The sequence below is a fragment of the Centroberyx affinis genome, unplaced genomic scaffold (assembly GCF_046629955.1).
Source record: "Centroberyx affinis isolate AG114_WGS23_722 - 3 ecotype Tasmania unplaced genomic scaffold, CSIRO-AGI_Caff_v1 ptg003375l_1, whole genome shotgun sequence".
In the NCBI taxonomy this organism is placed as follows: domain Eukaryota; kingdom Metazoa; phylum Chordata; class Actinopteri; order Beryciformes; family Berycidae; genus Centroberyx; species Centroberyx affinis.
Genome location: NW_027281364.1, coordinates 1 through 124,888, shown reverse-complemented (window position 1 = coordinate 124,888; position 124,888 = coordinate 1). Strand labels below are relative to the sequence as shown.

The window sequence follows — 124,888 nt, the reverse complement described above, 5'->3', positions numbered from 1 at the left end:
GTAATGGTTCCAGCTAGTGTCTTTAATGTCAAAATGAGCTAGGACGGAACATATCTTACATTTCCTCTTAAATGAATGTTCTCCAGAGCTTTGGCCCAGTTAAAGCGAAGGCCTTCGCCTCTGCAACGCTTTGTTCAGCAGGAAAAAAAAACAGGTATCGGTTTCTCTGTGTTTACAATACAAAGCATGAAACATTATTTGATAATTCTGGATGCTCTGTGCACATTCAATGACTTCCAGGCTTTTGTTTCCCTGAGATTAACAAGCTAATCTTCTTGCAATGACTCATTACACTCTGTATGTAATAATTACTGTGTGAAGTAATGATCTAAATAAAAGTGTTTCCACTCATAATGACTCTTTCATTTTCCAGAATGTTGACCTGGCTCGGCAGCACTGAAGTCTCTTGCCAAAGTGGATGCAGAACATTAAACCCTTTTTCCTCTTTTTTTTTTTTTCTTCCCCCCGTCACAACATTTACAGTAAGGCTTCTTATTGCCCCAGTGATTGTAGAGCGAGTTCGGCTTTTCTCTCGCTTTTCGGGGCAAAAGACCACACCGGAAAACACCGGAGTCTTGCTTTCAACGTGCGATTGTCGCAGATTCATACGCGAATGTTATGTTGTTATAACTATCAGATTAACAACTAAAATATAGTATTGCACTCTTACTTGTTTCCAGCCATCGATGAAAGAGACCCTAATTCCCCAACCCCCCCCCCTCTCCTCTGGAACAGGCGCTCAACTGAATTTCTATCCAGTCGTCCACCAGCACCAGAGGGGCTATTACACAAGTCCCTTAATGACACTTAATGATTTAATTGTGTAGAAATCATGGAAACAAAGTGATACATGACTTACTCATGTTGACATTTAGCAGACCCAAATCCATGTGTTCTCTCACCGAAGGGAGGTACTACATGCCACCCCCAGCCCCCCCACCTACCCCCCCACCCCACACACACATACCCCCCACACACACACACACACCCCCCACTCTTTTTTTTCTGTCTATCTGTCTGTCTGTCTCTCTTACCAATCAGCTGGGAACCGACAGAACGCATGGTATTTCATGATTTTAAATCAAACTGAATACACCATTTATCATCCCTTATGCTGTCTACAGTGCCAGAATACACTTCATCCTGCAAACATTTTGATGTTGAATAGATGTTGATATGGCCGCCTGCACCGATGCTGAAAACCGGCGTGAATACGGCGCCAAAATAAAAGTTGAGACGACGTCCATCGCTGCTGCCTGTGAATTCTGTGAAATTGGAACTCAAGTATATTTCTGATATCAGTTCAAAAACAGTTTCCCAAAGCCGCTTTAATATGAAGTGATGATGTTGAACTCGGGCCACCTCTTGCACGTCACTTCCTTGCACTCGTTCATTATTCACCAGCCTCCACAACTCGTCTGTGAGGTCGCCTCCGACGTCCGGCAGAACAGTCTGGAGGGCAGCGCGGATCGTTTTTCCGACGGGCCCTACGTAAGACACTCAGGAACTCCCGGATTTGCCAGGCGAAGCGTCCAAAAAGCAGAATTGGTTAAAATGGTAAGCAGATTAGCAATTAATTGCATCATTGAATTTCTTAGGGATGAGTGTGCTCTCTCGCCGCGGAACGCTAATGTCTTCGGAGAAAGTCTGGCAGAGCTCGTCCCGGTGCACATCTGCCTGGCTGCGCCCCAGCCATTGATAAATGGAAAACTACACTTAACATCCTCAATAGACGTGCACTTGTTTTTTTTTTAATGGGAAAGTTTACAAGTGCTCCGCAATAAATGAGGCCTCAAGTGCACTTAAAGTGACAGCAAGTGTGGATTTAAATGTCTGCGCTGCTTTGAGCCCGGGGAGCTGCCGAGGAACTACACTACAGCAACTGTGGCTTATGCTTAGACTCAGCCTTAATGGTGGAGCTAAATCCTAAATCTGGACCGGTCACAAGTGCTGGAACACCCCAGTATCAACAAATGACTTTTTAATGCAAGTGTTGCTGAAAAGTTGGTATGGTAAAAATGTTGCCCAGCTAAAGCTTTGAAAAAGAGCTTCGATTGATACCGAAGAGGACAGGTGAATACAGGCAAGTGTGGTCACATGCCATTTACATACATACATGCATACATACATATATACATACTGTGCCTACATAGAAACACACACATGCACACTCACACACACACACACACACACACGCTCCATGGTGTTTTATGATGCTGCACAGTAGTCTGGCACAGTGTAGAATATACATGGATGACCACATGATTAACTCAAATATCCAGGCCCTGTTAATACTGTTAATACTAAAACCTCCTCTGGTTATAGCATATAAAAGTGTATCGCCCTTCTGCCCATACAAGGTTTCTGGATCTATCTCTATAGGGAAATGAATGGTTGTTTTAAACGCAATCAAGTCTGAGGTTTACAAAAGTGCTATATACTGATTTAAGACAACCCACATAATCAGGACATAAACCCCTTGATAGCCGTGAAAGGAAAAGCTCCCAAATTCATTTTCACCATAGGGCCTTGCGACACATTCGCTCCATATGCTTCAAGGGTTTCTTTAGCGGTGGAGTTGCTCTTGGCTAATACTTGACCAGCAAAACAAACTCGGAGGAATTCCCCAGGTAAACTGAGCCTCTATGAGTTGAGACATAGTGGTAGGAGAGGGCAAAGGTTTGGCTGGCTGGTTCACTCGGTGAAGGCGAGGCATTCAATGGCCGGAGAGCTGCGTGTGTGTATTCCATTCTCATGCAGTTCCAGTCAGTATGAAGTAGGCTGTTATTTTGTAATATTGTGGCTTAGATGCATTACTGAGTGGAGGGATATGCAACCAGCACTACTTCACTGTAAATGTGTGTAACTATGTCCCACTATATTCTCATGTGAATTTGGGAGAACTGGCAATACTGATATTTTCTTAAGTGTGTTAACATGAAGGCAAAAATAATCATAATCACTAACTGGCTTGTGCAACTTGACATTTACAATCATGCACAGCTTTTTATCAGACTTCCATGACTTGACAGCGGAAAAAAAAATGGAATTTCCCTTTGGTGTTTTATCACCTTGGTTTAATTTTGACTATGATCGCTCGTGGTTTAATTGAGGGCGTTTTAATGCGTCTGTGCGACTTCCTCCGCGGCGAGATGATTGTCCATTAGCAAGGAGCTGAGTCTAGATTTAAGGGAAACAATTTTCACTTTAGGGAAGTTAAGTACAAAAACACAGTGTCCTTCACAGTTGCAGTCAAAATGTTTTGAAACGATCACACTTGGCTCTTCCAGGCTCTTTTTGAAGATGGATGAAATGGCTTTTAAAGAGTCGGAGTGAAGAAGTGCAGATACCTTGATGAAATATGCCTTGTATACAAAAAGAGATTTTATTACTCCATCGTTCAGACAAAGCCATCGCCGTAGTGCACTTTTCCACTGGGTGCCTAATGTAAATTCCTGGTCAGTGTTTATAATTTCCATAGCAGGTGATTCACTCAATCAAAGAGGGGAGCTCCAGTTTCCACGGACAACTGGACAAAATCTTCAATTACGTGCGGCATCAAAAAAGATACGAGCCCCCGGCACCGGTTTCCTGGAGCGCAAAAAAAAAAAACATACCGCACCACTAAGATCACGATTTATTTTTATCCCTGACCAAAAAAAAAAAAAAAAGACAACTTTGATTTCATCCGCTGTAGCTCACAGATGAGGTTAAAGCTGTTAGCCAGGCAGCCCGGCTCATCGCGGAGAGAGCGCGCTGACCTTGTACGCTGAATTAACAAAGGTTTCTGCATCGATAATCGTCAATCTTGCATGTCAGGAGAGGGTCTTGGGCGCAGGTCAGAGGCTGCCACATGTAATCAGGGAAGATCTTAAAAGTCTCCAGGGGGAAGTGGAGAGAGAGAGACTCTTACCAATCCCAGATGGGGATCTCGCCGGGCCCTCGCTGTGGCACGTGGACGTCAGGCATTACCTCAGCAACATGCACGAAACACCAAAGGGAACAAACACGCTGCAGGCCTTGGCACTGGCGTTCGGTGGCGGCCCATAGGGGGTCGTGCTGGGGATCAGAGACGCAAGACATCCAGGGTCTTCAGGGTCCTATAAGCCGTTTTAAAACTTTAGACAAAAAGGTTATGAAAGGCCTCATTTTAGAGTCTCAGTTCAGCATGCTCTCTGAAGTAATCAAAATAAATGATAATAAATAAATAATTAAAATAATAAATTGGATATAGATCAAACATGTTATTTACATCTGAATGTATTGATAAGGTGAGTAGTTTTATTTATTTATTTTTTTTAAAGAAAAATTCTGCACATATGCATGGCCTTTTGTAGACCTGGCGATCTGAATACAATGCACATATTTGCTGTAAATTCACATATTTGTTATCTTCATATTACCATATTCATCTAATTTGTTATTGCATAACATTTTTTCACTTTATTTCATACTGCATATATTTCATATTTTTAGTATATTTTCATATTGTACTGCATTCATACTTCTTGTCTCAGTATAAGTCCTGCTGCTGATTGTTTTGCGCACCCTAATAATGCTGTAATTCCATACTTCTACTCGTCCTTTCTGTTCATACATATCTACTATATTTTAGTGCTGAAATTGTCACTTGCATATACAATCCCCATATGCTATATTCATGTTTATACTCTATTTGTCTTTGCTGTGTCCTATTACTATTTGCTGCTGCAACGACTCAGTTTTCCCATGAGAATCATTCATTTTCATCTAAATTTTCATCCAAAATCATTCTTTTATCTTAGCAGCAGTAAAACTACTACTGTTACTACTATTATATATTATTGTTAACAACAATGCTACTACCACTACTAATACTACTACTACTACTACCAATGATAATAGTACTAATAATAATACTAATCATAATTTAGTTTTACATACACGGTTACAAAAAAGGTACTAACATCTCAAATATAGCTCTTTTACTTTTGCATTTTACCTTTACATTATAAACTTAAACACACTTTTTACCATTCCAAAATACTAATTTCAAAAGTTGGTATACAATAATACTAATAATACTAATAATAAATTAAATAAATCCATTTTTAACCTATTTAGTCACTTTACCAAAATAATGCAACATTCATGGCAGATCCCAGATACCTTGAAACAGGAAAAATATTTAATAACAGTGTTAACAATGCATACAAAACTGTATACCTACTTTTGAAATGACCTACTTTATATTTACACTCTTGTTTCAGTGAGCATGTTTACATGCACATTAGTATCCTGAAATGACATGGCCTATACTCAAATATTAATTTAAGAGTTGGACTGTGCAAATTTCATATACCTTATACAATAGCAGGAAAAGCTCATAGAATTGATAATTAGAATATACTGATAGGCCAATAGCTGGGATATTGTAGGATGTTGTTTGGCATGTATATCATTTTTGTCAGTACTTTTACCAAAATACTCAATTCTGTTTTCCCTTCAAATTTTTTTGTCATTTTCTGTCATCGTGTAAATAAATAGTCTAGTGAAATACACTTTAATTCTCACTCACCATTGCCCTGCAGCCTTTATCTATTATTTCTATAAAAAATAGAAAAGCATGAATGAATATAGTTTCCATTCAGCATCAAATACCGATTTATGGCATATTTTGTAATACTGCGTAATATTTGATCTCAGACTGTGTGAAGCATTGAGCATTACTTAGAGCACTAACATATCATTGTGCAGGCATTAACTCCCCTCCACTTGCCCTCAAAAATGAAAACAAATGCCCTCATGCCAACTGCACTCTGAAATAAAAGGGTTCCAACAGGGTCTTGATCTTGACAGACATGGAAACTTTACACACAAGGATCTACATAAAGGTTTCACTACTAATGATCCGGCAACGCTACATGAACTGTGGTGTAAGCGATGCATAATGCTTGACCGAGAAGAAGTAAGTGTTCAAGTTCTCTTCTGCAGCATACCAAAAACACCTCGGTCAATGTGATTTGGAGCAATGGTTTTTGAGAAGCATGAAAAAACTACACCTCACACCCATGCTACAGCACCAGCTCACCCCACAGTGTTGCAAACAGCCATTCATTCACATGGGACCAGCTGCTTTTCTTGTTTAGTTCACTTATTGAGTCACAAAACATCAGAAGTGCTTAATTAAAAAAGTTTGAGCCATCTTTACTGCAGTACAAGTCTGCCTACTCCATACCCACTTTTATTTTGAAAATGATTGTGGAGACCCATGACCTCTGTTCAATACGGAGGGAGATAATATGGATGATATGCTGTTATGAAAATGCCCAGGAGGGTGGCGTAGTGAGTAGGAAGGCCTGTGTTACAAGACCTGTACTGACTGAGAGGTGGGGAGGTGGGGGGTATAGGAAATCAGCGATTTAAACACTGTATTGGATACAACGTTGAAAACTGACTTTCATTGAACTGCATTGAATTACAGTTTCAAGTGATAGTTTGTAATTGTCGTTAATTTATTAGTAGAAAGCTAAATATAGGCGGACGTTACTCACTGACTCGAAATGCTAAAATGCTGGTACATTGGTTCTAACGTTATCTAATCACAACCCAACTGTTATTTACTGTTACTGTTATTTTGTTCCAATAGAAAACATTTCAAACTATTTACAGTATTTACAGGGGGAATAGGGGGGATGGGTTCCAGCCCATGTCCTATTTTGAGGATTATAAACATGTTAAAAGTAATGCTGCCGCCATGTTGATGTGATGTCAGATAACTCGGACACCTCGGGGTTGAAAAAGTTTCCTACTTGGAATTGGGACATCAAGGAATTTGAAAAAGTAAATTAAAAAAAAAGTTCAATTAAGATGCTTCGTGCAATTGGGCACAACTCCTGAAGAGCAGGTTTATTCAGTTTGAGATTTTCTTTAGTTAAAAATGGAAATTTAAAACTGGCCTACTTAAAGTTTAACTGCTGTGTGACAAATGACACTGTCAGTATGATGTGAGCATCTAATGAAAGCTGACATAAGAAGTGAATCAGTACTCATGGATGTGCCATGTAGCTTCTATGAAGAGCTTGGTCAGATGATAAGAATGTTATGAATCAAAGGTCATGTAAAGTGTTTATACTTTCAAGTACTTTTCATATGGAACTCGTTCCCACACACAATGTGTTGCAATGAAGTGTGTGGGGAGCATCTGCAATGATGAGGGGTGATAACTGTTACTTGGACGGACACTGTCACATGCTACGGAAGCCAAGAGCGGCTGCGGATGCTCATATTTTTTATCCCGTCATCTTGAGATCACGACTTAATTATCTTATCTCGAGATATCTTTGTTTTCTTGAGATCATGACTTAACTAGGTAAATGGTTTTGGTTAGGTCAGGAACTGTTGTGATGATGTCACACGTCAAGATCAAGCTCTTTATTTGGAGAATCCTCGCCCGCTGGAAAAGTAAGTTGACAGTTGGCAGTCTGGTTTCAGTTGGCAAATGTGCTATCTGTGACTTCACTAGCTCTGTGGTTGCTCATATTCTTTTACTCCCATTATCTCGACATCATGACGTAATTATCTCATTATCACGAGAAAACGAATTAATGGTTTTGCCAAGATCACAAGTTTTATCCCATTGTGTTGCATAGAGGCAAACCTAAGCCTGATAGTGGAGCCAAAGTGTAGAAAGACTAAAGTGGAACTGACAACGTAAAAATCACGATTGATCAACGCATCAGATTGTACTTTAGTCAAGGTGTGACACGGGCAGAAATTGCACAATCAGATACCTGATGAAATCGTGATCACGAGAAATCCAGTTTTTGATATCTTGAGATAACATAATAGTAATTAAGTTGTGATCTCGGGATAATGAGAGTAAAATTAAAATTAGCTGCTCTCGGCTTCCATACTTGCCAAATAAAGTCTGTAAAAATGATGCAGGGTCTTTTTGTACTGAGTTTGCATGCAGCTAACATTTTAGCCATGCAGATGAAAACACTTAGTATGCTGTAGTTGGTAGATGCGTCAAAAAGATCTTCAGAGCATACTACAAACAAAGGAAGACCTGGAATCACAGAGTATCAATACACATATTAGTCCCCCAAAATTATTAACTTGGGGTGTTGCGGGTTAACATGGGCTCACCACTTAGTTTTTTTCATTACAGAATTTCAGGAAGCAAGTTTTCTGATGTATAGTGTAATCACAGTTGTATACTGGACTGCACTTCAGCATTTCTTCAACATTCATTTCCACTATCTCTCACTGATATCAAATGCATGTATGTGTGTGTTGTGTATATACAGTGCAAAGTCTTGATGTGTGAATATAATAATATAAGTGCTTGGGGAATAAAGGTCATTCTGATTCTAAAAGAGACCTACATTGCGATGATAAGGATTTTCCAGCAGGAACAAGCTGAAGAACCCATACAGGAGCTACGCTGCAGTGACTTCTTCATTCAGAGTGTGCAGAGGGATGGCTGCAGAAACTCCAGTCACGCTAAATTAACCGGCCTGACAATCACATTGATTTCATGTCTGACTTAAAGCATCGCCCGTGATTCTCAAGTTGACTTTTTGGTCGCATGTTTAAAAAGGCATGAAAGATTGATATTGATAAGCGCAGCACATGTCAAAAAGCTTGTCTGAAATTTGTATGTCCAACAACTGGATCCGTTGTGTCTGAGGTGGCTGGGTGGGGGTTCGAGCTGGAAGCGTCTAACCTTGCCAAGGCTTGATGAGAAGTTCGGTGGACTCGGCATATTTTCAAACTGATATCATTCTTTCCGTTTTTCTGCTGATTTTGAGTAAAAATCAGAGAAAGCTGGATCTTTTCCTCTCTCTTGTCTCTTTTGGTGTCTTTGGTATGAAGCGTCACAGACCAGGCCGGGTTGATAAAACATGAGCGTGCTTGTGTGACGTTTTCCTGAAGTCACAATACAGGATTCCTGGGTGTTGAAGTTCAAAAGGTTTTCAAACAGTTACCTCTTGCTGCCATTTGGAGCCGCCAACGTGCGAAGTCGCCTACTGCAGCTTTAAATAATTTCTCACTCAGAGCTCACACTTTTCTATTCCTATCATATCAATTGTTCTAATAATGCTTCAACTCAATTAGAAGTATTGTGCATTATGCATTGCCTTTAGTCACTTTAGTCAGTATTTCAAAATGCAGCACATGTACTTCAACTTTAACTTCACATTGTATCAGTTATAAGATTAGCAGTAGACAGGAGAGACACTTATAACCCCATAGACGCCCTATCACGAGTACAATACTAGACACTGTTGCATAGGATCAATGGCAGGTCAATGGAGATAGATTTACCCCCCTAGTGACCTCAATGACAAACACAATAAAGCATTTGCATTACAGATTTGTGATTGAAGCGTGATTATATTCCCATGCATCACGGACGTGACAGGTTTATCTAAGGGGAGGATACATCTTTTGAACAAGTCCCATTCACTGGACGTGATTCATAAAGACGGACAATGTGCAGTCAGCTGAAGAAAGATGGTGCTTGTGCAAAGCAAATGGCCCGTGGCGAGGCTCAAAACGCCAACGCTGGTATTAAGCTGGTTTGTAGATGTGTCATAAATCTCGGAGACGCCGTGCACGGTGACACCGTATCCACACTTCACACTTGGGAGTTCACCGCTGCTCGGCCGCTAAATAGCTGGTTATCATTCAACCTGTAAAGCAATTAACTCGTTATTGCCGATGTTTACAGAAGCTTCGGTGTGAAGGAATTCCCCTGGAAACGGTGATTACTGCAGCTAGAGTGTGATCTGGAAATCATTTGATGGAGAATCAACACCTCATCCAGCAGGGTTTAAGTTGTTTTATAGTGTGATTTTTTTTTTTTTTTTTTTTGCCTAAGTCGTGTATGTGTGTGATTCTGGCAGTGGTTTCCAGCCTGCAAGCATGAAAAGCATTTGGTATGGGGTTTAAAGCTGCGTGCCATCCCAAAGGGAATGCAATACAAACACTGCAATTAGAACTGTGCAAGAAAATCAACAATGCAAAAAAAAGGAGAGGACTGTTAGTAGCCCCCACCATGTGAGCAGTGCCAGAGGTTATTGTGTTCCCAGGCTTAATTATTCAAACCACTGCTAAACCAAGCCATACAAATTCTGTTACTCAGACATAAACTTGTAAAAACCTACCATGTTTAGTAAAGTACAACTATAACTGTTGCTGTTGGAGTGTGTTTTTATAATTACAATAAATCCTGCAAACCATGGCTTGATTCTAAAAAAACATATGGGCCCGGCTTTTCCCTGTAGGGGCTCTACGGTTTCAAACAGAACCCTTTTTATAATTTCCTTAAATCATCAAATCGTATAACCACAGTTGGAAATGGAAGCTTTGTGCTGAAGCTTTCAAGTACTAAGGCTCTACCTGAAATGAATAAACTAGACCTTAAAAGTTTCTCCTAAAGGGACTGAAAAGATCCTGGATTTTGTTGGACAGTGTTTCAGCTGATGAAAAGGAGTAACTGCAGCATCAGACCTGGCCAGGTTACAGTCGACTTCATGAATCAAGCCCCTTAAAAACGTAAAGCTGAGTGAAGCTGTCACTGCAGGCCCGTTATTAGCATACAGCGAGCATCTTAGCTGCATGTTATTTTCCTGGTGGGTGGTCCCACTCCGCTAGATGTGGAAACTGAATTAGCGCCCGGCCAATTTCGCCTACGATCTGGAAACATTCTTTACCTTCCAGAAATGAGCTTAATATAGAGCTGTAATAAAACACCTCCAGCCTCTGGCGTGTTGTTTTACCAAATAACATCTAACTGGCCATTACTCCCCATTAAGCCTAATGGTCAGACTAATTAGGATAATTCCATAAAAGGCTCTGTGTTTAGACCAAACTGTGGACAAGCATTAACTTAATGACAGGACTGACCACTCTCAAATGCTGCCAGTGTGCACTTTTTTTTTTTTAAAATAGGCTATTAGTCTCTGGCCTTTTGCATGTTGCTGTGTTGAGAAGTGCTCTCTCGGCGGTATCGCCAGCAGTTTAGCTGGTTATGAGGTCATGTTACGCTTTATTTCTCTTCATAATGTAATGGTCAATTAAAACGGTTTCAGATGGTAATGATGCTTGTGTAAACATCGGTGTGAGAAGCTAATGTCATGACAGGACTCTTAGTATACTGTATGGGAAATGTACTCCTCTACCCTGCTGCTAACACCTTGTTTGGCTTCTTCTTCTTCTTCTTCCTCTCATATTCTAGTTCTTCTGGGAATGTGGCAGACAAGCTGTCACTGATCTCATCGCATCAGATGGTCATCACCTTTTGCTTTAAATCCTCTCAAGGCAAGTGACAATGAACAAATTCCAGAGGACATGTTTTGTCTGACTGAAACAGAGGAAAATAATTGGCTGCAGCGGAGCAAAGAATGCTTTTAAAGCTGCTAGGGTTTTTTCCTCCTTCATCCAGTTTCCATTCAGAGTCTTTGAAATCCTTTTTAGCAATCAGGACGATTTTCCCTGGATGTGCCGCGGCAGCTTCTCCCCAATGTTTAGAGCAGTTTAGCGCTGTAATTTTTTGTTTTCATAAGCGAGGCGGCATAGCTGCATAAAAAGCCAGCATACCGTATTAATTGTATTCTTGTGGGTACCGCTGATTGCCAGTCCGCATTGCCGCTGATTAACACCGGGTCTGGAACCGACGCTGTTGTCCCAGGTGCTCTGTGTTTGGAGAGAGAGGGCTTCCAACATTAAATACTTCACAGAGGAAGTCTCTCCCAGGGCCAAGGCCGTGCAGCCAGACCACATTGAAACACTTTCGGTGCGCTTTCTACTTCCTCCTCTCTGTGTTGTTAAACGTTCGGATTTATGTAATGGTGATCACAGCGAGCGGCCCCCGCGCGCAGGGCTGAAGTCACACAAAAAAAAACGAATTCGCAGGCTGACTCACGGAGCTGAAATCACCAGGCAAGTCGGGACAATTAGCATTGTTTTCTTTACCGGAGCATCCAAGGGCAGGCGAGGCGAAGCCCCGGCTCCAGACGTTTGTTTGGATCGTTGCTCCACAGCTTTCAACATGCAAGATTAACCTGAATAGTTGTCATCTGAGTGAATGGAAATTGGCGGATTAGTGCCATGTTGTTTAGACTGGAATTGTCATATACAATAGACAGCTGCTGCAGAGTAACAGATCCAGGAGAATAATGTGACATTTCCCTCTCCCCGCTGCATTATCGCATTTTGCCCAGTTTTTTTTTTTTATCTCCCCAGCTTCCCCCCCACCCACCCACCCACCCACCGACCGCCCCCCCCCTCCGCTTCTCCACTTAGCAGCTATAGAAGTGAATGGACGATTTGTATGAATCCCCCCCGCGTCCCACTGTTTCCACGCCTGCGTTCATTTAAAGATGTGTAAGATTGTTAACGTGGCTGGTGGCGCTCCAGCTGGGGCCCTAATAAAATAAGTGTTATTATTTCTGACTGCTCTTTTTTGAATGGTGGCCTGGGTGCTGGCCTGTGTGTGTGTTCGGTAGGCGGCACGGCACGGGACGGCACGGCACGGCACGGCCCCCCTCTCCGGCCAGGGGGAGCCCGCTAAACGGAGTTGATTGGAGCAATTGGCGTATTCGAGAACAGAGCAGCTGCTTTGATTCGGCCTGATTGCCATTTGAAGAAAATGGCCGAGGGAGGCACTGTTCTGTCAGGAACTGTTTGGCAGACTCCAGATGCTCCACCTCCCCACCCTCCACCCCAGCTCAACTCTCACACACACACACACACACACAGATACACGCGGACACACACGTACACCCCGGCACTAGCAGACCTCCCGTCCGCATACTTTGGCGTTCACAATCCCTCAGCCCCGCCTCCCTCACTCCTCCAGCAACTCCCGCCATCTGAATATCAGCCGTGTGTCAAACTAACCGTGAAATAATGAGAATAACGCCTCGTGATTCACTCCTGACATTAGCGTCGGGTGACTCATGTCGGGGGGGGGGGGCCGAGAAAACGGCAACCCAGAGGCTCCGGAACGCGCAGCCGTGTCTTTTTTTGGACGCGGCCCGCACTGTTAGGACTAAACCAAATTGTTTCCGTTTCAGATAAGGGGGGGGGGGGGGGGGGGGGATACAAACAGTTTGGAAGTTTGGCTCCGTTCTCGGTGTGCGTTAATGACAGGCTTTTTGCGTTCTCGTGTACGCGGAATGGAGGAGGCCGTCCCGAGTCAGAACCGGCCGCCTGCAGCCAGAGCAGCTGGGATGGAATACAGAGGCGGGCCCCGTTTTTTCCACCCGGCTGGGGCCCCCCGGGGGGGGGGGGGGGGTTTCACGTACCCGAACCCGAGCCGATATATCCGCGAGCGATATCAGTCAGGGCTCCGGGGTGTAATGATCGGACTCCCCGGGCCTGCAGAGTTTCTGCTCGCTTGAAAAGCTCTTTTTTTTTTTTTTTCCTTTCCCCCATTGGCCGCTAATTCTGAAGTGATGAATGCTACGTCCCCCGATAAGCGCTTTCAAAAGAAATGGTCCAAAGAGAAAATAGAAAGCCGAGGGCCGAAATGGAATACATTTTGCGGGAGCCGCGGTCGCTTCAGTTCCCTCCCCCCCAACTCACTGTTTTCATACTCTTTTTTTTTTTATACACATTTCATCAAAGACACATTCATGCATATCCTGCGATGATATTGTCACAGGAAACACAGCGTTTTCAGACGAACGGCCCCCCCACCCTCCAGGACCTAATACAGTACGTACTCAGCGAGGCCGCTCTGGCAGTCACTCACCGAGCTGAAACGCATTATTTCTCTTCTCATGCCAAGTCCACAGTATAATGAATGTACATACATGCTCCTGTTTCCTCCGACCCCCTCCCCCTCCCCTCCCCTCCCCTCCCCCTCGGCCGCTGAAACATGAATGACTCAAAAAGCGGCCCGGGACATATTTCACAAAACTGTCTTCTCCCCTCAGAAGCACTCCATCAAAACGTCATTTATGTAGAAGGGTAACATATGGCGCAGTAAATGTGACTTTGTGATTTCTGTCAGTTCGCTTTTATTTGGAAATTGCCTTCCCCTCCTGTAAAAAAAAAAAAGGGAAAAACTGACACTAATTTGCACTTTATCCTTTAACGGAAGTGCCGTTATTTTTTAACTTAACGTCGTTTTTTTTGGTTTTTTTCCCCCCAGAAGATCAAGCTTTCTGCGTATGAATTCTTTGTGAAGGGAAAAATTACATAAGGAGTTGTGCGGAAGATAAATTCTTGGACCACCACCATTCACCGCTGCCACGGCTCTCCTCAATATGTGACCGTTTTAAGCCCATTGCCAACGACAGGCGGTATTGTTAGGTTAAATATGCCTTCCTCTGCACTCATTACATACATGTCAAGCACACAGGACCTGCCTCCAATTTACATCATTAGGCCCAAAATTATTGCTTCCTTCAGTCATGGCGGAAACACGATCTAGCAGCAAAAATGCAATTATCATGCCCGGAATGATTCCTAGCGGAGGGAGGGAGGGGGGGGGGGGGGACACGGTGCCACTTTACAAACGGCATTAGAAAAAGGGAGGGGAAGAAAGAGAAACGACAGGCGTAGATATCTTTTCATGAGCTGTTGACAGTGTTTCGAACTTCCAAGCCCTCCCGAAAAAAAAAAGTTATTGTCGTATAAGCTTTTCTATGCCTTTGTGGATATTTTTCGACACAGGCTCGGCTGAGTTCAACTAAAAAAAAAAAATGCCGGGTGGGAAAGGTGTGTCGACGAGAGCGCGGAGAGGGGGAGGAGGGCCAGGCCACGGGGGGGGGGGGGGGGGGGGGGGGTTGGGGGGGCGGACCTGGGGTAAATGGGGGGCAGGACGGTGGGTGGGTGGGTGGGTGGTTGGAGGATGGAGTGGGGTGGGGGGGGGAGGGCACATCTGAGAGCAATCGCGACCGTGTGACAAAACGCAGACATAACAGACCCGCTCCGACACTTGTTACCGCCGCGTAAACACTTGCCTCGGCGAGATAGAGGAGGGGGGGAAGGGGGGTGGGGGGAGGAGAGAGGGGGGGGGGGGGGGGGGGGGGCGGCCTGCGTCGATCTGTCATTTATCAACCGCTAATTAACTGTTAATTTGCCAACCTTTGGGTTCAAGCACGCAGCCAATTCATCACGGCCCCAACAAAACAGAGTGTCCGCCGCTCCCCGGGGGGGGGTGGGGGGGGGGGGACGTGGGGGTGGTCCCGTCCAGCCCCGCCCCGCTCCCACCAAGCCCCCCCCCCCCCGGGCCCCACCGCAGGAGTGATCGGCTCAAAGATGGAGGCTGACCCTTTGTAGTCGTCTGTTCATGTTTGTTGATCGTTACCACTCAGCACTTGAAGTACTGAGATTTTTCTTCAAAGCATGCAAAATATGTCAGTATAGAATATACATTAGGGCGATATATATCTATGTTGGCCTTTTATTAAATATGGGATTCCGGCCAGTCAAGTTCACTGTCGATATATAATGGAGGTTCCTTCCTTTTTCAATGGAGAGTGTTAGTGTCCCATGATGGTTTCCACCCTACCAATGCCAGGGAAGGGAAAAACACTGAATGGTCAAATTTAAAAATATTGAGTATCGGCACAAAACATCCGCTATTGGCAGCTTCAGCCTAAAAATATCGGTATCTGCTTTTAAAAACCCATATCAGTCAAAACCTAATGTACAATCATAATACACAATTCCCACGAACAACTGATACGTGATGAAAAACGGTTCCGAGACTTTGCCAAGTTGTTAAATTACTCCGGTGAAAAGCTGTCAACGACTGAAATATTCCTAACCCGGTCCATCCTGATAGTTTTCTTGGCAGACAACAAGGGGTGTGTGTGTGTTGGTTATGTCTGATAGTGTGTGTGTGTGCCCTTGCAAAGAGAGTAAAACAAACATGCGTGAGCTTGTGTGTGTGCGTGTGTGTGTGTGTGTGTGCTGACAGCAGTGGCTGTTAGCTGTTAGCAGGCAGATGGAAGTGTCTACCATGCTGAGGTGACAGCAGATGTCAGAGCAGTGGAGGAAATGCCCCCATAAAGCATCGCTGTTGACAGCTAAGAGCTCGGTCTGTCTGACACCCAACCATGTTGCTCTGTGCATGGCCGGGTCATGTCTGCTAACACACACACACACACACACACACACCCCTCACAGCCCAAACCACTCCATCAATGCTGACATGAGAGATACTAGACAGGGGGCAACTCAACAGGTTGCCTCTTCACAAGCTCAACAACAGCACAGCAGGCTCAGTAGTGGCTGGTATCAGTTGCCATGCATCATACTTGACAGCAGGCCAACGGTAACATCCTCATTCCCCCCACTGACAACAAGAAGAGGAAGATTACATTGTTGCTCGTTGTGTAAATGGCAAATAATTCCAATAATGAAACCAATTTTCCAAGCCAATCTGTCGCCGTGCACGCTCCACTTGCGCACAATTACGCCGCGAAACCGAATGCGTGGGGCTAATCCGTTCAAATTAATCATCAATTCGATGATAAATCTGAAGCAAACGTAAATAGTATAGCCCAATTATGGCTGTTTGACATCCTAACTTCTCCGGCTAATCACCTCGCGAGGCAAACACAGAGCGAGATCCCGTTTCAGCCGCAGTTGTTATTAGGGGAAGGTATGCCCAGAGATAGCAGAACCGAAGTCGGGTCTCTCTCTCCCCCCCACCGCCCCCCAGCAATTACGCTCGCTCAAGCGTGCGACTCGAAGCCCGGTGCCAAATTAGGTCGTTTCGCAGCAATTTCACTTCCTTGAGCAAATCTCCGAGGCACTTTTGAGAAAGGACAGACTGTTTACAAACAGTCTCTGATTGCATGTGTTACTCTACGAGGGAGAGGAGCGCCGCACACCTGTCAGACAGCTCCGGCACACACACACACACACACACACACTCACACACACACTAGTGCACTTGAGTGAGAGTGATCTCAAACGAGCCCCCTCTCCTAATAACGCACTGCTTTAATGAATTCTCTGTATTTACATTCCATCATCTGGAATGACAGAAGCTCCAGATTTTATGACGCGGAGCAAAAAAAAAAAAAAAAAAAAAAAAAAAAAAGCAGCTGCCGCTCCAAGCCGCAGACTCTCCTCCAAGAAAGAGTTAAGTTGGAGAAACCGGTAAAAAAAAAAAAAAAAAAATGAAAAAACGGCAACTTTATCCCCTCTGTGATCCTGGACGGAGGCGCGGTGGTCTCTCCTCACCTTATTTGCTTCTGCCCCCGCATTTGCTATTCGATGATTAACGTCCGCATAAGTAATTAATCCTCGTTACACAAGAATATTTGTGAGAATCAGAAAATGAGGCCTCTCTTTTCCCCCAATTTGGCTAACATATTTATATTAGGATTAAAGGGCGGGGAGAGTGTTTGGTGAAATACTGCCTTTAGTGTGCTGCCCGCTGCCTGCAGCTGCGGGCCTGCTCAGTCTAATGCGCTCTGATAGTCCCACCAGAGGATTTCCTTACACCGACTCCCCCCCCAACCCCCCCACACCCCGGCCCGGGCCGCCCCGCTCGCTTGATCAGGCCCAGAGCTCTCTCAGTGCGCTCATTCATCCCCCCTCCTCTCTCCTCTCCGTGTGTGTGTGTGTGTGTGCGTGTGTGTGTGGGTCGGCGTGTGTGAGAGCTCCTCTACCTCCGCAGTCAATGACAGCTCCACTGAAAGGAGACCTGTGGCGGAGGCCCGGGCCCAGCCAGATCTGTTCAAGATGCCTGCAATCAGGCGCTCAGGACCGTGTCATTGCTCTTGCCCCGTTGCGCGCGGGGGTTTTCGAGCACGCAGGTCCCCCCCACCCCCCACTCCCACCCCCCGAGTCAGCACGGACCCCCGACAGCACCGAATATGAGAGAGTGTGTGTGTGTGTGGCCGGTTGATGAGGAAGAAGCCTGACTTTTATGGTGTTCATAGGGGGGAAGTGTCTTTATCACTCTGTGTTTTCGCTGCGTCTTTGCTGTTGTGCAGAGCTCCTGCTTTGCGTATTGGGTAATCGCAAGTGAGAGCTGGGATGTTGTGTTTTTTTTTTGTTTTTTTTTATTTGACTGTAGATGACGCTTCCAATTGCTGTTGTGGCAAACATCAAACCCATTAAATCCGCTTTACATAGCCTACTCGGTGCAACGGTGAGGCGCGCATAGGCTATCTCTCTCTCTCTCTCTCTCTCTCTCTCTGAAGTTTATTTCCCGTTAACACATCGTTTAGAGGGAAGTGTTCCCAACAGGTCGTTAAAATCCCTATGAAAGGGGACGGAGCTGCAAATGTTTGTGCCACGGGCTGGAAAAACAACGTTCAGTCAAAGCACTTGAATTTTTCAGCGTCCTCGTTTCCCTTTTTTTTTTTTGCAGCTTGGTGCCCACGCTTTGAAACCGAAGAAACAGAAAATAAACAGAGCGCTCCTCCGTAAAGAAAACACCGTATCCCCCCCCCCTTCTCTACTGCTTTGTCTTTCTACAGAACCTCTTCAAACCCCCCCCTCTCTGTAGAAACACACCACCCACACACACACACACACACACACACACACGAGGTCAGGTCTACCATGTGAGGTGTTGCTGGGGAGCAGCAGCAGCAGAGCCAGACTCGGGGCCATGTGTGGACACTGTGCAGGCCGGTCTGCGGCCCATGCAGCCACTCTGCAGGCCCGCCGCCGCTGTATTATTACAGCTGTGAGTGTGCCAGCCAAGGGGTGGGAAGGGGTGGGAAGGGGTGGGGGGGAAATTTGTCTGCAATTCACCTGAATTAGAAGCGCTCGCCCACCGGCTCCCCTGCAGCACGGGGGCGTAATGGCTTGTTTATTATTTTTTTTTGGAGGGTTTTTTTTTTTTTTTTTGCTTTTTAGCAAATCATTCCTTATCTGTCATTTGCTTATTGTCCCATTGAGGAGCTCCAAAAAAGAGGGGGGTGGGGGGGTGGGAGAGGGTGGGGGTCACCACAGCACCACATGGCCCTTTAAACTGGAAAGTTGGAAAGTCCCCCCCCCCCCCCTACACAGTCCAACTTTGTGCAGGTAACAGATCTTTGCAAGTGCATGCGTTCTCTGCTCCACTCCCTTTTGTTTATCTCTGTTAAAGTCCTATTTAAGACTTCCAACAATGGGTGATTTTGCATGTACGCCACAGCTATACCAAATGACAGATTCAAAATGGCAAAGCGGCTAAAAATAGCCCTTGATTATAAAGAGTTCCTCTCCCCCAGCAGTGAATGCAGTCGACATTGTTATGCCAGCACAGCTCGCTCTGTAATCAGCGAGGCGGGCGCTGCAAATCCTCTACAGTAAGCCACATAAATGATGCCATCAAGATGTAAATTATCACATGATGGTCTATAAATCATGTCATATGGTGCACAAATATGGTAACATCTCGAATCACTAGCGGGAGCTAAATTTTCTTCAGACAGTTTAAATGAGCATGGGATAAAGTTATGCTTATCAATTTTCCATTACTCATTTTATTCTTTTTTTTCACATCAGTTAGATGGTCGCTTTGCTCCGTTTCCGTAAACAACTTAAAAGCATTCAGTGGGTCAGCGAAGACGAATGGAACATTTTCCCCTGCGAAAAGAAAAAAAAAAAAAGAAAGGAAGATGTCTAAAATTGCCCGAGGGGGAAGAGATAATTAACAGACAAACAAATAGCCATTTTGAGGGAAGTTTAGCAGGAGTGGCGGAGCGGCCAAATGCGCCTTGATGTGCCGCTAAGTGTGTGTAATGGCCCTGCAGATGTCTTTAGCGTTCCTCTCCATTGAGATGTGGTCGGTGCGGGATGCGGGGTGGTTTTTTTGTTCTGGGGTTGAGGGTTTACACAGAGACTCCCACCAGAGCCAGGCAGCTTTACCACTCTAAATCAGCCCGTCACCCTCCACTGCCTCTCTGTCAGAGGCCTATCTGCTACCACTTACTCAGAAATGCAACAAATTTACTTATAATTACTTAAAATTCTGCCGTGCTTGTAAATACTTGCGCTCTGACAGTTCATTTATTTTGTTTGATTGCCGCCCGACTATTTATAGTGGAGGGCCGCCTGCATGCAGATTCCATGTGTCATCCATATTCTGCAATAAGACAAAAGTGGCTGTGATGATTACCCACTGGTTTCGGGGTGTTTATTTACTCACTGAGGCCGAGGAGAATGTGGCTGTAATTGACATGCATTCAAGCTTGGGATGGCATTCCTCGGGCTCTGCATGGGCAGGGGAGTGCCTGACAGCAGCTAAGAAGGGTAATTATCGAGAAAAAAAAAGAAAGAAAAAAAAAGCCAATGTTCTGTGCAGAATGATAGTTTCCTATCGTTTTCTTGTTTTGATGTCAAGACGTGAGCAGGTTTCTGGGAGCAGTGGGACGTTTAAGGTGTTAACCACACACACGTTTGGGATTCGATTCGAAGCGGGTGATCATCAGTGGGAAAAGAGTCTCGCAACACATTTGGAACCTGTTCTACAAGCTTCTTCTCTCCTCAGCCAGCTGTTCCCCACCGCCGCCGCTTGCCATCGAGTGTTTTCATCCCTCGCATCTACGCTCCGGCACATGGGCAATTAAACACAAAAGGGGGGGGGGTGACAACGTGGCTGCTGTCCATCTCCTGAGAGCCTCCAGCGGGCCGCCACGCTCCATTTCAGCTGCACAAACACACACGGCGATGTTTTGCTGATTAAAGGCCCTGATAGTCCCGCTCAGCAGCCGAGCAAGGGGTCACCGATACTGAGGCCGTGATCGGTGCCACGCCGCGTGAAGACGACTTATCGAGTAACTGTTTCTGCAGCTTGCTGTCGCGCATTTCTAACTCTTTTGTGTGTTAAAAAGGTGGGGATGTCCCAAAATTTTCCCCCTGTGGGTTTTGAAACGTCTGATCTGGGGGGGGGGGGTTCGTTCAGGACGATTACACAGCTGATAAAAAATGAAATAGAGTGCTGATACACACACACAGACAGAGAGAGGGAGAGAGAGAGAGAGAGAGAGACTCACACCGCAGCCTAATCATTTCCAGTTTCATGTAAATGGGGGCCATGCAAACTTTTCCCCCTAAAAAAAAAAAATCATTTGAATATTTTATCGCCGATGATTTGGATTACCGTCGTGTGCGGAGGTTGCACGGTGTGACGGCGGAGCGAAACGCCTCTTTAAACACGCCGGCCTCTTAATAATAACTCCTCCATGCGAACCGTCCCTCCTCCTCTGTCTCGTATTAAAAGCCCGAAAAACGTCTCGGGAGATAACTGCGCAACATTCGTCTTCATAATAGAGCCTGGCTGGATTTGGTCCCCCCCCTCCAACGTTAAGGAGCCCAACTTAGCTGGGTTAAAGGAAAGCATTACAGCCAGCAGGCATGTGACCGCATAATTTCAGCCAGAGAGGCCTACGCTTCCTCTGTTTGCTGTCATTATGCCCTCAGTAAGCCACATGAAGGCCCCAGCCGTCCCGAGGAAGATCGCCGCACTCCTCGCCGGCTCGGGCCTGATTGGCTATTATCGAAACGAAGCAATGTTCTATATCAGGGCTTTTGACGACATAACTACCCTGTTAATATTCAGAGGAAGTGCCGGGGGTCATGGGGGGGGGCGCACCTCAGCCGCTTGACCCCACGGGGTCGCAGGAACCCGAGGCCCCCCCCCCCCCCCCCATCCCCGGGAGTGGCACATGGCAAATGAATGGGCCCTAATGATTTAGACGGTATCTGTTACACAGGCCCCCCCGGAGAAAGCCGATCTCTCCGGGGGGCGAATCTGGCCCGCGGAGAAAAAGCAGAGAGAGAGCGCACCCGTTCGAAAATAAACCCCCGCTCGTTTTCGGAGAGAGGAGCGCCGCCGCCGCCGCCCTCGCCCGGTGCAACTCCCCAGCTAGGATGATGAGTAATGGGCAACAGATGACCACACGGCAGCCTCGGACACACGGATGCCGCCGGTGAATACGCGGCGTGGGGGGGGGGGGGGGCGGTTGTTTAGGGAATTAAGTCCAGGAAATGCAGCTAACCATTTGGAATTGTTTGTTTGTTTACTCGGTGCTTAAGCGACTTCAGCACCTTGTTAAGGCGGCCTCGTCTATAGTCCCGCCGGCGGACTTTTGACGGCGAGGCCCGTCACAGAATCCTCCGGAGGATTAGGTGAGCGCTCGCTTCACTTCCGCTCAAAACGGGCCCTTTGTGCAGCCAGTTAAGACACTTGTTGATGCGTGGCGTGGCTTTGAGTTTCCTTAAAATACTCCGGTAAACATTGGGGCTTATGCACAGCAACAAAACCATGACCTTAAAGAGCGCTTTCAAAAGCAATTTCCCTCCCTTACTACTGCATGTAAACAGAGTAATTGTACTTGGGAGACTCCCAGTGCCAGCTGAATGTCATTTATTTCCACGTCATCCTCAATGAAATCTGCTCCACTGTGATAAGAGTTATGACAGCAATACTAATAACATTACTCAGTACTAATGCTAATAATACTAATGCTAATAGTACTGCTACTACTACTACTATCACTACAAGTACCACTACTATTACTACTACTACTACTACCTTTACTACTATTACTACTAATACTACAACTACTACTACCATTATTACTATTATTACTACTACTACTATTACTATTACTACTATTACTACTATGAGTACCACTACTATTGCTACTATTACAACTAATACTTCAACTACTACTATTACTACTACTACCTTTACTACTATTACTACTAATACTAAAACTACTACTACCATTATTACTATTACTAGTATTACTACTAGTACTATTACTATTACTACTATTACTACTAATACTACAACTACTACTACCATTATTACTATTACCTATTACTACTACTACTATTACTATTACTACTATTACAACTATGACTACCACTACTATTACTACTATTACAACTAATACTTCAACTACTACTATTACTACTACTACTATTATACCACTACTACTATTAATACTAGTACGACCTAATGATAATAATGATGTCAGTAATAACATATTAATATTGCTCAGATAATAAAATCACCATTCTACTGCATTCTAGCTGAGCTGTTTCTTGTAAACAGTGGGTGCTAAAAATAGCGGGTAAAGTATGCTAACAGATGTTTGCATTTGTGTGCTGTGGAGCTAAATATGTCGCATCTGTTGTTTGGCTCCTCTGTTTATAGAGATCTATCACAAAGTGCAGATCATAGGTGTTTATGTCAGGAGGCCTTCATCCAATGACAGTGTAAAACACTTCACTCACTCATTTTCTTTTTCACAGGGCAGTGAGAGTTCAAAGTGTTTTCTCTCCAGCTATGTTCAACTCTGAATCCAGAGCATTTCCAGAGTACAGCTCCGTGCATCAGGAGTCAGGAGGCAGACAATACGCACCCACAAACAAGAAAGCTATGAAGTAAACATGGGGATATTACTAACAATAACACACATGTTCGCAAGAAAATGAAATAAAATAGAAAAGCGTGATTAAAATTCAGAGTTCTGTGGAGAGACGTTAATGTGTTGTAGCAATAAAAATGTCCATTTGTCACAAAATACTTGAAAAATGAAAAGAAAAATGGATAGCAGTGAGTGAATGTGCACCATACAAGTTTCAATAGCATCGAATAGTCTTTATACTCGATCTTACTGCATTTCGTTCAAAATATCGATTAAATATATGAAGAAAAAAAAAAAAACCCCCAATGGAGTCACATTTTGAGAGCATCTCCCTCTGGCTCTGCCCCTGTTTAGCTGTCTGTGAGAGTTGAGGGAACAAACCAGCCCTTTCCAACCGAGGGCCTCCGTCGCGCTCGTATTAATAATAGTGTTATTTTGGGTGGGCTCTCGCTTCAGTCGTGACAGTCCGTTTCCTTGACGGGGCGTCAGAACGTTAAGGAAGAAGTGTTGTTTTCCAGTGCGGAGGTTTTTTCAGGCCTGCCAGAGGTTAAGGAAACACGCCGCCATAAAACAGAGCCTCAGTGTTTGTCTTCTGAGAGCGGGGCCGAGCGTTGACTTGCACTTCTCAAGCTGTCGGACATCGGTTTCTTGTGCTAAGGCCGCGTATGTTTGGCTTTGACGACGGGGGTTTTTTTTTTTTTTTGGGGAGTTTTAGCTTCCTCTCACCTCGATGCTGCAGGATCTCTAAGCCCTCAAGAGAGAAAAAGGTTGTGCAACAGTCAGACCGTGTACAGTGTTAACCCTTTTGGTTTAAAGAGGCCGTCCTGTAAGCGGAAACTCTCGGGCGTGTCCTTGAGAAAGACGCTGAACGCCCCTACCGGCTTAGTCTAGGTCAGCGGGTTCTCAACGTGGGGTCCGGGGGGACCACCAGGGGGTCCTTGAGGGGGTCAGCCCACGGATGAATCGTTAAACTTCACATTTACAAGAAGTTAACACAATCAGAGAACGTAGAAGAAAAGACTGTTTCGATCATACTGTAGTTTCACTGTTATCTCTCTACCTACAATACAGATAGTGATGGAATTCTGGAGAAAATTGTATCGAACAATAAAAATATTCTCAGATTTGGGTCTCAAAATCTCATCAAACTGGGGGGTCCGTGGCTCTAATGCGGACTAAATTAGGGTCCGTGATATGAAAAAGGTTGAGAATCACTGAAATGACTCATGCACATATGACACAGTGATTAGCACCTGTCCTGAAGACATAGCAATAGTAACTTTTCGACTTCAGCGCTACGTTTCAAGGGCGACGGCGTGTTGTTTTGTGTGTCGGGGGCAGAAGCTAGAACTCCCGCCAGAGCAAAAAAAAAAAAAAACACCGGGGGAGAGCGGCTCCCAGTCCGCTGACAGAGCAGTTAATCCACGCGGAAGGGAGCAGCTCCAAAACAACTCGGCGGAAACACAAGTCTGCGAGTTTTCATCACCAGCAGCGAAAAAAAAAAAAAAAAAAAACCAGGGGAGCCCGAGCCTTCTTTAGTGAGGAGGATCGCTCGGGGGGGGGGTTGGGGGGTTGGGGGGTTGGGGGGGGCGGCGCACGGTTGCAGCTCTCGAGCTTTACCAATCTGTTGGCAGAGGAATCACCGCGCATTATTACTAATGACAGCCCTAAACTCGCAAGAATGGAACGAATAAAAGGGCGGCGTGCGGCAAGAGCGAAGTGGAAAAGAAAAAAAAAAAAAAAAAAAAAAAAGAAGTTCTTTAGCAACGGGTAAACGCTTGCATCATTGGAGCGGCCACACAAAGGCAAAGCTTAACCTGACATTCCTGTGTAATTAAGACATCTCTCACACGGCACGTTTCTCTTGACCACTTGGGACTCCCATACAGGACCCAGAGGGGGTTTTTTTTTTTTTTTTCAAAGCGGCGGAGGGGGCTGGCGATTCACATCTGCGATCACTAAAGCCAGAGCGCACCATGGCCATGAATGCAGTTAGACTCTAACACTCCGCAGGCATTGTTTTTAATACACTGACGTTTAAATTGTGATCCCACTTGCCCTTTCGAGGGGACCAACTGCGCGGGTGGAACTGACAAAAGGCATGAGAAATGTGGAAAAAAAAAAAAAAAAAAAAAAAAAATGGGCAGAGAAATGGTACAAGAAGAGCAAAACCATGAGATAAAGTTGTGTAGTGCATTTTTTTTTGTATATTTTCTATTATATATATCATATAGTAAAATATGAAAAAGTCGATTTTGACCAAATATTCTTTGTAACTGTCAGATATTAGGGAATAATATTTGCATAAATACATAAATTAAGGTCAAAAATAGCAAGGTTTAATATGTCAGCTAACTTGCTATTATTAGTATAGGCTTTCAGAACATGTATGGTAAATACACAGTATATATGAAATGATTTTTTCACCTAATACCTGTTGTTTTCTTCACTTTCACCTCCATATGTTTCATTGGAAAACACCGTCTCCCTCCGCCTGGATCAAAATGTCACACTTTCATCATCGTGTGAAATTTGCTTTCATGTCGTGAGCGTGAAAATGATCCAAGGAGGGCAAATTATGCGATTGTTTCATTTACTGATGTCGGAGCACTTGGAGTCTGGTGTTAACAATTAGCTAACAATAACAACTCACTTTGATGCTAACCAGGGTGGAAACAGGGTCGCGGCCTTTAGCAGCCATGTGACTGCACATCCACAAGTATCATTCACACAGACCTGATCAACAAATTCAAACAAATTCAAAATTCTCATGAAGATCAGCACAAGCGCTTCGTTTTCATGAAATCAATTGTATCCAGATGTGATATTAAAATGGGAAACATCTAATTCATGGAGGTGTTCACCATACAACTTGCCTATTAATGTAATCAGTCAGTAACTTACAGTTGATTGACACATCTTTTTGTGGAAGACATATATTGATTTCAACTAATAGTTTCAAATCATAACCTACTCACTCATATTCACACCCCTCTCCCTTCATTATTATTATTATTTTTTTTATCTTTTGTAATGATTAAATCCGAATGTAGTAGACATGAAAAAGTTCCCACTCTAGACTTGTGCTATTCCTCCATTGCTTATTAAATAGTCAAAGCTCTGGTGGGAAAATATGATAAATATGCAATATCACACTACAACACTGATCTTGCATCACTGGTTTTGCCTTTAACGTTACAGCATGAAATGGATTTGAAAACACAAATCAGCTGCTCATGAAATAAAATCTGTCTATATCAATGTATTTTTTGAACTCCATCTAGTGGTATAGACTCGCTGTTGCTTTAGATTCCCTGTTAGAGATGAGTAGGAGAGTTAATATGCTCCACAGATTTATGAATACAATCAAACCTTGTAACACATATGGAATAACAGTAACCTTCAGATTATTTTCTTGAGCGAGCGGATCCTGTGTGTGTCTATGTGTGTATGATATGTAAACTTTAGCACCTGCTCAGAACAGAGAAAGGGCAGCCTTGGGTGAAAAGACTATTTGAGAGCACTTTTTTTTTACGTTAATACCGGTTTAATGGTGTTGACTTTGGCTCGGTTTTAATTAATGAGTTGGCTGAGCCGGCTGAGTTGTTTCACTGGTGTTTTGGCCTCTGATGTGCTAAAGCTCTGGGGCGAGATCCCGAACTCGGCCCCCGGAGCTCTGCTAAACGAGCAGGGAGCCGGGCCGTGAACTCCCCGCGGCCCCCGTGCGGTTCCACACCGCGGTGCTGGATCTGACGCGGCGGCTCTCCAAAGCACGACAATATGAAGCGGGGTGGGGGTGGGGGGGGGTAGTCGTTACTACATTGTGTACTACACAGGAGCCGTCACACTGCAGCGGTAGAGGAACACATTACAAAATAGGTTTTCCACAGTAACTGTATTGCAAAAGTAAACAAGGCTGACAATCATATCATCATTCAACAACAATATGCTTGTTCCTCTGGATTTGCCATTTCTTGATGTCTTAAAAAAGTGAGTCATCACCTCAAACAGAATTGTCTAAATACAGAAAAATATAGATTCAGGTCAAAAAGGATTGTAAATACCTACTAGTACTGTAAATAACAGTAAGGGAAGACGGCTACAACAGGTATCATTCACTGTCCTGGCACAGTGGATGTATTTAATAGGTTGGACATACAAAAATAAACCACAACAAAGCAACACACATATTGTACAAATAAAAACCTGAAAATGTCCCACTGACAAAGTTTGATCGGAGCGCATCTCATTTCCAAGAAGTGGACGCATGATTTACATCTGTGACTAAAACACTGCTATAGAGTATAGCACATTAAACTGTGTTAAGAATGTACATACGTTCTGACCAAAATAAAATGGCATGATGGAGGCTTTTGACGTAGCTGCTTAATAGTAATATTAACAATAATAATAATAATAATTATATGTAACATCTTAAATGTTGACCATGATATCATGACAACATTGACATGAGTGAGGACAGGATGAATATAAAATTGTTTACTAACACAGACTTCTAGTGTGTAAAAACTTAGTGATGCCCCCCACACACACACACAAAAATAAAAAATAAAAATAAAATAAAAATAAAAAAATAAAACAAAAATTGGAGTTTGCTAAGGGTAATTTCACAAGTTGATGAAATATTCAAAAACAAAACTCTTAAGAATTGTACAAGTATAAAAAGCTACAAACATTAATAAATTACATCACTGACACATAAACACTTCACAAGGTGCTAGTAAAATAATTCTGAAACCCTTCAGGATACTAGAACTTGAACAAGAGGCTGGTCATAGAAACTTTGTTTAAATGTTTTTGTTTTTTTTTTGTCCTTTTTATATAATTTTCCTCAAAGCTTCGTCTCTTGTTCAAACAGAATCACAATACAGTTAGCTTTGTGTATGTAAGGCCATATGACGATAAATGTATTATTTCTTCAGTTGTTTTCCAGGCAACACCTTAAGTCTAACAACAACAAAAAAAATGGTTAAAAATGAAACTCTGCTATCTTAAAAAAAAAACAAAAAAACAAAAAATAAAAACAAAAAAAGTTTGAAAGTTCAAAAGTTAGGACTATATATTCATATATATATATTTGTTCATAATTAGCAAAAACTGGTAAAAATGTAGAATTAAGCCTTAAGGGAAAAAGGATACAAAAAGTAGTAATTTAAAAGGCTATGTACAAGCTACATTCTATATACTGTACTGTGTGAAGCGATAAAAATGCAGAGATCAGTCTATAGGTTGTTGGTGCTGCCTGTGAAAGCAAAAGAAGAGAGAAAGTATCCCCATGTAACCGCAGACCTGACATGGATGAGGCTTATCATTAGCTAGTAGGTCCCGCTTTAGTGTTACAGCTTCAGAAATCCTATGCTCTTCATGTCAAAACTAGACCAGAACTCAAACGTTACTGCGGATCGGTCGATAACTGCCTGTAAATGCTTATACTGAATCCCATCTGGTTAAATAACATTCAGGTAAAACGAAGTCAAATGCGTCCCGTGGACTGATACATTTGTTTATATGTGGTTACACTGGATTAGACGAAGACTGCATCAAATGTTAAAAACTGCGAGAGAAAAAAACAACAAAAAAAAACACACACGTCAACGCTGCGCCCGCTTGCTATTCTCATAACACATTACTCATGAACTCACTTTGTGCTTTACAGTTGTCATAAGTCCCGCTTGTGGCGTTCCGTTCCTATCTATGACTCCCACACATATAAATAAATACCATCGCTGATAGTGCTTTGCAAAACAAAAGTGTAACAAAAAAAGGAAAAAAAACGAGAGATAAATGCTTGAATAAACTTCAATCAAAGCCGTGGTCTATGATATATATACGGAGAGTGCTGGCTCAGAACGGAATACAAAATCCTGCTAATTTTCTCCATCCCGACTCTGACTCATCGATCATCGGTGTGGCAATGATAAGCTGCATCCATATAGTAGGAATTATCTGTAAAATCCCCGAACCCCGACCCAAGCGCACATGCAACTGAATACATGCAAGGGATACTTTCAGAGAAATCTTGGAATGACTGCAATGTACTTCTACTTCATGTTTTAGCAACCCCTGATAAACTGACAGCTGTAGTAAAATGAGACATGTTCTCTTAAAAAATATTTATAGTAGGTTCTGTACACTTTAATATCTGAAAGTTATAAAGTATAAGTAGAGGCAAAAACCTATTTGAGTGATGTTCTTCTTAGAAATTGAAAAATGCATGATTTGCTTCTTCTCCCATCTTGTTTCAGTTTTTTTTTTTTTTTTGTGTTTTGTTTTTTGTTGTTTTTTTTTTTGTTTTTTTTTTTCCCGTCGTTGGCTTTAATCAGTGAAGAGGGGGGTGAGGTTGGGGATAGGACCCAGCTCATGAAATCCCAGTCCTACAACAGTCTACTGCATGCTACAGAAGGAGCTTTCCGTTTCGATGGATCTTTAAAATCTTTCCGAGTCTCTGTTTGGCCGTTGCCATGCCTTTCTTTAGCCGCTTCGCTGTGAAAAGAACGAGAGAAGACAGGAGATGAGACGGGTTGTTATTGCAGCCGCTGGCATGAAAACCTCGTAACTCGGCTTATTTCATTAAAGGGGCAATACGTAGGATTTTTACTGGCCCGTTCCGGCCTTCAAAACTAAAGACTTTGTGTAAGAGACAAGTTCTATCAATGTTGAAATTCCTACTGGTCGATAAATTTCATACATTACGTAATGCCCCTTTAAATAGAGTGTTTCAAGTCTGATATGGAAAAGCTTTGTGCAGCATTATGTTAACATAGTCTTCTATGTTCTTGCCTTGCAAAATGGATACTGCTGACTAACACTGTCTAAGGTGGATGCATGCAAGAAGATTTTAACTACACTGAATTTGGCCGTTCCACACACATTTAAGAGGTGAGGCTGAAAATCCGACATCATCACATTATCAGAGGCTTTCAATGGCACAACCTTGAAATATGTAACGTAGTGTGCATCCATCCCTAGCGGTGGCCCGTTATTCAGCAAAACCTTTCAATTCATACGGCCAAAGGAGAAGGAAGGAAGATGCTGTAGATGTTACTCCAGCCTATAGAAACCCATGGAGGGGTGGGGAACTCATCTCGCACATGACTACAATTGCCTAAAATTACAATGTGCGAAACGGGCGCACCTCCAAAACGAAATTGTTTTTTTTTTTACTAATTTAAAAGGCCCGTCTGGATCTCACGCCGCTTACCAAGATCTTAAACTCAACGCTAAATAAAAAAAAAGCCTCTGGCAGCAAAAAAAGATATGGGTCCGAATGTGGGACGTTCTCATTGACTCTCAGTGAAAATCGAGAGTAGTCGGAACTCACCTTTGGCCTCCGCTGACCCCCCACGGTCCCCTTTCGCCGCGTTGCTGTTGTTGGTGCTAGTGGTGTTGGTGCTGTTGTTGGGCGAAGACGTGGACGGCCGCCTCTGGGTGAGGAACACCCCCGGCGCCATGGGCTGCGGCCCCCCCGGCGACTTGCCCGTTCCAGTGTTGTACTCGTGGTCGGTCAGGCTGCCGTCCTGGGAGTCCAGATTGTGCTCCGGCGAGCTACTGTCCTGAGAGATTTTCGGGGGCTCCTCGATCACTATTGCCTTCTTTTTGGTGCTTTTCTTCTTCTTCTTGGTTTTCTGCTGCTCCTCCTGTCACAACGACACACACGAGACATTTATAATTTTCACGTTTCAGTGTGTCCCGATTATCGCGTCGGTGGCGCCCGGCTAGTCGACGTACCTGATGGGACAGCTTGGCTGCGGCGGCGGCCAGGCCCGTCTCTATGGAGGCCACCCGGGCCCCGTCTCTGGCGGGCCGTTCCTGCCGGGGAACCGAGGGTCCTACGCGGGCTGAGACGAGACGCGTGCGAGGATTTAGAAGATGCAGAGCACACGAGTACACGACTAAACCGTACAACGTATGGATACATTCGTCACGGGACGTCCCGCTTACCTGTCGGGCTGTATGGAGTGTCATCGGAGCTTTTCCTCTTTTTCGATCTGGATTTGAAAACCGGATTATCCTCTTCAGACTCCAGCGAAGGGTAAACTAAAAAAACGACAGATCATTTATTGAGCAAAAATGAATATGTGACGCACAACCCCCCCCCCACAATCACGCATTCATCACTTTCCCAAATAATATGTTCACTATAAGATGCCATTGATGCATTCGGTGCACTTTTTTTTTCTGGTTCCCTGCATCTAAAATGGTGGAAGTTTCCAGTGACAGCATGCAGGACAGCTGTGAGACAGCTGCTGACTGCCCACTCTCTCCGCCTGCTCGCACCAGGCCCCGCTGAACACAATCACTCAAATGTGGGCATTTTAATTTCTGATAATTGGACGATCAAGATAAAAAATGGTCTGTTTACAAAAGAAGAAACGAGTCTGTGAGAAAACGCTCACCCTAGCATGAGGATTTCAGAGTGAGAACGATCGTGCTACGGCCGACTAATTAGAAACTCAAACAAGCACGTAAAACAACAATTCCGAACCGGAGTTAATGGTTTATTAACAAGCTGGGAGGGTCACAACAGTTGTTTTTGGACAGGGTTCACAAAAAAAAAGAAAAGCCGCGAGGAGAAGAAATCGCAAAGTTGGAGCGACACGAAAGGGGCGGCTTTGGAAAGAACGTACGAAAAAAAAAATAAACACGAACCCTGTCATCTACTGCTAATGACAACTTCCTGGCCCGAATTTTAGAAGCTGGATCCGCCAGAGGTCGATCTGTTTTTTTTTTTTTTTTTTTTAACGGGACACCTGCTAGCGGCGGGGGGGGGGGGCGTGGCAAGATAATCGTTTTCTCATTCGTCCGCTGCAGAAACACCTTTCCGTGACCCCCCCCCCCCCCCCCCCCCCCCCCCCCCCCCCCCCCCCCGACCCCCAGCTGAGCTCCACTTTCGCTCCGTCTATCATTCTGAAATTCAAAGAACATAAAAAGACGAGAGGAAGCGGCTCACCGTAATCGGAGTCCTTGAAGCAGGCGTCCATGTGGTCCTGGTCGTCGTCGTAGTCCATGCTGTCGATGCTGCTGCTCTTCCGGGGCTTCTTCGGGAGGCGCTTCGTGGGCCGCTTGCCGTTGTTGCCTCCTCCTCCTCCTCCTCCTCCTCCTCCTCCTCCTCCGCCTCCGGCCTTCTTGCCCGCCTGCGCGCCGTGCGAGTTGTTCTTCGCCTGGCTATTGTTCTTGGACTGGCTGTTGCTCCAGGGCTGCTGCAGGCTGTCTGAAGACGACAGGTTGGCCATGGACAGCATGCCCTGAATGGCCTCCTGTGTGCTGGGGGATGCAGGTGGCTGACTGTAAGTACGTCAATAAGAAATAACACAACACATAGCCATTACACAGCAGTCAACACGGAGATGAAGAGTGACTGAGAGAAGTGTTCGAACAGGCCTTTACGTCGGTGTGAATGTGATCGGTTGCCTTATTAAACGTTATTATGTCCTCTGCCACCTGCAAAATATTAAACCTAGTGTGCAATCTGTAAGAGCGGGCAAAAACACTGTCAAATATAACTATCCTCCATGGACCTGTGGTTGCTTTAAGAAGCAGCTACAAAAATAAATTCAGACCGTGAAGATTACCACCTATTAAGCCATTAACCGGTGAGCTATAACAATGAATGACTATTAAACGTGGTTATAATTAACCGTGGTCTTTTCATTCCCCGCAGTCACCGAGTCATGTTCCCCCTTTTTCAAAGCGGGGAAATAATTTGAGAAATCAACATATTTTAGCCGATGTTTTCTTTCTTTCTCTCATTGCTCATTTGTAGCTTTCAGTGTGGTGGAAGTAGACCATCAAGGGGCTGAACAAAACAGCAAACAGCACGAGGCAAAGGAAGAGCCTGGAGCCAGGCTACGTTTGACAAATTAACGGTGGATGAAACAAACACTAGCTTAACACGTAAACTGCTGACAGGATCTGTGTAAATTGTTGCTTCAATCACGAGTTGATTTTTTTCAGCTCAGGGGGTATCGCAGGCAAGTTATAAAATTCAGCTTTTACATCCAATTATATCAGTCATTGGGCAGGCCATTTGTTTAGTGAGTGGCTGGCTCCATTAAGGGGAGTAAGACTTAAAATTCATTTAGTAAATGAAAAAAGCATGGCAGCTAACGGTCCACTGGGAGCAATTTAGCGCATAATGCAGTCCATGTACTGTATAGCGCTCTGTGATACTGTACTCCTAGTGTGTTTAGCTGTTTTAAGTTCCCCTGACATGGAGGAAATGGAGTGAAGGAGTGGTTTGTATGGGAAACAATGACGTCAAGACAGAGCACACTACCTGTTGGCGCTGTAGTCGATCCCGCCCACTTGCTTGCTCGCTTGCAACAGGTCAAGGATCCCGGCGGCGCTGCCACCCTTCTTCTTGACCTTGGAGTTGCGAACTTTGACCTCTGGTTTGGCCTCGGTGTCTATGTGTAGAGACTCTTCGTCTGAGGAGTCGACGGTCTGTTTTCGGAAGTGAGTGGGCAGCGCGTAAATAGACATAGCAAGCACAAAAAGCACCGCGATCCAAATCCACATTTGTTCGTGTGAGGTATGCGCTCCGTTTTCTTGATTTCTCCGGATTTGAGCTATTTTCGCTTCGCTCCCATTCATTTTTTATTTCTAATTACCGCTTTCCTGCTGTTTTGTGTTTCGTGTTCCCGTTCACATCCCCGAAGTGCATTAGCCAAATGTTATCAAGACTGCAGCTCGGTTGAGAGTCTGAGCCTGACCTCGCTGAAGGCAGCCATGAAAACAGTCGATCAGGGTTATTATATGGCTTCCAATGATCTCTCAGTTAGTAAACATAAGAGCATCTGGCATAAGTCTGTTTCTTCCTCTTACTTCATTCACACCACAGCTATTTCCCTAATCAGCGTGTGGTGGTCCACGGCTCAGGGAGCTTCTCCTTTTGATTCACCCTGAATGTATTTTTTTTTAAATCCCAGCATTATGGGAGCATTGCCGCATGCTCTGGCACATGCGAACCCTATTGGTACATGATTGGCTTTTAAATACATTCAGATGAAAAGTATTAGACCTCATGAAGGAATATCGCTGGCTGTTTTGGTCCAACGTTTCATCAACAATCAATCACTCAGCCGCCTTTTCATGTGCAATACACAGCGTAGTGTAATCAGAACAAATTGCTCAAATATTAGCTACTTAGTAGGGGAGCGACAGCATTTGATCAGCGGTTGTCAAGGTGATTATTCGGAGCTGAAGTCATGTTTATAGATGCGTACCTTGGTCATCGAGGGTTGGAGCTTTGGTTTTTTGGCTGGCTGAATGGGTTCTCTGATGTTTGACAAAACTGGACAAAAATAGAATAATCACAAATTATTTATCTGTATTTGTTCCTTGGCTGGAAGTTTAAAAAAAACAAAAAACAGAACTACTGCAAGAAATGAGTCCTTATCATATGACACATGGTGGGGAAAAAAAAAACTACTCACAGGACAGGTCTCTCTTCACGGCATTCTTTTTCCTCCTAATGGGGAATTCATCTATCTTCAGCTCGCCCTCGTCCGAGACGTACTCGTACTCGTCTCTCACTGGCTTGGCTTTGTCCTCTTTTAGGTTTTGTAATGATCCGAAAACACTCGAGTTGGTCTGAGGTTTCAGCGTCTTGGAGCTGAGGGGGAAAAAACCACAGGACAATGAGGGAGTGGTACGAGACTCATCCGAGAAGCCCGCGCCCCGAAAAAGTCCTTGAATTAGGTTCTAATGGATACGGGGGGGCCGATAGCCGCATAGCTCTATAATCACCGTAATACGCCACATGAGAAGGTTAACACGCTCTCTTCTGCAAAAAGACCTTTCGTGAAACGTTTATACGGCGATCACGGCCATTCCATACGTACCCGAGCATTTTCTTGTGAGACATGGTAAAGCTGAACTTGTCTTTATTGCCTGACAGCGGTGTTCTGTCAAATTTGCATTCCTCCTCCATTTTCAGCAGGGAGTCTGGTTTACTATTCTGTAAAATGAAGGAAGGGAATCATTTATTGTAAGTAAAAGTAAATTAGATCACCATATGACATTACGAATCCTGGAAGGGATGCAAAATAAGTAATAATAAATAATACTAAGAGGATTGTGTAATTAGCTGAAATGCAAGCACACAAATTTTCAAATCGTCCCCACTTAACACACTAAGTTGTATTAATTTTGTATTGATTTAAAGGCATGCGATGATGAGGTGTACCCTGAAACTGAAACCGCTGAAATAAAAAAATAAAGAAAATGTTTCATTAGTATTTTTTCATCAACACTCCATTATCAGCAGGGAATCTGGTTTACTATTTTGTAAAATAGTAGAAGAAAAGCATAATCCATTTAAGTAAAAACAACATTTTTACAGTAAATCACCATGATGTTAAGAGAACTAAAACAAATCCTTACTAAGCGGAATGCAAAATGGCTCTCATGAAATGATTGTGTTATTAATCCCTAACCTTAACCCCAAAAAAAGACACATTTTCAAATATTCACCACTTAACACATTAAGTTGTAATAATTTTGTATTAATTTACAGGCATGTGATGATGAGGTGTAACCTGAAACTGAAATTGCCAAAATGAAAAAAAACATATTGTCTCACGCAGTATTTTTTTCATCAACACTAACATACAGGCCTAATTGCTCTGCACACTGTACAAAGAGGAACTGTGAACCTTTACATGAATCAACTGTGATCAGAAGTGAAAATGTGGTCTCCAGTGACCTTGGTAAACATCTAACAGGGTATCCACTCCATCTGCAAATGTTTGGCCTGATGTGAAGGAGCACTTGGATCGAGATCCTTGGAGGGACTACAAACATTCCAGAGCAGTTTGGCATTGAATTTTCCATGAAACTGAAGTCCTCTAATGTCTTCCGTTCAACAGAATTACATTTTTGCTCCAAAAAAGCTTTCCATGTTGTTCAGAAATAATGATACAACAAACTTTCTTTTTTTTTTTTTTAAGATGAGGGCATATGTAAATACTTAGATGGAATGCAGTGGATATGGACGTAGCGTAATTCCATTAGGTAAACTCTGGGAGGGCGAATGTTTCTGGAGCAGCTCTGATGAGCTGCAGGCCTAAAATGTGCGACTTACGCCGCATCATTATTTTCGCTGATTGCTTTGAAGTGAAGTGTGCAAATCACTTTTGGATGATCCGGCATTTCTCTGTTCAGCTTCTCAGCTTGTAACCTTTGCAACTACTTGAACCTTCTTTCAAAAGGACATCAAGCTTTAGTTTATTTTAACTTTTAAAGGATTGTTGTACTATTTACTTTGGCCTCACAACCAACCGTTGGTTTGAAATCCACGATAAAACCTTCTCAGCTGAGCAGATCTTACCTTATACTTCCATTTTGCTTCAGTCTTGTTTTTATTCTGCTCTCTCATTTCAAACTTCTCCACGTTGTTCTGCTTTGATATTTCTTTCTCTGACATACTGAGGACATTCTTAACAGCCTGAAAAATGTAAAGTAAGTAAGAAACAATATTACCAAGAATAAATCCATGATGTTAAGAGTAACTATGGGGCTCTTTTACCATTCTGCATCCCCAGTTAAACTAGACCAACTCCTTGCTGGGAGGGATGCAAAATGGCTTTTACAGAATGATTGCTGTTGGAATCATGAGATTAAGTGAAATTCAAAGGATACAAATGTTAAACATTTAACATAAGTTGCACTGATTTTAATTTAAAAAGGCATGCAAGTCAAGTGTTACATGAAAGTGAAATTGCTGAAATAAAATAAGTGTAAAACTGTATTTCCTCCTACAGCAACATTACAATTTCGACGGCATAACAAGATTCCACTCACCTTCCCCTTCTTCGGCTGGTCCATCTTACTCAAGATGTCCTTCGCATGGGACTCCAGAGCTGCGAAGCTGGAGGGTTTAGGGGGCGGCGTAGTCTCCTTCGCTTTCTTCCCTTTCTTCTTTCCTCCTTCCTTGACCTTCGGCACCTTCGGGGGCTTGGGGGCCTTGGGCATCTTCGGGGGTTTGGGAGGCTTGGGTGGCTTCGGGGGCTTGGAGGCTTTCTTTCTGGTTGCTTTCTCTCTGCTGGGTGAGGGGACGTGGGCCGGGGAAACGGGCTCTTCGGGCTCCGAGTGGGTGGATGGAGGCTCCTCGACCGGCACCTTGATGCTGGGCTCGCTCTTGATGGCTTTTGTGGCGTTCTAGAAAATAAAGCAGCTTATGATGAGACCATTGTAACCATTAAAGCTGCACCAGGCAAAATTGTAATGTAAAAAAACACTTAGCAGCTTATATCACAAATAGAGGCTCTAACATTTCATAGATACGCACAATTGAAAATCTGGTGTTGGGTATGGTTACTGGCAGGAAATCTTTTGAGAAATTGCCTAGTGCAGCTTTAAGACTGGTTAACATAATTCCCTAAAGGCAAATGGTAGCTAAAATGTACGGTGACACTGTACTGAATATGTTTGGATGATGCTGATGATGATGATGATATGTCAAAAGGAGAGAGAAACACCTCTGAAATTCTGATCTCTTTGGCAAGATCCTTGATGAGCTGTGTGGGCTTCATATTCTCTGGAAGCTCGTCCTCGTGTTCAAGCAGGGCCTGTTAGGAAGAAGACAGACCAGTTAGCACTTGTCATAATGTTCTAGCTGGGCCAGCAGCACCAGATATAAACCCTGATATGACCATACCTGTTTTTTAGTCCAAGCTCTGAATGCGCCATTAATGATTTTGGCACCATGTACCAGGTAGAGGGCTGGCTGCTTATTTCCTTTATGTAAACCTGCAGCAACAGAGATGCAAATGTGATCAGTGAATGAATCCTGACTTTTAATGAGATGTGTTCATACTGTGAGAAGTAAAGAGTAAAGACCATTAACTTGAAAAAAAACAAACCTAAAATTATTTTTTACCCTACTGCAGAATTCACATTGTACATGGATTGTGGACAGTGCAGCCTACATTTCTACAACTGAACAAGCCTCTCACGAAGATAAAAATAAATGAGCTGACTGTGGTGTTATCAAGAGACACAACCTGGTGTTTATGAACAGGGCACAGAAGACCAAGTGGTTAGAGAGACTGTCCCGTCAGCAAAAGGTACCAGACTTGACCCTCATAACAGCCAATGTGTTCCTCAGCAGCCAAGTGACCTGTTGAAATATTCTTGAGGCAATAAATGCCTCGCTCACTAATTGTAAGCCACTCTGGATAAGCATCAGCTAAATCCCTAACATGTAAAATGTAACACTTTATGTACAGTATATGGCAGGACCCATGGTGATTTCCAAGAACTACGGTTTCCTTTTCCATATCAGAATTGCTAGCGGTACAATGAAATGAAGCTTATTTGGATGTAAAACAAACATACAATTCTAAAAAATCAAGCTGATTTATTGTCATTGAAGCAGCTCCAGACTGTATTTCTTGATGATTGCACAACTTTTGCTTAACTCTTTTCTTTCTAACGTTGGCAAAGACTCACCAATCTAGACTGAACTATTACAACCATAGGACTGAATTATAATAGTTATAATGTGGATTTCCCCTTCAATTACAGTTTAATGACAAAAACAATTGCCATAATATTTAAGTAGTCCTATCAACTCAATCGTTCAAGCCAAAGGCCTTTCAGGGTGTTTGAGTGCACCGAATGCCTCTGTGTAAGGCTTGCCTCAATACTGATTACAGTGGGCTGGATACACAACCACAACAGGAAATAATTAATTGCATCAAGGCAAAGTAGGAGCAGCAATGCGAAATTCAAGGGTGAATTGTCCAGCTCAGAAGGAGTACTTCCACTGCACTGAAAAAGCTGACCTTGAAGTTGAGAAGAATAATGGTATATTAAGGCCTTCTGGGGTAGAAGCAGTGTGCACCGCACACAACAGCAATCTGGCCATAACACACACGCATACACAGAAAATGGTGGAAACATAAACAATTGCCCCAAGCCAGCTGAGGAGAGTTTAAACACTGGCTTGTAATGGAGCAAGTGATTCTACCTCAGCCAAGCCTTTTGAAGCTAATCATCTGTGAACTCGCCGATTCACCGATTTAATGACTGAAATAATATTAGAGCATCCAGCTCCTCATCTGTGCAGCAGACATACACCCATAGAGCAAATGTGGAAGAGCAGGGAGCCGTGCTGCAGCTCTAACAGGCAGATCTGACAGTGTTTGCATTTTCTCCTGCCTTCATGCATTCTTTTGGAGAAACGGCAAGCTAAATGAGGATATATGTTTACATTAAAATACCGCACATTAATATGAAAGTCAAACACATAAATATCCCATATGTATATATTGTGGATTCATCACATGAAAGTATTATTAAATGAGTGTTCACCTTTGAATCGCTCGAGGAGATGCCGTCCCACATACCAGCACGCCGTCTCAAAGTTGGGGAAGGGTGTGAGTGTTTTGACCTTTAGCCGCTTCTCTACTTCATACGCTCTGAGGAGAGTAAACCAAGCAGAGTTAGCTACACACTGTCATGCATTACAAACAGGGTTACTGCAGCAAACTATGCAATTTCCAAGATATTTCCGAATGACGAGAATTCATAAACAGATTTGCGGAATTCGGAGCTAAAAACAAGTCCTGAACAAGGACCGACTGTAAACTATAAGCTTTGCCAAGGCTGAATACGCAATGCCTTCAAATCGCGCTAAATCCCCCCCAAATTAGGACATGAATATCTCCAGGTCACAGGCATGGCGTATCACACCAATTACCAATCAGACCAATTACCAAACACGACTACAAAGAGGTAGCCGGACGTCAAAAAGGACGAACGTGTGCACAGTGTAACAGGTGTCCTAACCTCATCTGCATCTCCACACTCAGGTTGTGGACGAAGTGTCCGGAGAACGCCAAACAGTCGACCGGGGTCAGTATTGCATTGATCCAACCTTAGAAGACAATCACACGTCAGCCAAAGCAGATGGTATAATTACAGTGATGGATTAAAGGAAAAATCCACCCATGGATACACTGTGATATTCCATCAATCTGTCATGTTCAGTGCATTCCAGGAGTTATTTTGTGATGAAGTCTTGTAATTGTCATTTTTCGGTGAACCCAATTTCCCTCAACCTGCCTCGTCTACTTCTACTTCAGTTAGTGACTTCCTACATTTCCCAGAATGCCTTTCAACAACCGCCAGAAGGTGCCTGAACTGGGCCTATGGGCATATATGCAAATATAGCTAGGTTGCCAACTAATTTGTGAACACTGGGGTGTGTCAAAACAAAACAAGTCTTGTGGCTGCATTGCATTCTGGTCTATCGAGGCTACTGTCAGTGGAGAAATTTGTCTCCCTCCTCTTCTACGATGGATTTCTCCTTGTATGATTGTTGAATGTGAAAGAAGAAAGATTGAAAGAAGACTGCTGAAACATTTTCTACTATTAAACTCCATTATAGCTGCACTGGAAATATCTCAATGTAACGTCATCTACATTTGGCCAGTTATCCTCAGGAATGAGAAAAATACACCATCCATCAACAGAATGGAAGTACATTACCAATAGCTTTTTTTTTATAATTGTTTAAATGTTTTAGCATGGATTTTTCCTTTCATCAAATATGCAAGTACCCTGCACCTCTATAACATGCTAACTGTAATTTACACACACACTCTCTCGCACACAAAGCAGTAGATCATTAAATGCTCTGCTATCCGGTTCAGCTGCATGTGTGCCGTTCTGACCTGATGGGATGAACAGAGTCTGGCCTTGCTTCAGCGTGCATTTGTAACACTTGTCCACCTGGTCGGCGAAGAACATTTCGCTGTGATTCGACGAAGACCTCCAGCGCTCGTACAGAGACAGGTTGGCAGAGGTGGGCTTGATCAGGAAGAAGATCTTCTCTCCCTGCCGAGACAAAAAGCAATCCGATTTTTTTTTTTTTTTTTTTTCGTCGTCGTATGAGAGACAGCTGCAGATCGTTTGAAATTTGACCGTTTCCATGCCAGAAAGTTCCAAGTAGTTCCACGTTTCCCTCAGATTTTTATTCCTGGGGCAGGGCGGAGAAGCCTCTGAAACACCGGTTAGACTTGGGAGATATTAAAACTCTCCAATGACACCCAGGATGATAATAACGTATTTATGCATACTTGTGTGGAATCCGGTCAAAATGTTACATTAAAGTCACGTCAGGTTAAGGGCAATTGTGTAATAAAAATGTAATGAAATAAACTGCATCATATCCATCACATCAGAGGTGGACAACACTGGCTGGCTTATATCCAGTTTTTAATAAAAGGCCCATATTGGTCGAACATATCAGTCTAACCCCAGTGGTGACAGACCTTGAGCACATGGTACCAGACGGAGGCGCCGCCGCACTCAATGTGGAAGTCTGTGTAGCTGTCCTTCACACAGATCAGACAGTATTTGGTGACTTTGGGCTTTCCGAGCAGAGCGTCGTCAGGCCAGTAGTTTTCTACCCAGGACAGTCGCCGCACTATCTGGGGACTCTCCACTATGCTGTTCATCCTGTCACAGGGAACACAAGAAGACATTAGTCCAATGAGTTTTCCAGAAGTCAAATGTAATTTTAAAAACGGTATGTTCAATTGTTGTGTGCATTCCTAGTTAAAAAAAAAAACAGTGCAGCTGATATTGCACACAGACATTTGGTTGTATCTTGACTTTTCAAAACAGTCGGGCTCATATGGTAAAAATAATTTCATCATCAGACAAGGGCTGTCTACCTTGTGTCTGAGAATTCCAGGTTGATGACGTTTAACACTTTCTTTCTGTTTGTGCTGTAGTAATAGTCGACAAACTCCTTGAGCTTCATCTTGCTGTCAGTCTGTTTGGTAACATCGACGACGTCCACGCCGACATCAGGACCTGGGATAAAAAAAAAAAACAAAGGTGTTAAATGGTAGCTCATGAAGAGAAATAAATAAAAAAGATGAAAAATAAAAAATAAAATTCTTGTTGCATGAAATTGTGTTTGACAAAATATGTCTGTTGCAGTATACAGTTTGATTTGTTGCTTTCTCTGAGCGCCAGTCAAAACACAAAAACAAAACAGAACAGTGGCGCCCTCTATTGAAAGGCATATATTACATTCCTTTTTCATTCTTTGAAGTGGAATAGTGACATTACTTGTCACCAACTAAAACAAATACATTACATATAATGTGAATTGATTGATTCATAGTGTTGGTAAATAAGAAACATTTCTACATTTTTAGGTTTGCTTTTACTTGAACAATGGTTACATATTGTCTTTACCTTTGTTTTAATTATTCTGTGGATTTGTACTTCAGTACTGTATTCTGTTTTCTTATTTTATGTGTTGTTAATGTTTTTATTACTCATGTTCTTATTTGTCACTTGTAAAGCATTGTGTAACTCAGTTTTGATAAGGACTTTATAAATAAATATATTACATTATTATTCGTAGTAGTAGTAATAGTAGTAGTAGTAGTAGTAATGGCAGTACTAGTAGTAGTAGCGGTAGTAGTAGTAGTAGCAGTAGCAGCAGTAGTGTTAGTGGTAGTAGTAGTAGCAGTAGTAGTAGTAGTAGTAGCAGTAGTAGTAGTAGTAGTAGCACTGGCAGTAGTAGTATTAGTGGCAGTAGTAGTAGTAGTAGTGGTGGTAGTGGTAATAGTAGTAGTAGTAGTAGTAGTAGCACTAGCAGTAGTAGTATTAGTGGCAGTAGTAGTAGTAATAGTGGTAGTAGCAGCAGTAGTAGTAGTAGTAATAGTTGTAGTAGTAGTAGTAGTAGTAGCACTAGCAGTAGTAGTATTAGTGGCAGTAGTAGTAGTAGTAGTAGCAGCACTAGCAGTAGTAGTATTAGTGGCAGTAGTAGTAGTAGTAGTAGTAATAGCACTAGCAGTAGTACTGTTATAAACATTAAAACACATACCAACATAGTTCTCCACATCACTGATGTAGAAGGTGGGAGCTGGCATGGAAATGCCCAGGCCGTCTTTCTTCAGAACCTGGATGGGTTCGTTGAAGCCGTTCTCCTCCAGGTACTCCAAGGTCAGCTGACTGCCGCTCAGCTTCACCACCACATCTTCAGCACTGCAGCCCAGACACAACCGCAGCAGCACGTTAAAAACACTTCATCTAGAGCAACACGTGACGTGCGTGTTCATGCATTTTAACTGGCTTTTTATGACGTGAAGAAATGACATATATCCTATTACTCTGCCAGCAAAATGTAAAAAGACCCGACCTGACAGGGGATTTTGAAATGCTATTAGAGAGTGCCCCCTTGTGGGATTTTTAATGTAGTGTGGAATAATGTTTCTCAAAGTAATATTTCTTCAGAGGGTTCTAGGGGGTCCCCATCAAAATGTGGAATAATTTAATTTCACTAAAATTGAATGACTAGAAGTGTGTACTATTATAATTTTACAGTAGGGTTCACTCTCACCACTTTTATCCCACATACAGTGTAGACAGTTATATTATTCAATGATAAATCAACAACAAATCTCTCATATGGGGATTCCCTGGGACTAAATCTTATGAAATGGGGGTATACAGCCTTAATGTGTGACATGAAATGGTTTGAGGACCTCCTGTGGTAGAGGAATCACATTTATGGGCCTCTTGGTTGAGTTGTACAAAAAGATTAAAATTGGGCTTTACCTTGGAAATGTCCTACTGCGGAGCTCCTTTATGAAAACCTGACTGCCGTTCTGAACAGCTTTGATATCTGTGCTTTGTCCCGTGTCATGCTTGCTCCAATTCTTTTTCTTTTTCACTGAAGACCAAAAGAGAGTTAAAAGAAAATGAGTATGCAAACATGTATCAAAATCAGATTACAGTCATATCCCACAATGCGAGAAATGTCCATCTTAACAAGTCATTTAATGATCTATTCAGTCTTAAAATATTGTTTTTTCCTTAAAATAAGTGAGATACCTTCACCTCTTTCCAGTGCACTTTTGAGAATTTTCTAGAATCACGTCGCAGTATGTTGAAATAAGGCAGATCACTCCACTAGTTTCAAGATAATGTCACTTAACCCAAGAGAATTCTTCAAACAAGTTGATTTGCATTGGCAACAAGTGAAATTATCTCACCTCCATGACAGACTTCTTTTTTCTCCACTTATTTTAAGTAAACTATCTTTTTAAAACCCAATACTGGATTGAAAGTACATACATGGAACATGCATGTACAGTGCCCGGGCACCCACGTACACACACACACACATACACACGCTCACACACACACACATACACACACCATCCACTGAGCAAGGGCTGCTACTTACATGTGGATTTGCCGTGGGTCTTCTCGCAGTTTGGACAATGATAAATATCAATGTCTGGAGCGTCATCTTCATCCACCCCAACACAGCTGAAAAAAAAAAGAGTCAAAAATGAGATTGAGAAACAGTGACATAAACATACATGAATAAGTCTTTGTGATAACTTATCGGCAATAGCAACAACTCTAAGGGTTTCTCATTCTGAAACACAGAGTAGAAGGACAACAGGACCTCACATACAGTGCAAAGGCACAGGACAGTGGAGGACAGCGCAACAGACATCAGACTATAAATATCACTACACACTGTATATATGCATTCACTGTCTGTGTGCATTCAATATTTTAGCAGTGTGGTATACGGTGTGGTTGCTGCTGTAGAGTGAAGTGTTAATGTAGTGAGTCTGGTGGTGCATTAGTCTGGCGTACCATGAGGTAATTATACTGAGTAGAATGAAGAGCGTAGAATAGGTTATGAGCATTATACAACATAGATATAATTTGTGAGGTGTTTAAGTGGCAATATGGTGCAAAGCCTGCAGTGGCATAAGGTGGTGCAGAAACTGAAAGTTAATGCAGGAAAACAAAACAAAGGGCATCATGAAAAGCAACGTTTTTTTTCTAAAACAATGCATTTGCTTTGTTAAAACGATGACAGTCGGAGCCCAACCCTCCACTCTATTCCAAATAGCAGCTGTCACAGTTGCACAAGCAAATTCCTTCCATTTGGAGCCGCTGCTTTCAAACTCACTGACCTGGGAGTTTCCCAGGATGTTTTCTTTTTTTTTTTTTTCCTTTTTTTTTTTTTTTGGAACTCCAGTTTTACTACATGGCCTACTCGCTTTCACTAAAGTCAAATTCAAGAGTGGGTGGTGTCTGGAAATAGTGGAAATGCCTGTTCATAGTCATAACATCTTTTACTTGGTGGGCCTGGAGGAGAACTAATAAACAAGTTTATTCCTAAAAATGAAATCATCATGAGGTTCTCTGAACACACACCCATTGACAGTTTTGATGCTTTCTGTTGCATGTATCAACAAAGAATCTCTGAGAATTAGGAACGCCATAAGAAGGAATGATCGGCTCATTTGTTGCTCAACAGCATAGCCTTTCAGTTCAGAAGTGTTTGAGTGAGATGATCAGTGTTCTACTGGTATTCTAATAATAGACCACGACCTCTGACCTTCCTGTGGAGGGGGGGGGGGGGGTAGCACATTGTATTTGCTTGTTTTACTCCTTTATTATGTAACGCAGTTATTACTTCATATCTGTCACTATTATGTCACTATTGTTATGGTTTGTGTTATCTCAGTTTTTAGGTTTGTAAAGCACTTGGTAACACTGTTTTTAAAAGTGCAAGGTAAATAAAGCTCATTATTATTATAAGGGTTATCGCACTTCTGGCATCATTCAGACTAAAGCAAGCAAAAAATAAAGCTACAGAGTCATGAACGCTACAAATAACTATTCTATGAATGCTATTTGGGAGACTAAAGCACCGGTGGGAATCAAACACCCAACCCTGTCAGTGTTGGTGCCTTGCCAGGTCCATCATAGAACTACACTTAAGTATAGAGTATTGTTTTAATAAATGTTTGGCACACCCAATTACAATGAGATATCTTCTGCTCATTAATTATTCATGGTTGGGCTATATTACACAGCAGCTCTGACCATAAAATACTGTAACAACAAACTGGACAAAAGTCTTAAGTGATGGAAAAGTTGGGAACACAGTGACAACACTGGGAATGGAAGAGAGCAAAGTCAGTTGATTTGATACTGATGAACATTTTGAGAGATCACCCCACAACAGGGTGAGAACCCCAAAAGAAGAACATTAACATCCTGCAGTGTTATTAGAAATGGCATGCTACCTTATGCTATCAGTAAAAAAAATAATTTTCTTTTCAGGCACTTAAGTCAGAAGCTCTAAATCAGTGGCAATCAAAGTTCAGGCTGGACACTACTGCACTTGCAGATCTCAAAAGACTCTGGTGTTAGTAAGTTATATTTAATGCATACAACTGTACTTTCATTCACTGTACAAGCTGAACAAAAAAAGAAAGAGACTTGCAATCAGATAGATAGATAGATAGATAGGTATTTCCTGGAAAACGGCATGTTTAGTGGTTACTTCATTGCATACCAGTAGTCATACATAAAAATTGCAACCAATAACACCATCAGAGATTTTTCAACAGTGTGTTTTGATCATGTGAGAATTCTGTTTTGTTCTGTTCTGTTCACCTCTATAGATGAATAACAACACACACTGAAAGGTTAGAAGCAATAGCGAGCAATTTTAAGAGTGAGGAAATGAACGGCCCCCTAAACAGTCATACTGACCAAAAAATGCATCGATGTGAAAAACAGTCAATCAACTGCCCTCCAGCCTGCTGACAGTTTCCCAAAGTGACACCTTAGGGTTTGACCGATATGAGTTTTTGAAATCGGGGATACTACTACTACTGCTACTAACAATGATCTCCATGTTTCCTGTCTCTCTACTGTCAACTATCCAATAAAGCAGAACTGCCAAAAAATTTAATAAAAATAATAACTTGAAACCTGATTAAAATGTTGCATTAGAATAATTTTAGGTTATGGATTACTAGTATTGATCAATTATACAACAAATATGTAATAAAACAAACTGCATCATATCAGAGGTGAATGACAGTAACTGGCCGATATCCAATATGAAATAAAAGGCCAATATCAGACCAATATATCAGCAAATTCATATACTGGTCTAACCCCACACCTGAGCATCTAATTTTACCCTGCTGTAGATGAAAGCAATAAGAAAAATAATGTTTACTTATGTTTGATTCATTCCTATGTTTCTGTCTCTGGGTCAAACAAGCAAGGTGCCAAGAAATGTTGCAATAAAATGGGACCAGGTATAAACATTGTCAAACAAATCTTAACTGCATGTCAAGCCAACTCTGTCTGTAAACAGGGAAAACATGCCTTGGGAGAGTAAGGCGAGAGAGCATGATACCATCAACTAACACCCGAGAAGCAAAAACAAACAGTATTGAGAGGCTTGTATTACACAAAGGCTCTAATAGCACACTTATGACTCTGGCACAAGGCACAGAAACAAGGGCTCCTGTAGAGCCTTTGCATTTGCATCAGAAATTTGCCTGGCGCCATCTTGGAGGTCCATTGGAGAATTGACTGTTTGCTAATAATGGCTACATATAACTGGGCTAGTAAAAGCGAGAAATCTGAAAAAGACCCAGGTCATGGGTGTGAATCCATATAGTCAAGGTCTAGCTGAAAAGTGAAATGGTCTGATAAGATATAATTAAGTAAACTGTCTTCATCTCAAGTGTCTCTACTCCAAAACACTCTGACTTGTAGCTTGAGAAGAGAGCTCAGTTAGCCTAAAACAGGGGACTGTCCATTGTTCCGACGGCCCATTATTCCGAAACCCCAATAGTCCGAAAAATGTCTACCCATTGGACCGAAAGCCCATTTGTCCGACAGCCCGTTATCCCGGAGGTGGTTGGGTTGATGCGTGGGGTCACTGAGGTTAGGGTTAGAGCAAGCTTACGGTCAAGGCTGTCAGAAGCCACGGTTGTGGATGGAGCCAGGCATGGAGTTTTCCGACTATTGGGGTTTCGGAATAATGGGCCGTCGGAACAATGGCATGGCACCCCTAAACAAACGGTTGGTTTTGGCCTTTTTAGCTAGTCAACTAGCCAGCAAGATAACTTAGCAAATCAACTAATGTTAATGTTAATATGTAACTACTAGTCACTACTAGCAACTCGTCACATGATGTTTGCTATTGTACATGCCATTTGTTTTAAGAAGACAGTCAGATAGTTTGCTAACCAGATGGTTAGCAAACTATCTGACTACTATGGTTAGCTAGAAACAAGCTGACATACTCAAATGTCAATCAGATGTATTGGCGAAATGATAAATGTGATAAATTACCCATGTCTATTCAATACTGAGACAGCCGGGTCGTGAGTTTGGGATGCAAATCCACCATTCTCAGCCATTATTGCCAAGACCTGTGGACCTCCAACATGGCTGCCAGAGGGCACGTTAGGCCACCTGAAAGCCCTCCAATAAGGCTTGTTACTTCTAAAGAAGACCAAAGAAAATAACTGTAATAAAGATGAGGGGAGGGAATTCCTATTTTCTGATGTTCACTGACTAGACAGTTTAACTAATAACATACAAAACACCAAATTGTTTATTGATATTAAATGCATGTTGACTAATGACCTCCAGTGGTTCAATAGGAACCATTGTAGATAATTACTGTGCATGCATCCTCACTTTCAGTAACCCAAGAGGAGTCAGTTCAGTAATGCCAAATGTTTCATAGTATTTGCATATTCCTAACATATTCTTAAATGACCTACTGTGGGACAGTCCTTTGTGTATTTGTGTCTATGAACATCTCTTTTCTAAAGCTAAAAAAAAACAGCTAGAACCAGAACTTGACTGTCATTGCAATGTAAAGCCTACAGCAACTCCACTGTCAATCATGCTTTGTGAACTTATTCAAGTCACGTCAAGTCAGACTCAAGTGCTTTTAACAAACAGGTTTGTCAGAAAAGGATTCAAATACATTAAAAAACAAAGTTAAAAAGAGATAATAAATCATGGCATATTAAGAACAAGAGATAGGAAAGGTACATTGCACATTTGTTATTATGCCAGCATGTCAGTTTGTGCAATATATTTATACGGATTACGGCTATTTCTTTATTTATAAACTGTATAGGGGAATATGTGGATATGTAAATGTGCAATATATTTATTTCTTTTCTATGTACTGTATATGGGGGAAGACTTCTTTTCTATTCTTTATTGCTTACTCTGCCAAATGTACAGGGGTGTGGGCACAGTATTCTTTGTGATTTCTGTGTTATATGTTGATAGCAATAGGTTGGCTGACTGTACAGCGGGATGACTGCTATCTATCTATCTATCTATCTATCTATCTATCTATCTATCTATCTATCTATCTATCCATCCATCCATCCATCTATCTATCACCAGGGTTGTCTGCAGAAGTGAATGACAGACTGCAGTGAAGTAGACAAAAGAAAAGGAATGGCTGGTATGATGGGAGCAAAGGTAGGTTGTAGACTGCACTGATGGGTATTGAGTCTGGAATTAAATACTGTCAATGGTACAATAGGTAGTTTTTTTCCAGAGGGAGGGGGTCCTCTAGGAGACGGCTCTATCCCCAGGTGTTTCCTTTTGAATGCATTGAATGGCAGTGATGTATTAAGCTGCAAGACCATGTAATGCCTTGGAAGTTAGAAGTAGGATTTCATAATCAATACTTGCATTTACAGGGAGCTAGTGAAGATAGACTAAGACTTTGGAAGTGGGTTCATGTTTTCTGGTTTGCATAAGCACAGGCTGCTGGGCTTTGAATAAGTTGGATATTTCTAAGTGCGGAGTTGGGAGAGCTGTGGAGTAATGTGTTACAGTAGTTGAATGTGGAAGAAACATGAATGGATTGGTTTTTACCAGGTCAGTAAAGGAGAAGATATGCAAAGATGTTTCTAACAATATACTGTCATATTGGCATCAGGGCATATTGCCTTAATGTGATTGTCAACAGAGCGGTCTGGCTGAAAGATAATACCAAGAATTTTGACAGATTCCTTTAGGTAATGCACAGCTTTTGGCAGCTTGGAACGAGCATGTCAGATTTATCGGCACTGAAAAGAGGAAAGCTGCCATCTTGATGTCTATAATAGACAAGATTATTTAGCTGTGCTATATCACTGGGTTTTAATGCTATGTACAGTTGTTTATCATCTGCATAAGAGTGAAAGATAACAGCATAATTAAAGATGATGTGTAACATGTAGAGTACAAACAAGTGAGGACCTACGACTGAACCCTGAGGGACACCGAAATACACTTGAGAGCAGGCAGAGGGGGTCTAAAAGGCAGGTAGAAGATTTAGATGCCATAACCAGCAGGGAGAATTGCTGTAGTGAAATTAACAGTAAAATGTGAGAGATTCAATGTTTGTCTGAACTTTTACATCCAAACAACATTTATGCTGCTATAGTAGTGTTATCTGCTACCAATCAGAAAGTCTATCCTGATATTGCTGCAGTCACATCTTCTCACTTTTCCAGTTAATTTTCCATTTTCTATACAGTATGACATCACTGATTAGGGGGCAGGACAAACTCTTCTCTCTTGTTTCTGACATAAGTGACAGTTGTGAATACTTTCTAACACAGACCAGGCTGCTCTAGAGCAAGTAACATATTTCAAAACAGAAATTCAGTGGTAAGACCTGAAAGTGAAAGCCTTTTAAAGAAAAATGAGTTTGGAAGGAATTTGCACTGCATGAAAAGTCAGGGGTGCAACTGTGGCAGCAATCCAACAAGCATCTTCCAAAATGATCAAGCTAGGGTCCTAATACCACTATTATCATAAAACATCAAGTCATATTTAACAAAAGCTCAACCGAAGTGGTAGCAACACCTGATATGTAGTAGGTAAATATGTGGTCAGAAAAAGTAACTACTGGTAATTTTTTTTGTTCTAAAAAAAAATACCAGGAAATTAATTTGTATATTGTTGTACTGCTGTACTGTTGTATGAAAATCTCATGTGTAAGTCGCTTTGGATAAAAGCGTCTGCCAAATGTGAAATTGTAATTGTAATTGTATATTATGTGGAAACCTGCAAGGTAAGTATGGTAACAAGTTGTATTACCAAGTGGTATTAACATTAAAGGTGCATTGTATTCAGTAAATGTGAAGATAAAGATAGGGGACTTAATATAATGCACCTTTAATGTTAATACCAGTAAGTACCTGATAATACAACTTGTTACCACATACTCAATGGGTAGGTTTCCACATAATACACATATTAAATCCTTGGAATCTTTATAGTAAGTGACAAAATAATTACCAGCAATTACGTCCTCTTACCACATGATTATCTACTACATACCAGGTATTTATTGTACTGTCAAATAAAGTGGTACCCTTTGCCACCTCCAAGGCAGACATACAGTATCTGCAGCTCACTGTGTTTCACTCTCACAACAGAACATCCAAACCCACATTGTTTGGACAGGACTTTGGCTGGGGTATACTAAAATCTGCGAAGCACGTGATATGCTAATTGTAGGCTAAAGAGATTTTTTTTTTCATTATATCGACATCAATTTCTATATGATACATAATCATAAACATGTAACACACCTGGAGAGGCAGAGGAACATATATCATTTGTTACATTTTCTAAAAGAAAAAAAAAATCACAGGTCACAAGTCACTACAGGAATATAGTGATACCATAGGAGATAAAAAAAATAAAAAATAACATAAAGTACAATAAAGTAACTACAAACTCACTATTGAGTACCAAAGACACAGTTATATAGCAATATACTGGGAATATTATAGTGATATTCATTTTAACATAGGCAATTACGAGGTTCTTATTCATCATAGGCCTTATTTTGACAACAGATTCATCCATTCTGGACCAAATCTCTTTTATAATCGTATTTTGTAGTAAAAAAAAAAAAAAAAAAAAAAGGTCTCATATGGTTTTGAGATTTGTAATTTGATTTAAATAACCCCATCCATCCCTCTGGATGGCCTGCTACTGGGAGCCTGAATGATTGGATTTGTTATAAGCAGGGATGTAGTGGAGGGTAAATCCACTTAAACTCGGTTTAGCCACCTTTTGGTTTGCAAAATAGAGTTTACCCACATTTTTAGGCTGATATTAATCTTTATGACATAAATTCATGGTGTATAACACAGTAAGTAGCATCAAACTGATGTAAGCTATGTAAAGATAGGTCTTTTAAAGGTTATAAATATATGCTTTTCTGAAAATATTACTGGTTTTTGTTTACATTGGTGGTTGTGATGGTTTATGATGATCACTAACTGGAGGTCATGGCTTACCCTGCTTTTTATTCACCAGTACATCACTGGATATAGGGTGCTAAGGTTACAACCCAGCCAGGGGAGCATCAAAGGGTTAATGTTCAGGCGCGTAAATACTGTTCAATGCTCTGAAGGGCTTGTTCACTAAACGATACAATATTACCAAATGATATTTTATCAGTCAGACATCCACAGTGCTGCCGAAATGCGTGAATCATGCCATGGATGGGTGCAGGGATAGACTTGTGTAACAACAACAACAAGAAGAGGGAAATATAACATGATAACAGGGATTTGACCGAGATCATTACAGCCTTATGTACGGCGGGGGGAAAAGTGATGAGCGGCGGTAGATGATACGTCCACATTTAATCACAGCGGGACAAAAACAGCAATGATAGTTTAGATTAAGAGCTAGCCAGCTCACTGAATGCTAATAAATGTATTCTTTTTCTCCCCCAAAGCTAAGGATATCCAATACGGGCTATTGTCAGCCATAGCTGCTGGCAGGAAAGCTATACAGGCTGAGCTCAGACTCGGGTCGTGATTTTCAACCGTACTCTGTCAAAACACCCGGTAAAGCTATGGAAACGGCTAAAATATGACAACATATACCCATAATATACACGAAATACAGTCTATAAAGAAGCTAGGAAGAAGGAAATGGAGACAAATGAGCGGCGAGTCTACCGAGGCTTCCCCCGCTGCTGCCGTCCGTTCATTACAATGGTAATGGTTTAGTTTGGGGGCTATGCGGGGGTGTTAAATACTCATTAAGTGCAAGTAATAGTCGAAGCCCACACCGAAATCACTCTATTAACCGCTGTATTTTTTATAAGGAGAATCTGTTTTGTGTTATTCGCTAAAAAATGTCACAACCCCAGTCGGCTATATTTAACTCCGCCTTCTTCTTCTCCAAGCGGCCTCTCTTCAGATGTAGACGAGCGACTGAGAGCCACAAAGCTGTCAAACGCATTAAGACCTCGCCATTTTTGTTTTTATTTACAAATGCAAAGCACCACAAAAATATCATAGCTAATATCACGCCTTACCTGCCGTGGAACCAGTCCTTGCAAGCATCGCACTCGATCATAAACTGGGTCACGTCGTAAGGTAATCTGCAGATGCAATATACTGGTACAGTCGCCATGTTCAATTCACAACTACGTCGGGATAGACTGGGGGGGCTGCAGGAACAACGTCCTGCAAACAATATGATCCAATATGATCTTCCCCAAAAAAAAACCCAGGGGCAGTCCCGCTGGACACATGAACCTAAATGCACATCTCCATCGCACGAGCCGTGTTTGCATTCAAACGAGCTGGTGGAAATGATGGAGGCTCGTCGTAGCAGGCTTTCCTGAAATGCATTATTATTATTATTACTATGTGCATGCCCCCTGGTGACTGTACAGCAGCGAGGCGGTCATATTGAAAACCCGAGGAAAATGTATCCTCGCGCTGGGAAGAAGAAAAAAAAGAAATGTTACGTCAGGGAGCAGGTTAATAGTGTTCCTCAAATCAGATGAATGAGAGTCCCGACCAACACTGCAGCTATTTCAGCCTCGGTCTTCCTCCGGTACATTTGGAGAGGAGTCTTGGTCAGCAGAGCGCATTACAGATCCAGCGGGTCCCTTCTCCTTCCATACAGTCAAAATAACATCTGTGCATTATCAGCCTCCAGCTGGTTATGAAATTAATTGAAAATGTATATCTCCACACGGCAGACAGCTCAGTGCCGACTGCTCACACACATTATTAGGCTATTTTAATTTCCAAATATGGATTATTATTAGTATTAAACAACAACAGTAATAATAATACTAACGACAACAACGATACTAATAACAACAACAATAATAGTAATAATAAAAAATAACTAATGATTAACTAATAATAATAAAAATACAATTATAGGGTGATGTAATGGTAGATTAAAGATGAGTAAAATATGACCTCATCACTGATCACGGTTGAACAACCACCAGTATTAAAAAAATATGTATTTTCACAAAAATATTAAGTTATGCTTCTACCCTAAAACCTGTATCCTCATATACATGAGTTTAAAACTAGCCTGCTTACTGTCATGTGTCTATAGTGAATTTACTGTATGTCTTAAATATGTTTGTCAGCCTAAAAAAAAAAAAAGCGGCAATCTCTATTTTGTAAATAAGGTGGGTAAACTATGACCTGAAATATGACAAAAATTAATTATTTTTTCAGGAAATAATTTATTCTTTTCTCCCCTTAAAACCCTATCCTGATAAAAATCAGATTTGAAGTGTTTTAATTAAATTGTAGAATGTTTTCTATCATTGGTAGTTTGTAAAATCAGAGGATCAGCTCAAAGTAAGGTACTTTCCACATCCAGAAGGTGGCAGGCACAAGCTTTCAAAGCACTGTTCACTTCTGTCTGCGTGCATTTGGATTTGCTCACTCTAGTACCCTTTAAAAATTAAAAGCAGGAATTTAAATATGCAGAGTATCCGTCAATGAGCAGGCAGGAGGTGTAATGGCAATGGCAAAACGGGGATACAATATTCTGAGGGGAATAAAATGAAACAAAATTAAAAAAAAACAACCAACTACAATTATACTAAAAGAATAGACTTTTATTAAGCATTGTAAGTTGCATTGCCTTCAAATACACCACACCACAATCCATCAACATTCAATCCAACCCAACAGCAGTTCATTCTTTTACAATCCATGAGTTAGGAAGAAACTCTGATCAACTTACATAGAAGGTAACCTATTTAGCTCTTGCGGGGAACTGGGGGGATACACCATATTTCTGATCACTAATGAAAGATGAAAAGCTTCAGGAGAATTAAGTGGAGATGTTAAGTAATGATTTTGGTTTAGAAGTAGTATGAGTGTGAAAGCAACACTAAAATAAATCTCAAAATTGATTACTGGTTGACTGCTAAACTCTTAATCGGAAGGTCAAGCAACTTGCTTCCGGCTACAAAAAGGGGGTGATTCTCAATCAAAGCTTTTTATATGATTTTCATTTTTTTTTTCAGAGATACTTGACTAAATGCAGAAAACAGCAACAAAGAACAATAATGTATAGTATGAATACACTATTCAAAAGTGGCTAGATAACTTCTTGCTTTTTTTAATTAAATGCAACAGAGGTCAATATCACAAAAATTCAAGGTCAGAGTAAATCTGTTACTGACTGACAGTTAACACCTTTGTATGGACTATTACTGATATTAGCCATTTCTTTAATTTGCAAATGGGAACAGTACTTGTAAGGATGGAAGAAAAAGGACAACATGCATAATAACTACACACCTCTTAAACTGTGAACCATGCAGAAGGTTTTCGTTGAAGCAGTAATACTAGAGTTCTACATTTGACTCAAGAAATCACATTGAGTATCAGAGTGTTTGGCAAGATGTTTCGCATCTGATTTTATAGCCGTTTCTTGAAATGTTACTTATAGCTAAATGACTCGAATCGCACTGAGCTCATCTGAACTAATGCAGCAGGATTTAATCTACCAGTTACTTAAATTTGAACCAAACTCAAACAGACGGTGATGACCCATGGCAGAAATGTTGCGTTTTTGCGCTTCTCTTTTACGAGTTCAGTTTTCATCAAGCGTTTACCGTGACAACACAAAATTAATTACAATGGCAAATACATGGTGCCAAGTACTGGAAGAGTATCTCAACCTAGAAAGAACGAAAAGGTTTCCAAATTAAAGCTTCTCGAAGCTTCGGTATTTTGATAAAAAGGAAAGTACCATTCTCGTAAACCGTTTGAAACATGTATAAATCTTGGTGATGAGGGAGTGAACAACTGTTGTACTCCTTGAACTAGCGGTATTCATGTCATATAACTCGTACACTTGTGTTTACTGAGAGGGATCCGAATTTCGTCTCGTTGTCTTTTTCTGAGAGGAAAAATGTACATTTACTGTAGGCTTTCCAAACTTTCCAGATATTCCTAACCCTATTCCATCTTTCATCCTTCACCCTCTCTAGAAAAATAGGCTTACTCTTCTTTTTTTAAGACCGCGGCGCCAAGAGCTTCGTCTCTATGGCAGCCGCTGTCTACATTTAGTGCATTTAAGTGAGGATTAGTATTGCACATCTTGGAGTCACTGCTAAAGGCACTTTCAGGTTGGATGAGAGCCCTGCTTTCGTCTTTATCTCCGTTCAGCTGGTCCGACTCTTTATCCTCCACGCCGTTCTCCGTGGTTGAACCTTCGCATGGCGCGGGAGTGGATTTCTTCTCCTCCGGCTTGGGTTTCTTTCTCTCCTTCGCTGCATCGTGTGCAGAGGCATGATCAGGCTTAATCTGGTAGAAAGGACAGATGGAAAAGGATTTGAAAATCGTTGTCATAGAGGGCTACGACGCAACAGCGACCGTGAGGATTCTTGCTGAAATCATGTGGGACACGGGGGGGGAAAATTCGGATGCGGGCTGGAAGTCCTGCTGGCGAACAAAAAGACAAGAAAGAGGAGCAATTTGGAAGTTAATTAGCGGTAAAATGAAAGGGTTTTTAAACGGCACAAAGACCTGCTGAGAGGCTGTAGTGTTCCCACTCATCCCATGCTGAAAGCTGAAACAACGGTTGTGTATAGTGTCGTTGCACTGTAATTAAACACACAGTGAAAGAGCAACAGCTGTATTTTCCCTCTGTGAAACGTAATGAGAATAGAGTTAGATTTAAGGAAAGAAAACACCGGTAGCACCAACTGAAAGGTCTTTTTTACAGACATCCTAAGACATCAGCAACAAAAAAAAAAGTGTTAGTTAACTCTGGGACTTTTGGAAAACTCAAACTGGAAAACTATGAGAACTGCGCTATTGATTGTAAGTTTGTACATCTAGCAGGCTTAAAAAGGAACAGTGCCACGGTGAAACACTAACCATGCAACTTAGGTATGTAATAAACAAACACTTGTAAGTGTAATCAGTATAAATTGATTTATGTAGCTGCTGACTTCCATTTTTAAATCAGAGATAAAGCTAATTTTGCTGGTGTTCCCACTAAGTCTGTTTAAAACCCTGAAAAAACAAACTAACTAAAGCATCATCAGTTCTGTTAAAATGCAGTTACGCATTAATTTCCCAAGTTATATCACAGAGGATATTTAAGCAACAACACCGACAGCAAATGGGAAAAAAAAATAAACCCATCTTTCATACTCCATTGCACAGAATGCTTGCAAATATGATTTTTAATAGCCTCAAAATACACATAAAACCACTTGTAACTGTCACCTACTGTCAGTCCTTATATCAAATGCTCAGTGAATGAAATTGAGCATGAAATATCTTCACTGCAATAAATCAAAACACAAAGTCAGTAATGAGACAACAGTGTTTCAGCACGGGGTGCCATACAGTGATTACCGATTAGAGCTTTAATAAATCAACAAGATAAAAAAATGTCTTGAGGTAAATGCCTGCATGTTTTATTTGAATATGGCAGGTGGGGTTGTGCCATCTTCCATTCAGTGTCATTTTACTGCCGTTTTCAATCAAATATCCATTCTCTACACATAAGTATGCAGGACAATCTATCCACTGACGACTTTAACCTGTTAAATAGTGGACAATGTTTGAGCAGAGGCTGCTTGTGGCAGAATGGGGAGAAATCAGATGAATTAAAGCACACAGCTGTGTGTATAATTGTCCATTTCTCAGTCTTTTTCCCTTAAGCTGAACTTAACTAATGCTCAACTTAAACATAATGCCCAAAATTGGCTATGGCCTCTCCTCATTTCCAAGTTCCCTCTTTCAGAAAGTCATCAAACTCTCAGATTACCGATTTCACTGAATAACTACTGAGAGATTTTGACAGAGTTGTGACACTCGGGCATTTTAACATAAACACTGGCAGACCTGGTGATCCTCTCCAGCAGGCATTTGTTTCTCTCATTGATTGTTGGTTTCAAATCACACATTTATGAGCCCTCTCACTATCAACATCACACTTCAGATATAGTCCTTTGAAAGGGTGTTGATACTGAAAACCTGACCATCTCTACCAGACCATTTTCTCATCACTGTTTATCTCGATATGACACACTTTGTCAGCTGGCTCTCAGTCAGCCAATTCATTCTGGCACTGGACAAAAAAAATCTTTTACACTCTCATTAGCTCTCTCTGTCCTCCTTAAGCCAGGTTTTTGAAAATAAATCAATCCACAGCTTAGCTGATTAACTCTACACTCTTGACCACCCTCAACCTTGTTGCCCTCCCAAAATTACACAGCAAAAATCTAAATAATTGGCTCCTTGGTACTCACTGTGGGCACTTACACAAGCTGCTCAACAACTGGTGTGCCACTATAAGAGGTAGCCTGGAAAGATGGCCTTAACCCAGTATAAACAGCCTCTAGCTGCGGCCAGGTCTAGCATCTAAATCCTCCAACCACCTTTTAGACAACATCCCCACAAAGCTGCTGTATTACTCCCTGTCTTGGGCACATGTGTTCTTAAAACTGTTGTACTTACTGTTGTAAATGGTTCTCTTTCCTCTGGCATTTATCCTGATTCTTTCAAAGTTGCAGTTATCAAGCCACTATTAAACAAGCCCAACCATAACCCTCAATATCTCAAAAATAATCAATTTCCAAGCCTCCATTCCACTCGAAAACACAGAAAACCTGTAGCCAAGCAGCTCACACACTTCCTTAATTCGAACATTATCAATGGCATCGGCCAATTCTGGCTCCAGGCCACAGCAGAGAACTGGGACACTTCTAAGTAATAAATGATCTGCTAGTACCCACTGACCAGGGCTTTGTATCAGTTCATGTTCTCCTTGTTTTAATTACAGCCTACAATACTCTTGATCGTGGCATCCTCCTGGACAGCTTAGAAAATGTTGCTGGCATATGCAGTACTTCTCTTCAGTGATTTTATTCATACCCATATAAATATATTCCACATTATTCTAGAAGATAGAAACAGCCTGTTTTAAAGTGTATTTGGCATCCCCAATGGTTCAGTTCTAGGTCCTCTCTTTTCCTCATTCTACCTGCTCTACCTTTCACCTTTCACCACAGATGATGCCATGATAATGTAGCCAAAAAATGAAATCCTGTATCTTAGACATTAAAAGATAGACTTAGCAGACTGCTCTCCTAATTTCATTGGTTGTACAGTTATTGCAATGGTTTCTGAAACAATCTTGGTGTTATCTCTGGTTGATATTCTCCTTTGACAATCACATCAAGGCCATATCCAAAACAGCCTATTTTCACGGTTAAAACATGCAATCCAGAAGACACATTCCCCCGATGTTATTCTCTCTTCAGTGGCTCCATGTAAATGCACATATTGGTTAAAAAGTCTTACTTGTAGAAGAATTGAAAAGATTGTGCCAGTATCATTAATCACTGACTTACCTGGTATGTTCCCTGACTCCTGAAGCCTCGAGCATAGTACCTGCCTCCTCGACCAAAGGTCCTTATGACAGGTGTGGAAATCACACCTCTTGGACGACTACAAAAGAAAGAAAGAATGCTACATTGGCATGAATTCATCAGATCTATGCTTCTAATCCTGCATTTAGACCACTGGCCACTTGGGGTATTTGTCAGAAATGTGTGACTTATGATGTGCTAGTACTTCCTCATTTTAAGATCTTGTTTTTTATTGGTTCTCTTCAGCCCTGCCTTATTCCAAGCCTCTAATCAGACGGCATAGCCAGTCGGAGTTTATGCTTTCATCAATGGTCTGGCTCACAGCCTAGTAAAAATTGGCCATGGTGGAACTTTAGGGCGGGTTACATTGTACGTTAACAGGCGATCATGTGTTTGCATTGGTATTGGTAAAACACTATTGATTTTGCAGCTAGAAATCGGTAAGCACGCACCAGCCAACTGGTTAGCACAGCGATAAGCACAATGGCCATTTATTGGCTGTGAAAAGCTATGAAGCTGCCACTATCAATAATCTGATTTCATGTGAGGGGGATACCCAACAAAAAACAACAAAATTATGTGTCAGTATAAATATAAATACAGATGTGTCCTGCCCTGCATTCTCTGCCATTATTATGTTAAAATGTAAAGTACAGCATCTTGGTAGCTCAGTTGGCTAAGGGGCAGACCATGTAACGGTTTAGTTTAGCCCTCATTAGGTCAATCAGTATCATTTGTAAAGACAGCTGGATGACTGCAGCAAGTTTCATGCCAATCGGACTTAGTTAGGGTTTTTCTAAGTTAAAAATGTTGACCTTTAAATCATTGCGCCTCCATCAGGCCAATCAGTTGCAGGTGTTTTGTGTTCTCTTGTGCTCTAAATGCAAATTTCTGATGACCATGGACATCGCTCCAGTAAGCTACCTAATGGTCTTAATAGCGGAGTAGTTTGTGCAAATGTGGCAAATATGAAATCATACTGTCACCATTGAAGCTGGTGAAAAAAATGAAATAAGACATCTAATTTCCTTGTGGGCTTACCCTCTGTTCGGTCCACCGACAGACACCACCTGGATAGGGAAGCCTCCTCTTCCCCGGCTACGTCGGCTCCCGGCCCACTGACCCACCACAGTGCCAGCTATCTCCAGCTTCCCACCCTGCGTGGAAATTGCTTGAAGTCCTCATAGGCAGAGCAAAACAAAGTGTTTAAAAGAACTATGTTAATTTCTTCATGTTTTTTTCAATTTCATTTCATGTGTTTCAAATGTAAATCAACTTGTTTCAAGAATTTTGATACCACAGGAGTGATCCACCTTACTTGAAGATATTGTCACTTTAAATTATCTATACAGGTGAATTTGCATTGGAAAAATGGGGAAATTATCTCACCCCACTGGCAGATTTTGTAAGAGCAAATACTAGACTATATGACTTGTTAAGACGCATTCTGTTTGAAGTGTACTTGATCCATCTCAAAAAGGTTAATGTCTGCGATGGTACTTACCAGGCATACCCCTGCCTCGCCCTTGAAGAGGCATCATAGGGGGTGGAGGGTAGAAGGAGCCAGTGGGGGGGTAGAAAGGCATCCCGTGAGGAGGAGGCGGCGGCGGCGGCGGGGGGAACGGGAGGGGATAAGGTGGACGAGAAAAGTTCAGACCCTCCAGGATACTCTGACGCATCTTCTCCACCTTGGCAACCAGCTCAGCCTAGAGAAAGAGACGCAAATCAAAGCCACTGCTAGACAAAGGACTTTTTTTTTTTTTTTTTTTACTTTTTTTGATTGTTTGAAGGACTTCATTACCCAGAAATCATATAACGTAATATAGCAAATTAAATTTCCTCTTAGTATCTGGTATGGGTGGAGATGGTGGAAAAAAAAAAAAAACTTTTCGCATCAGGTTAAGCCATCGTTTGTGAGTCCAGCTTTCTCTGCTCCTCGCTCACTGCTGATTAGGAGACAGTTTGTATTTTGCTCTAAAGTTTCAGTTTGTCATTCCTGTGGGTGGAGAATATTTCCCACTAGTGTACATACTGGATCCAGAATTAAATTTGGACAAACAGCGTGAATCTCAGTCCTGAACGGCATCTCAGTCAAAGCCCTGATTTGTGATTTAGGCTAGTGCACCATGAAGCAGTTAGGCTTTTTCTGGATAGTTTTTATTTATTTTGGTTAATAACACCAGAAAAGATACCAGAAACTAGTCTAGGGCCGCACCACAACATCTAATCGTGAAGCCCTAGTTGTACAATTAGCCATAATATTGCGATCACGACTACTAACCATGATTATTTGGCTCAATTTGGGCAGCAAAATAATTGTATTCCCCATTTTTTTTTTATCTTGGCTAAATATATTTTCAAATTTCCCTTCAGTCCTTCTAAGTCAGTGCAATGTTAACCAGAGAAGAGGAACTTATCAGTGAAATCAGCTGGTCTACTCTTTGGTTGGAATGAAACCCTCCATGGCACATGGTTGCCTATCCCTGCTCTAAACGAATCTCAGACTGTTTTCAGTCTTAGTGTGGTCCTCAGTCAAGCATTCACATAATAGATCTGCACTTTACCATGGGGTGGTTGCTATGCTTTGTCTGTGCCTGTGAGGCCCTGGTGGACAGGGAGATTTTCCAGCACAAGAAGTAGGGCCGTTTCGCCAAATTATTACGGAATAAGGCCATTATTTACCTTTTCTACTTATTTTCTAAGCTCCTTGCCATAAGGAACGCACAAAGCAATGTAACAGTATAAGTCTTAAAATAAGAGGGAAACCTGTGGATGTATGCTGGCTTTGTGATTTGTCCGACCAAGTTCAACCACTTGGACATTTGTCTCGTGTGTGAGCAGCCTGCTCCACTCAGTTTCACTTTCTGATATGCTCATGCGTGCTTTTGCCAGGTGAAACAATGGATGGTCGGTTTCACGATACGATTAGCGCGAAAACGTTTATCAGTAAGAGCGTGTTCTGTCGACTTCCGAGTGGTGTGGATGACGCTACCTGACCATCACAGAGGTCAATGAGTTGGGCCTTCTCCCGGTTGGCCCTGATGAGTTTACTCTGAAGCAGCTTGCCGTCAAAGTACATCCAGGGACAGCAGTGCTCCCATGGGATAGGCTGGCCGCACACGTCGTTGGCAAACAGAGCCATGTCCACTCCGCTCATGAACAGAGCGGCGAGCTGGACACCGCGGGGGTCCAAGTTGTCAATCTGTAAAAGAGAAATGTCCGGACTTTTAAAATGTTCAAATGAAAAAACAGAAATTGACAAAAAAAAAAGAAAACTTAAGTCCCCTTTCACAGCCCCCACTGAGCATTCCAATTAACCAAAGGCAAGGCAAAGCACGGAGCAAGCGTAAAGCAGCCCATTCACTCAGACTGCCTGGAATACAGTAGTCGACAACCTGATCCAAGCCAACACAAAAAGCCAGCAAACACAACCCAGATATTCAGTCTGGCAGAGCAAAGAGCAGACAGTCACAGGCCGACAGAGCTGACACACAGACAGACCACAAGGACCGAAGCGCACAGCGGGTGTGTGGATGGTTTACATTATCAGAAGCCTGCCACATTCCAGTGAGTCCGAATGAGAATTAAGAGCGCCGGCATCTTTTTTTTTCGGCTCGGGCGGGAAGAAATGGAGTCGGTAAACCATCCGCACGTAACAAAAACATGAATCCCTCAGAGTCACTCGAAGCTCTAAAAAAAAAAAAAAAAGATGCGACATCTTTTAATGCAAAGCTAGGTCTTCAGCAGAGACATGCTTGAACAAAACAGTAGAGGATCTATGTTTTATCGAGCATGTCGCTTTGTCTTCGGGATATGAGGAGTGTCCAGAGAAACAAAAAAGCCCCGTGCAATCTCCCGTTTGAGGTCAGCCAATTCTCCGATCGATCTCTGGCACAGTTAAAAAATACAGATTGTGGCCGAGACGTTCGTGACACGCGTGCCTATAAGCCGTTTCTGGGACACTCCTCATATGAACATCGCTACAAAATCACCTTCAGTTCCTGCAGCTGGTCAGGCTCATATAGTTTAGGAGAAAGTGCTTGGGCTAGGAACGCGTCAAGTTCGTTACGACGCAAAATTCTTACTCCTGGCCAATGTAACATAAACCTGAAGCAAAACACAGAAGGTACACAATATTACAAAATTGCAGGAACTGATCTTACTCAACACTTTGTCTTGATAATGCCTCACTCTTTATGCAATGACCCCTCTCGGTTCACTCAGTACTGGAACCGCATGGTGGGATCTACTCGTGTGATACAAAGTTTGTGTGTCAGGATCGCAGTCTGTCCTCAAGGCCGCGCGTGTGTGGTCGGACCTCGGACCGGTTCACTCACCGCAGCACGCAGCAGAGCACCATGAGGGGCGTGGGGACGTTGGCAGGGTTCAGCATAGCCGGGGTGTCGGAGCGCATGCAGGCCAAGAAAGCCCTCATCCTGCGGTTCTTGTCTTCCACGGCCTTCCCCAGCCACAGCTTCTTCAGGTTGGGGCAGGTCCACTCCCGGAAGGGCAGAGCCTCCACCAGCTCCGGAGTGTGGGGAGACTTGCCTTTGTAGGCTGCCCACTCTTTCACCATGACGGGTGAATCTGCAGGGAAAAAAAAAAAACAGGATTGGCAGGTCTCAAAGCATTGAACAGTCACGGGCGAGGTACAGGAGGCTGCACAGAGAAATAATGGAGCTGTCCGATCATGAGACTCACATTCGGGGAGGCAATTTTTCCTCATGGCTAGTCTCTCAGCCTTCTTCTTGGCCTCAGCCAGGCTGAAGAGCACTCCGTAAACATATTGGCGGATAGGCCGAAACAGCTGCACTGCTGAAGGCAGGTCTTTGTTAGCTTCATCTTCAATGGTGACAGATATCTTAATCTCTCCCTGCAAAGAGACACTGTTACCCAACTGTTGTGCCATGCCACAAGGGCAACAAAGAGCTTGCAACAATTATTTCAAATTCCACCGACAAACATTGCTTCCCTGTATGGCTGACACAGAGAACTCAAAACAAACTACTTGATTAACCAGAAAACAAGATAAAAGCTGATTACATCGAAGGCTGCAGAGTGCTGACAAAAACACATTTTTTGTGGGTGAATCTTGCAACAGCGATATGAACTGTGACACACGTGGAGCCTTATCTTCATAGTTGCGGCTTTTAAAAAATTTGTAAATATTGTGGAGAATTGAGATACCGATAGTTAGTTATGCTCAGTTTGTATAAAATAAAAGATTTTTTGGAGGTGTACAACTTGATTAGTTTGAGTTACTTTAGTATCTCATGTTTTGAAGAGATTATTCTCACTGAAAGTTACTGAAAGGAACTTTTAAAAATGCATACATACTAGGGTTAGACCAATATATGAATTGCCAATATATTGGGCCGATATTGTCCTTTTATTAAAAATCGTTTATCGGCCAGATAGTTTCATCCACCTCTGATATGGATATGATTGATTGATTACATGTTTATTGTATAACTGATCAATACTCTAGTGGTTTTCTATATGAGGACCTTAACTTGAATTGATTCCATTAAGACATTTTCATTGGATTCAACACAAATATGCATTTATTATTATTATTATCCTGGGTTTCAACAGAGTTTGTGTCCCATAACCTAAATGCTGTTTCAGAGGCTTTTCCAGGAAACACAGAATAGTTGGAATAAGCTTGGCATGAACAAGGTATCAACTTGCGGCAACTCCAAACCAAAAATATCAGCCCTACTGTATACAGAGGTGATGCCATACTGGAAAAAAACACCTCCCCTGACCTTGGTGAGGACATGGTAGATGTAAGGGTACATGAGGCCCTTCTTGTGTCTGTGCTCGGCGACCCGCAGGACCTCGGGGGCCACGGCGGGAAGAGGTGGGATGGTGATGTCCATGTGGTTCCTGGTGGGCATGGAGAGGAGCGAGGGGATGTGGGCGTTCGGGCTGTGGTGGCCCCCGGCCTGCGAGCCCGGGCTCATGGCGGAGCTCGCGCAGGAGTCCGCCTGAGGAGGAGGAGAGAGAGAGAGAGAGAGAGAGAGAGAGAGAGGACACTGGCTTTTAGTTCAGTTCCCCAGCGAGGGTTCAGGTAAGTCACACAGTATGTTGCCGGTTTCCTGTTCCGACTCACTTTTGTTTGGTCCCCCGGTTCTCCCTCTGGTGTGTTTTCCGAATGAGAATTGTCTCCATTTTTCTCCCATTCTCCTTTATGGTCATTAACGTGACTAAAACAACAAAAAACAACAAATTGCCGATCAACTTAAAGCTGCACATTTTGGATTTTTGCGTGAATATACACCCGTCTCATCAGCCTAAATCACAGAGGAGAGTCTCCTATCCCCGCTAAGGGAGGCGCTCCTAGAATACCTTGAACATCATAGACTGATGATATATATAACAGCGTTAGATTATTCCAGGGCGGATTTTTTCCATTAACCGGACGCAGACAATATTTCCAAGCGAAACGGGCTGAACTCACTTGGCAGTTGTGCCTGTGCTCTCCTCGTTCTCCGAGGAGGAGGATGTGGAGGAGGTGTTGAAGAAGGCGCTCTCCGTATGGTTGGGGCTGCTGCCCTGGCCGGGGTTGATGGGGGAGGACCTCTCGTACAGCGGCGTGTGCTTCCCTTCGTGAGGAATGTTGCTGAAGCTGTTCTGCTCCGGGAGGCCTTTCCCCGCCGGGTCCGGAGCCAGACTACGCTCCGCCAGCGGGTCTGGGTAGGAGTGCTGGACCTGGGGAAAAAGCAGCACCAAAACCCAAACACGGTACTCTCATGAAGGCAAAAATGGACACACCTTAGGCCACAGATTTTGTCCCAGAGACCCCCTATATTATTGTTCTTGATTCAGTACAGAGCTAGTGGTATAATAGAGATAGGACTATATATCGAAATTCAATATATCACAATACAAAAATGTGACAATACGTATCGTGGGACAGAAAAATGAATGGTGATATTAGCTGAATTTTACTCGAGACGGCTTGCTGATCACAGTTTCACAAGCTCCCCATCGAAATTACATTATTTGCACTTTGTAATGACATTTTTAAATTGTTCTTTACGTTCAAGCAAGCCAATGCCATCGCTAGAAAGATCTGTGGCTCAGAAATAAACAGAATTCTGCACTGTATTTGGTGGTACTTTGGTGTCACTGAACTTTTATTTATCACATCGTATCATGGTTGTATCACATATTGTCCCATCGCTATGGTACACTGTATATCCCCGGGCTATTTGGCAGTCTTACCCCAGGTTTTACAGGCAGCGGCGCCTGTGGAATGTTGAGCATTTTTGGAGATGCATATTGTGGCGCTGCAGCAGGCACTCCGATCTGCTTTGGTCTGACTGTGAGACAGAGACAAATCCTCAGCACAGGGAATACACAACAACACATGTACTCTTAGTGGTACAACCCAAGAGAGCCACGTGCATTAAAAGAACTATACAGAAGTTTTATGTACAAGTGTTTAGCATTACCTTGTTCAGTGTAATCTTGGGTAAAATATAAACACCAGAAAGAGAAGAGGCAACATTCAGCTGTTTTAAAAGGTCAGACATGTTTGGCAATGGACACACAAGCACAGGCCACCTCTCACACAGCCTTGCTCCTCTTACACCTTACAATGTTATTTAAAGTAGTTAGTAGTTTCTATTCACTTTTCCATGTTACAAACCACTGAAATACAGTTCCAATTCCAATTCTTTTTCTCTATCCTCCCAATTTCTTCTCTGTGTCTGAATTCCATCCATTAAATCCCATATCACACACATCACACATTCAACAAAAACACAAATCTCAAAACAAAGGGATCTATAAATATGTTATGCGTGGTCCTTAATTGGACCATTCCTCACTTTTAGACCAGAGTTTTTTCCAAACTTGCCGCCACTCGACGAGAAGCCTTTCTAAAGTAGACAATTTGTATGCACAGCACATTGCAGCCGTTTCAAAGTGTACACAAAGTCTAAGGGAGGTCGGAAAATTTCTCACATTAGTGACAGTTCCTCCACTCACTCGGCAACAAAATACGTTTTTCAAGGCTGATGTCTATCTTACATCAGGATAACATTACCTTATAAGCAAGACAAAAGATAATACAGTGGGCAAAGTGAAGTTGGAATAAGTGGCAGCTGGCCAGCCTACAGACCAGAGTCATCCATTGGACTGGTCATCAGAGGAACACAACACCATAAACTACTGGAGCTTCTCTCTGCTTATTTAACACTGGAATATGCAACATTTTGACTGTTTTAAAATAACAATAAATTAATAGTATATATTATACATTATCAGTCTGTGTCTGTCTGTGACCCTGTGTGTTCACGCCTAAATCCCCCCTGTTTACCTGAAACTGTCTTTTCAAATAAGTTGGGGAAGTCACAGCAACAACAACCTCAGACAGCATCAGAAAATGGAAATGAAAGAACAGTGAAGCTTGTGAAGAAATGCTTGTTTAGACTTGTTTGAAAACACAGTGAACATCAGCATTGTGTTTTTTTATATTGCAGATTGGCTGAATTCACCATCTGCTTCTTCAACACCTGTGGAGGCTTCAGGGATGCCGGCTCCCTCAGCCTCAGGATAGATGCTGTTTGAAGGTAGACAGCTCATCAAGATGAGTGACAAGTGTTGTGGCGTGAACATGACCAACTGAGGGGGGGGGGGGGGGGCTAACAATATACTTCCTGCCTCAAGGTGAAAAGTTTCATATTGCAGCTTTAACAACGACATCTGCAATTTCTGATGGCCGTTAAACATCATGTAATTAGGCATTTGTAGCAATTAAGCAAGTTGCTGTCAAACGTTACTAACAGTATTCAGCACGCATCATGGCCATAATCAGTGTGGTGTGTGGTGGAGTGTGTGTGGTTGTAGAGCATCTGACACATAGGAGACACACCTAACTGTGGAGGGAACTGGGGGGGTTTGCTGGCCGCTGAGTAGTACTCCACTGCCTTCTTGAAGCGGATCACTTTGTCATCAGTGCAGGACTGAAAGAACAAAAGAAACATCACACTTCAGATAATCATTTGAATAATTTCTCAGAGTTTCTGTTTTTTGATCATTTGTTTTTTTAAAAGCGGATTACAGTTTTTCTGCTTTTCATGCAGATTTTTTTGTGTTCTGTAAAGCATGTGGCTTTAATGTGTACTCTCCTTGATACAGCATGGAGTTAGCATGGAGATAATAATCTCTCTAAAACAACAAAAATGTCTTTAGGAGAAAAAAAAGAAAAATCAAGAGTGAGCCATCTTGTCGGCTTCTCATCACCTTTGGGCTGAGACAGACCTAAACAAAAATGTCCTTGCATAATAGCAAGATTTAAATTGCCCTAATTCTTTCCCCATCTTGGATTAGCACATGACAAGTACAAAATAAACTAAAATCCTGGGGTACATGAGCCAGAATACATGTATTTCATATGGTGCACGCCTGAAAACAATCAGGGTTTTCTACAATGATTTCTTCCTCAAGCTAAACTGGTGTCTTATTGCCAAAATGCACAAAGTATTTCTATAACACGCCCTAAGCAAGCTTTTAATTTATGATGATGTACAGTATACCCTTCCCCATTCCCATCTGTATTTGATACACCTGAAAATGTATTCTGCGTAGCATCACAAAAGTATAGCTCATGGGCAAATAGAAAGAATAATGGATGAAAGGTGAATTCTCAATAAATGAATGCTATTTTTGTCCTAAGCACAGCAACATATTTATTATTAATAATCATGACTCACATCATCCTCTATTGAGTGAGTGGCAATACATTTGTTGCAAATTTACTTTTCATCCATTATTCTTTCTATTCAAATGCGCACAATGTACCAACAGGATGTGATGTAAAAACCATTTTTGTGATGCTATGCTCTTTTAATCAGAAAGCATAAGATATTTTTAGGCGTCTAAAATACAAATGGGAATGGAGAAGGGTGCCTCTGGTTTATTCTGCATCATTATAAACTAACAATCTGATTAGGCCATGTTTTCAGTTTTAGAAAAATATTTTTTTCATTAGAAGAGCAACACAATTATGACTACTGAGTCACTGGCAATACATTTTTTAGTTCCACAATGCATATTTGTGCCTGTGACTGCATATTCCGTGGTGCTAAAAATTACTCCAAGGGAACAAAAATGCAGCTAGAAAACAAGACGTACATTTTCTATCCCAGATGGTGTGAGATTGGCATTTATATTTTCCACCATACTGAATACACAATGAATTGAGGCTTCTGAGAACGTGTGCGTTAGAGTTCAACCGATATGAGTTTTTGGAGGCCTATCCCAATACTTTTGGACTGTTGCGGATAGCTGATATTTCATATTCAATGTGTTCTTTGCAGGGTGGAAAAGCCTCTGAACCAGCGTTTTGACAGAAGATGGAACCCAATAAAGATTTTGCATCAGAGCTTCCCATAGACAAAGAGTCTAGTACTGAACAATTATACAATAAATATATAATCAAACACATTGCATCATATCCATCCTATCAGAGGTAACAATGACTGGCTGATTTTTAATGACAGGTCAATATCGGCCTGATATGTTGGTAACTTGGTGTACCTGTGAATGCTTGAAAATGTCCTTAGCGATGGCTTCCAAGTCACTGATGTCTTGCATGTTGCGGACGTAGTCGGCCACAGCCTTGATTACAACATCACAGGGCGGGAGCACAAGCTGGTGGGCACGCACCTGAGGACACACAACAAACCAGGGTCACGCTTCAAACAGGGGGGAACCAATCAAGTGCTTGGAACCGATTTTAGAACCGTGTGATCTGCTGATAACCGATTCAATCACTTGAAATGATGCATTTCCCCTAGACTTTATGCCGAGAACGGTGTACAGCAAGTAGAAACAGTAAAATTTCAATATAGCACTGTGTTAACCAGATCGTTCTTACGGCCGCATGGCATTGCTGGCCTATCCCTGTGTAAATACATCTTAGGTTTCATCACAACTTAATTATTACAGGGTTTCCTTGAGGAAGCATAGGCTACGCCTTCTGTCCAACACATTCAATTGTTTTATTTTTTTACATCATACACTCCACAGCTTTCATGATCATACAGCTGAAGCAGTGTTCAGCCGATCACGATGACCTTTTTAGAAGGTCTGTCGGCCAGTTGTGATTGGCCTATTGATCGGTGCATCCCTAACTTCAAACATATAAAACCAGAGAAAATCAATGAGCTGAGGTTACAAGACATGTGTACTGACTGACCTGTGAGCAGCCAACATGTAGTTTTCTAACCACCTTTCTGTCAATTTCTCAAGATGACTACTTCAACTGAAACGTGTTTTTTCTTTTTTATCCATGGTCCTCCCATTTTAGTTTGCCTCAAGTATTTGGACAGATTATGATTATATTCACTCATAAGGGTAATTTTTAATATGTAGTCACAACAGTAATTCTACTTAACGCTTCTTTTTTAAAATGGAGTATGAGTACATGGTTAGCTAAATATCTACAAGTTAACAACAACATAAATTTGACCGCCCTACCCACTGAGCGAGATTAATAAGTAAACTATTGCCTGACAGCAGTTACAGTATAAACAGAGAGTGCATGTACAGTGCTGAACCACCAAGAAATATGCTTTTATAGCTAAGGAGACAAAATACTGCTTTATTACTTCAGGGCTCCAACACATTTTGCAGATCAAATTCCAAAACTTTACCATGACATAAAGCGCAGTTTCAATGACCAATATTTGCAGTGTCTATGTTTAAAAGCTACATTTTCTTAATTGAAAATGTGATTTGAATAGCCCAGGTACTGTTTTGGCTAGGTGAAATTATAAAATGGGACCTAGTATGTGATAAAGAATTAGATTATTTGGCCTATTATTCCTTGCAAGGTAATACAATCTACCAGCAGCCAAGCTCAAGCTCAAACACTTGCCCGGTTGGGGAAAAAATATCGATACATTTCCATGACATTTCCTAAAGCTTTTGGATATTTATCATTTTCCAAACCACAATCTCCAAATACCATGACCTTTTGAGGGTTTTTTTTTTATGACTGCAGGAGCCCTGGTTTCTTTGTTTCCTTTGGGAAAATTATGAACCCAGAGTTTCAGAGAGTGGCTGGATGTTGCCACTGACGGGACCAAAGAAGAGGATTAGAGGCACCAGGAGAAAACACAGTCACAAAATGTGGCCAAGCAGCTGCACTCTGGAGACCTGTTCAGTGTCAGTGAGGAGTGGAGTGATACATATCAATGCATACTGTATGCATTTTCCTTTAGTCACACTGCACATGTGGCGTTCTGTCTAAGCAATTTGAATAAGTCTAGTCTAATAGTTGAGCTATCTGCAGACAACTGGCAGCACTGTCATGCAAATTGACTTAACTGTTGCACCTCCGAGAAGGAGAAAAAAAAAAAAAGCTCTGTGACTAGATGCAAATGAATTTGTATTCCAACTAGCAGTTGTGTCAAAGGATTTATTGCTTTTATAACTGGAGAGGTTTGTTGTAGTATCATCAATAATTACCTAACAAGCAGTGGTGTTTGCTGCCATGCTGTAAACAGGATGTAAGCTACAGATATCTGCAGGACAGCTTGCCATGGACTTTCTTCTCAGCAGAACAGGGAAGTAAAATCATCATGACAACCTCTAGTCAGTGTTCAAAACTCACAGTAGGCTAAGAAATTTGAAAAAGTATATTAAAATGTATTACATTATTAATATAATACAATTGTATAGTACAATGAATTAAGCATGAAAGTGATTCCATTTTCATTTAAAATATAATCCTCCTTTATTGATGCTAATTACTAGCAGGCTGCTCAAGATGAAAATACATTTTTACTATGTTTTAAGACAATAAGCTTTATTGTAGATTGTAGCTATAGCCTTATCTATGCAAAAACAACTACTTAGGTAATATTCATGCAGTTAAGTATTCATGAGAAACTATTTTGCATTGTCTGTTGGGACAGTGAATGGGGATTTCTCAGGAATGAATGCAGCAGCCAGGCCAGTGTCCCACTGTAGTGAAAATATACTGAACTGTGACCACAATACCCAGGCATGCACTGAACCATGACTTTTGTGAATTGTTCCACTCCTAATGGCACTCATCATCAAGATATTCACAACCCCACACTTATACATTAGGTAGATTATTAGAGAAGGAATCATCAAATAACAGCTTACCTTCAAAGATGCTAAAGGATGCTCTGGACCAAGTAAGCTCCAGTGAAAGGCAGCCAAGTCTTCATCAGGCAGTATGTGGTTTCCTGTTAACACATGTGAAAGCACAGTTGTATAAGTCACAGTTGTATAAGTCGGCCTCATCTGTAGTTCTCGGTCCTGCTTTATAAAAATTTTCTCCGATAGCGTCTCGCCAACCTAAAAGTGACGCGAAAATGACGAAGCGGTTTGGGTTGAGATCGAGCTGCTTCGCCACTTCGTGCATCAGGTACTGGCTGGTGGTGAGGCTTTTGCCGTTGCGGCTCAGTTTGAGGGCGTGGGCACTGAAGTAGTAGGGGATGTTGCAGAGAGCGTAGTCGGAGTCGTAGGCCAACAGGCCGTGGAAGCCGTTCTGCCTGCATAAGGCTATCACTTCCAGGTGGTGGTCCTCGACGCTCTGGACAACCTGAGAAGTGACAAAAACCGGAACGAGGCATTAGATGCAAAAGTCTCAGAATAAACCTCTTAAATAGACATGCCATAGTAGCCACTCAACCAAAGGCTATAGAGACAGGATTACAAACCGGGTGAGGGACTCTGAGCTCCTTCCCTCATTGAGAAAGTCCTACACAGCTGACTGAATACTCACAGAAAGAGAAGTGTGCATCACAAATCAAATATCTCTAAAATTATAACTATTTCTACATAAATAAGGCCAAAAGAACACGCACTCAAAAGATTAGTGTATGAATACTGAAACCAGATAAAGTTCTCTAGTTTATCACATCACAATGCCTTGGCGAAACTATGATGATATCTTATGATTGCTGACATAAATGATAGACCCTGGTCTCCTGAATCTCTGTAAGCTTTGTTTGACATATGCTTCACCCAGGTCGGAAAACAGAGAAAAAGTTGGCTCTGGGCTGCTGTCCGGGTCTGGTGTCTGACACCAGCTTGTCTCTGCTCTGAAATCTCGGCCTCCATCGGGCAGCCTGTTGTGACAACGCTAAGGCAGGCCTTTCAACACAGTGCAGCCGCGAGGAGCAAACTCACTTATTCATATTTTCAGATGCTACTTGCGCATATTAAGTGCAGCACATCATTTTCAAGGAAATCCATCCTAATGTGTGTGACAACAGCTCTGCAATGCTGTGGGTCAGGATATGACACATGCTAAATGAGATGCAGCCTTACTGCTTAAGCATTCTCAGGTACTGCAAACACTTTAGGTATTCATTTCTGCACTTTCCAATGTTCCTGCATGGCTAATATTATTTGCATGTGCAGGAGTGACAGGCTGCCTTTTGAAACCTTTAAAGCTAGTATTTAAAATACTGGCCCCTCTTGGACTCTCTGATTAAGCAAGCCAGTTGTTTTTTGCTCAACTAGTCCCGGGCAAACACATGGCCTTTATATGAATAAACTCCATTTCAATGTTGGTCACATGCACTGAGGCACTGAGGTAATGTCACAGAATGAGAATGAGTTGAGCATCGCAAAACTAGGCCATTGACTTTACACTGCAAACACTTCTAGAGGCGATCGGAGCCAGGCTGATTAACTTGGGCAAGTGGGGAAACAGATTGTATCTGGTCAAGTTGGCAGTGGTGACATGGTGGGCAGCTAGCAGGCTAGCCAGAGAGCCTGCTAATGTCTGCCAGCGTTGGTCCGGTGTGGTTCAGCTCAACAGGCAGTGCCAGGCCGAGTTAACTCACCCCGATGTGGAACCTGAGGAGCGCCAGTCGGATGCAGTGGGCCATGCACACGGGAGGAAGAAACCAGACTTTTGGCGGCGGGGTCCCCTTGTTCTGGACGTGGCTGATGATCTGCTGGGCTGTCTGCCTCTCGTTCACCTGCCGCTTGACCCATTCGTGAAGACGGCCTTTCTCCAGGGCGCCATTGAAGCACACCAGGAGCTCAATGTTGCCGTTGAAGCAGGCCTTGGAGAGAGCGGCCAGGTAGCCCAGCATGTGGTTCCACTGGCCCCCGCTGACCCAGTCGGTGTAGAAGCCTCCGTAGAGCCGGTGGAGGCAGTTCTCGGCGTCCACCAGCAGCCTCAGCGGACTCTGAGGGGGTCTTTGCCGGCCACCTCCGACCATACTCCCCCGGGCCAGCTTTTGCAGCTCCACCGGCACTACAGCATTAGGGCAATGCTTTTCAATGTACTCTTGGAAACCTTGCACACCCATGTTGAGCTTCTGTTAAGAGAAACGGCAACTTAAACTGATTGTAGAGAGCGAAATATTAGCAGAAATAAAACCGGAGGGGGTTGCAGGGTGCCTCTCCCCTTGACAGTGACTGACAACCAATTGGTAGCTATGAATATTGCAGGTGTTGGAATAATTTCGAAATAAACGAAATAAGGTTGTTATTTAGGCATCATCTGTATTTGGTGAGTTGTTTTTTGGTTCATGGCTGCTAGCTGCCATGTGTCGTTTCACGGAGCCATGTCTCTGGTTGTGGCTCTGTCTGTAGTGGAGGCAGAGAGAGAGAGAAGCACAGTGACGACATGACGCAAAGGCACGCACAGCGCTCAGGACAGGAGGAGTTAGTCAGAGAGTATAACGGCGAAGCAAGAGTTTCACTCCAGCTACTTCCGCCTTTGCTTAAATCTCGTTAGGAAAATAAGACGTCTTTATTGGCTCAGAGTCAATAGTTGGGTTTCCATCCTAATAATTATGCAAATTATGATGCTTCGAAATACAAAGGATGAATGGAAATGGCAATGTCGTTAATATTGCAAAAAAAAAATTTATACTCGCTTGAGGCTGAGAGGTTGTTTTTTTGCCAATAAAGAATTATGTGATGAATAGCAGTGGGTGCTAAAGACTGATGTTGTGTTTGTTTTACTGATGTGTGTCTGCAAAATCTCTGTCCACCATGATCTCAGAAATAATATGTGCTGGTAAGGGGCCGCCATGACTGTGGCCATTATTTGGTGCATTACAATATTTCTAAGTGCATTTTTGAGTTTTTGTCTTCAGACAGAAATATGGCCAACATTAGCTGAACCTGAAGAACAACAACAACCTGCCCGAAACGAATGAATTCTTCAAAGACTCTCCATTTTCTCTTTTGACATACTGTAGCTATGTTCTACATTCAGGCAGCCTGTTTACTTGCTTCAATTCAACTGATGCAAACACATTTAAAGTAGGCTACATTCAAAGTTCACTTGAGGGAACATAGCTAATGAGGGTGTCTACATTCACTCCAGTCTGATTTAGCCAAACAGTGTCATGTTTAAGTTTCTTATATAGATTAGCTGCTGTATACAGTAGTTAGGTATCCTGCTAACTGGCTATTCGTTAACAGGGTCTAGGCAGATGTATGACGTTCTGGCCCAGCGGACAAGGGATTCCATAGACTGGAATAGGTTGTAATCTATCTTGACAAGTATAGCGTCTTTGGGTTTGCTCGATTTGGTTCCTGATTCGCAGCGGGGTCAAAGTGTTTCTAGAGTTTCATGTATTAAAGGCAACCTATTGTCAGGTTTTCTCTGTCTCTTGTTGCTTGATATTTTAAAGTCAATTTCAGGTCGGCTACCTAGAGGCATAACTGTCATTTTTCAGGTGGGCAACTCAGTTGGCCAATCAAAAGCGCCTCCATGCCAGGCATAGAAAGTTACCAATCCAACTATGTGGTTGCTGTAATTCAGTGGCTTTTTTTTATTACTTCTACTTGGATAAAACAAAGTACTATCTCATGTACCAACTTTCGCTTGAGCATGTAAAAGTTTTATTTTTAGACATAAGAGTAGTGCAACACAGTAAAAGTAAGTACTTTACAGTAAAAAAGCCCTCATAGGCCTCGTCTGTTTTTATTATCTAAGCACATCCATGAATTTCATCCTGTCTGGAGTAGCATGTCAGTGACTTTGCCCAGCTTATTCAGGTACCCCAAAAAATCCAGCCAGTCATTATTAGGGGTCCACCCCTAATGATAGGTTAGACCACCTGTTGTGAACTAGGTCTCCGGACCGTGTGTTTTACTGTAGGCTGCTTTTTATGTTTTGTTTTTCTGCACTTCTTGGTTAGCTTTGCTTCATTTTTGTATGTCCCTTGCAGCAAATGGACTGAATTTTCTTGGACCATAGAGATGAGACTTTCTGGTGGACATCATTCTTCACAAGAACTATCTTTTGTTTCAGGACCAGATCTATCTTCAGCAGCAGGGGGCACCCATGGGCTCTGCCTTTAGTCCAGACTGTGCAGGTACTGTTATGGGATATTTGGAACATAAGTACATATGGCATAACAATCCCGTCTCTAATAATTTGTTCATTTCTAAGAGATGTGTAGATTACATTTTAACTATTGAAGGAGTTTGAATCAAATCTCAATGGTGTCATTTCTACCATCAAGTTAAAGAACAACTGATCCTGAGGAGATTCCCTTTCTAGACACACAGACTTGTTTTGAAAATGGGAAACTATTATCACCACTTTCTATACAAAACCCACAGACAATTATAGATATATACAGATATTATTGAATGGGATTGGCATGTGTTTTTAAGGATCTGCCTTTATTTTCCCATTATAGATCCAAGAATATATGTGGTTTGCACTGACACCTTTTGTTTGAGAGAGGAATGCAAATGGACATATTTTTTTGAAAACGTTACACTCCCAGGGCATGAATGACCCAGAGAGGCCCAGAGGGCTATGAAGCAAACCATGATGGGGGTCTATGTGATTCGAAAGGAGGGCGTGGAGGTGGAGGATGAGCCTGAGGACATCGGCATCTTAATTGAAGGTGCGGAGGTCATCAGCGGATTGGGAAATGTGGCACTTGCATGTGCCATGTTGTTTGGACTCACATATGCACTCGACCTCAGCTACCCACAAGACCTGAAATGTACATTTGAAGTCCTTCAGAAAATTCTGATGAATTTGGATGGACAAAAGCTGTCACCAAAAGTAGGATACAAGCCCTGAAGAACAAACTGTTTGAGTGAGTGCTTGCTCAAATGACTAACCTAAGAAATTGATTTTTTGCTGAAGCCCTATTTTTGTGGTGGTTTATTTATGGTTAATCTTTAGAAATGTTTGCAAGACCTGCAATTTTTTTCTGTGATAGACATTGTGCAAATAAACCAATTTGCCAGTGGATTCACTGTACTTGAGTCCTATTAACTTGGTTTTCTGATTTTTCAGATATTATATTCCATTGTGAAAATACTGTCAGATATTTCAGGCAGGGCCTATAAAAAAATATGTAGTTCACATTTAAGCAATACGCTGACATTTTGATTTGGTGAGTATTATTTCACAGTTCCAGCTGCTGTAATGGCTTGAGCCTTGACATTGTCGCTAGAGGCTATATTCTGTTGTCAGCAGTATTCCTTGCAAGCTGTGATACTACTGTTTATGGCTTAAGCCACTATTGTTGAGTGTACGTGGATGTTTTTAGCTTTTGAAAGCTGTATGTTTTGGCAATGGTCAGCATTAAGGAGAATGTTTTTTTGCAATTCTGTAGTTACGATTTTTAATTTATTATTAGTATTATTATTATTGTCATTATTCTCATTATTAATAATTATTCATAATAATTATTATTCATTTAGAATTTCTCCTGTTTACAGAGCTGGGTTAGGCTTGACATGTAGTACTTTAATTGATGAGCACTGTGCTCACAGAAGCTGTTGGTGCAATTATGTAACAGTCAAGAAGCGTACCTGTGTATATGAAGCACAATTGTTTGTTAAATAAACACAAACCAATGTGAAATATGTTTACTTGTGTTACTTTTATTTAATCATTTTGAGTTAGACTCAAGAAACACACACACACACACACACACTGTTTTTAAATCAGTTAATTTTCAAAATGACCATGAAATTACCTTCTATTTATAGTGTGTTTGTGTGAAATAAGTGTTCCTATAATAGAAAGAAAAGGAAAAGATGTGTCCAGCAAAGTTATGATATTAATAGTTAATTGCTCCATTAATCAAGGCTAATGGTAATGTGGTGTGTGTGTGTGTGTTCATATCAGGTACTCGATGTCAGTTGTGGTCCAGTGACATATAAAGCTTATGGAGGGTCTGTACTGTGGAGAAGTGATATTCACATTGTTGACGAATCTGCTGTACATCTCTCAACTGTTAGAAACAGAAACTCAGTTCCTGACTGCTCAACCAAACTGATTTGCCTCTGTAACTTAACATGCACTTTTTTTCCCTCCCTCCTGCCTTTTGTCCTTTTCTTCTACAACAGATGTGCACACACACACACACACACACACACACACACACACACTTATGGTATGTATTTTTAATCATATTTTAATCAGTGCATTTTTTTATCACTTTCTCTGTGCAGTGCAAAAAGCGATGTTTTTCAGATATCTTGCTCCAAATATCACTGATTCTTCAACCAATAGTTGTCATTCAACATTTAGCTTCAAAGTCTTTGTAGGATGCTTATCATTATTATGGAATTTTGTCAATGGCCCCAGTCAGTCAAGTATAATCTTTGTTTGAATCAATGCTCACTCTTATCCCTAGACCGTCTTCTTATTACAGTATTACACCATGAAGCGCTTACCTCACTGTCATGTACTGTCATGTGATTAGCTCTGTCAATCACAGGCTGCCATAACATAATAATCCAGATAATAATAATCCTGTATTATTATTATGTTATTGTTGATTTTACATTCAGTTAATATTATTTTGCATTGGTCCAGAACATTCTAATTTTGGATTTTCTGCAAGAGTAGTGGATGAAGTCATGTCATTTCAGTACTGCTAGATGGCAGCATACAGTCAGCACAGAGTTGCCTTTAAAAGTGTCAAACTTACCATGACTGTACTTTAAAGTCGTGCGGAGTAGCTCAGGGACAGAGCCCAGTCCTGGCCTGATGGACTCTCAGGTGTGTGTGTTTGTGTGTGTGTGTGTGTGCGGCTGTCATTCACTAATTAAGATGCCATTTATAGTTTGAACACTTTGGTTTTTACAATATTTTAGGCGGCAAGGTGGTCGAGTGATTAAAGAGATTGTTCTTCAACTAGACCCAGATTTAAGTTCAGTGTTGGAAAGTTGACCCTGACCTCTGGGAAGCCAAAATACAATTTCCATACAGGGATCAATGAAGTATTGCATTACAGTGTTATCATTGTTACATTATTCTGCATAGTTTTCCTCCAAGAGGCGCTAGAGAAGGAGCCTCCCTTTAGAGGTCGCTGCTGTTGTGCTTTCTTGTCTCATGGAGGGTTTGGATTCACACAATAGTTACTACAGATATTACTTAAGATATTATATTATACTTCAGATATTACCTCATGCCCCAAATTAATAAAACAATGAAGTGTACAGTTGTTTCAAAAGTTTTTAATCTTAATATCAATAAAAATGTATGACATGTATTGTATTTAGTCATCTTTAAAGAAAAGCTTCGGAATGCATAACACATTTTTTAGGTTATTTACAGATATTCACAAAAGGTAGACTATAATATCAAACTATTAGCCAGGAGGGTATACATTTTACAGTATACAGCAATAGAATACATTAAAATACCCAAATAACAAACAATATTCAGACAATATAAAATAGGTCTAAACTATATAAAACAAATTATATTTTATACTTAGGCTACATTGTGTTTTAAAATTGGCTTGAACTGATGCCTTCCTAAATGTGCAATTTAGCCCACTGTGTTAGACTCTGGTCGACAATGTAAGGTAGCCTATTCCTAGAATTAATTATAAACAAAACTCCATATTTTAATTGTTCTGCTTGCCCCTCTGGCTTTGAAAGGTTCTTGTAACATGATGTACATTTTAACCAGCAAATGCATTTAAATGATAACAAATAGCATACACCATAAGAGATTCCTTTGTGGCTAGTGAAGGTATGAAATGAAGTCCAACAGTAGTTTAATATGAAATGCCTAAACAGGAAAACGGATAGCTAAATGACTGATGACTACAGCAGTGTCTGTTGTCACTCAAACCAAGAAATCAATATGCAGTTTCTGATCTGTATGCTCTCAGAGGTCGAGCGACAATCGAAAGTGCTGTGCTCTTTGGGCCAGTTCCATTGCAAAGTCCTGCACCTCATGCAGAGCTTGCTTATCCGGGTAGTGCAGTGCCGCCTTCTTGGTGGCCACAGCCAGCTGCTTCAGGAGGGCACACAGGTGGTTGCTTTTACACAGCAGGCTCTGGCTGGACCCTCCACTGTGGGCCTCCCTGCACAGGGTGTCCACCAGTCTCTGTCCCACCATGATCACCAGCTTACTGTGCGAGATGAACTTCTCCGGGGGCTGGCCGTCCTGCAGGCTGCTCACGAACCCCCCGATGGCCTTCTGGAGAGCACCGAAGTAAAGGCGGCAGTGCTCCGACAGGGAGGACTTACGAGGTTCTTCTGTACCAACGCTGGGCTCAGAGGAATGACGTCTCTCATCGCCCTGTATAGCAGAGAAAGAGGGTGAAGATGACTATGTATAGTGTTCCCCAAGAGCATTACTATGTTTCATTACTATGTCTGTCTCTGTCTGTTTCTAATTACAAAGAAAGGCTAGTGTCCTGGATAGCCAAATTGCAGGGGGAGGTATAAAGATCTTATTTTATGAGGCAACAGTTTTATTTTCTGTTTTCGTCATGCTCTTCAAGCTAGAAAAATAAATCACATAGTACTCACCTGAGGCTTTTTAGAGGCTGGTGTGATATTTTCTTTTGGTTCCCTCTGCACTTCCTCTTGCTGCTTTTCAAAATCATTCTTAGTCTGAGGAAGTCACAAGCAAAATCATCACATTACTAAGTGTGCTTCGGCTTTCCTTATTTAGACTCGTTAGATTCATTTAGATTTATTGTCGGTGATGAGTAAGACACAGGAGATTAAAAAAAGCTTTCACCTGTAGCTGTACATAGTCATTGTCATCCTCTGCTAAGTCCCCTCCTTGCTCACTCCCGTCTGGACTTTTCTTCATTTCTGGCTGACCCGTGGTGTTAGGAAGCTCTGGCTCTTTCTGAGGAGGTCTGAACAGAAGCTTGCCGTTGGCATTGAGGATGGACACCAGGCGCTTCACGTCCTCCGGCACGGTACGGGCCACCATAACAAAGCGCTCCAGTTGGTCGGGTGTCTGGACCTGTCCCGGGTCCTGGGACAGAGTGTTCAGGGGCCAGCCAGCCACGTTCAGAGCGCTCACCGTTTGCTGTAGGATTACGCCTGAGTCTTCCACAATGGACAGTTGCTTGTGGAGCCTGGTCTGCAGGTTGGCATCGGTCAAACGGCGGGCATTGCCCTTAACGTCCAGGGCAAAGTTTAGGAAGCATGTCACGGAGCACGCAATGCCCTCTGCTGCTTCCTTGATCTCCTCCAGGTGTTTCTCCAGATGTTCTTTGCTCCTCCAGCGGCTGCTGACGAACTCCATGAGACGGGGCACCGCCCTGCAAACAGCCTCCTGGAGCTCCAGCAGCCTGCGGCTGGCCTCGTCCTGGCTGAGCGTCACTTCCCGCAGAGGCTCGGGAGAAGACGAGCTCAGAGCCAGAGAGTCACAGGAGCTGGTGGAGGAGCTGGAAGCGGTGCTGATCCTCTGACTGTCCGCTGCAGAGAGATGCGGGGCTCTGCCTCTCTCGTCATCCTCCTGCAGCAGCGAGTCCCCACTCCCTGGCCGGTCACAGAGAGAAGCGGGCGCCAGGACCTTCCGAATCCGTTGCAGACGCACTCTAGTGTGTTCATAAGCACTGCCGGAGTCCCCCCTGCACTCCAGAGGTATATGATCGCTACGGGGATCAGCGAGGCCTCGAGTGGAGAGATGCTCCTGGGGTGGGACGGCATACACCAACTCCTCTGAAAGCCTTTGTGTGGGTGGTTTGTCATAAATAGGGGCCCTTGGCAGCACTTTGGGTGGACTAGGGATGTCTAGTGACAGCGCAGATGAACTGGGTTTTGGGATATCATAAAGCGAACGGGTTGGACTGCAGCTCTGCATGGGCCAAGCACGTGTCGGAAGAGTATCATAGAGCTGCCTACAGACAGCTTTGGAGGGCATGGTGTCATAGGAGCCTGTGGCTGGACCTGGCTTCTCAGGAGACACTGGCACATCATAGATCCACTCTGGCTTGCGGGGATTGGGGAGGGTGCTGTATCCACCGACCATTTTCTGTTGGGCTTCTGTGGCCGAGGGAACAGGAATGTCATAACTAGGGTCCTGAGACAGAGTTGGTGGGACTGCATACACCTGTGCGGAGTAACAAAATGATGAACAAATATATCAAGCATACCAAAGTGAGTACATGGTAAGTGCCTTAGTTCACTAATGTCCAAATGTCTGAAACTTACATAAGAGTAACCTGGACTGCTACACCCCAAGCTGTCCTGAGGGTCTAATCTCCTCTCCAGCTCAGAAATAGGGATCAGTGAGACTTTTCGGCTCAGCTTTCTTGGAGTTGTTGATGGCTGTCATCAAAAGATTAAAAAAAAACAATAAAGACATCAGGATAGGTAAAGACATCTTGGACATTGATCACCAATACCCACCAAATAATTGCTTCTATTGATGCACAGGTTGCAGTGTATATTTGCAAAGACTCACAGTGAAAAGGGAGGATCGCCTTGCTCGGTGCGGGACATCGTAAACCTCCCCGTTTGGACTGGATAGCATATTGAAGACTGAAGGCTGCAAACAACAGACAGGCAGTAATATAGGGGTTGACTGGAAACATTTGCACCGCTTTGATCATAGACATATCTACCTCACTGACCTTATGTATCAACGCCTTTATGGGGATAGTATTTTCTCTGAAGCCCCTTGAGAGTGCCAGAGAACCCCATTATGCATGCATTTTGCCAATTAACCCAGCTCTATAATGGAAACCATGCTGCTCATTGAATATTAGATGGCTACTGCAGAGGGGAACAGGACTCCCCTGGAGCAGGAGAGGAAATGGTGAACATGTGCGTAGACTTGTCCCCGCCCTCTGCCGCACAGGCACCCGTACAGACACCTCTATCTTTCTGGGGTCCCTGGCGGCATGAGCTGCTGTTTGCAGTTAAAAGTGTCTGAAGTCTGTCTCTGCTTGTCTTTTACAGGCCCATAAAGACCCAGTGCTGCATGCCTGTCCCCATGGAGAGGCCCCTGGTCCCCATCTGTAAGCGCTTTTGCCAGCAGGGGTTTCAGAACGTTGCGTTTCAGCGACAGTCTACCTCTCTAATCATAAGAGTTAACACTTCCCAAGGAAGAGGACCAACCTTGACCCGGGTGCAACAGACAGGCTAACATCTGCATTTAGCCATGTGTTTTTGTTCATTTCTGCAATAAACACAGAATCCTACTTGTTGCAACCCTGCTACCTGCTGCCTAATTCTGAATGTAGACAAAACAAATTGTACCTTGTTTCCCTCTGGTCCTTCTGTGCTGGGCTTAAGTGCTGACGGGATGGGACTTTTGGAAGCTGACAAAGGAGTGGATGGGACCTTATAGATCATGTCCATGCGTTCATAAGCAGGGCTGGTGGAGGGTCTGGGTACACTGGGGATCTGGTAGATATTTTGAGGACTGTCATCACTTTGACCGTCAACTAATTTGGACTTTTCAGTGCCATGATTCAGGGAACCTGCAGTCGTTCCAGGCTGGGGTAAGAGCTGCAGTCGATTTGCAGGGGCCAATCCTTGCCGTCCGTACAGAGAGCACATCCACCATCCACTGGTGCCGGCCACATTCTGATCCATCACCGTGACGATGTCCCCTTTTCTGAAGGCCAACTCATCTGGACACTCCGCAGTATTGTCGTACAGAGCTTTGGCAAGTTTGTTCTAAAATAAAGAACAGAGTACATGGAAGAAAAGATCAGGAGATGAAAATATAGGCAGGTACTATGCAGCACATTTTACATGACAAAAGGACAATACCCGACACCCAGACAACCTCCAAGAATTTTCACAGGTATTGATTATCTGTTCAGTTTCTACATTTTTTAATATGGCAATGCGTCACTGTGCAGCTGTAGACATTTCCACTTCTTGCGAAGCATTGCTACAACAGGTTTCACAATCGTGTTGACGTCAGTTTCACAGTGAAAACATACATAAAGTCCCACAAAGAATGGTAATGTGCACAGGTGTGCCAAGTCATTCTTAGTCTCATCATTAGATCAATAGTGAATACAAAAACTAAGTACAGGTGTTTTGTTAGAATGGTTGCTTTCTATGTCCTGTATTTTCACTTCCTGTTGGTGCTTCCTACAGAGGAATAAATGGAAACTAGCTTCTTAAAAGCTTCCTCTTGCAGACCAGTGAGCATCCTTTCTCACTGTTCCAAAAATATGTTGTATTGTGCAAATAAAACCTTGTTTCACTCAACATATTTTCAGTCACATTTATAGAAAAATGCATTTCAAACAGATCAAACTGAATTAAAGCTGTGATCATGACAAATGGAGAACTGGAATTCAAGAACACTCATGTCTTCCTATTACACATGCATATGTTAGACTGTGAGTGTGTACCCATTGCATACATCTCTGTAAAGCCTTTGCCATGTGTTGGGACATTCTTCACTGTCACCAGTTATGCCTGCCCACACACTGTTGCACTCTCCTCTAGGCTTGAGAAATCTTTCAGCCGTAAGACTGCGAGCATGTGAACATACCAGACTACGTGACCACAAACAGTGATGTGTGAATTTTATCATCATTTCAAAACCCAAACCTCGCTGTAGGCCTAATGAGAAACTCTTTGGTGTGGTGGCTCCTGTGACATAGGCTGTCATTATGAGAAACAAGCTGTGAATAACGAAACCTGCCTACAGCCCACAACCATTGGCCAGAACTTAATTTAAAGCCTTACAGTCATGGTATGTGGTTTTGACTTGCTGTGTAGATGCACAGAGAAATGGGGTTAAGCTGACAAAAAAAAACAAAAAAACACGCTAAACACTCACTTTGTCAAATTGGCTCATAAATGCCCATCCAAACCATGTATGTTTAGAAAAAATCTATTTTGTTGTTACTTTTTGTTGACTTTTACATGTCTGACACTCTCTGCTGTCTACCATTCAGACTGTAAAATGGTGAAGAATGAATTATCTAACAAGATTTTTTCGAACAGCATGTTTAACTGCGCTCCGGTTGGGATCCAGATGGCCTGTGTGCATCCTGTTGATGTACATTAGTCATTTTGTTTCTGTCCGTTCTGATAAAGTGTCAGTAAAAAAAAAAACACAAGGCCGCTTGTTACGCATTGAGCTGAAGGCCAGAAACTGGGAGAGATGCTACAGACAAGTCAGCGCCCTCGACAAAACATACACACCATCACACACCCATCCTCAGCTGATAAGTGCGTGCGTGTGTGTGTGTGTGTGTGTGTGTGTGGGGTGGGGGGGCTGGCACCGGCCGTACATGGAGCTGCCCTCTTTCTTGCGGGTGAATCCTCCGTAACAAAGAGCCCATTCACCATCAGAGCCCAACACGCTCGGCACCTGTTGGGGGGGGGTGGGGGGGGGTGCGGGCCTGCCAGCCCTCTGGAGCACAGGCCATGCACACTGACCACAGCAGACCACAGCTACCCCCCCCCCCAACACACCCAACACACACACACACACACACACACACACACACACCAAGCCTCAGCAAACTACCTTTATAATCCTCTGGGTCATGCTGCAGACATGCAAGCGCAATACATAGGGTCAGATGACAGCCGGCAACCTTAGCGCCCGTCAAGATTTACGCTGCTCTGCTTTCTCCCTGTAACATCATCCGCAGACTGTATCCTGAGATGAGATTCCCAAATGTTTGGTTACTAAATGTTTGGTTTAATGATCACTATAAACACTATTGCACTCATACTGCATTGGTCCATTCAGGTCCCGATAAGAGTATGATCATAGCCACATTTCGGCATTGCTCCAGAAATTTGGGTTACGAGATCGTACTGTGGCGTTGAGGTTCAGTATCGCGGTCACGAATGCCACTTGATGCCCAGCCTATGGTGTGACCCGGTTATGAATGCCAGTTCACTTTGCGTGTGCCGTTTTTCGAACCACAACTCGTCATGTGAAACTGTAAAAAATAATGCGCCGCGTTTCCAGAAATTTAGGTCACTTTTGAGGAGCGGAAGCCCACGCCACAGCCGGGGGCCGCGGCGTTTGTGTTTACTCGGTGGCTCCGTCTCTGTGTATATGAACCCGAGTACAGTAACAAAGTCAGGATTCAGCTGTGGGTCTTTTTGGATTCCTGCACACGCCTGCTTGTGCAGATCAGCCACCCTTGACAGCTGGCTTCAGCACTTTAACTGCACAGCTGTCTCTCCCCTTTCGCTCTCTCCCTCCCCGTCTCTCTCTCGCCTCCATCCTGTTCACAAATTAACATGGTCATGATCAAACGCAGCACTGGAAAAAAAATGGCTTTAAAAGTCCATGTATTGATCTTCTGTTGGAGCGATAAGCTGTGTCAGGCCTAACGTCGCTTCTTGGATGTTCTAAAAAATTAATGCAAAATAACACTTTGAGTGGCTTATTGCTTTCATAAAGCGGTGGTAATTGTTATTTTTCTGCCAACAAATCCAGTTCTTGAACAGTAGCTATTGTGACACATTACTAGAGGTATGAATGGTGATTTTTTTTATAGTGTATTTGTATCTAAATTAATCATTATGGGTGAACGTTAACATATTATATAATATGTTTTTGAAGTAACTGTTCAATGGTATGTATTTATCAGGTATTTTACGACTTTCAATGTGATTCAGCCATTCAGAAAGACCAAAAATACCCAAGACGGTGATGCTGTACGGTGATTGCATACGTTTTCCACTTTAATGAAAGTATCTCATCTGAGAATAGACACACTCCTGATTCACTATACTAAGTATGCCCAACTCTAACCCGCTCCAGGAAGTGGTGAACCAGTGTGGGAACTCTTCCCTCTCGGTTCACTTTGACCTTTCGCTCCCTTGACGGCCTGGGCACGACCCCCGGGTCAGGTCAGCGCCTCATCCATTATGCGTTCAGACACATGCCAGGAGCGGCACAACACCCATGGTGGTACACAAATCTGTCAGACTCAACTAAAAAAAATCCACTGACGTCGAAAAATCCCAATTTTCCCAGACACAGTGGAGGGAGGAGGGTGTTCGAGATGAGTCAAAGCACATAGCTGAGCTGATCTCTCTGCTTGAATTTGGACAGGATGTTAGCCTTGTAAATAAGACATATCAGACTTTCCCACAGTAACTTAGATACAACATGGGGGGGGGGTAGAGGAAGAGAGACAGAGACGGAGAGACAGAAGGAGAGAGATCGAGAAAGATTCGCTTTCCCAAGTATCTGGACCAGCACGGAGATGAGATTATCGATCGACGTTTTCCATGGAAATTCACTTTGGTCGACCCTCTCTCCAGCCCAAACAAATACAAGAGGAGGCTGTGGAGACGAACTCAGGCTCCGTGGCCGTGACATTGACTCACTGCAGCTGCCCTGGTATTTCCTGTATGGGAACTGGTGAGAACTATGTCAAATTTCATACACAAACACAGACGACTGACAAAACGTCCAAGGACCCTTCGTAGACGACCAACATTCCCCCCTCCACTCGACAACTAAGCTCGTTACAATAACATGAGACTGAAAAGAAAAATAGTAAATAAGACTTCATATGTTCCGAGATTGAATGTGTTCGGCAGAAAGCTGGTTAAAGATGAGTAAACTGATCTCATTTCCGATAGATTCTCTTTGTGCTGTTCGGTGCCTCGGGTGACATTGTCAATCAAGTCTGCAAAATCTCACGGTTTACTTTGCACGTCACTTATACTACTACTGTTCATGTTGCAATAACTGAAGTCCCAATTCTGATGACTCAATACTTGATCATTGACGTGAAACTGAATATTCATGGAATTAGCTGGAGGACTTCTTCTAATGAAAAGGTGCTTGTCATGAGAACAACAAAACGGAAAATCACCCCATAATATACAGCGAAGTCACAGTGATACTGTATTATGAGAGCATCTTGCTTCCTTAATATCATGTATTTCCTGCAAGAATAGGATGTTGGGGCGGGACATAACGCGGAGAGGGACCAATCAAAAAGTGTAAACCAATAGAAACCAATAGGAGATCAGTTGGGAAGAGAACGGCAGTTTTATTTGACGGGAGGGGCAGAGGAGCGGGATTGTTCAAAAATCTGTGATGGTTTTATTGGTTGGAATTTTATGTCACTTCCTGGTAAACGATGACGTCACCGCTAAAGATTTTGCATTTTCTAGGAAGTAAAGGTAATGAGATTTTAATGTAACAATACAAACATCATTTTTTGGTCATTTTTTGGTGCATAAATTGGTGTATAGGTTTATGATAGAACGAACTAAAGAAAGGTGAAAAAGTCATTTTTCATTTAAGTGCAACTTTAAACATGCATGTTATTCACCAATTCGACAACCAAAATGACCAGAAGTGACACACTGCAAGATGCACTGCATATTGAATTGTTTCAAGCACTTAGAGTATAGTTGCTGTTGCTTGGAGGCGTAAGTAGCTCACAAAACATAGAGGCTGAGCAGCAGCAGATAACAGCAGGCAGGCTGGTTTGCAGGCTTTGCACTCCGCTGCAGGAACTTATCTTCTGCTCACCCTCTGGTTTTATTTATACACTCACTTCCTGAGCCTCATCTTCTGCTTTTTGTCACAGTGGTCATGCTATGTGGTCATCTTCCTGCTTAGTCCTCCTACAGTAGTGGTGTCAAACAAAACGTGTTGAGCACAGAGATCACCGAGAAGCCCGTCAGCCTCTACACTGTGAGCCACCGGGTCAGATTTGGTGGGAAATCTGCTGGATTGCTTTACGGCACAAAGGGATACTGCTTTATGGCACAAAAACAGGCAGAAGGAGCTGTTTTTCAAGCACAAATGGAGCAAGTAGCAACATCCTATTTGCATGAGGAAGCAATGGGGTTTATGGGGAATCACAGTAATTATACCAATATCACATTTAAATTTGCCAATGATATATTGATGTTTAAAGGTTGTACTTTTAGTGTAGCCTAAATCAGTGGTTCTCAGCGTGGGGTCCGGGGACCACCAGGGGTCCTTGAGGGGGTTCCTGGGGTCCACAGCAAACTGATGAAGTGTTAAACTTCACCATTATTTCATATACAAGAAGTGAAGACAATTAGAGAATGACTGTTTTGATCATAGTTTAACTGATATCTATCTACAATACAGATAGTCATGGAATTCTGAACAAAATTATATCTAACAATAAAAATATTCTCAGATTTGGGTCCAAGAGATAAAATCTCATCAAATGGGGGTCCGTGGCTCTAATGTGGACTGAATTAGGGTCCTTGATATGAAAAAGGTTGAGAATGACTGGCCTAAATCACAAATTTAAATGAATTAATTTAAAAAGCTAATATTTATAACAGCAATTTAAACCATGTTTTCCACACTATCATACAACCGCCCACTTGTTTTTTTTGTTTTTTTTCCCCAAGTTTTCAAGACATTCAGAGTAATGGTTGCATGCCTTGTCACTTCAGGAACGGCCAGTTTATGGGTACCAGGAATCTAAGTCAACCCCTGCAGATCAGAGCCTCACTGATTAATGAATTTGGTTATTTTTTTCACAGAATGCAAAGGGGTTTGTGCAGGAACCTATTGCCCAATCGGAATATATCCTCGAAAACTTCTGGGTCACAGGAGGGAGAGATGAGGCCTCTCACTTTTGCGGTAGATTCATAATCCACAGCCGTCCTGCACATGGACAGTGACAGGAGGACAGATCAATAAAAAGACAGATGGCAGTTTGGGCCAAAATGGACAAAAACTCCCCCCCAAAAAAACATGATTATTTCAACTTCTTTGAGTGGGATGCGTAGAGGATGCTTCCACTTCTCCATCCATGCAAACCTCATGTCGTGTGAGCGCTCATGACTGTCTGACGACTCCTGCTCTCAGATGATAAAAACAGCCCACAACAGTATTCTAAAATAGTCCGTGACAAACTAAAAAAAAACTTTCCAGCGCAAAATCACCTTACGGAACGGAAGTGAGATTGCTCGCAGTTGCGTTGTTGTCATCATCGACCAAACTGGCCACTGCTGAGTCGTCTGAAGACGGGGTGAAAAGGATGAGCTCACTCCCATAGTGCCTTGGTATGGGAAAATGTCAGGATGATACATGCTGTTCCCATCCCTGCACTGTGCACTACTGACATATCAGGACCTGGGAACAGCTTACTGCAAGATGAAGCTTTTCTTGTAGTTAGGGTCATTCCAAACATTTTCAACCCAGTGACTCCCAACCAAATACTCACTAGGGCTGCAACTAACGATTATTTTCATTGTCGATTAACCTGTCGATTATTTTCTCGATTAATCAATTAGTTGTTTGGTCTATAAAATGTCAGAAAATGGTGAAAAATGTGGATCAGTGTTTCCCAAAGCCCAAGATGACGTCCTCAAATGTCTTGTTTTGTCCACAACCCAAAAAGATATTCAGTTTACTGTCATAGAGGAGTAAAGAAACCAGAAAATATTCACATTTAAGAAGCTGGAATCAGAGAATTTTGACTTATTTTTCTTACAAAAATGACTCAAACCGATTAATCGCATTATGAAAGTAGTTGGCGATGAATTTAATAGTTGACAACTAATCGATTAATCGATTAATCGTTGCAGCTCTAATTCTCACACATTCTGCCTGAAGGGCCCCAATCTGAGGTGTTTGCAGTACATACTGGTGTAACTACATAGGCCTAATATAGGTGCGGAGATAGCAGTGGATTCTCTCACTGTGCTCATTTCAGGTAAATGAAATGATAGGAGATCTGATATCTGAATGAGGAAGTGCACCCGCTTCGAGTGGTGGAACCTAAAATTCCGCGCAAATTCTTGCCAATCAGGTCAGGCAGGAGACAGAAGGAGTCCAGCTGAGGTTACATACTGAGACTGGACTGAGCGTCTGAGCTTTCCACAGACGGGGAACGGGAACAATTCCAGACACAAAAGGCTCGCTCAGCAGATCCCACACTCTCAGGGCAAAAAAAAAAAAAAAAATAGAAAGACACAGCATACCAACAAAATGTGCACAAGACATCAGAAACAAACATTGCATGTGTTTGCGATCAAGCCGGGGGACAACGTGTGTTTAAACGTTCGGAGGTGGTTAAGAAGTGGGAGGCGCGGCGGGAGTACGAGCCATTCTGTGGGTTTTATAATTGAGTACACCTCAAATCAAAGTAAGATGGAACGGCTGGAGAATGAAAGGAGACAAACGTGTTGGCGGTGTTTAATTAAGAGCCGGGGCCAGATCAGATTCTGATGAATGCTTAAGTGAAGCCAAGCGCAGCCTCGCACACGTGCAAAGTGCAACATTTTCGGAATTAAACTTTTACGCCTTTAAGCCCCAATTATCTGTTTGCTGAGCAGCTTGCCTTGATAATCTAACTTCTAAAGGAGTTGCGTGTTAATGAGGCTCATAAAGCCCCGTTTCTCAGCTCAGCTCTCTCTCTCTCTCTCTCTCTCTCAGGAGCAGCCCTATCAGGTTACACCCCCGCAGTGGAGCTGAAGACGGGTGCAGGGTGCAGGGTGCAGGGTCAGGGTGGGTGGGTAGGTGGGTGGGGGCTGTGTATAGAAATAGTTGGTAGCTGACACCGCAAGTTAAAAGTGAAATCCAAGCAGGTGGTCTACGGGGGAAATTCCTTCGGATGAGCGGCATTAGACCCCGGAATAGGACCAGTAAAAATTAAAAAAAAAAAAAAAATCACATTATTTGACAATTTGACATTAAAAACATACAAGTCAACTGATTTTTAAAGTAATATTCTAAAACAATTCACACAAGTGCTACATAATACAGCAGGTGCAGCGCTCACCTCCATTCTTTTTTTTTTCTTTTTGAAATCAACAGGTCTTCAGAGAGAAATAAGTCCGTCCACAGGGTCAGCTCTCAGTGATCCTTGTCCACCATGACTGAGGGAGTCTATGTGAAAACTCTGTGGATCCGGCACTCAGGGGGTTTTAGTCCTCCTCCTCCTCCTCTCTCACACACATATTGTCTGAGCTGTCACCGAGAGCCAGACTCTTTTACACGCTGGGCGGGGAGATCAAGCTCCTAGTCTAGCTTTCCTGCAGCCCCATTGGGCCTGAGAAACCCCCCCTCCTCTCTCTCTCCCTCTCTCCCTGCAGCTGCCCCACCCCACCACTCTGTAGATCTTTCTTTCTTTCTTCAGCCTCTGTGCCTTTTAATAAAGCAGAAGTGCATCACTTGTCACCGCTTTACTTTTCCAACTTTCCAACGAACTAAGGGGACTTTTTTTTTTTTTTTTTTCTTCGTATATGTCTTCTCATTTTAGATCACTTCCCCTTTCTTGTATATTTGATACATTCCTCCAAAAAGGCCTTTAGACAGATTTATAAAGCAGGTCAGGGGGGGGGAGTTGGGGGGGGGGGGGTATTTGAAGTAAAAATTCTTGTGGCTGTGGCCGTTGTTGTCCGGACGACGCGGGCAGGGGCGTCTGGGAGAGTTGGGTTGGGGGGAACGGAGACGAGGCGGAGGGGTGACCTTCCAGTCTGGGGGCACCGGCCAGAGATGAGGAAACTAATCACATTGTGTCGAGTTGCGTCACTTCAAAAATAGAGCAAATGAAAAACATGAGAGATATCTAGGGCTGAGCAATTGTTCGCTTTTTTTTTTTTTTTCCTTCAGAGTTTAAAGGGAATGAAAAGAATAGCAGGAGCGGGTTTCAGTTACACTTTCTTTGTGCGATGGTATTTCTGTGTTACGCGTCTCCGACACGCTATTTCATGGCTTGTTTGGCCTTGTGCTGAATACTGTATTGCATCATTTTGTTCTGTGATTGATTGTTGATTAGTCAGATCTAGGCAGGCTCATTCTCTGTCCTTTGAGATGCACCTGTGATGAAGGGCTTATAGAAATAAATACATTAAATGATATTGAATTTAATGATGATACCAAAGCCTCAATCCTAAGGGACTTGAGGATGGAACATTTTGTCTATGGAAAATTTATCCCACATCTCAAAACAAACAGTAATTCATACAGCTTCAACTACATTTAAAACTCATGTCAAGATGCTGACAGTCTCATATTTTGGCTTCCTAGTGGGAAACTTTTTTCTAGCCTAATTTGTTTATGGACGGATATGAAAATGTGGTCATTAGTCTTGACGGTGGGAGCGTGTTGGGTGTTATCTGCATATGTGGTCTGACACACAGCATGCAGGTTGCCCCCTTTTGCAGCAGCAACAGGTTTTAAAATATCAACAGGATATCAGCTCGGCTGAAAAATATGTTTGTGGTTATGAGCTCAGAGAGGAAGAAATGAGTATGTACGGTACAATGATAAATAATAAGCAGCTCATCTGTTTTTTTGTTTTTGTTTAATAAAAATCTGAATCACAACATAAGACAGATAGACAAAATATAAAAGTGGAAAAGACGCTGTGGTCACTTATGAGAAAACAATCGGAGGAAAAATACGGTATGAGCGTTGCGGCTGATGTTTCCAACAGTAACAAAAGATTTTTACAGACTTTGAGGCGGCTCTTACTTCAATCAGACAAGTGTTATTAAAAAAAAAAAAAAGACATCTGGGCAAACAGCGCCCTCCTCCTTTCATGTCATGGCGGTGCAGCGCTCACTGTTCCTTTCTCCCCTAAACAAAAACTAAACACAACAAAACTGCCTCATGCCAGAGTTAAAGTGAGACACTGTGTGACAGTTTACGGCAGGCTGCAAAAACCGAGTCCGGAAGACCCTGTGTGGGAACAGCGGAGAACAGAGGCTGCACTGTCCAGGGACCTTTTTTGGGGGTTGGAGGGTGTTTCACTAGAGTCAGAACCTGAAGCCTGGAACTCAGTCCGTGGTGGTGCGGCGGTACCAGAAGCGCGCCCGGAAGTCGTCGCTGCAGGTCATGAAGCCGGGGTTGGTGGGCGAGTGCACGATGCAGCGCACGATGTTGTTGTGGCCCAGCGACAGCAGGTTCTTCCTCTCGGCCGAGCGCGAGTCCCAGCAGCACAGGCTGATGGTGCGCTCGTCGGGCAGCAGCACGTAGTCCTCCGTGTGGTTGAACACCCCCTGCGTGCGGTGCATCTGGCGGCCGCTCAGCCCCGCGCCTACGGGAGGGAGGGAGGGGGGGGACACAGATATCGTCTTAGATTTTTGGATATCGCAATATCGCGATATGGCATAAGTGTTGTCTTTTCCTGGTTTTACTGCATTACAGTAAAGTGATGTCATTTTCTGAACTTACCAGACTGTTCTAGCTGTTCTATTATTTGCCTTTACCCACTTAGTCATTATATCCACATTACTGATGATTATTTATCAAAAAATCTCATTGTGTCAATATTTGGTGAAAGCACCGGTAGTCGTCCCTACAATGTTGTCGCAATAGCGATATCGAGGTATTTGGTCAAAAATGTTGTGATATTTGATTTTTGTCCATATCACCCAGCCCTACTTACAACTGAACATTTAGCCCACTTCGTAGAAAATACCGAGATATATATTGTGTATCGCCATTCAGCCTAAAAATAGTGAGATATGATTTTTGGGCCATATCGCCCAGCCATAGTACAAAGGGAGGGATGGGATGCCTTCCTGATGTTTAGCGGCAGCCCCTTTTGCACAAGCCGCATCTCAATTGTCTCAAAAGCATAAAAATTTTCTTCTCTAATTTGTAGGGCTGACAGATATGGACATAAAATCTCATTGCAATTATTTGACAGAATATTGCAATTGCGATTTAAACTGTGATTGATTTGTTTAAAGAAAAGTGATTTTGTTAAAAACAGAAAATAGATGTCAGTGTGCAGGAGTCTGAGTATAATGAAAGGTTTTGATTCACGGACCAAAGATTACTTGGAGCTCTAAAACACCGAGTTCAGAAATCCAGTTTGGACGCCCCTCTCTCTTAAGAAATTAATTGTGCCCTCTGCAATTTGGAAATTGCAGAGGTTCATACTGTGATCTTGGTTTTTTTCCCAGATTACTTGTTCAGCTCTACTAATTTGTCTGTATCTATTAATCTACATGCCCTCCGTTGTGATTGGTCTATTAATAAGATAAATCAATAAGGGATAGTGGTGATCCTAAACGTTTCCCTGCAGGAAGTGTCCCTAAGGTTTTGCCCAGTCAGTGTATGTTTGCAGTATCCAAGATCTATCAGGGTTGCAACACATTTTCCATTTCAAAATTCCACACTTCTTCCCGTGCCTTAATTTCACGACTGGATTTGAAGGTTTGGTTGGTGTTCAATATGATGTGTGCTGATAGTGGCTGGGCAACACAACTTTTGACCCGGTCATATACCTCTAATAGCGTATAGAGTTTCAGTGCAATTCCTTAACTTTTCATCATAGAAATTCCAGAACTGCAAATATTGGGAACCCTGCTATAATCAATCTCTTATCATTGTCAACAATTAGGAGGAGTGAAGTGCATGTACTTTCAAGCCTCTAGGGAACCAAATATACAGTGCGACTATATATGGACGGTGTGACTTGAGGCTGCCAGCTGAAAATGCTTTTCGTTCAACTCATATGGCAATCACAGGCAGTGCAAGATATAGACCTAATAATACATATGGAGGAATATAGGCTTAATAATATAGGCCTGATAGGCGATCTTTTCCCTCAGCGCATAGATCTCAATGAAATACATGGGTTATTATCAGTTTTTTGATGCATCACAAATGCTCATGTGAACAGGGCCTAACTCCTGCCATTTTCAACCGGAACCCTATTTTCCCCATCATTTCCCATCATATCAATAAGCCCGATATCGATTCTGACCAAATTTGCGTCAATTGCTTCACTATAGAGCTACTTGCATCTTTCTATTCTTCAGTGGACTCTCCAAAAATCAACCCCAAAACGCACCCAAAGTAGGGCTGGGCGATATGGTTGAAATCAATATCATGATAATCATAAAGATTTTTCTCGATATCAATATATATCACGAAATGGTTCATGTATGCAAAATCACGTTAAAAAATAATCAAATGAATGTTCATCTCATTGAACCGAATGGTGATGTTAGGTGTGGTGAAAACTGAAATTTTCAAATAATATTCCTACCATACCTCATTTTATTAGAGTTTTTAAGTAAAATTTGCTTGTCATCATCAGTTTAGACAGCAGAAATGTGTCACGATATCAAAATATCTTCATATCATCACGATACGATTCCACTGAAAGACGATAAACGATAATATTAAATTATCGCCCAGCCCTAACCCAGAGTATTTCATTTTTATTTGTTTTATTTCCACTTTACTCACTTCACAAATCTGTTAACCATACGCTTAGATGTGTGTGCCCTGATAATGTGGATATTTACTGTTTAAGAATAGCCAAGACAAAAAAAAAAAAAGATATTAGTCATGAAGATATGATTAGATGAGGTCTTGAGAGTATTTGTGCACCCCAAAAAAAACATGAGGGCAATGGGGCGGCTGACAAATATAAAGCATGATCAGTTAAGGCAGTGGTTCTCAACCTTGTTCATACCAAGGACCGCAAATTCAGTCCACATCAGGGCCACGGACCCCCATTTGATGAGATTTTGTCTCTCTGACCCAAATCTGAGACTATTTTTATTGTCAGATATGATTTTGTCCAGAATTCCATGACTATCTGTATTGTAGGTAGAGAGATAACAGAGAAACTATGATCAAAACAGTCATTCTTCTACATTCTCTAACTGTGTTAACTTCTTGTAAATTAAATAACGGTGAAGTTTAACAATTCATCCATTTTCTGGGGACCCCCTGGAACTTCCTCAAGGACCCCTTGTCCCTGGACCCCACGTTAAGAACCACTGAGTTAATGGTGTAAACCCCCCCCCCCCGTCCCCGCTCACCCGTGTACTTCACCAGCGTCCGTCCCGTGGAGATCTCCCACAGCTTGACCACCGAGTCCTTGCCGCTGGACAGGATGTACTTGGAGTTCTTGGAGAAGATGGCGGAGCAGACCTCGGCCCCGTCGTGGGCCTTGTCGAAGGTGGCCACGCAGCGGTTGGACACGCCGTCCCACAGCTTGATGCTGCCGTCCTTGCTGCACGTCACGTAGCTGTTGGCGCTGGGGTTGTAGCCCACGCCGCTGATGGTGTCCGTGTGCTGGTCCAGCGGGTTGCAGGACACGAAGCACTGGAAGGTGTTGACGTCGTACAGGCGCAGCGTCGGGTGCTGCGTGCCCACCAGCAGGAAGTCGCCCGACGGGTGGAAGGAGATGGAGCGCAGCATCTCCGCTTCCTGTGTAACGGGGTACAGATAGGGATTTGATTAGAATAGAAATGTCAATGCTACTTTGTAAAAGCAAAGACATGTCTCTAATCCTGCTTTTTTTGCCAGTGAACTGAATTAAAATTTTGTTTTCATTTATTTTCAGCCTGCTTTATGTTAGCCATGTCAATTTTTTTTTGCATAATCAGGCATCTCTAAATGACACACATCATCAACCTGACATCCTAGTTAAAGGAGAGGTAATAAATATTGTTGAGCACTTCAAGTATCTGGGCATAATCGTTGATTCTAAATTAAACTTTAAGAAACATATAAAAAAGATCTCCAGAAGTGTTAGAGCTAGCCTAATGAATTTTAGACACATTAGGAATCAACTACCTCTAGCTGCTGCTAAGCTCTTTATGCACTCAATGATTTTCTCACTTATCTTACTGTGCTACAAGCTGGTCCCAGGCAGGTGTGACTATGCTAAAACCATTATACACTCTTTACAAACAATCTGTGAAAATTCTTGATAAAAAAACCAAGGAGCTACCATCACTGTACCATCATTCAAAAGTATAATTTATTGACCTTTGACAGTTTTCTTTGTTTTGCAGCTATGTGCCTGATGTATAAATGAATTCATGATCTTGTGCCACCACCACTTAAACAATTTGTGTCATTCTGCAGGGACAATGCTAGGGAGGCCAGGGCATCAGTCAGAGGCGACTGCTCGGCTAAATTTAGGGAAACTGCTTTTGGACAGTCAGCATTTTCAGTCAGAGCAGCAGGTAAGTGGAACTCAATTCCCACCCAGATCAGAGAATGCACAAGGTTCAGGATTTTTAAAACAACACTTAAAACATGGCTCAAGACAAATCAATCATGTGATCACTGATCTAAACCCTTGTATGGAACCAACTGTTTTCCTACATGGAGACTATAATATATATTTTGTATGACACTGTTTTATATGTGATGTACTGTTTGTAAACTTTGCTAATTGTATTGTTTTTAATTGTTTGTATTGTATTGTTTTTTAATATCTTCCTGCCCAGGGACTGCAGATGTAAATTAGCTATATAGCTACCTCTGGCCCAACGGTTGTGTTGTGCATGGCCCCTGTTAAATAAACTAAACTAAACTAATAAAATAACTCCACTGTCAACAGACCAATTCTTATTTGGCTAAACCTCCTAAGACAAATGAAGAGATGAGATGAAACTTCTCCTGTGAAATTTAGGGCAATTCTATGTGCAAATACTGACCTGTATGTGTTTAAATGCTCTTTTTGCAGAGGGCTTAGAGTAGTCAAACAGTTTGAGCGTGTAGTCTCGCGAGCCAGAGGCTAGGATCTGTTCGGTCGGATGGAAGGCGAGGCAGGTGACTTCATCCACGTGGTCATACAGGGTCCGGATCACCGGGTGGTTCTCCATGTTCTGCTGGGCTGTCTCATTCATCATTACCTAACAGATAATAAAAAAAACAGTAAAAATAAATATGAGCCTGCTGTGGTACAAGTAAACACTGATAATTGCACTTCTCAAACCTGCCTGACCTCTATGGGCATGGCACTCTTGGCCAGCATCCGCTCTGTGTCCAGGATCTTGATGGAGGCATCAGCAGAGCCGGTGGCGATGAGCTGGCCATCGCGGCTGTAGGTGGCAACGCGACACGGGCCCTTATGGGACGTCACGTAGCAGGTCTCGTACTCGGACGCCTCCGGAGACATGGTCTGGACGTCGGCGTCAAACTCCAGGTCAATACCCACTCCGGGCGCCACTGTGTCTGACCGACCGATAGCGTACTGAACTGCACTGTCGTCATTCTCCATTCCTGCAAGAGGCGGTCAACCATACAGTCAGAGACACTTGAAGACATCCAAACAACATGACCATGCAGACATACAGTAAGCAGCCTCGTGAGTCCCCTACCTATCTTAGCGAGCTGCATTAGCTGCTCTGAGGGCGACACGACGGTCTGTGGTTTGACTTCACTGATGAGACTGTTGGCAATGTTGGTGTATCCATCATAAAGCAACTGGCTGATGATGAGCTTGTACAGGTGCTGTCGGTCCTTCAGAGTTGGCTTGGGACGATACATGGTGGATGTGCAGTCAGTACCGTGTGTGACCAGTACCGGGACGTTAGTAACAACTTCGCTATAACAAAAGACACATGTCAACAATTAATGCAGTGACCTTTATACTGGCTATTGTTGGTTACGTTTAATGAGTAGATATTAATGTTAATTTGAGAGCAAACTTAATCTTGCTAACTTAAGCTAGTTCGCTAACCTACTTGCAAACACACACTGTTAGCTTTGAATACCATCATATAACGAATGAATGGAACTTGTTTGCAACTAGCTGCTTAGCAATCCTGCTAACGTTAGCTTCTTGCTACAGTCAAGATGGTGCAAAAACAACTGCAAGGATGGACACATTCGTGTCCTGACTGTGCGTGTGTACGACACAACCAAAGGGACATCTGCTGTTTATCGACAGGACTATAAACATTGCTGCTCGCTTTATATTAAAACTTAAAAATGTCAAACCCTCTCCAAGCTTCCAGTGCCGCTTGGTCCCAAACGTGTGTTACGTTGTACGTATTTGACGTCCTACGTCACATCAGTAACTGCGAGGACAGAGTAACGATGCCTTCAAATGCTGTCGGAAATATTGATATTTGGACTTGCCTCGATTCAACTCAACTCAACTCAACTCAAATACGCCTGGGAAAGTGAGGATTTTCTATGATACCCCGAACTGTTGATATGTGACGTTTGGGGGCGCCAAACATGGAGGCCGTGTAGTATATTGAGAAGTATATTAAAAAGAAGTTAAAAAAAAAAAATCAATTACATTCCCGATCCACACTTTGTTCTGCCGCTGCAGCACAAGTAGCTCTGATAGCACTTGATTTCTAAAATCAAGTAACAACCACTAAAAAAATGACTTTTGTTACAGCGTCCGCTTGGTTATTATGTCCAAACTCAAGCACTACAAGTCGTACTTCCATCTCTAAACTCGGAAGTAAGAGCTTACGAGGAGCACCTGAAGGCAGCGTATCTTTAGTGCTGGCTAGAGCATTGAGTTAGAAAGTTGTATCTCATTGTATCAATGGCTCTGGTGCAGGCCAAGTACCCGTTACATCCAGGTTACATTCACATACTGGGCCTGGAGCAGTGCAGTGTGGGATCTGCTTGACCTCAGCATATTTAGCATATTTTTTGGTTTGTATATTTGTTTGTTTTGTACCGTTTTGCCCAACATTAATGACCACAAACAACCCATAATGCCTTGTTGAATTACATGTTTTACACTACACAATACTTTACTTTTTTTGCCAATACCTTTTTACCTCAGATATGTACACCGATGACCCAGCAGAGGGCGCACACGCACGGTCTCTCACATAAACAGAAATTGAAGCTCTCAGCACATGCTCAGGTTATGATCCCAGCTGTAATGCTCCACTGAGCTTTGCAGAAGTAGGCTTAATAATGCCTTTAAATACAACTACATGCAGTGAGTGTTTTGAAGAGGAAGATAGCGAAAGCAATGATGGTTTACACCCAGATTGTGTGTTGGACAGCTAGTAGCCGATGTGGTGGTGGTGATGATGATGATGATGATGATGATAAAACAGGACACAAGACTGCTGTTCTTTCGCTATTGAACAGATAGAAGTGAACATTTGCGTGCATAGGCCTACAGCGAATCAGCACCCACCCACACACAATCTCTCAGCTGCCACTTCCTGCATGTGGCTTCTCAGTTCAAATGCCAGCCAAGAAAGACAGAAATCACAAATGTAGCGTAATATGTACCGATGGATGAAGGTATATTGGCCATTTGCTTTATTGGATATCAATCCATTTATAATGTCATGTGCAAAACTGCAGCAAGAGACCCATTTATCTACTAATGAAGCAAGCCGGATATTTCCCCTGTGTATCTTCTATCCAGAGCCATAATATAAAAAGAGCCTGTCTATTGCAGTGTTCAGCGGCAGGCGTGTTCAGTTCACTATCCTTGTAGAATGGCATAAAAGCTGTGAGAGTGAGGGGTCAGGAACTATTTTATGCCTCCAGTGATTAAGGTTTTACTTTCGAGAGCTAAAGGATGTTGCCAAGCGACATAAACAGAACTCTGCTTACTGGCAGGAGTTGAAACTATTATCTGTCACTGGCATTTAACTGCTGCCGACTGCTTTGGAGAAGACATCTGAACAATGGCCTTGATTATCCACCGAATTTCATCGGGAATTGGACCATTTGAAACGATTTCCATCTCCATCCGGACTATATGCAGTGAGAAACACGCGAACATGCCGATGAACTATCCCTCCACCCTCCATGACTCTCCTGTGCGAGCCGTGTAGAGGAGCTCGAAAACATGCATGGTAGGAGGTGTCTTGTTGCCATGTCAACACAAAGCATGCTCTCAGTGGGCCAGCCGGCAGTTGCCTTGGCGACCGGCGAGAGTCTATCTGTACCAGTGAAATGATATAAAAAAATTATTTGTTTTCTGTCAGCAAATGTCATCGGTTAATTGCGCGGCGGATTCCACGCGATCTCATGCAGTTCAGAAAATATATGAGATTTTTTTGAAGACGCCGCTCGCATCAGAGGTTTTTAAAGTGGAAAATACAAAAAATAAAAAAAACATTTCCCCTCTTATATCCATTCTCTAAAAGGAAAATAAATCTGATCGAATGCAATCCAGTGCAGTCGCGATATGGGCATTCCCTGCAACATAAATTTACCTACAAACACATGATATTGAAAAGACTTATTGTAGAGAATTATCTTTCGACAGGCCATACACAGCAGCACTTTGAATATCTCTGGACTTTAAAGCCTGCAGAGGTGTATACTGCTATCCACTGCATCATCAAACGGTCTCACCGATGAGACCACATGGGGCGAAGAGGCAGGCAAAACACACACTCTGCACCGTTACACATCGCACCACTCACTCATTTGGTGGCACGGCCTTGTGTACCGACCCGGCTGAGTCGACAGAAAAGCGTGTGTGTGTGTGTGTGTGTGTGTGTGCGTGTGTGTGGGAGAGTGTTACATTTGCCTTTGTTATGCGTATTATGTCACCGACAATAGGGCAAAAGACACAAGCTGCTTCTCTCTGACCGCGATGCCAAATATCACCTTTAAAACGTTAGTAATCTCTTTAAGGGCACCGCACAGTGGAAGGAAATTTGGCTTTTTTTTTTTTTTGTCTGAGACCAACTGTGCAGGAGAAACTGAAGGAAACTGATCAATACACTTTTTTTTTTTTTTTTTTTTTTTTTTACACTTCGACAAGCTGGGGAAAACTGCTGCCAAAAATAACATAAGAAAGGAGGCAATGGTTAGGAATTGCAGTATTTTTCAGACTCCTGTGTCTGAAAGATACAGAAAATCACATCAATGCAGAATTGATGGCATCATCTTAAATCCTTTCATTTACACTAAATGCATTGCAAATCTGGAGTTTATGATTTCAAAGAGGCATCAAACAGTGTGCTGCCTGCTCTATCGCATGCTCGGTCTGGACTGGTTCACCACTGCAAAACTGTAACGGTGGCAGTGGTTGTAGGTGGGAAATTCAGCCCAATCACTCGCACAAATCATCCATGTGTTCCCTGCCTAAAAGAGTCAGTGCAGAACACGCTCAGCCAAAACGGCCACATCAACATTAGCCTCGCTGCACCCTTGTGTGAGTGGGTGTATGAAATACAATGGGTGGGAGGAAGCGGGTGGGTGGGTGGGTGGGGGGGGAGAGAGAGTATATATCTGAGGCAGAAGTCAGGTAGCGACTCAAACTGTTGATGGTGAAGTCAGTCAACCAGCGATTTGCCGTTGAAGGTAAGCTCGCCTTTGTCACTGCACTTCCTCTATCAAGGATGTTGTTTGCACTTTCACTTCTGCACTTCACGCGTGTGCCTTCGCAGATCATATCTCTCCGGTCCTGAATGCCGCCTGTGTTCAATGCTCCTCTTCTGTTTCACTTGTGTTGATCACCCCTTCTCTAATCTGCGTTTTTCAACTTGTCTTCCGGAAGTCTTTGTTTGACAACTCCCCCACCCGCCCGTCCGCCCCCACCCAGCCACCCACCCCAGCCCTTCTCCTTGCCTCACTCTCCTCCTCTCTGTCTCACCACTCTCATATAGTGCATCTTCTTCTCTCATTTGCATTTGTTCCGCTTCCTCGTGACAAGAAACAGTTCTTGTCAAAGACCTGTGAGAGAGAATCAGATAGGAGAAGAACAAAGGGCCTGGATGAGAGAGCAGGCTGAAATGTGCTGGTACACTGTGGACTCACATGGGGCTGTCCAGCTTAGAAGATTTTCTAGGCTGGCAAATTGTTACTGAATGCACCGTAAACCGGGGACAACTTGGTAGAGAGGTAAGTGACTCCTCCTTGATTGATTTCACCTACATGTCATGGGGGTTAGTTTCTGATTTTCTCGATGATTAACTGGTAGGCAAGAGTTCAGGCCTAGTTATCTTCTACTTCTCTTCTAGTATTATCGCTTACATTATGTGATGGCAGCAGTGGCAGTGAATTTTGCTTTATATATATATACACATGTTGAAAATTAGATGAGAAATTACATAAAATGAGAAATCTTGATTTCTCATAATGAAACAGGAAATTATAGATTGAGCATCTTGTTTCTAAAGTCTTCCCTTTTGTTTACATTTTGATGGTACATACTTTTCCTGATGTTTGCCATTACTTACAACTAGTAGTAGTTTATTTTTCAGTACAGTTTCACCTCTTTTTGAAACATGGCACTTACTTGTAACTATTACACTGATTTTACAAGGTAGCCATACTTGTAAGTGGTCATTTGATAAAACTGTTGTAAAAAATTCAAAGGTCCACCAAGAGAGCAGCGATATTTTTGTATCGAGTTGTACACCATGTATCAAAATGCCACATATTTACATTGCTGAAAGGAAATGAGAGCAGGTTAGAGTGAGAGGGAAGACCTAACACACCCCGGGGCTGTTCTGAATGCAAATGAGAGCTCAGCGGGTACAACTTTATTATTCCAAGTTAATCATTTTGAAAATTAAAATTCAAAGTCACACAATGTTTCTCATTTTCACGGAGGGCTCGCTTCAAAGAGCCCACAGTCTGTTGAATATGAGCAGAAAGCAACTTTGCTCAGTCAACACCGCCGCAAAAAGTATCATGCGTAGGTGTGCTCATGCTGTACAACTATCAAACAGCAAGACCCGTGCCAACAGCAACTCTGTGGGTGAAATGACCATTATGCAAAATCATCATACACACGGAGCAATATCATACAGTCACAGCAACAGGAATTGAAATTTGCATGCCCTAAAATAAAGTGCTACTTGTCTTTTCATTAGATTACTGCACAAATATCACGGTCTGAGGAGAAACAAACCCAACACATGCTAAAGTTAACATCAGGGACATGTCGTTTAATTGGTGCTGACTGGTAACAGGGGCGGCTGCTGATGTCTGCAGACACATTTCATTGGAAGAGATAAAAGCCTCTGATCTAGGAGCATCTGATATCTTCCTCCCTCTTCCCTCTTCCAATGTCTCTCTCTTCAGAGTGAGTCACTCTCCTACATCATTCCCTGCTCCTCTCTCTCTCTCTCTCCCTCCCCCTCTCTCCCTCTCTCTCCCTCTCTATCTCCATTGTCTGCATACAAATGTTCAGAAGTTAAGCATTGTTCTCTTGCACCACCTGCAACCTGTGGTGAAATAAAACAAGAGAAATTCATGGTCTCCTCTGTGCAACCACTGGCATTATTTCTCATCACAGTAATTATTATTAACCCTTTGTCTTATAGGCTACTGTATGCCTATCATCATTGATTGCTACAGTAGGCTACATTGCTTCATTCCTATACTCCTCCTCTCCAGTCCAGACATATGTAATAACATAGTCTCAGCCAATGAAGTCTCATTTTCTCTTTGATAAGAGCCAGACCTAGACTACAGAAACATTCTTGGCAGATCTGCCCCTTTGATCCAGGCAAAGCAGAGGTCTAATGTAAACTGTGCTTATCTTACAGGTAATTAGAGACCTGGCACTGATACATCACGACAGCAGCAGTGTTACCATGGAGACTGGCAAGCCAGGATTGGTGAGTGCTCCAGCGCAAAGCAGCTCCGTCGCAGCGCCGACAGAGAAAAAGATGGACATCCAGGCCCCACTGACGGCTGTTTACATCCAGACAGTGCCTGCTCTGCAGTCACAGTCTTACCCGCAGGCTCAGCCTCTAGCAGCCCACCAGGAACCAGCCACACTCCATCTGGCCATGCCTCCGCTCTACTCCAAAGAGACGCTTCCCTTTCTGACATTCCACATTGCTGGTGGGCTGCAGTCCCAGCAGCAGGGATTGAGTCTGGCAGCCGCTGCTGCTCCTGTAGCCAGACCCAAGTCGGCGGGGAAGCATGTGTGTCCTCACTGCGGACGGGACTGCATGAAGCCCAGCGTCCTGGAGAAGCACCTCCGCTGCCACACCGGGGAGCGGCCCTACCCCTGTACCACCTGTGGAGTCTCTTTCAAGACTCAGAGCAACCTCTACAAGCATAAGCGCACCCAGGCCCATGCCCGCCTCTCGTCCGAGTCGGAGCAGAGCAGCCTGGGCAGCCTGGGCAGCCAAGACAGCCTGTACAGCTCCAGGGAGACTTGTACCTCCAGTTCATCTCTAGATGGCCGCAGCGAGGAGTCGGGCAGCCTGGAGAAGGATGTCACAATACCCTCCGCTGAGATCACCTGCCCAGCGAGCACTGTAAAGGTCCACTCTGTAAAGAAGCAGGGTCCAGACACAGGCTGGACCGCCATAAGAGACCCGGCCAATGAGCCGAATGAGGTGACCTCCGTAGCTCATAAGACAAAGCCAAATGAAAGTCTGGAGAAAACAGGAGAGGAGGAAAAGCAGAAGAGTATGGAAAACGAAAAGCCTCCTCTGACTGCAAATCGACATCTTCCCCTACAGAGACAAGAGGCCACTCTGTTCTCCAAGCAGTGGGAGAGCTCCACGTCAAGAGGGAAATCACAGAGCCACGAGAGCACTGACTCAGGCTTCAGTGAGAGCAGTGAGCAGTACCCGAGCCCCGGCAGCGTTTTACCCGACCACAGCATGGATTCCGTCACAGAGTCCACTGTGGAGCATCTGGAACAGCCCGGCAGCTCACACACACCTTCGGAGCCAGGCCAAAGTGGACAGGAGCCTAAGGACGGTGTATCCGAGCAGGAGCAGAAGACACTGGAGGAGCGCATATCCAAACTGATTTCGGAGAACTCCGCTGTTGTGGAGGACAAACACCTAGAGAATGTGAGGCCGCGGAAGACAGTGCTGTCAAAGCAGGGCAGCATTGACCTCCCCATGCCATACACTTACAAAGACTCCTTTCACTTTGACATGAGGCTCAGCAAAGCTCCTAACGTTGGGTTACACAGGAACATGAAGCCCGGTTTGTACAGTTCTGTGCCCACCCAGCGCTCCACCACCGTGGAACATGCCCCCTTAACCCGGAGCAGCTCCCTGCCCTTCAGCGTTACCCTCCTGCAACCTGAGAGGAGCAACCCAACCTCCTCCTATCAGAGAGATTATGTAACAGTAGTCCGGAGGGGAAGCTCTGGCCAGATCCACCCAACAGGTTTAGCCATCAAGTCTGTGGACCAGCAGGCGTCCACCCACCGCCCACTGGTCCGCCAGACAGCCGTAGACTGCAACCACGCAACAGACGGCCTCTTCATGAATTCATCTGTGGAGGAGGCCTGCACCGGCAGTCTTAGCTGTGATGGGGATGGCAGTGATATTTGTGGAGAGCCAAGCAACAGAAAGTTTCGCAGGAAGAAAGCGCAGAAGTTTGCCTACAACAAGTGGTACATGTATGGGGGAGGGACATTTAAGAAGCTCTACGATGCAGAAAAGGGCTGCGATAATAGTAATTTCAAAGCCAGAAAATCTTTGACTAACCCAGAGCATGAATTTGTTCAGGGTGTACAGAAAACTTCAGCAGTTCATAAAGATATAGCAACAACAACAGGCTCAACAACCAACTCTTCAAGCAGCAGTGCAACTGTGTGCCATCCATGTTGCCTTCCTGCCAACCTACCCCCTGTCTCTGGTGTGGATTTTAATCAAAAAGCCAGCCAGCTTCATTCATCATGTGCGCCTCTCAAGACTCCATTCCTGAGAAATCTATCTTTGTCAACACTGCAATTATCCTCTACTGGATCATCGATTACCCACAACACAGACAGCATCAGCAGAGCAGAGGCAGAGAGATTGATTAACAAGGAAAAACAAATTGACTCCATCTCACACCTCTGTGGAGCCCATGTTCCCTCAGACAGAAAGAAACAGAGAACTGATGACAAAATAATATGCCCTGTGGGGATGGAGACTGACCCAAACCCACTGACTCAGCTGTCTCCCTCGGTCACGGGCAGTGTGTCCAAACAGGATACAAACCTTGGTTATATCAACCTTCAAACAAATCAGAAACGTATTCAGCTCAAGGAAACTCTCTTTCCTCCATGCATTATCAATGCAAATGAAACGTCTGTTAGCGCCTCACCAACCATTTCTATCCTCTCCACTGCTAAGACCAGCTTCCTGCCGAAGTACCAGCTCAAGTTACCTAACGCTGCTGAACCAGACTCAAATCCTTCACCGCACACGCTGACTCAACCGACAGGAACTGATGACCCCAACTTTACCTCCGGTCTGCCATCCCCTCACACGGATCAAACCGCACCCTCCATAACAACTTCCGCAGCATCTGGAAAGAAATGTACGGATCCCCCCGCCCCGCGTTTTGTGCACACTCACAACATTAGAAAGGCAAACAGTTTCAGCTCGGGACAGGGTCAGCTTGTCTTCCCTCTTACGGCTACAACCCTTTGTCAGTCTGAAACATCTGTGGCAAGACTCAACCAAAATGTGACGCCTAATGTAGTGCACAGACAATTTACAACAATCACCACAGCCACAACCTCCGTGCACGATCATCATACACGATTATGCACCACTTTAATGCAAAGCTCACCTTCCAAACCTGTTGTGGGCTCAGCAACTACGCAACTACCCAGACCTATTGCGCCTGTGATGCAGAGCATACCTGCAACACCTATCTTAACCACAGAAAAGAATCAGGCGCCTGCCGTTGGCTTCACAGCTTTCTCACAAAGTCAACATCCTCCTCTGACACACAGCCATCCCTCACCAACACCAGACCAGTTAAAGCCTGTAAACAGAATGACTGCTGGCCTGAACGCCCCTGCCGTGCCATGTCACATTGTACCGTATGACTCAGTGCAACCGGCTGCTCAGAATGTGTTTCATGTGCAAACAGCCGACCTGCAGATTTGCCTGCAGATCATATCTGATGAGCAGCTGGCTCTCATCGAACCCCAGATTGAGAGGCAAGTTAACACAGTAGGGACCGGCATCTCACAGAGAAATGACCTGGCAGCAATGGACCCAGAAGTCACTCAAAATAAAGTACAAAGCTCTGTCACGATGGAAAATACTAATGAGGGTAGGGACCATGAAAAGCCTGGACATCAAAAGGAGATGGACCAAAGGGAGCCCTCACCCTCACTTAACACGGAAAGCATAAAACCCTCATTGTCGGTGCACGCTCAGAAGACACAACCAAACACACTCGTTACTGAACATGGTGACGGTCATGCTACAACATCAGTGGAATCTTCAAGCTTGCAATTACACCCACATAAATATGGTCATGTAAACATGGTCGCAGAGAGTATGAGGACAACAAGCCATGCTACATCAGCTGTTGCTTTGCTGAAAGGTGTGAAGTCAGGAAGGAGCCAAACATCAGAGGAGGAGGAACATGTCCTCTCTCTAAGCCCCTCTGCTGAAGAGCACCTTTTGCCAGATAGGAGCGTCAGCCAAGGAGGGCCGGTCTCTGAAACTCTATCTGGCCAACACAAGGTCTGCCTGGCAGGCATGACTTCCCTGTCTCCCAGCACAGCAGCACAGAGTAGCACGGGAAGTGGATTACTGTGCAAAGGAAGCCAACACAAACCTATTAATCAGAGGGCCACTTGTAATGCAGGTGCAATGAAAACCAAGTGTAAAGCCTCAGAGACCCCTCCATCTCTGCAGGCTGGGCTTGCGCAGGCCTCCAGTGCTGAGTGTGTTGACGCTCTCCCCAGGACGGTTTCTTCATTTCCCAGCAATAACTGCAAAGCTCCAAGAGAAGTGATTCCACAGGCCATTTACAGTAGTGATCTTGTGGATTCTAGATTAGTGAACGCAGAGATCCTGCAGTCATCAAAGCATGCTAACATGGGGTGGGACAGGGTTGGACCTCTGGATCATTCTGCTCCTTCACAGGACATGACTCTCAGTGAATCACAGGACATAATCAGCTCAGCCCGCTCAGAAACACTTCTGGGTCAGTTTACTTCAGTGTCTTGTAGTATCCAGGTGGAAAGACCCAAAGATGTCATGGCTGTCCTTACAACCAATCAAAGCCCTGTTGCAGGTATATGTGACTATTAATCATATTAATTATTCATATTGTATAGAATCTCAACACAGCATATACTTGCTTTTATAGACAATCAAATCAACTGAGTGGAATTTAAAAAAAATCTGAGCTATTTCCAAGATTGAAACCCTTGTTTTCCACAAGGTGGCACTATATGATCACAGGGTTTCAGAATGGAGGCCTCCTCTGAACGCTATTGCCATTGAGTACTGCAGAACAACCAAAACCCACAAGTCTTGGGTATAGAAATCAGACACACTATCAAGAAATCTTCTGTATAGGCAAAAATCAATGGTAGTAAAAATCTTTACACGGTGAAATAACTGAGTAAATATCTATGTATCCACAGTGGCAGTAACCTTTGCCATTTTCCTCCACATCACCTTGATATGTGAGTTGCCCCTTGGCCTTCACAGGAACAGAGAACTGTGGAGTATTAGAGTGAGGGCTTAGTGGTATAAGAAAGCATTTTGAAGTGTGCCATTTGATCCCCCTCATAGCATTAGACACCTTCAGAGAAACTCCTTTTGAGGAGTTAAAGGTCCCAAGGATTAGAGACAATAATAAACAGAGAGTTAAAAAGGCCGTGCTGGGGAGCACAGGATAAACAAAGAGCTGCCACTCACTGGCTTCCAACAACTGCCCCGGGGCCAAATTGAAATAACAAAGTAAGTTTCTAATTGTCTTGGAAAGACATGTCACTGACACTTTAGTTGAGGAGTTTAGGGACCTGGCTGTCTAGTAAATCTGCTATGCATAAATTTAAATGTCCTACGGATTATTGTCCATCGTAGGCAAAGGATTAAATTAACACCTGTAATTCTCTTGCCATTGGCTACACTCCACTAGCCTCTTTGAGGTGCTGTGAGTGATGAAAAACTTTCAGGGGAGTGAAGAGAGGACAGTCTGGAGGCTAGAGGAAGTCAGACAACAGAGTCCAGGTGAGGTGGGGGTGGAGGGGTCGAGGCTTGGATCCACATGATTTGAGGCACGCTCATTTTAAAGCAACTCTGCACAGCGGTACGTGCAAGAGTTCAGCCAAACCAAAGAAATCGAGTCTATCCGCCCATTTGTTTTTCATCAAGACAATTGCTGTTAGATCCTCCACTGCATACTATAGGGACCATATGTTTGTCCATATGTATATCATAGGAATATGTATTCCTACCATATTCATATGGTAGGAAACAGTCACAGTATTTCTTTTCATTTGGTTGATGGGCAGTGAGCCATGCATTTGAGGACTCTGCTGTGCAGTCAGTGTTTTGTGTAAAATTCAAAATGTTCATAACTTTAATTAGCGCTCATACCAGAAGATGCTAAACAAGCATTGCATGTGTGCCTCCTACTTACATTACCACATTTCAGTGCATCTGGTTAGCTTGAATATATCAAAGTTCCATGAAGTCAGTGGAATTACCCTGACATGTCTTTATCATACATTACCAGTCATGCTCTTATCCAGCAGTAAATGTAATTACCAGCCATGCTTTCTTAACTCAGGGCTTTGCCGTACAGAGCTCTACGCAAGTAGAATAATCTCCCCATCACCTCACTTCTCAGACAAGTGAAAACAGACTGATAAGCATTAAGATTGTGGACTCAACCAACCTACAGAAAACAACTGCTTTTCATTTGTTTTTCTGCCCCAAGGGCTTATAGAGGGAGGCTCCCTGGCAGAATGTGCAGCCCAGAAGGAGCCAGAGACACGGGGCCATGGAGGGACCCCTGGGCAGCCAGACAGCACAGACTGGGAGCCGAAGCAGAGCCAAGAGGCTGGGGAGACAGACCACCAATGCATGGAGGGGCAGGAGAGCGGGGGAGTGGCGGGAGAGAATGAGACTGGAGGAATGAGAAGTATCAAGACAGAGGAGGTGCTAGGACAGTGGGGGAAGTCGGAGTCTAATTGCAGATACATCCATTTACCAGATATGGTAAAGCCAGAGGTGAGTTAACGAAATGCATCCATTGGCTAAATGTGGAAGCATGTTTCAGGCATCATAAAATACCACTAGTTATATTATCGTACTGTTTTTAATTTTAGAACTATCTATCAAGAAAACGACATGCAAGCCACAGACTCTGCAGCTTTTCTTCAATATGAAGAAATATTTGCATGCAACAAAATAAATCCCCTAGATACATGAATACAATACAATACAACACAAGAAAAAAATTTTTTTACAGAATATGACAAATACACTCAAAAATTATCTATTTATACATAGTTACAATTCATTACAATGCTGTATGTAATACTGTATGTGTTGTAATGCATCAGGAAGTCAAATATAAATTATGAGGCTCTAGGGGCCGTTTGGCAAAGTTGAAAAACATCAGCACTGAAGAATATTTAAATTGGCAGAAGTCTTTTTTCATGTTAGAATTTTTTCCATATGATTCAAAACTCAGTGAACCACTAAACACCGGTAGTGGTCATGATATGGCAGATTTCCCTTCCAATAACATCTGAATGCAGCATCAATTTGACATGCTCCCCTTTGATGCTTTTATCATCATTTAAACTCACCGGACAAGTAAGCTTTTGTGGTATTTGAACTTTGCAGGGAGCTAATGAGAGGTACTGTTATGGTGGTATGATGGCAATGTTCCTCCTCATATTCTTCTTTTAATAACAGGAAGAAGAGAGAACGCTCAAGACGGATTCATATAAAAACTGTCGGCTATCTGAGCAGCACCATCAGCATCTTTCCCAGACGCAGACTGGAATGTCTGAGTACCCTCCACAGCCCCCTCAGCAAGGGCCATGCACTTCAAATGACCTTAATTCACCTCCCAGCAGCCATACCAGTCTTTTCCCTTCTCCACAGCCCGAGCTGGACATGAACAACTTTTATTTCTCACAACAACAGTGGGAGATGAGCATCACCCATAACCAACAAACACAGATGGTAAGTGAAACCGGTTCGACATTTTCACACCGGGACCACCAAACACAAGACCAAGAGCACACCAGAGTTGCTTTTCCCATTGAGGCCTTCCCTCCGCGAGAAACTAGTACCGCAGTTAACAACAGCACTCTTGCAAGCTGTTCCAGTAAGCCAATATTTGAAAGTCATGCAGCCCCAAGCCTGTCGTCTGCAGCCAAAACTTCATCCTCCACACACCCCGGCCAGGTTTCCCATTCTGTTCACGTCAGTAGAATGACAGGGGACACCCAAGCAACCAACAACAGGGTGCTGGATGATACTGTGCGGCCATCAAAGCCTTGGACCTTCATATATTCAGAGTCTGATTATGCGCAAGAGAGCGAGGATCGGGCAGCAGATGACCACAGGACCCAGAGCAGCAATGCCAGCAAATACCAGTCTTTTTTTTCCGCTGGCCAGCTTCACGGCTACCAGCCGCCCGAGTGTCTGACCGGTGCAGTGAGACCTGTGCCGAGCTGCCAAGATTACCCAGACGACACCAGCAGCAGTGACGATGAGGGGAAGCTGATCATCGAGCTTTAGGGGAATGGGTACCGTGTGTGCTGATTGGAGTTGTAGTTCTACAAGCATTTTTCGTAGGCAGAGCTGGTCAGGAGGCAGAAATAACCTCATTGGTTGAGTTAAACCTTAGAGGGCGGAGTCAAAGAACCACAGTTTTTTCAGAACGCAAGTTAGCTATCTTACTCTGGGGTCACATGGTAGAAAAAAAACTCGATGTGTAAATGTGTAAACTGTGCGCACGGATTTCTAAACCGTGCCCTCAGATTCACAATACAAATCCGTTCGCAGTTTACAAATCTGTTCGCACGGATTGTAAATCTGAGGGCACGGTTTAGAAATCCGTATGCATAGTTTACAAATCCGTTCGCACGGATTTACACATCAAGTTTTTTTTTCTACCATGTGACCCCAGAGGGGCTCCATACTAGCTGGCAAACTTGAATGGCAATGAAAGAACTCTGGTCAAAATATAAATAAGAAATAAATGGCAATTACTTTTTTATTCATTCCTGACTGTGGCATTCATGATGTTGGAAGGTCAGCAGGCTAGCTAACTAGCTTACTTACATAGCTATATGCTAGTATGGCTAGTTTGAACTTAGCTAGGCTAACTAGCTAACCTAGATACTTAGCACAGGGGTTTCCATACTTTTTCATGCCAGAGACCCCCATATACAGTACTGGGCAAAAGTCTTAGGCACATGTAAAAGACAAAAAGTAAAGCGAAGATGCTTTCAAAACATATTTGAATGAAAAGTTTCTAAATATCAAAAAATGTACTATAAAGAGGAGTCTACACTAATGCAGAAAAAAATGAATAAACATCTAAGACACAATTTATATAAAAACTCTTGGGTGCCAAAGACTATTGCACAGTACTGTATGTATGCTGCAAACCACGATATCATATCCTATCTGAGGAGTTTTTTTGTCTGTCTATTCAAAGGTGGGAAGCCAAGAGTGAGGAGTGAAACCTCTGATCACTATTAGACATTATTATACATTCTCTCAGTGATAACTAGTGAATGAAATAATAGTGAAATTTAACAAATCCTCATTTGGTTGCAGACCCCCTGTGACACCCTCAGGGACCCTGGTTGACTTAGTATGGCTAGATTGCAATTTTTCAGTTATGAATCCAAGAGTGCTATTCATAATAGGCTATTAGCTTCCTCCTCTCTTACCTCTTGCCTTTTTCACTGAGCTTCAGTCGAATGTTACTTATCCAGAAAAACTGGCTCCCATTGAGGTTTATCGCAGCCAATTAAATTACTTCTGCCTGTGGGAAATGTTTCTATAACTAAAACTCCAATCTGCTGTCACCCAGATACACACACACACACACACACACATAATTTGTCTCCTACTCACATGCAACTAAACCACTAAAATTAGTCTACCGTCCCACGCTCACTCTCTCTCATAAATAACACTCTCACACTACCTTTCCAGACAACACCTGTGTGTATGAATCATGCACTGCCAATCAGGTCACCTGGGTGAAGCAGGGATTAGCCTAGGAGCATAACCCTTTTCCCAGTCTGTGTTATACAATGAGTCAGTGTGACTGGGCACTGGGGCTCACAGCACAGGAAATGGGTGGATTTGAACATACCTGTACATAAACCCAGAGCCATAACTCAGGCTGACTTGGCAATCATTCATCAGCCCATTAGTGTTAGGAGGACTCATAAAACCTTTTGGACTTTACAGGTGTATTAATGTGAAGCTGAATGCGGTTTCTCTCTGATGCATGTGTTTGACCTCGGGCTTGCTTGGTTTGAGGCTGACACGACATGAGAAGTTTATGGTACTGTTTGACAGTGAGGAGGAGAGGAGGACATGGCTCAGAAATGTGCAACAGTCCACTTCCACGGTTACAGATTTGTAATTGCGTTACATATTTTGATCCTTTCACTATTATTTTGGTTTGTTTTCATCTTGTTATTTTATGTTCTTGAAACAGCTCCATGTTGCATAAGCTAGCATAACTGAGAAATAGTGTCTGTCTTGAATTTATTGCACTTTGTTTCATGTTTGTTATTCAGCCATTTCAACAAAGGAAAAGCTCAATTAAACTGCATTCAAAAGCAGACTCAAATAACGTTCTTTGGTGTATTCTGTTCTTAAACTGTCTCATATTAAAGATTGATTGACATAGAACAATACTAGAGAAAGCCACAGCCTTTCCACTCAACGATCTCTGTCCATCAGCTGAAATACTGTAAGAATGAATTACAGATGGCAAAATCGATTTTTGATCCTGGAGCTTTCATAAAATACTGCATCTCTTCTAAACCAGCGGTTCTCAAACTTTTTCACGTCAAGAACCCCTAAACCGACAAATTAGACCACGGACCCCCATTTGATAAGATTTTGTCCCAGGGTCCCCCATCTGATAAGATTTTTGCTTTTAGATGTTTTATTACAGAAAGTGTATTAAACCCATGACCAAAATAGTCATACATTCTGTCATTGTGTTACTTATGGATGGAATTATAGTGAAAATAAATTATTCCCCTTTTTGCTGGTGACCCCCTGGAACCCCCTCAAGGACCCCTGGGGGTCCCTGGACCCCACTTTGAGAACCACTGTTCTAAACGATTTCTAACTTTATAGGTCAGTTCCTCAACTATGATTGAACCGTAGATCTAACAAAAAACAACCTTGTGAGCTGGGCTAACTGCAATGGCATGTAGTGATCTTAGATGTAGCCCAGTCTTTGAAGTTTCATACAGAAAAACAAAAACTACTTCAGGACTAAATGAGGGCTTACATTCAACCTCCAGAGAGGCTAATGTTGTTGGTTGCTGGTAGTGAAGGAGAATGGTCTGTGTCAGTAATAACCAATAGAGACTTAAGATAAGATAAGATTACACTTTATTGCCCATTTTCATGGAGATGTGTTTTGTGACTAGCACCAGGACAACATACATCACACATCACACCAAACAAATAAGATCACAAGACTAAAAACAACATTCAAAAACAATATACTGAATAGACTTAAGAGTGCATGCAGCTTATCTGATCAAAGAATAAAGAACGGCATCAAGGAGCGAATGGGAGGAACCATCTATATATCCATATCCACACGTACATAGAATCATGATTTGTTTACATGTTATGACTTTTCATTCTTATTTTTATTATGTATTGTTTCTGATTGATTAGCTTTGATATTTCACTACAATTCAACTAATTTTCATAGTTTCAAAGTTTGACATTAAAGCCTGTCTTAATGAAAGCTGTCTGTGAAACCAGATTCATGTGCTGCATGTATGCCAACGTGCACAGCATTGCAATATCCAGTGCAATTCTGCAGCGATCACAATACAATGACACATTCTGTGACTTTGACTATTCCACCAGACGCCTGTTCGTGTAAACCAAACATGTTTTTCATGCATCCCAAGGGAAATCCAACCTGTTAGGTGAGGGAAGGCAGAGATTAAGTGAGGAGGTCAAAGCGATTCGTCTTGTCCCATCCTTAGAGCGTGCTTTAAATAGTTTCCCTCAAACAAAGTCATAACAATAGCGAGTAAGTAAAATCTCTGTGTGTGTGCTTCTGCGTATAGATGAGTGTGAATGTGTGTGTGGGGACATAGCAAACGTGCTGCGCCTCAGAAAAACATGCATTTTAGTGACCTCTTGGGAATATTTTTATGGAGCCCAGCTGCATATAGGCGTCTGAAACTACGTGTGTAGGACAAACAATATAGAAATGATTTATTATTATTTACTCATGTATCTGACTGAAACTTGTGTGATGGGATAAAAAAAGAAACATAAAACACACTGAAATGCATGAATCACTTTTCTTTTAATCCCCCTATACTCTACCCTCTAGATGTGCCAGCAGGCGGTCCAACATTTTCAGACAAGCAGGAGTGAAATATATGAACTCTGTTGTCAAGAGGTCTGTTCATGGTTATTGTGTTTTATAACCCCACTGGCTTTAACCCTCATCCTACCAACATATTTAACATACAAGGACTACCGACTGGTGTCCCTGGGGACCCCAAGAATAAACTACTATAAGAAACAACCATCATAGCAAAATGTTAACTTATTTCTTTGCAAAACATTATTAGTTATGTAATTAATGTCATCTGAGAAAAAAAAACAGATTATTATTATTTTAGGAAAGTTACAGTTAATTAAATGATGTATTGTATTTGTGACTTTGAACATCATCTTACCTTAGGAAGAGCAGTATTTAGGGTCACAGAGCACATGAGGAAATCTGTGTCTGCTGCATCTGTGTCTGTCTCCTTCAAAATGACTGACAGAGTGCCCCTACCCCCCCTGATAGTGTGTGATACTTTAAATTAGGACCCATGGCAAACATAAACTCAATAACTCAAAACTGCATAGGTAGAATTGGGTGCTTTTGACTGAGGTCCCCCAGGACCCCGATACATTGGTATTTTTAAAAAGCACTAATTAAAACAGAAACAGAAAACAATGATATGAAGTCATTAGGAACAAATTGATTGACAAAGTCATGAAAAATTGGAATGATAGAATAAAGCACCTGTGCGATATGACAAAAAGTATACCTCTGGGGTCTGCGGGTACCCCAGTCGGTAGGATGAGGGTTAAATTGAGCTGGTTGCACCAACATGTGAGACACAGTGAGAGACGATCCATAGTACTTTGGCCTGCAGAGCTTCAGTAGACGGTTCTCAAGTGCTTGTCGGTCGGGTTCCACCGCTTTTCATGCGTTTCTAAAGCAAACTGTATTACTCAAGACATGTGGTAAACACAATCACACATCAGTGGTTAGGAGGAACCTTTGAGAAGAAGACTGGGGAGGGAAAATGATCAGTGATTAGAAGATACGTTTGGAGGAGCAGGCTTTAATGAGCAGCTATAAAAGACGTGAGCGTGTCAAGCCAGAATAAGACACAGCACATCAGGGTGTCAGGTCTGATTAAATATCTCCAGCTTTATCTCCTCTCCCGTTACCGTCGCTAGTTTGACAAAAACAAGCGATGAAAGCTTCACTGAACACGTGCAAATCCCGACATCGCCATGCTGACATCGGCAGCACGCTATGCTATAGCCTTAAGGACTGTCATCGCAAAAACCTGGCCATGCCAAGACCGCTTATGCTGAATCCTTTGAGCTGAGAAGGTGGCGTAAACCTGAGATATATCAGCAGACAGGTGCTCAGAATGAGAGCTATGCGTCACGGCGCTGCCAAAGAGCACGCCGAAGGCCGCGGCTCACCGTTGGAATTATAGCATCTTTCACAGCTCATTTTTCAGACTTCTTGTTCTTCTTTGGCTGGTGTTTTGTTCTCACGCCAGGCCATCTGCACCACACGTGACAGAACTAACCCACGCCCCAGGAAGAAGTCGTGCCGATCACTGCAGACCCATCACATGGCTGCCAAATGCCATGCACCACGCAGTAAACGCATCCAGGGACCGTTGGCGTGTGTACGGCTTGAGGAAGTCTATTGCCGGTCCCTATACTGTAAGATTTTAAATGACAGCAAAATGTTTCTTTTTTTGAAACTTTAATATTTATTGAGTTTTTGTTTCTGCATAGAACCAAAAGTATTGTGCATGTTGACTTCTGACTTTGTTACAACCAGAAAGATAGAAAAAGAAAATAGAAGCAAACAAAATAAACAGAAAACAAGTGTCCATTATCAAAGAAGGGCGTATACAAATCTAGTATCTTGAAATTTATATATACAGCAAAATGTTTCAAGTGAACATTTCCTCCTACAATCTCAATCTATGAGATCTGCAGCCAATTAGACAGCAGCTAAAATAATACTGTGATCATATAAATAGATGACTACCGCTTCTCGCTGACATAATTCTGCTAATGATTAATGGACTGATAAGGAACACCCAGAGATCTCCATTTATTTTCCGGTGGATTACACCTACCAACTGGATAAGATCAACCTATATAGTACGCAGATGAAGACCACAGAGAGTATAATTTCCTGCAGCTGGGCAGTCTTTCTCAATCTCAGTGAAAACCGCTTTGGTAAGAAACAGCACATATTCAGGAGTCTGGCACAGACCCCAGAACAGCTGCATAATTTGTGTGAGCTAATGTAAATCACTGCGTGTTCTCTCTGAAACGGGCTTTTGGACAAAGGCGGCGATAGCTCTGCAGTCTCCTCCTAATTCAGCGAGAATAACGTTTGTTTAGTCTGTTTCTCCTCATTTTATCGGGAGAGACGTCTGGAGTGTTTTGATACATATCGATGCAGTACATCCATCAGTTTTTCTCCGTTGGAATCAGGGTTTTCCCATGCGTCCTATCACCTGGTATGCTATCAAGGCCCAGCCAGAAAGCTAGGCAATGAGGATGAAGAATGAGGAACTACTGGGTTGTTTTTTTAACATAATACAGATAATGAATATGAATGTGTGCTCACCTTGTTTTGTCAAGCTTATCTTTTCTCTAGCAACAGCTTGGAGCTGTTCAATGCTCTGGATGCTGCTGGCCTTTGGGTCGTCATGGTGTCAGTCCAGGTTAATACGTTTTTAACCATTTTACAGCATCACTCACAGGAGAATCCCCTGACACTCCCCTCTGCTGGATTTGTCACACCTAACTAAAAGACCAGCTATGACTGAACGATTCACACACCTACTCATCTCCTTCATTCCATCTGTATAACCAAAGGTGCTGTTCTGCTCCTTTAGGCGAACCAGAAACCTCTGTTCACTGTACATCAAACGGGCAGCTGCAAATTCAAATTCCAAATTGTTATCCCTTGTTCTTCCTTACAGAGGATGATCAGAGCCACATGTCAAAATTGTATTTGAGTTAATCTCAGAACTCAATGCATTTTTCATTTTTCATGTGGCTCTAATCCACTTATCCGCACTTTTCCGCACTTCCCACTTCTGCACTCAGCAAGCAAGAGTGTTACTTTTTATTAACGAGTTCAAATCACTTGATCCAACCATTGCAAAAGTCTACTGGAAGAATAAATCACCCGGAATCCAACTGTCCACCCAACAAAAGAAAACAAAACCAAAGACCTCAGGAGGCTTAGAAGCACCAAACTTTAATCATTATTTCCTTGCCAAGCAACTACAATACGTAATGAAATGGAAGAATCCCAACCAATGAGATACTTCTAGAGAACAAGAAACAAGAACAACAAATAAGAAACCATTACATCTCACCTCATGGAAAGAAAAAGCCACATCTTGACCACATCTTCTATAATGACACTATTGCAACTTTCCAACACTTGGTCCAGAGGGACGGCATTGGTAACAAGCGTTTCTGTGACTACCTGCAATTAAAATCAACCATTCAAACCAAATTCAACATGAATTGCACGCGTTAATAGTTGGTTTGCTTTATATATCCTCTCCTGAAAAAGACCTCTCAAAAAATCTACATCATTCTGGCCAAAGCAGACTCAGCAATGTTCCTCCCAACCTCTAAATGGGAACAAGATTTATCCATCTCTCCCATTGTAGACCTCTAGACCCAAATTAGTAAAAATAACTTTTTTATGACCAACACATACAACTCATACTACGAGACCACTACACCACTAGAACAGTCCTCACTGCTCTAGAAAACTATCTTCATAAACAGGGAATCAAAAAACAGCTTAAATATCACACAATGGAAAGGCCTCCTCTAAGACGACATATCAATGGAAAAAAAACGTCCATCTCTGTTCAAATCCAAGTTTATGGAATTTGAATTCATCTGGACTCCATTCATCAATTCCATAAATTCCTGAGCACCAACCTCAATAAAAGCACATCCCCACACACATATACTGTAGGTAGACATATTCCAACATCTCCTCACACACGCGTGTGCACACACACACACACACACACGCCATTAATATCCACCAACAATTTCCTCCTCCACATCATCATTACTATTATCATAATTATTGTTACTGATTATGGTGATGGTAATAGTGATGATGGTTGTGATAATAATAATAACAATACTAATATTATTATGGAACAATATTGCTTTTATTATTATTGTTTATTGTTCTGCTGTTGTTGATGTTGATCTTGCAGTAAGGTCAAGCTATTATTAATTATTTGTTTATTTTCTATTATTTGTCCTGTCTTTTCTTCTTACTTTGTTTATTACTATTAGCAATAACACTGGATATATCTCCAATCTCAGTCATAATTTCTGATATTAATTATTATTTATTTGTATAATTATTTGGGATTGTACTAACCCTAACCCTATAACAAACATTACTATTATTGCTATTATAATTAATGATTATCACCAGCTATATTGCCAGACTTTTACTTAAGTATGTTTTGAATGAAGTATCATACTGTGCTACATTTTAAATTGCATGCACTGATCTATCTTGACTGTTTTTTTTATGATTTGATGTTTGTCATGCGGCCATGACGCTACACAGCAGCTTTTCCAACTGTGACCGTTCAGCCATACTGGCCATGTCAGTGTCAGAACATTAAAAAAAACCCAGCTTGACAAGGACATGCTGTGAAATGGAGGCTCGTAAAAAGAACAGACAGATCCGTTTTGTCACACAGCCTGTAAAGACTCACGCATACATCACTTCAAAGCCGCAAGAGGAGTTATCGTACCGGGTCGTTACGAAGCTATTGATGTGACACGCACGGCCCCGCATCCACAGCCGCCACCACCGAGCGCGGAGAGCTGGAGCCGAGCAGGGGGGACGGATGGAAGCTGTCTCGGCTGACTCAAAGAGGCTTCAGCTTTGGAGCAGCTGGGAGCAACATTCCTGCTGCTAAGCTGTCAGTCAGCGGCAAGACAGATACCAAAAAAGGGCTTCTGCTGGCACTTTTACCTCAGCATCAGAGTGAGCAATTGTGTCTGAGACGGGCCCGAGGGCATGAGTGAAAGCAGGAGAAGTAGAAGCGGTCACACATGGTAGCAAATGACCGCAGTTCTCATCTCACAGTACCTAAAGATGGTTTTCATTTCTCTTCCTTCTTCCTTGCCCCATTCTGCACTGTTGTTAAGAGTGTGACAGAGGCAAAGAGATATTTTGGTTTGTTTTGCAGAACGAAGCTTGTAATGTAATTATGTTGCTGGATTCTGTCTCTTTATTAAGTTAAATCAGTTCAGGCTCGGCCCACGTGTTCTGCACTTGCCATAACCATAACACTGTGAGTGACGAGCCCCTTCACGTTACCTGCGCTGCATCTGGTCAGGGTCTGACAGAGAAATGTCTTCCTGGTGGGTAAATCCCAAAAAAGCCTTCATCTAGGCTCATGATCAGAGCCTCCTACGTTTTTCATTCACAGATTTATAGACGCTGAGGGCAAAAGGCCAGTATGAGTAGGATGTGAAAACATTTTGAGAATAGATGTGTGATTGTGCGAAGAAGTATGGTGTGCAAGCTGTGAGTTGGTGAGTAAGTGGGTGCGTGTCAGATATGACTGTGACTGTGCCATGCGCTGGAATGGGTGTTCTAAAATTGAGCTCAGCTGTAAAGTTACAAAGCAGCACAAGCTGTAGAGAGGAGAGCACTGTGATAACATTCTTCAAACGAGTCAATATAATTTCTGAGCATCCTTCTTATTCTCAGCAACAGCTTCACACTCACACTGTTGCCCACGTTCACACCTGGGAGCTGCCCAGTAGAACCATATTAGCATATTTGGCTTCACCTGCATATCCACTAGGCCTTTCCATGTTTTCTGTGTCATACAGTACCAGTTCCCAACAGCTTCCTATTAATTACAGGCAGACCTGACCATGTAGATATTATTAGGGACACGACAACACAGGGTTTCACTTGCTATGCAATGTTATTTTATTGGATTAAATATATTTTTCATTCACAAATTGACTGAATTACATTTTGTCAACACATGGCAAATAAATGTGGCTTCACAAAGATGGATTTTCAGCATGAGAAGCAAGTAATGAATGTGTGAACCATGAGAACCATGGCAACCATGACAACCATAAGAATTACGAAAACACAAGATACATAAGAATTATGACAACCATGAGAAGCACGACAACTATGAGAACCAGGAGAACCATGAGAACCATAACAACTAAGAACATGAGAACCATGACAACCATGGCAACTGAGAACCATGACAACTGAGAACATGAGAACCATGATAACCATGGCAACTGAGAACCATAACAACCATGGCAACTGAGAACATGAGAACCATGATAACCATGGCAACTGAGAACCATAACAACCATGGCAACTGAGAACATGAGAACCATAAGAATTACGAAAATACAAGCTACATAAGAATTATGACAACCATGAGAAGCACGACAACTATGACAACCATGACAACCATGGTAACTGAGAACCATGGCAACTGAGAACATGAGAACCATGAGAGCCATAAAAAGCATGACAACTGAGAACATGAGAACCATGAGAACCATGGCAACGGAGAACCATAACAACCATGGCAACTGAGAACATGAGAACCATAAGAATTACGAAAATACAAGCTACATAAGAATTATGACAACCATGAGAAGCACGACAACTATGACAACCATGACAACCATGGTAACTGAGAACCATGGCAACTGAAACCTTGACAACCATGAGAGCCATAAAAACCATGACAACTGAGAACATGAGAACCATGAGAACCATAAAAACCATGGCAACTGAGAACATGACAACCATGACAACTGAGAACATGAGAACCATGACAATGAG

General features: G+C 42.8%; 6 protein-coding genes across 11 annotated transcripts; 2 read left to right on the top strand and 4 right to left on the bottom strand.

Annotated features, from left to right (window-relative positions):
* Positions 1 to 27,257: 27,257 nt before the first annotated feature.
* phf2 (PHD finger protein 2) lies at positions 27,258 to 53,665 on the bottom strand. Of its 2 annotated transcripts, none has more exons than XM_071538930.1 (22): positions 53,551 to 53,665; positions 44,581 to 44,666; positions 43,950 to 44,064; positions 43,216 to 43,376; positions 42,047 to 42,188; positions 41,642 to 41,828; positions 41,042 to 41,204; positions 40,155 to 40,242; positions 39,678 to 39,784; positions 38,020 to 38,111; positions 37,841 to 37,930; positions 37,164 to 37,520; positions 36,691 to 36,807; positions 35,204 to 35,319; positions 34,796 to 34,974; positions 34,586 to 34,653; positions 33,637 to 33,803; positions 32,311 to 32,645; positions 31,302 to 31,397; positions 31,089 to 31,198; positions 30,682 to 30,997; positions 27,258 to 29,843 (listed from the first exon to the last, which is right to left on the bottom strand). In XM_071538930.1, the coding sequence occupies exons 1-22, from the start codon at positions 53,646 to 53,648 to the stop codon at positions 29,755 to 29,757; spliced, it is 3,279 nt and encodes a 1,092-aa protein (XP_071395031.1). In that variant the 5' UTR covers positions 53,649 to 53,665; the 3' UTR covers positions 27,258 to 29,754. The 2 variants fall into 2 exon arrangements, with proteins under 2 accessions (XP_071395031.1, XP_071395032.1); XM_071538931.1 differs by having other exon boundaries at positions 30,727 to 30,994.
* Positions 53,666 to 55,125: 1,460 nt separating this feature from the next.
* Positions 55,126 to 75,496, bottom strand: LOC139660728 (constitutive coactivator of PPAR-gamma-like protein 1). Of its 4 annotated transcripts, none has more exons than XM_071538937.1 (17): positions 74,745 to 75,496; positions 73,246 to 73,492; positions 73,051 to 73,133; positions 70,450 to 70,578; positions 68,783 to 68,873; positions 67,096 to 67,226; positions 66,362 to 66,579; positions 66,014 to 66,107; positions 65,667 to 65,888; positions 64,600 to 64,771; positions 64,236 to 64,485; positions 63,891 to 64,005; positions 62,891 to 63,100; positions 61,403 to 61,604; positions 60,940 to 61,078; positions 59,881 to 59,977; positions 55,126 to 56,815 (listed from the first exon to the last, which is right to left on the bottom strand). In XM_071538937.1, the coding sequence occupies exons 1-17, from the start codon at positions 75,216 to 75,218 to the stop codon at positions 56,510 to 56,512; spliced, it is 3,180 nt and encodes a 1,059-aa protein (XP_071395038.1). In that variant the 5' UTR covers positions 75,219 to 75,496; the 3' UTR covers positions 55,126 to 56,509. The 4 variants fall into 4 exon arrangements, with proteins under 4 accessions (XP_071395038.1, XP_071395036.1, XP_071395037.1 ...); XM_071538935.1 differs by having other exon boundaries at positions 66,362 to 66,612; positions 67,129 to 67,226; XM_071538936.1 differs by having other exon boundaries at positions 60,940 to 61,069; positions 66,362 to 66,612; positions 67,129 to 67,226.
* A 4,922-nt stretch (positions 75,497 to 80,418) lies between these two features.
* On the bottom strand, positions 80,419 to 93,011 carry cass4 (Cas scaffold protein family member 4). The gene is made up of 7 exons (XM_071538942.1): positions 92,850 to 93,011; positions 84,370 to 84,792; positions 83,573 to 83,656; positions 83,320 to 83,436; positions 81,890 to 83,218; positions 81,676 to 81,759; positions 80,419 to 81,442 (listed from the first exon to the last, which is right to left on the bottom strand). The coding sequence occupies exons 1-7, from the start codon at positions 92,853 to 92,855 to the stop codon at positions 81,026 to 81,028; spliced, it is 2,460 nt and encodes an 819-aa protein (XP_071395043.1). The 5' UTR covers positions 92,856 to 93,011; the 3' UTR covers positions 80,419 to 81,025.
* A 1,380-nt stretch (positions 93,012 to 94,391) lies between these two features.
* Positions 94,392 to 100,821, bottom strand: cstf1 (cleavage stimulation factor, 3' pre-RNA, subunit 1). Of its 2 annotated transcripts, none has more exons than XM_071538943.1 (6): positions 100,781 to 100,821; positions 100,159 to 100,385; positions 99,783 to 100,060; positions 99,493 to 99,690; positions 97,861 to 98,251; positions 94,392 to 95,111 (listed from the first exon to the last, which is right to left on the bottom strand). In XM_071538943.1, exons 2-6 carry the CDS (start codon positions 100,325 to 100,327, stop codon positions 94,852 to 94,854), a joined length of 1,296 nt encoding a protein of 431 aa, XP_071395044.1. In that variant the 5' UTR covers positions 100,328 to 100,385; positions 100,781 to 100,821; the 3' UTR covers positions 94,392 to 94,851. The 2 variants fall into 2 exon arrangements, with proteins under 2 accessions (XP_071395044.1, XP_071395045.1); XM_071538944.1 differs by having other exon boundaries at positions 100,159 to 100,380; positions 100,781 to 100,818.
* Positions 100,822 to 106,305: 5,484 nt separating this feature from the next.
* On the top strand, positions 106,306 to 109,970 carry znf831 (zinc finger protein 831). The gene is made up of 2 exons (XM_071538929.1): positions 106,306 to 109,862; positions 109,937 to 109,970. Exons 1-2 carry the CDS (start codon positions 106,336 to 106,338, stop codon positions 109,968 to 109,970), a joined length of 3,561 nt encoding a protein of 1,186 aa, XP_071395030.1. The 5' UTR covers positions 106,306 to 106,335.
* Positions 109,854 to 114,400, top strand: LOC139660734 (serine-rich adhesin for platelets-like). The gene is made up of 3 exons (XM_071538945.1): positions 109,854 to 110,746; positions 112,406 to 112,698; positions 113,392 to 114,400. The coding sequence occupies exons 1-3, from the start codon at positions 109,987 to 109,989 to the stop codon at positions 114,223 to 114,225; spliced, it is 1,887 nt and encodes a 628-aa protein (XP_071395046.1). The 5' UTR covers positions 109,854 to 109,986; the 3' UTR covers positions 114,226 to 114,400.
* Positions 114,401 to 124,888: the final 10,488 nt, after the last annotated feature.

Excerpts from the sequence above, each read along its gene's own strand:
- phf2 (XM_071538930.1), bottom strand. The coding sequence starts at position 53,648 with ATGGCGACTGTACCAGTATATTGCATCTGCAGATTACCTTACGACGTG. Across the intron at positions 37,931-38,019 it reads GAGCTTGGACTAAAAAACAG|GCCCTGCTTGAACACGAGGA; the intron begins GTATGGTCATAT and ends TCTTCCTAACAG. Across the intron at positions 33,804-34,585 it reads TCCAACCCTCGATGACCAAG|ACCGTCGACTCCTCAGACGA; the intron begins GTACGCATCTAT and ends TTCCGAAAACAG.
- LOC139660728 (XM_071538937.1), bottom strand. The coding sequence starts at position 75,218 with ATGGGTGTGCAAGGTTTCCAAGAGTACATTGAAAAGCATTGCCCTAAT. Across the intron at positions 73,134-73,245 it reads CATTTTCGCGTCACTTTTAG|GAAACCACATACTGCCTGAT; the intron begins GTTGGCGAGACG and ends ATGTGTTAACAG. Across the intron at positions 61,605-62,890 it reads TTGACCTCTGTGATGGTCAG|GCTGAGCTGGTTGCCAAGGT; the intron begins GTAGCGTCATCC and ends CTCTTTCTCTAG.
- cass4 (XM_071538942.1), bottom strand. Across the intron at positions 83,437-83,572 it reads GGCGATCCTCCCTTTTCACT|CCATCAACAACTCCAAGAAA; the intron begins GTGAGTCTTTGC and ends TTTTGATGACAG. Across the intron at positions 81,443-81,675 it reads CAGCCTCTAAAAAGCCTCAG|GGCGATGAGAGACGTCATTC; the intron begins GTGAGTACTATG and ends TCTGCTATACAG.
- cstf1 (XM_071538943.1), bottom strand. The coding sequence starts at position 100,327 with ATGTATCGTCCCAAGCCAACTCTGAAGGACCGACAGCACCTGTACAAG. Across the intron at positions 100,061-100,158 it reads AATGCAGCTCGCTAAGATAG|GAATGGAGAATGACGACAGT; the intron begins GTAGGGGACTCA and ends CGCCTCTTGCAG. Across the intron at positions 95,112-97,860 it reads GACGCTGGTGAAGTACACGG|GCGCGGGGCTGAGCGGCCGC; the intron begins GTGAGCGGGGAC and ends TCCCTCCCGTAG.
- znf831 (XM_071538929.1), top strand. The coding sequence starts at position 106,336 with ATGGAGACTGGCAAGCCAGGATTGGTGAGTGCTCCAGCGCAAAGCAGC. Across the intron at positions 109,863-109,936 it reads GAAAGCATAAAACCCTCATT|TGGAATCTTCAAGCTTGCAA; the intron begins GTCGGTGCACGC and ends CTACAACATCAG.
- LOC139660734 (XM_071538945.1), top strand. The coding sequence starts at position 109,987 with ATGGTCGCAGAGAGTATGAGGACAACAAGCCATGCTACATCAGCTGTT. Across the intron at positions 110,747-112,405 it reads CAATCAAAGCCCTGTTGCAG|GGCTTATAGAGGGAGGCTCC; the intron begins GTATATGTGACT and ends TTCTGCCCCAAG. Across the intron at positions 112,699-113,391 it reads CAGATATGGTAAAGCCAGAG|GAAGAAGAGAGAACGCTCAA; the intron begins GTGAGTTAACGA and ends TTTTAATAACAG.